Source organism: Coenobita brevimanus, chromosome 15 (genome assembly GCF_032717465.1).
Source record: "Coenobita brevimanus isolate Jiangsu-jjx chromosome 15, ASM3271746v2, whole genome shotgun sequence".
Lineage (NCBI taxonomy): Eukaryota > Metazoa > Arthropoda > Malacostraca > Decapoda > Coenobitidae > Coenobita > Coenobita brevimanus.
Genome location: NC_136968.1, coordinates 31,464,568 through 31,608,746, shown reverse-complemented (window position 1 = coordinate 31,608,746; position 144,179 = coordinate 31,464,568). Strand labels below are relative to the sequence as shown.

General features: G+C 41.3%; 1 protein-coding gene and 1 non-coding gene across 2 annotated transcripts; both read right to left on the bottom strand.

Annotated features, from left to right (window-relative positions):
- Nucleotides 1-23,863: 23,863 nt before the first annotated feature.
- LOC145390727 (uncharacterized) lies at nt 23,864-97,749 on the bottom strand. Its single transcript, XM_080265522.1, has 5 exons — nt 97,589-97,749; nt 74,876-75,033; nt 73,503-74,307; nt 41,640-41,900; nt 23,864-23,978 (listed from the first exon to the last, which is right to left on the bottom strand). The coding sequence occupies exons 1-5, from the start codon at nt 97,747-97,749 to the stop codon at nt 23,918-23,920; spliced, it is 1,446 nt and encodes a 481-aa protein (XP_080121648.1). The 3' UTR covers nt 23,864-23,917.
- Nucleotides 97,750-119,306: 21,557 nt separating this feature from the next.
- Nucleotides 119,307-119,425, bottom strand: LOC145390801 (5S ribosomal RNA). Its single transcript, XR_013895715.1, has one exon. It is a non-coding gene; the product is annotated as a 5S ribosomal RNA (ribosomal RNA).
- Nucleotides 119,426-144,179: the final 24,754 nt, after the last annotated feature.

Below are 144,179 nucleotides of genomic sequence, written 5' to 3'. Positions count from 1 at the left end.
GGGACTTGCCCCCATATTCACGGACATTCCACTCGCTCTGTTTACCCCTCTATTGTCGCCTCCTGGGGGTGTTGTGGTTTTGTTGGGTGTCGTTATTTCACAAAACTCACTAGAATGCCATTGAAACTTTCAGAGGATATGTAGAAATAACTGATTTTTCTTGCCTTAAAATGTAGAATTGTCGCTAATTGGAAGAGAAGATATCTAGACTTAACGAGAGAGAGAGAGAGAGAGAGAGAGAGAGAGAGAGAGAGAGAGAGAGAGAAATAGGGGCAGTTAACTCCCCTCATATGGAAGGCCAAGGAGAATACATAGTCTTCATATGTCTTTTATTCTCAAAAAAAAAAAAAAAAAAAAATCTTGGTTAGCTGCAGGAAATTATTATAGGTATACAGGGTGGTCCGTAAATAGCCCGGAACTAGAGTATCGTCTGTGTTGTGAGGATGGCTCAGTCTGCTTGTATGGGTGAGGGTGGTAATAATAATAATGATAATAATCTATCTGTCTATCTATAGCCCGATGCCCTAATCCCACAAAGGGTGGCCGCAGACAAAACGCCTCCAAGTCGCTCTGTCACCCACCATTTGACTACCCTCCCCCAACTCACCCCCCCTCCCTCATGTACCTCTCAACTCCATCCTCCACCTCATCCTCGGTCTACCCCTCCCTCTCCCTCCCTCCACCTCACCTGCATACACCCTCTTAGTCAGTCTTTCATTCTCCATTCTCTCCACATGTCCAAACCACCTCAGTGTATTTTTCCTATTCTTCTCAACCACATCCACATCCACCCCACAACGTTCCTTCACTTCTTCATTCGTCAACCTGTCCCTCCATGTCACTCCACATGCTCCTCTCAAGTAACTCATTTCCAATGCTCTCACTCTTAACTTGTTCCCCTCTTGCGAGGTCCCACCTCCCTATTTCTCATCACAGCTTTCAGTGAACCAACAACTTTCCTTCCCTGCTGTACCCTTTCACGCACTTCGTCCCCCAAAGTTCCATCCTTACTCATCACACTACCCAAGTACTTGAATGCACTCACATTCACATATCCTCACCATCCAACCTCACTGTACATTCTGTGACTTCATTCCTCTCAAACGCCATAACTTTACTTTTGTTTACATTAACTTTCAGATTCCTCCTCCTACACACTGTCCCATATTCATTCACCAAACCTTGCAACTCCCATTGATCTTCACTCAGCAATACTGTATCATCAGCAAACAGCAACACCGGAATCTTCCAAATCTCACCCTCATTCATTAGAGCCATCCCCACATCCACTGCCCTACCTTGCACCTCGTTTACAATAATAATGATAACTGAAATACCTGCTCGTTGGAGCAAGCCAGACACCACCACCCTAGGAGGAGGGTACAGAGAGGTGACCCCAATCCACAAGATGACGGGGAGTTTTTTTTTTCACCTGCGAGCCTTCCGAGCATAAGCGACACATCTCCCCCGTGACCCAACTCCCCTCATCCTCACAGCCAGACCACCAGGCAATACGCAGTCTGAGTGCACTACACTCCGACGGAGGAAGCACTCGCCAGAATCGGGGTGGGACTTGCAGACGCAAAGTCCCAAGCAAGCTCTCAGATGCCGTATCCACCGGACCGGCCTCCATAAAAGAAGAGGACTCAGGAGGAGCCTCTAGACTTGCTACACCCCAGGGGAGCAGCAGCACAGTAGCACCCACCGAGTCTACTGTGGGTGGAGTGACCACTGGTTCTCCACCCTCTGCCACCCACCTTCAAGAGCCGGCACATCAGCACGTCCTACGGACGACCTTTGCTGGAACTCCCCAGGAGAGAGGTGGGCCCATGGGTAGACTCCACCAGAGATACCACTCGGGACAGGCCACTGGTCGTCCTCCAAGGCTGCCCTAACCACGATGAACGGAGGACAGACTCCACTGGAGCTGTGGCTTTGCCCAGGAGTGCCCACTGGGCCTCCCCCTCCCATCGTCCCCAGGACAGGAACCCCAGTCCCTACGGCAGAAGAGCAGACTCCACCGGAGCTGCGGCTGTTGCCAGGAGTGCCCACTGGGCCTCTTCTTCCCGCCATCACCAGGTTCTGCGGCACCTGGAGGAGTCCCCTCAGACTCCTCCTCCGCCCCTGTCCCGAGTAGGAGCTCTGGCAGTGCCCAACGGGGCTGCCTGGCTGAAGGAGTCCCTCAGGCCTCCCACTCACACCCTAGACTGGAGTTTTGGCAGGGCTTGCCAGGCCCGCCAAGCTGGGGAGCAGGCCTCTGGTCGCTCCCCCTCCGTGAGTCCCAGAGCTCCTACCGAGGGTAGTGCCTCTTGCTCCACCTGCCCCTCCTGTGGCTAAGCGAGGTGTCCCTCTCCCCATCTCTCTTCTCGAGAGGGTGGAATCTGCTCCCCCACAGGTACCCCGCCAGAGACCAGTCAGGGCGAGACGTCCCTGCGGCCTGGTGTCCTGTTGTTGTAGCCCCTCCTTCCCCATCCCGAGGCGCTGCCAGACTCCACTGGAACAAGAGGCCTCAATCCACCCCTAACGGCCTCCTCCCGCAGCCGAGGCTGCAGCCCCTGGAGTCAGCAGGCCACCCCCGACACCTGCTGCAGCCGCCAGACCTCCCCTGGCGCCAGCAGCCACGGTCCTCTCCTGTCGGCAGCCCCTGCCAGATGAGACCGCGGCAGAGGGCGCTGCCCTCTCCACAGCCGACCCTCGGCCCGGGCCTCCCCAGGTCCGCCCCCAGAACCCCAACTACGACTAAGGACCAGTGCCATGCTGCGCGTCTCCTGGCCCTATTCGGCCCTAGCCCAGAGGGCCCTGCCTCTCCCAGGGCCTCTATAGAAAGAGGGCCACCCACCAACTCCTTCGGGACCCGTGGCGACCTCACAAGTGCCCTGCCCCTAGACTACACTCCAGACGGCCCGCCCCCGACGCTCGGACGCCACCTGCGATTCCCGGCGTAAGGGCTTCCTGCCTCCCTTGACCCAAGCGCCCCTCTCCACCTACCCCGTGAGTAAAAGACTCTGAGGTTGTTTGTCCTCTAGTGCCTATAAGACCCGACTCCAGTGCACCAGCCCCCCCCCTCTCTTCCCCAGTGCTCCCAGTGTTCCCCCCTCTGCCCCCCCCCCGTTATTTCCCCCGTGTGAAACACTGAACTCCCCGCAGAGAAACTCACGCGTGAAGTGTGTGGCGCCAGGCCCCCCGGGTTGCCCCAAGTGTGAACTATTCCCCCCCCACTGTTATACACAACAGACAGTGCCAGTGTCGCGCTCTCCCCCTCCCCTGGACCTGTCCATGTCAGTGTAAACCGAAGGGGGCATAGAAGGTATACTCCCAGTAATCAGCCCCGTAAGGAAATCTGTGCCACCATAGTATTCTCCCTCCACCGCCGGCCTCTGTCACGCAAATAGATAGTAAGTGCTATATTCTTCTGTCCTATGTCACGCGCACGTAGCATAAGGGTAGCTAGGGTATCGTCTGTGTCACGCGGATGCATATAACTAGCATGGGAGGCCGTTCATGTTACGCGAGTATACATATAAGGACCTGAGTATATACTGCCGTCTATGTCACGCGTTTGGGTATACTAAGATACATGTGACCGTATTTGCCGTATACCTGAGACAGAGCACACCTGGTGTATTGTGTGGGCCATACGTGTACCAGTGTGTGGGAATTGCCCTATGTGAGAAAAGGCAGAATACTGTGTATTGGTCAAACTCACTGAACTAGGTGGAAATATTTAGTGTAAGAACTAGTCTTCTGAGATTGTCTTGTTATTTTAGGTCACGTAGTTTTGATCACGGATGGTGTGTGTAATTGTTTGTTAAAATATGTGTGTCTTTGACTAGCTGTGTTTGGACTTTCCTTCCTTGCCTGTGACTGACCCGGTCGAGAACAAAGAACCCAAGATCGCACCGTACCTGAGCCCAAGAAGTTAGGACTCAGAATACGCTGCATAACAATAATGATAATAATAATAATAATAATAATAATAATGTTTATTCGGTTTGGCATATACAGAGTAACACATTAAACATTGAACAAGTGTTTATAAGTACCAGCCATGCTTGAAACCAAAGGATAACCCAATAGGACCTCTGCGGCGTATTTACATTGAGGTCCTTCAAGTAGTGGGAATATAAATGAAATCTTGCTGCAGGTTAGACATCGATAACGTACGCTGAATACACCGTCCCAGCAACACTGGAGATATAACTCGGCGTAATGGAAGAGAGGAGTGTTTATAGGAACCACCCCGTATTTAAGCAGGACTGTTTGCTTTCACTAGTCCTGGAAATCTAGGGAGGCTGGAAGACTGACCCCACAAATACCCTAACTTGTAGAAATGGACTATTCTGGAGGACCTACCGTGGATTCTGGAAAGATGTGTTCGCTGTTATTACAAGGGAAAAATTTGCTTAACATATGGTCATAGGAGAAGTGAGTAAAAACGTACTGCAACTTTATTATGTACACTTTGAATATAATTACTTAAAAAACATTACATCTTACTTGTAACCTAATAACGATATTCTTGAGTCGATCGTAAATATGTTACAGAATACCACCTCATTTAGCGGTCGTAAATAAGTTACAGGATACCACCTCATTCATCTCTCGTAAATAAGTTACAGAATACCACCTCAGGAGCCTTATTTATCACGGATCCTAACCGATTTTTACGAATATATACACGAAAAAGGCTCGTAAGTACAATATACGTTTACTTGCGATTAGGATGCTTCAGTCAGTTACCGTAACGAAACTAAATTCATCTGGACCTTGCAGCTGAAGCCTACCAGTTTCTCTCCTTGAAACTGACTGGCTTTTTACTTGCAAATGACCCAAGCTGAATAAAAGAGAAGTATGTGAAAGGTAAATAATAAAATAGCCACATGAAAGAGAATCGCACAAATTTCAAGCCCAATTACACTGCCGGGTCCAACCACTGAGCTCTGTAATATGAAGAGGCTTTCTCATGGTTAACACAGCGTAGCTGATGTAGCCGCCGCCAGGGTGGCGCTGGTGTAGCGGCAGCCATGTTACACCACGCCTGATGCTCACCGTGAACTGTGGTGTTCGTTGGGTTTTTGAAAGCAGCCGATGATTCCGTAATATATAGTGCCATGGTCAGCTGTGCAGCTTCTGGATGCAAAAATGGATACAGGAATTCATCAGAGAGAGATGGCATTACATTTCACAAGTAAGAAATATAGGCCTATCTTGTTGCTAATTCTATAAGATTATTGTCCCTTGGGGTGGGGCGGGAAGATTCTTCCCCGATATCCCTGCATGAATGAGGCCACTATAACGGGCCCATTTATCTCCACTCTTGCCCTCCATGTCCTCCAGTCTTTCCCTCCATGTCCTCTTCTCTTCTGTTCACACTCTCTTGTAGGTATTTCCATGTTTCTTCCGGCCTTTATCAATCTAGACATTCGGTTTCATGACATGGATAGTGCCATAAAGGGTAAGTTCTGCACTGCAGCAACCTAGGGCGTTGTTTTATACTCATTGGCAAAATGTACCCGATATAATTCGTTGAACTAGGCAGAAAAAAAATAATCCATACATGTTTTTGTATTATAAGCAAAAAGTGTCTCTTTATTAATAATCACTGCTTAGTGGAAATGAAGTATTAGAATTGAATTTAAGTGTCGGTGTTTCAATATGGCCGCCAAAATCACACGCCCCCGGCGGAAACAGCCTCTCCATATTATAGAACTCAATGCATCCAACCCATCACAAATTCCCGCGAGAAGTTTGATATTCCCAGGATTAACACTTCATTTTTTTTTTTCAATTTTTTATTATAACCTAACAAACTACAGATTTACCTAACTAACTATCTAAGAAAAGCTGATACTAAGAAACCTAACCTAACCTAGACTCCTGAACAAAAAAGAAACACAAAGAAAATCTGCTCCCGGGTCATGCCAGAGAAAAGATACAAAGAGTTTTTAGGCAATTTGTCAGTCATCACATTTCCCTGGTGAAACTGTGTACCATATATTTTGTGGTAGTGGCAAAAGAAAACAGTCTAATATCCACTTGTCTTAGTCACAATAGTACAGTGTTGTGTAACGCTATAAATGGTTTGGTTTATTTAAATCCTCACGTCGATCATGTCACAGCTCTCCCCTCCATTCTGTCCCTTCTCTACCCCCCTACGTCCCACGTCCCCCATTCCCCACCCGTACCTTCCAACCACCGCTATGACTGGCCTCTGTGGTAGATGTAGACTGGCAGATTAGATTGAATTTGATTTGGTAGATGAGTTATTATTTTTTTCTTTTTAACGTCCGGGCTGGTGTGGTTAGATGAAGTTAGATTAATTTTTTGGAGGGTCTGGGGACGACAGTTTGGATAAATGTGGTTGGGATTAGATAATACTTTTTTTTTTGTGTGTGAAATGTGTTCGATATTTTCCATCATTTAAAGTAGAAATGGTTGTTCCCCCCCCCCCCCGTACTTATCCCACTCAAGCATACACAGTCCTACGGGCCCCCATCGGCTGTCTTGGGAGGGGGGGAGAGGTGGAAAGGGGAAGTAACACAGGGAAACGAGGATTTTTGCAGGGAATGTCAAAACCAAATGAATCACACAAAGAAAAAGAAGAAAAAAAAACGCATGTCCAGCTCACCCCGTTTTTTCTCCGTACAATACCTGCCTAAAGGTAATGCTAAACTCATTTTACTCAAACTTGGCTTAAAACTGCCATCTCTCCATAGTGCAATGCTGAGTCGTAATAATTGCTTAACGCTTGAATAATGATGCTAGTCACGAAGAGGTGTTATGGAAAGGATGGAGAGTTGTAGCATTGTCTTTTTCTGCCACTGAGCTACGTGAAATAAGCTGGAAAAGGAAGAAACTCTGGATCAAGTTAAGATAAACGGAGTATAATTCGTCCATCTTAACTTGGCGGAGATTTCCATAGCTCTTCTTCGTGACTAGCACCTTACACTAGTGTTAATCTCCTGTTGCTGCTCAGGGTCAGAATAAAACGATACTGTGGCTCTACATCGTTTCCACAGCACGTCTTCGTGACTAGCATTTAGTGTTAAAATCTCGAAACTAAGTGGCATAAATAGACAGCACTATGACTTTCCATCCTTCCCATAGCACTTCTTTGTGACTGGCACCATAAATCAGTTAATCATGTTATCGCTCAGCATTCGAGATGGAGAGAGTAATTCAGGCCATGTTAAAGTGAACCAAGTCTTACACCATATGCTTGTGTTAATCTCTTAGTGTAGATCAACATCCAAGGAGAGATGGCAATTTTAGGCTGGGCAGATTATACTTACTGGTAGGTGGCGACCATCATCCACTCACTTGATGTAGTGCCGCCTACTTCTTCTTCAGTGGCTGTTCTAGCTTGTATGGCGCCCTGGACGAACCCCCCTTCAGCGCCTCTCCGCCCCCCCCCCAAAAAAAAAAAAAAAAAAAACATGCTGCACTAACTGTAATTTTTATCAGGACATTTGGAACGACATAAATAAATCATCATAACATTTAAAACCGTAGAAAAGTTCACCGGGTGGCGAATTCACCACTACTACTATATCTCCACCACTACTACTGTATCTCCACCACTACTACTATATCTCCACCACTACTACTGTATCTCCACCACTACTACTATATCTCCACCACTACTACTGTATCTCCACCACTACTACTATATCTCCACCACTACTACTATATCTCCACCACTACTACTATATCTCCACCATTACTACTATATCTCCACCACTACTACTATATCTCCACCACTACTACTATATCTCCACCACTACTACTATATCTCCACCACTACTACTATATCTCCACCACCACTCACCATCACCACCACCACTACTGTATCTCCACCACTACTACTGTATCTCCACCACTACTACTATATCTCCACCACTACTACTATATCTCCACCACTACTACTATATCTCCACCACTACTACTATATCTCCACCACTACTACTATATCTCCACCACTACTACTGTATCTCCACCACCACTCACCATCACCACCACCACTACTGTATCTCCACCACTACTACTGTATCTCCACCACCACTCACCATCACCACCACCACTACTGTATCTCCACCACCACTCTCCTCACCACCACCACTACTGTATCTCCACCACTACTACTGTAACACCACCACTACTACTGTATCTCTAACACCACTCACCATCACCAACACTCCTTCTGTATCTCCACCACAATTACTGTATCTCCACCACTACTACTGTATCTCCACCACCACTCACCATCACCACCACCACTACTGTATCTCCACCACCACTCTCCTCACCACCACCACTACTGTATCTCCACCACTACTACTGTAACACCACCACTACTACTGTATCTCTAACACCACTCACCATCACCAACACTCCTTCTGTATCTCCACCACAATTACTGTATCTCCACCACTACTACTGTATCTCCACCACCACTCACCATCACCACCACTACTACTGTATCTCCACCACTACTACTGTATCTCCACCACAACTACTGTATCTCCACCACTACTACTGTATCTCCACCACTACTACTGTATCTCTACCACTACTACTGTATCTCCACCACTACTACTATATCTCCACCACTACTACTGTATCACCACCACTCATCACCACCACCACTACTACTGTATCTCTAACACCACTCACCATCACCACCACTACTACTGTATCTCCACCACCACTCATCACCACCACCACTACTACTGTATCTCTAACACCACTCACCATCACCAACACTCCTTCTGTATCTCCACCACTACTACTGTATCTCTAACACCACTCACCATCTCCACCACCACTCATCACCACCACCACTACTACTGTATCTCCACCACTACTACTGTATCTCCACCACAACTACTGTATCTCTACCACTACTCATCATCACCACCACTACTACTGTATCTCCACCACAACTACTGTATCTCTACCACTACTCACCATCACCACCACCACTCACCATCACCACCACTACTACTGTATTCCACCACTACTCACCATCACCACCACCACTCACCATCACCACATCACAACTACTATATCTCCACCACCATTCACATCACCATCAGTACTACTGTATCTCCACCACTGTTCACCACCACCACTACTATTGTATCTCCACCACCACACACCATCACCACCACTACTACTATATCTCCACCACTACTCACCATCACCACCACTACTACTGTTTCTCCACCGCTACTCACCATCACCACCACTACTACTGTATTTCCACCACCACTACTATATCTTCACCATTACTCACCATCACCACCACTACTACTGTTTCTTCACCATCACTACTATATCTCCACCACCACTCACCATCACTACCACTACTCAACATCACCACTACTACTGTTTGTCCACCACCACTCACCATCACCACCACTATTGCTCTATCTCCACCACCACCACTACTCAACATCACCAATAGTAACTACAAACAATATGTAACAGTTATGTAACGACAAACGATTGCATTATGTTACACTTGGTACAATTATGTAACTACAAACAAAATGTAACAATTATGTAATGACAAACTATTGCATTATGTTACACTTGCTACAATTATGTAACTACAAACAATGTGTAACAATTATGTAACAGTTGCATTAACAAGATGTAACTTTTATGTAACTTTAACTACAATTATAAGACCAACACAATTATGTAACAGTTGCATTAACAAAATGTAACTACAATTATAAGGCCAACATAATTATGCATTACTCCAGTATTATGTAACAAGTCATACAATGTTACAATTATTACTACAATGTTACTACACTATAATGTAACAAGTCATACAGTTTTACCACAATTCTGTATTACCAGAATCATCATACAAGTTAGGTGAAATATTAGACATTACTAAAGGGACAACTCCATATGTAATGTAATGACCTAGCAGTATTATCATTGCACAATTATATGTGTATGACTGTTATACATACACATCTTACAAAATGTCATACAATAACCAATTTTGTATTTGTTCAATTATGTATACAACTTGTTTAACATATAATATTACTGAACCATTACAATATTAACATGAATATTATATGCATACTATATTATAATCAATATTGTGTACTAATAGATTAACATATGTCAGTGATGATTGCTGTTGGAGGACCTCCAGCAGTGTGACCGAGCTATGTCAGGACTCCATATTATAAATACAGTTCATTATAGAAAACATGATAGATTAGATAGATAGACAGAGCACCAGGCAAGCCTGGGAACGGGACATGAGCTTGCAGCTCTAAGTGAAGGAATGTTGACAATACACCGGAAGCAGCAAGTCAGGGGATGAGATAGGTAGTGTGTCAGCGAGACAGGTACATGAACAACGCATCGTGACCATACACACACATACACACATACTCACACACAGGCTTTTAGAAACTTCACATCAGTTTATTCCACGTGACACAACCCCTGCTAAAATGTGAATGTAGGATTTTCATGCCAGAAGGAGACTGGCCATAGAACCAGCAGGTAGTAGGGAGAAGGAGCCTAGCAACATGGGCGAGAAGGTGAGAGAGAGAGAGAGAGAGAGAGAGAGAGAGAGAGAGAGAGAGAGAGAGAGAGAGAGAGAGAGAGAGAGAGAGAGAGGTTAGCTCGCGGGACTTTACTCTCTATTCTTGTAATAAGTGAGTCTTGAGTTTTTATTGTTATTTTGATAATTGAAGAGCAGGAGGAATTAAAGATGAAATACAGGGAGTTGATCTTGATTTATTATCTTCAGAGAAAGTCTTAAGTTGAGCAGCGTATGTATTATAGAGACTTAATATATTAAGTCTAGTTGGACCCCTCTTCTTGTTCACTCTCTCCACTACCCGTCGGTTCTATAGCTAGCCTCCTTCTGAGCTCTGCTTCCTAAATTCTGGTGTAGCAGGGGCCGTGTCACGTGTGTTACACTGTTGTTGAAATGTTCTAGAAGCCTGAGTGTGAGTGTGTGTGTATGTCTGTGTATGGTCACGATGCGTTGTTCGTGTGCCTATCTCGCTGACACACTACCTATCTCATCCCCTGACTTGCTGCTTCCGGTGTATTGTCAACATTCCTTCACTTAGAGCTGCAAGTTCATATCCCGTTCCCAGGCTTGCCTGGTGCTCTGTCTATCTATCTATTTATCATGTTTTCTATAACGAACCGTATTCATATTATGGAGTCCTGACACTACTACTGTATTTCCACCACCACTACTATATCTTCACCACTACTCAACATCACCACCACTACTACTGTTTCTTCACCACCACTACTATATCTCCACCACCACTCACCATCACCACCACTACTGTTTCTCCACCATTACTACTGTATCTCCACCACTACTACTGTACCTCCACCACTACTACTGTATCTCCATCACTTTGCACTCCTACTTTTTAATAGTCTATATACTTTGGTCATTGACGACATATTGTTGGATATTTCTGCAAGGTACGTTGCCCCCTACTTTAAGACAAATTATTACCGCTTATATTTCATTTTCATATCGATAGGTTTCACACCTTTCCGGCAGGCAGTAACCTGTCTAGCTCACAAACTAGAATTAGGGTGTCCACATCACCTAGACAAGGTTAACTGACGTGACATGCAAATGAGCGATAGTAAACCGATCGCGCAAAGGTCATCATTCCTAATTTTTTGTACGGGTTCCCTTTGCCGCCCTCGGCTGGATGCTGCCCTGGGCGTTGCCCATACCTAAATCTGCCCCTGCCTTTATCACTCTTTTTCTGTCTGCTCTTCTCTCATCCTATTTCTCCCACCTATCCCGTTACTCTTTATTAATCTGCTTTCCTTTTCAGGTGCTTTACATTGAGTGACAGGCCTAATGGTTATGCTGAACGGTAACCAACCAACTCACAGGCGTTCCCTACTTGTCAGCAAGTGGGTTGGGGTAGGGTTAGTGCCCCTCCCCGTAAAGCAACTAACTCAGTGACAAACGGCCACCCCTTAAGGGATTATGGCGTCTGGCCATAGATAAAGATATACATTTTATAGAAAACTGAAGTTTCCCATTCCTTTTTCTGAAACCCATTTTTAAGATCCAAGCCATGGATTCAAACGCACATAAACATATTCAAATCCTTTATTTGTTACACTGATACAAAAAACAGCCCTAGGGTGGAGATCAAGGCGTCTATACACATCCAGGAGTCTTTAGTTGTTTGAAAGCTGACCAGGATGATATTTGGTGGAGTTAAATAGAGTAAAGGTTAAATACACGCATAGAGAAAAGATTCCGAAAGGCATTACAGGCGTTGATATAAAGTAGTTGATATAGAATTTAACCCCTTCAGCTCGATGACGTGTATATATATATAGAGGGGGGGGGGTCCATAGATAACGCACCTCTTCCATTCCGCTGGGTGATTTGATTGTGTTGTGGGGGACCAGTCACCTACGTGTCTACTCCCACGCCCACACCAGCAGACCAAGCCATCCCCACAACACACTCGATATTACCAAAATCATTCTTACTATTTATTTTATTTTTTTGAAGTGCAGCGCTACATACAGACAAGCGACAGATGATTTAATTCTGCTTCAGCGAGACTTCAAAGATGGGGAGGGGTTGATAGTCTCGGTGCCCCCTCCCTGTCAAGCGTCTCTCCTAAGCCGAATAAAATCGTCTGGAGGCAGCAAGAATGATGAGAAATGTGTCATTGGTTTGAAGGGGTTATTTTCAAAGTTGAGTTCATTACAAATGCGTGTTTTTAAGTTCCAAGCACGCAAAGAACTGAATATATTGATAACATGATGATGATGGTAATAATAATAATAATAATAATAATAATAATAATAATAATAACACAAGTATTAGTATTTGTAGTAGTAGTAGTAGTAGTAGTAGTGGTGGTGGTGGTGGTGATAATATAATAATAATAATAATAATAATAATAATATATAATAATAATAATAATAATAATTATAGTAGTTGTAGTAGTAGTAGTAGTAGTTGTAGTAGTAGTAATAGTAGTAGTGGTGATGGTGGTGGTGGTGGTGGTGGCGATAATAATAATAATAATAATAATAATAATAATAATAGCAGTATTAGTAGCAGTAGTAGTAGTAGTAGTAGTAGTATTAGTAGTAGTGGTAATGGTGGTGGTGGTGGTAGTAGTGGTAATAATAATAATAATACCAATAATAATAATAATAATAATAATAATTATAATAATGATAATATAAAATAATAATAATAATAATAATAATAATAGTAATAATAACAATAATAATAACTTAATAATAATAAATAATAATAATAATAATAATAATAATAATCAATGAATAGGCCGCGTTTCTTTGGCATGGGAGACTTCGTAACCCCTGTCCCTTAGCTATTTATTCTGCATTGCTAGACTTAATATTACCTTCCCTCACCACGGCTCGCCATCCTTCTCATAGCACTTCTTCATGACTAGCTTCAGTGTTAATCCCTTGTCACAGATTCAAGATGGAGAGATGGTAATTTCACACCAAAAGTACCTGCATCTTAACTTGGCCCAGATATTCGTCCTTTGGCAGCTTGTTTCACGTAGCTCAGTGGCAGAAAAAGACAGTGCTACGGCTCTACATTCCTTCCCCGGCACTTCTTCGTGACTAGCATCATATTCCAATGTCAGTCTATTGTTACAACTCAGCCTTCAAGACTGACGGGAGAGAGAGAGAGAGAGAGAGAGAGAGAGAGAGAGAGAGAGAGAGAAATAGCTATGGAAATGAATGAGTCTGCATTATAACTATACTCCTTTAACTCTTAACTTGGCCTAAAATTACCATCACTCCATCTTACATGCCGAGTTGTGCTAATTGATTAGAATATGATGCTAGTCACGAATAAGAGCTGCTAAAAAATGTTGAACCGAAGCATTGAACGTCTTGTCCTGCCACTGAGCTACGTGAAATAAGATGAAAAGGGACGAGTTAAGGTAAAAGAAAAAAATATATATAATGTGGTCCAAAATAATTCGCTGATGAAAAGGGGTTACGAAATCTTATTAGCCAACAAGAATACGTGCTTCTATATACATCAAAGACATTATATTTGTTCATTTTAATAATATACAGATTTATTTCCACACGTACACACAGGCAGGCTTTGTTTGGGTGAGGAAATATAAAGAAATTAACAATAAATGAAAACACACACACACTGATACGAATTTTTTACAATAGAGTGTTCAGGTCGAGTTTGTAAGTGGCATTAGAGATTTCGTAGCAACTGTTCTTAAGCGACTTATACTGCACATTTCAATATAATTTTCTATGTTAATAATACAAACTATGTCAGCACCAAAGCGACAGGAATGACATGCTGAAGAGTGAGGTATAATGTGCAAAATAAATCGGTAAGGAAGAGATGCTACGAAACCTCCAAATCCATTTCAAATCCGGCCACAAATTTAAACACAAAATAGCCAAGCCTACTATAAACATTTGCATCATTGAACATTTAGCCTAACATCTATACATATCCCATGTTTGTAGTGGCATGTACCTTACATATATACTCTCCATTTATATAATATACATTCTCCAGTATATCTAAACAGAACCTAACATTGCTAAACTACACTGCCGTTTGTCTAGTGTGATTAAACAGGAAATTCATACAAAACATAGCCTTCTTCAGCCATATATAATGTCTTTTACAATGAGCAATGGTGTTTACATGGTCCAAGCTTCACACAGGTAGCAATAAAGGCTGTCACAGAAAATGTACGCCAACTTTCACGAGCTTATCCTGGCATAAATTTTAACTGAAGGTCGTCTTGTACCACAAACAACGCGTATGTGTGCTACAGAATTAAATATATATCACCTTAACTTGGCCCAGATTTTCGTCCTTTTGCAGCCAATGTTTGTAGCTCCATTTTTACCCATAAGGTATTTGTAGTTCCGTAGCGGTTCAGAATATGACCCTTACAGATACAGCATTTATCAAGCAAAAGTTGGCCAAATATAACCTTCCTGAATTTTGGCACACATTTCCTGGGACACCCTGTATATGTGAGAACCGTAAATATAATACAATGAAGCCTACGATCACCGTCCCATGATGCTATAAAAGAGAATGAGGGATAAGACAGGCTATTATAAAGCAACGTGGCAAACCTTTGTATTCATATTTATTTTGTTTTGCCATGCGTACTCCTTCACTGCGATGACGTATTTTTAAATCTCCAGACGGTTTTATTCTATTTATTTATCTATTTTTTAACTTGAGGCGTTAGATATAGCTTTCATTAACCCCTTCACTACCAGAGGCCAGTCTTAAATAATCTCGTCTGCTGGTGCTATGGGTAAAATTAAAGACATGATACTGTATTATATAACGCAATCCAATTCTGCTGTGTTGCAGGAACGGCTCAGTCAGTGTTGCCAATGTCTACTCTGCATCATCCTGTACTTCAGCATAACCTCTTCATTTATTATCACCATCCACTCCCTCGATGTAGTGCTGCTTTGGGTGTCTGCCCTTTCCTCTCTTCCTTCCTTCCTCTTCTGTCTTTCTATCTTTCATTCTCTCATTCTTCTGCCTACGGGTGACTTTACACTCCCTCTTGTCTTTCTTTCCTTCACTCTTTCCACTTCCTTCTGCCTATGGGTGACTCTACACTGAGTGACAAGCCAAAATGGCTTCCTGTACACAAGAAAATAATTTACTACGCTGGGTGGTAAGCATATAACCAAATTATGGCGCCTGGTGGTTTGGTGGGTAATTACGGCGCTCCAATCGGATTAAGCCTGTGTAGGTTTATTATCCAAGGCGTGGTTGGAGTTTATTGCTCACGCAATGCCACTCAGGGATGAGTGAGGCTGGTCAGGACCAACTTGTCTAGCCCCAGACTTCTACGCTCCTAATGGGGCGGCACAGGATTGGATGATGGATGGATAGATTATTATTATTGTTTGCTTATATACGTCTTCTGATTGCAATGTTCACTATAGTTCTTTTAACTTGGTCCAGCTTTTCGTCCTTTTGTAGCTTCTTTCACGTAACTCAGTGGCAGAATAAGACAAAACTACAACTCCACATTTTCCACAGCACATCTCCGTGACTAGCATCATATTACTCTAGTGTTAGTCGATTTTAACAAGTCAGATTCAAGATGGTGAGATGATAATTTAGAGCAGGTTAGAGAATACAGTCTATTACGGCTATACATCCTTTCCATTGCACTTCTTCGTGACTAGTACCATAATCTAGTGTTAATCTATGTTTCATCAGTCAAGGAAGAGATGGCAATTTTAGATCAGATTAGGAAGCGTGGTTTATTACGGCTCCACATTTTTTCCACAGCACTTCTTCGTGACTATCATAATCTTGTGATAATATACTGACAACTCGACATTCAAAGTGGGAAGAGGGCAGTTTGAGGCCAGGATGGAGTGAAAGGAGTATAGCCACAGATAACACTGGGCCGCCCCCGCAACACAGAAAGAATTACAATGTCCTATGAATGATCCACGAGCCTATGTATGAGCCACGAGCCTATGTATGAGCCATGAGCCGTACCCGCAACACACAAAGAATTACGATGTGCTTTGTATGAGCCACGAGCCGTACCCGCAACACACAAAGAATTACGGTGCCCTACAGATCCACCTCATACACGTCATCGCAGTGAAGCAGTTAACCCTTTCAGCCCGGGGACGTCTTTTATGATTCGTTCCAAACGATTGAATTCAGCCTTAGGTTCCTTCTTTATTTCGGATTTTCGTCCTTTTGCAGCGTCGCCTATTCCCAGCATCTCAGTGACGGAACAGGACATCACTAAGGCTTTACTTCCATTTCATTGCACTTCTTCATTACCAGCACCATATTGAAATGTTAGCTCATCAATTTTAACTCAACATTCAAGACGAAGACGGCAATTTTGTATCTAATGAAAGTGACCAGACTATAGGCCAGGGGTGGGGAACCTTTCTCCTATTAAGGGCCATTAGGATATTTTTAACATTCGCGGGCCATACAAAATTATCAACTTAAAATCAACTGTAGCCAAGTACATATACCGGTGTATATATATATATATATATATATATATATATATATATATATATATATATATATATATTCGTTCATGAGTTTATGAAATTGCATTTATGACTTGCCTCGCGGGCCTGATCAAAAGGTCTTGCGGGCCTTATACGGCCCGGAGGCGGGACGTTCCCCACCCCTGCTACAAGGTCTCGTACTGAAGGGGTTAGTGAAGACTAATCTCTCTCTCTCTGTCAAAATGCAGAGGATGGATACAGTCATCATTAACCCATGAATCACTTTTCAATTCCTTCCAAGTTATAATCGTTTCACGAGACCAAGAATAAACTAGAAAATAAATCACGTAACTGCGGTACAGGAAGATCCGTAACACCTCTTCTTTAGTGATTTTGTTTGCATGTATCTTTAACACTCTTAAATGGAGAGGTATATGAGAGGGGTGTGAGCTGGTAGCAGGGCAGTGAAATGGCAGGGGGCAGGGCGACATGGAGGCGATTTGTTTGTGGCCATCCCTTTCGGGTTTAGGGCGTCTGGCGATAGATAGACAGATAGACTTTTAATATCGACGTAACACCAAAATCACACAAGAGGATACTGAATGTCCAGAATAATTCGGTAAGAAAGAGGTGTTACGAAATTCCAAACCCACTCTGAATACAACCTTTAATAAAATAAATAAATAAATAAAACTTCCTCAGGCTGAATACGAGAAATAATGTCCAGAGTAATTCAGTAAGGAAGAGGTGTTACGAAATTCCAAACCCACTCAGAATACGCCTTAAATAAATAAATAAATAAATAAAACTTCCCCGGGCTAAAGGGGTAAAGCAGCATAATTATAGAGTAAAAAAGTGAATGATATTTGTGCGTTGGATGAATGCAAACTCGTGCAGTGTATAACGCAACACTCTGCATTCGTAATAAAATCATTATTTAAAAAAAAAAAATCATTATAATTTTTCATAACTGATCAATTAGCGAATTAGTTTTTCTTTTTCCTAGTCGCATTAGAATGTAGATCTTGACTATAAGTCAAAAATATGTATAAAAAGATAATGACTGAATTTACATACAAAATTCGAGAACATTCTTCGAGTATTTACAGTATAGCAGAGTATAATATAATAATAATAATAATAATAATAATATTAATAATAGGCTTATATCACATTTGGTTAATGCACTTCAATGCTATTATGCTAAAAAACAAAAGACAATCACTACACCTATATCAAATCTATCTAGGGTCTTCTCACCTTAACTTGGCCATGATTATCGTCCTTTTGCAGATCATTTCATGTCTACAGCACCTCTTCGTGACTAGCGCCATTTTCTAGTGTTCATCTATTGCTACGATTCAGCGGTCATGATGGAGAGAAGGCAATTTTAGGCCAAGTTAAAGTAAAAGGAGTATAAGCGCTACGTGTGCCGGCCATACTGATGAAACATTTCGCGCCACATACATTCTCCCGCTGGCGCAGGAGACTTAGTAGCCCGTTTTCCTTGGCGATTTATTTTGCATATTATACCGTACACCCTCCTGTTTTATATATATATATATATATATATATATATATATATATATATATATATATATATATATATATATATATATATGTGGTTGTGTGTGTGTGTGTGTGTATTATAATATATATATAGATGTGGTTGGGTGTGTGTGTATTATAATATATATATATATATATATATATATATATATATATATATATATATATGTGGTTGTGTGTGTGTGTGTGTGTATTATATTGGCTTTGGATCAGTGGTATACCAGATAATATTAAATGGTAATAGGCAAAATAAATCGCTTAGGTACAGTTGTTATGAAATCGAAGCCACTGATAATAGTCAAACACCGTTAATTAATATTTTCTAAGTTCCTCGGTGAGATCTGATATTCATGACATTCATTTACAGTGAACAGTGAAATGCATATAAGGAGAAAACACTGGAAATCACATTTTTAAAAATGAAGAGGGTAAACCTGATTGATAATGAAGTACGGGAAAAAAATAATACCGGTAATAATAATACTAGTAGTATTAGATGTTAGTAACAGTAGCAGTAATACAAAGAAGCAGAAAAAATATAATTAAATAATAATAATAATAATAATAATAATTATTATTATTATTATCACACCTATTCTTTTAACCTATTTCCTTTACACTGGACAGCACCAAACATTTCAAAGAGGAGGAGGAGCAGGAGGAGGAGGAGGAGAGAGAGAGAGAGAGTAGATGGGAGGAGAGGGTCGTTACTAAGTATGGACACGAACGGCTGCAGGGTCCTTTCTGAAGAGGCCACCCCTCACATGATGCAGCTTCAGGCAAACAGATATACGTAAAGATATGCATGTGATAGACAAATTTAATTGCGATTATATTATGCCGCTTGAGTCCTTTTAAAATATACTGGATTTTTTCAATATAATCATTTGGACAAACTGCCTGAGAGCTCCCACTAACAAAGTAAGAAAATTTTATGATACGGGATAACTTTCGTAATTATCAATTCTTTTACGATACCCAGACTCTGCGGAAAAATCTCTATAGCCAGACGTCGTAATCCCATAAGGAGTGGCCGCTTGACTTTGGGTTGTTTTTCGGGGAGGGACGCTAACCCTCCGCCAAACCACTTGCTGACACGTAGGGAACGGAGTTGGTTATATGGTTACCACCCAGCGTTGTAAACGGTTTCTATTATGTTATTAAAGATTCTATAATTAATTTCTGACTCCCCAATTCAACGAAAACATGTTAAAGAGTCGATTCGGACCGGAACTCATTCGTCCCCAAAGCGTTCAGGTCGGTTAGGCTAGGTTAAATTTTTAGGTTTGGTTGAATTTGGTTAGGTCGTGTTAGGTTAGGTCAGGTTGTGTTAGGTCAGGTTAGTAGGGACGGGCGATTAGCGACGGAGTGGAGCCGAAATCAACCTGCAAGTCCGACGTGGCGAATTTGCATGTAAAACTAGTAGTTAGGGTTATCTTCAAAATTACGCATTTCACAAAACTTTAAAATCAATCACAATGAGAATTACCTTACAGCTGAGAAAAATATACAGTTGAAAATTTAATACATGGGAGCTCTCCTGCAGTTTCACCATTTTTTATTTTCATCAGGAGCGTAGGGGCCCAGGGCTAGGCTACTTAATCCCGAAATTTTTAAGGCAATTGCAGCTACCGAAAAATGAACGTTACCATGACAAAATGAGTACAAAGACTGAAATACTGCTGAGATAAATACTGATAAGACATGACGTTACTAAGTTAAAATTTAATAGCAGTATTTTACGTTACTAAGATAAAAATGAGTATCGTACGATATAATACTAACACATTACTAGAAGATATAACTCAATTAAAATAACAATTAATTCGAAGATATAACGTTACTAAGATAAAACTGGCAGCGATATTTAACGTTACTATGATAAAATCAGTACATTATTTAACGTTACAAAGATGAAAGTAGTACAATATTTAACATTACCAAGTTAAAATTAGTCCAATATTTCACGTTAACTCGAATATTTAGTACAGTATTTAGCGTTACTAGAATTTAGTACATTATTTAACGTTACTAAGATCACATTAGTACAAGGTTCAACGTTACTAATTTCAAATTTGTACTAAAACGTTACTAAGATCAAATTAGTACTAAATTTAACGTTAAGATAAAATCAGTAATAGTTTAACGTTACTTAGATAAAATTAGTACTAAATTTAACGCTAAGACAAAATTAGTACAATATATAGCGTAACTAGGACAAAATTAGTACAGTATCTAGCATTACTAAGACAAAATTAGTACAGTATTTAGCATTACTAAGATTAAAATTAGTGCAAGATTTAATGTTACTAAGATAAAATTAGTATAGTATTTAGCATTACTAAGATTAAAATTAGTGCAAGATTTAATGTTACTAAGATAAAATTAGTATAGTATTTAGCATTACTAAGATTAAAATTAGTGCAAGATTTAATGTTACTAAGATAAAATTAGTATAGTATTTAGCATTACTAAGATTAAAATTAGTGCAAGATTTAATGTTACTAAGATAAAATTAGTATAGTATTTAGCATTACTAAGATTAAAATTAGTGCAAGATTTAATGTAACTAAGATTAAAATTAGTACAATACTTAGCATTACTAAGATTAAAATTTGTGCAATACTTAATGTTACTAAGATGAAATTAGTGCGAGATTTAACGTAACTAAGGTGAAATTAGTACAATATTTAACATTACTAAGATTAAAACCTGTGCAGCATTTATTGTTACTAAGATAAAAATTAGCACATTTAACATTACTAAGATAAAATGAGTAATATTTTAAAGTTACTAAGATCAAATCAGTACTGTATTTAACGTAACTAAAATCAAAGTTAACGATATTTAACGTTACTAAGATAAATTTACCGTCGATTTTACCAAGATCTAAATTAATGTGTACAAAAAAAATCATCACCGCCTTCCTAAGTAATATATTCCTTAAGTATAATTGATAAGTAGACTACAGTTCGTTAATAGCTATAGTTCCCTCAGCTGAACTTGGCCCATATTTTCGTCCTTTGGCAGCTCGGTGGTAGAATGTGACAATGCTGCACCTCTACATCCCTTCCACAGCACTTCTTCGTGACTTGCACCATATTCTAGTGTTACTGTTACGCGGTTCCACATCCCTTCCACAGCGCTTCTTCGTGACTAGCACCATATTCATCTAGAGTTATTGTTACAACCCGGCATTCAAGATGAAAAGAGGGCAAATTTAGGCCAAGTTTAAGTGAAAAGAGTATAGTAAATTAAAGATAATGTAGACTGATAAAATCTCTGTGTCTTCCAAGCGCTTCTGAGAATGGGAGAATGATGGAGAAAAGAGGAAATGGAAGGAAGGAGAGGCGGAGGAAAGGAGAAGAGGGATGGACGGATCGAGAGGAGAGTGCAAAGACCGTTGGGGAGAAGGCAGGAGAGAAAAATGGGAAACAACAGACTAAAGTAGGTGAAAAGGTTAGGAAGAAAAAGGAAAAAAAAACAAAAAAAAAACAAGATCCATAGGAAGGGAATGAGAGAAGAATTAAAGGTGAAAAGGGAAGGCATAAAATAAGGTAAATCAGGAAGCAAACACGAAAGAAAATAAAACTATTCGCGAAGTGTCGGATCAAGTAAGGTACACAAGAAACGAATCCCACATAATAGGATCCCCTGTTGCTCACTCGTCACCTCTGAGTGATCGAACACCCTGACACTTGTATCCTAACTCAAAGCATCTATGCAATTTCTGATATCTATAAATGTAAACAATGACATTTTCCTCTGTATATACCTTGGAAATATATGTAATTCGTTGTTTAACATGTCTTTCAAGGGTAGTTATTATTGTTGTTATTGTGTCTGGTTACTTTTTTTTTTTTTGAGATTTTGTTGTTCCTTCTGTGACCGATTACTTTGTGCTAATTTTTGGCTCCTTTTTCAGCAGTTATTAATTCACACATGATTTTGCGTCATTCTCCATTTTCGTTGCTTCTTTACTTGATAGCCATTTTCCTCCCTTATCACCGACCCAACGACATACATATTTTATCATATTCTCACATTACAAATAATTTTACGCAGCTTGGGAGGGACGTTGCAAATTTGAAGAGTAAGATACAGCCTTGATTTCTCCATCACTGCCACAAGTCTCCCTCGAGCTGTAAAAAAACATATTTTAAAGACAGAAAGAGTTAATGGATTCAAGGGATTGTTACTGCCATGTCTCTTTCTTCTCTTCCTCTTCAGCTTGTTTTTGTTTTTTTGTTTATTTTGTCAATGTCCTTTTTTCACCCACTTCACCTTTTCTTGGCGTCATTCGTTTTTCCTTATCCTTTTCTTGTCTTTTAGTTCCACTGTTTATCAATGAATTTAAACCGTTCTGGATTTAAGAGGCAATTACTATTTTTTTATTTATTTTTTTTTTTTTACGTTCGTCTTCTCGTTTTCTGGTCTTATTATTATTTTTTTACACTGTTCTTCCACTTGCCCCCATTCGTTCTTCTTTCTCCTTCTTCCTGTTCCACGTTTTCGATAATTCATGCTGCTTACCATTGTTTTATTCACTCGTACTTCTTCTCCTACTGTCTTCCTCTCTTCTTTATTTATTTATTCATGTTATTTATTTAACGTCCATCTTCTCCTTCCTCCTTTGGTCTTTTCCTTTCTTCTCCTTCCTCCTTTTGTTTTCCTTTCTTCTCATTCCTCCTTTTGGTGTCTTCCTTTCTTCTCCTTTCCTCCTCTTCTGTTTGTCACTTATCAGATTTAACGCGATGGTTATTGTTTAGTTTCTGTTTATTTATTTATTTATTTATTTCGCGTTCTCCCTCCACCTCCTCCTCTTCTCTCTCACTCTTCTTTCATTCGCATTTACTCTTACATTCTCCCCCTCTTCTTCCTCATCCTCGGGACCAAGAGGAAGTTACTGCCATGTCTCTGTTATTCCTATAGTTAATGTTCTCTCTTTCTTCTTCCGTTCTATTTAGCTCTTCTGTTATTCCGTTCTTCTTCCGGTCGTGTTCTCCCGTTCTCTTGTTATTTCGTTCTTCCATTCTCTTTCGCTCTTCTTCCGTTCCCTTTCATTCTTCAGTTCTTCTTCCTTTCTTCTGTTCTCCTTCGTTCATTTTCTGTTCTCTCAATCTTCCGTTTTCATTCGTTCTTCCTCTGTTCTTCTTTCCTTCTCATGTTCTTCCTCCGTTCTTCCGTTCTCATTCGTTCTTCCTGTTCTCATTCGTTCCTCTCCTTCCCTCTTCCTCCTCTTCTTCCTCCTCCTCCTCTTCTTCCCCTTCCTCCTCCTCCTCCTCTTCCTCTTCTACTGCTTATCAATGAACTCTGCCTCTTGGAAGGACGTCTCCAGGGGTTCACGCTGACTGCTGGAAGAGAGAGAGTGATGAAGGAAAGGAACTGGGAGAAAATACGATAAATGAAGGAACTGGGAGAAAATAATTGGGAGAAAATACGATAAATGAAGGAACTGGGAGAAAATAATTGGGAGAAAATACGATAAATGAAGGAATTGGGAGAAAATACGATAAATAAAGGAATTGGGAGAATGTATAATAAATGAAGGAATTGGGAGAAAATACGATAAGTGAAGGAATTGGGAGAAAATAAGATAAATGAAGGAACTGGAAGAAAATACGTTATATGAGGGAATTGGGAGAATGTATAATAAATGAAGGAATTGGGAGAAAATACGGTAAATGAAGGAATTGGGAGAAAATACGATAAATGAGGGAATTGGGAGAATGTATAATAAATGAAGGAATTGGGATAAAATACAGTAAATCAAAAGACTGTCAGAGATTATGATACTTAAATTAGTTACGTATCCCCTATAATGCATTTTTGTTTTTTTTTAGTTCTTCCAAAAACAATATTATTTTTATTTATTTATTTTTTAAATTTGGATTTTTTTTTTTTTTTTTAAACGAAGAGGTGAGATAAAGCGTTTCTCTGGCCCTTCAGTACTGGGTGGCTTTTGGGTGGCTTTTCGTCAGCTGAATATAATCGTCTGGAGTGGCTTTTTGAACTAGTAGGGTTGGATAAAGCCACTATTAGCCCTTGCAGTACCTGGTGGCTTTCCCTCAGCTGAATAAAATCATGTAATAGCTGCAAAAAGTAGTAATAAATCCCTTAGACCCGATTTATTGATTTACTCTCACCTCAAAACCCGATTTACTAATTAATTCTGACCCCTAACACCCGATTTATTGATTTATTCTCACTAATACACCCGATTTATTGATATATTCTCACCCCTAACACCCGATTTATTGATTTATTCTCCCCTCCAACACACTTATTCTCGTCGGGTAAGGAGTCTCCCGAACACATCTTCCTCAGCGATTTATTTTTTGGATATGGCAGGTTACTATTCGTTTTGTACGTTATTTATGCAGAGTATGGCGATGTTTGAAGGTTTTATGTAACACAATAGGACAGTAAGGTGTAATAAACAAAAATAAATCGCTTGGGAAAAGGTGTCAGGGAGCTATCCTACCTGACAAGAATACCAAGGATCTTATTCTTGTCGGTAGCTTCTTAACACCTTTTCTTAATCGATTTATTTTGTTCATTACACCTTATTATCTCTTTCAGTGCTACATATATCCTTCCATACGGCCATACTCTGCATAAACAACGTACAAACGGATATTAACCAGCCCTACCCAGAAATAAATCGCTAAGGAAGAGGTGTTAGGGAGCTTCCTTACACGATTACACGATGGTACTGGAAGAGGGGCGTTAACCTCTTCATCCCAACAGAGATAGTTTTAGTTTTATTCTTGAACGTGATAATAGAACGTTGCAAATCATCTTCATCACTGCAATGTACTTTATGCAACTTCTGCATTCTAACTCGTAAATATGATCGATTGTAGAAAATGTTGCAAATCATCAATCATTGCATTTTACCATCATGCAACTTATATAATGTAAATATGATCTAGATTTAAACAATGTTGCAAATCGCTTACCACTGCAATTTACTCTCATGCAACTTTGGAAATATCACTCGTAAAAATGACTGATGTAAAAAAACGTTGCAAATCACGTAACTTAGATTTGCAATTTACTGTCATGCAACTTCGGTAATATCACTCGTAAAAATGACTATGTAAAAAAATGTTGCAAATCATCTTTATCCTTGCAATTTACCGCCATGCAACTACTGTATTATAACTTGTGAATATGATCCAATGTAAGAAATGCTGCAAGTCATCTTTAGCCTTGCAATTTACCGTCATGCAACTACTGTAATATAACTTGTAAATAAGACCGATGTAAATGTTGCAAATGCTTTTATCATTGTACTTTACCCTCTCATGCAACTACTGTACTATAACTCGTAAATATGATGATGTACAATGTTGCAAATCACCTAACTCGTTGCAATTTACGCTGTCATGCATCCTTTGTAAACAAGATCAAAATGTAAAATGTTGCAAATCACGTGACTCAGCATTGCAATTTACCGTCATGCAACTATTGTAATATAACTCGTAAATATAATCGATGTAAATGTTGCAAATACTTTATCATTGCAATTAATCCCGTCGCGCAACTATTGTAATATAACTCGTAAATCTGATCGATGTAAAAATGTTGCAAATAACCAGTCATTGCAATTTACTGTCATGCAACTTCTGCAATGTAAATATGATCCAGATGTAAATCGTTGCAAATCAGCCATCATTGCAATTTACCTTCTCATGCAACTTGCCTAGTGTACATATGCTTGATGTAAAGAATGTTGCAAATCAGCCGTGCAACTTCCGTAATATCACTCGCAAAATAATGTAAAATATGTTGCAAATCACCCACCATTGCAACCTGCCTTCAATAATGCCTTTTACTTCGTTCTAACTCCTAAACTGAACGTAATGTAAACAATGTAAAAATGCAAATAACCTAACTCAACATTGCAGTTTACTTTCCATCTTGCATGCTGAATATTCTCGTCTGTTACGGAAGTTCCCTGGCACCTGTTCCTTAGCGATTTATTTTTGGATATGGCTGATTTGTCTATGTACGTTATTTACGCAAACACAGAAGAGGACAATAAGTTTTTTTTTTTTTTTTAATGAAAAGTATGGTAATATTAGAAGAATTTATATAACGCCGAAGAGGACAGTAAGGTGTGATACGGAAAATAAATCGCTTAGGAAAAGGTGTTAGGCAGCTTCCTTAACAGACGAATATACACATCAGAATTACTGTTATTTGAACGTGATGCAAATAAAATAAAGAAATAAAAATAAAAGTTGTGCAGCCTAACATTGCAATTTTCGTTCAGTCTTGCATTTTATATAATCCCTTTGCAATACGAACGGGATATAATGTTGCAAACCGTCTAGCACTGCAAATGAGGTACCAACATGCATCTCTCTGCACTATTCAATTCCAAATGTAATGAGAATGTGGCGAATAAACGTTGCAATGATCCCAACACTGCAATTTGACGGTCCTCCATGCAGTTTATATATCTTGCAACTCGCCCGGAATGTAAGCGTGGTGCAGAGAAAGTTGCAAATACCCTGGCACAGCAATTTACGTTCAATGATGCAACTTGTAAACTGAACGTGGTTGGCTGCAAATAACTCATCATGCATCTTTTACAGTGTTCTAAGTCACGCTGCAGTACTGTATCTCGTCCTTTGAAGACAGCATATATATGTTGCAAATATCCTAGCACTGCAATTTATCTTCCACAATGCAACTTGGAAATTGAACGTGGTTAGTCGCAAATACCCTGTCATGCATTTTTTAGTGTTCTGATTGACCTCTTACTCTGCAATGTTCTATCTCTTTTAAATACACTATGTTGCAAATCTCCTAGCATTGCAAATAATGTTCCCTCATGCACTGCTTTATATTCAAACTCTTTAATGTTGCAAATCTCCTAGCACTGCAAGAAACGTTCCCTCATGCACTGATTTATGTTCAAATTCGTAAATGTTGCAAATCTCCTACCATTGCAAATAAAGCTCCATCATGCCCTATGTTCAAACTCTTCAATGTTGCAAATCTTCTAGCACCGCAATAGACGTTCCATCATGCACTGCTTTTTGTTCAGAATCATTTGCAACTTGACCGTGCAGTGTAAAAAATGTTGAAAATGTTGCAAATACCGTAGCATAGGAATTGGCGTTCAACATGCAACATCATCATCTGTTAATGTTCTACCTCGGTATTTCGAACGTGGAATTATTATTATTATTATTGTTATTTTTTGGCATGCGTGAAAAAATTAAGTGAATCGAGCTTTTCCCGTAAGTCTTAGGCCAAGATTCACAGACTCCCTCTCTCTCTCTCTCTCTCTCTCTCTTTCTCTCCGTAGCTAAGATCTGATTCACCAAAAAAACAAAACAAAAGCAGGGTTCATTTTTCTGTCTGTCTGTCTCTCCACATACACTGACCTGTTCAACCCAAATAACAAGAAAAGTCAGTCTCTCTCTCTCTCTCTCTCTCTCTCTCTCTCCCTCCCTCCACATACACTCTGACCTGATTTATCAAAAGAACAAGAAAAGTCAGTTTCTCTCTCTCTCTCTCTCTCTCTCTCTCTCTCTCTCTCACCTGGCAGAACAATGCCCAGTTACGAGAGAACTGTGAGCGTAAGAGTGTGAATCGAGGCCATGTTGGGTCATTTTAGTCCGCTGTAGGTTAGGTTGGGTCAAACTGTTAGGCTGGGTTAGTATGTCAGGGTGTAAGTTGAAAGTTTGGTTAGGTAAGGGTAGATTAGAGTAGATTGATGGATGGATGGATAGATAGATAGATGGATTAGATATAGATCAGACAGATAGATAGATAGATTAGATATAGGTAAACTGATTAGATATAGATAGATAGATCAGATAGATATAGATTAGGTTAGGCTTGGTTGAATTTGGTTAAGTTGATAAGTCAGTTAGATTGGGTCGTCCATTCAAATCACATCAGGCTAGCTCAGGATTAATTAGATTTGATAAGGGCGAAGCTAGATTAGTTCAGGATGCGATAAGTTAGGATTGTCAAGTTAGACTGGGTTAGGTGTGAGATGGTTAAGCGTTTTGACAAAGTGACTTGGAGGCGTTTTGTCTGCGGCCACCCTTTGCGGGATTAGGGCGTCGGGCTATAGATAGATGGAAAGATAGAGAGATACATAGAAGCTCTTTGTGTTGGTTTGGGTTAGGTTTAAGTGTGATCGGGTTGGTCTATACTCCCTGCCGTGCAAGCTCTCTCTCTAAGCCCCGCCCCCCGCCCCACGCACAGAGAGGGAGAGTCAGGGAGGGGGCGGGGCTTAGAGGACAAGTTGCCTGAAGCCGGGTTTAGTTAGAGCAGGTTAGGGTAAGTTGTTGGGAATTATACTGGGTTAGGTAAGAATATTAGGAATTACACTGGGTTAGGTAAGATGCTGTATTAGAGGCTAGATAGGGCAAGCTTAGAAGTTACATTAGAATAGTTTAGATGTTAGGTGAAGTTAGACACAAAAATAAGTTAGACTGAGACATTTGGTTAGGTTAGGTCACGTTAGAAGTCGTATTAGTTTTGGTTAGAAGTATTATTGGTTTAAGTTAGGCTGGTCAAAGTAGGGAAAATTACGTTAGGTTAAAGTTAGATTAGGCTGGTACGAGGCAGAGTAGGGAAGGTTAGATATTAGGTTAGGGTGAGTTACAAGCCTTGTTAAATTACGTTACATTTGGCTGGGGTTAATTATATTACAGGCAAATTAGGTCGATTCAGAAGGCAATTTAGAGCGAGTTAGAAGTATGAGGTTAGCTTAGAGGTCATACTACGCTGTTAGAGGTAATTATGGAGCAGAAGTAATTAGGTCAGGAGTCATTTCAGAGCAAGTTAGAGGCAAGGTCATTTTAGAGGGTGTCATCAGGGTAAGTTGGTCATATTACAGTAGATTAGAAGTTACAAAGGATAGGTTAGAAGTAGGACAAATTGGAAGCTATTTGGTTAACTTAGAAGCAATGTTAGAGTAGATTAGAAGTCATTAGGCTAGGTACGTAATTAGCCTGGATATAATTAGGTTGTCAGAAGTCATTAGGTTACAAGTTATTAGTCTGCATAATTATGGTAAGTTAGAAGTCATTAGGCGAGGTTAAATGTAATTAGGATGTTAGAACTCATTAGATTTTGTCAGAAGCCATACTGGGTCAAGTTACAAGTCATATTAAGTTAGACTACAAGCTTAAGTCAAACGGTTAGAGGTCATTAGGTCAAGTTAGGTCATTAGGTCAAGTTGTCATTAGGTCAAGTTAGGTATTTAGGTCGTTAGGTAATTAGGTCAAGTTAGGTAATTAGGTCGTTAGGTCATTAGGTCAAGTTGGGTCATGAGCTCGTTAGATTAGGTCAAATTAGGTCATTAGGTTAAGTTGGGTCATTAGGTCGTTAGGTCATTAGGCCAAGTTAGGTCATTAGGTCGTTAGGTCGGTAGGTCATTAGGTCAAGTTTGGTCATTAGGTCGTCAGGTCATTAGGTCAAATTGGGTCATTAGGTCAAGTTGGGTCATTAGGTCATTCGGTCAAGTTAGGTCATTCGGTCAAGTTAGGTCATCAGGTCAAGTTAGGTCATTAGGTCGTTAGAGGTCATTAGGTCAAGTTGTCATTAGGTCAAGTTAGAGGTCATTAGGTCGTTAGGTCATTAGGTCACGTTAGGTCATTAGGTCAAGTTGTCATTAGGTCGTTGGGTCATTAGGTCACGTTAGGTCATTAGGTCGTTAGCTCACTAAGTCAAGTTAGGTCATTAGGTCAAGTTACAAATCATATTAAGTTAGACTACAAGCTGAAGTCAACCGGTTAGAGGTCATTAGGTCAAGTTGGGTCATAAGTTAGGTCATTAGGTCAAGTTAGGTCATTCGGTCGTTAGGTCATTCGGTCAAGTTAGAGGTTATAATGTCGTTAGGTCACTGGGTCGTTAGGTCATTAGGTCATTAGGTCTAGTTAGGTCATTAGGTCGTTAGGTCATTAGGTCAAGTTAGGCCAATTGGTCAAGTTAGGCCATTAGGTCATTAGGTCAAGTTAGAATTAGTGTGATATTAGTGTGATGCAGCATTATATTCCTGCATGATATAAATTCACACTTACTGGATCGCATCATACTTGGCACGCCTACATAGTGTGAGACTGGCTATGGTGTGAGTGCTACGGGCTGCAAGAGAAATACTGCGTTAATACACACACTGGAATATGCTGACTTCACTACACACACACACACACACACACACACTGATTTACTGCCTTCATTTGCACACTTATAACTTCACTACACACACACACACACACACACACACACTCACACTGATTTACTGCCTTCATTTGCACACTTATAACTTCACTACACACACACACACACACACACACACACACACACACGTCTAATATAGTGTCAATAAATGCAGTATATCTTTCGCGTGTAAATCGTGCCTTGGAAACAGATGTGAAGGAAAACATTCAGTAAAGCAAAATTTTGGTGATAAATGGCCTGAATGTATTATAAAAACTTAGTAGACAAAACCGCATTTTAATTAATAGCCTTTTGGAATATACGTAACACCTCTTCCATAGCGATTTATTTTGCTCGTGACGTCTCCGTGCTGTTTGCTACTGATTCAAATTATGTTAAAGTAGTGTAAAAAGCACACAAGAGAATGCTAAGGTGTAACAGGGTGAGTAACGAAGAGGTGTTAAGCATACGGCTGAAATGGTAAACAGTATCTACCACAGCTGTCTTATGGGACGGTGCTAGCAGGGGATACCGTTCACTTTGTTTACAGCTGTGCATCCCTGTCACACACACACACACACACACACACACACACACACACACACACACACACACACCGCCGCCATCTTGTTAGCATAAGAGAGCATCCACACGTGTGCTCAAACAAGTGCCGGCAACATGTAGGCAACACAGTAACGAACACGCTGCAAACATGTTGGGAACAGCAGCGTCCAGATCATGTTGGCAACATCATGATGAAGTCTCAGCTGCCTGGTATGGATACTCATATCCCATCACCTCTGCTGCCAGTGTTCGAAGCTGCACTGAAACATGTTTGCATACATCTGTCCAAATACTGCTGCATACATGTACCCAAACATGTTGCCAACCGTGTTGTCAACATGTGTTCGAGCTCACATGTGGACGCGCACTAAGAGATTTCCTACCACCCCATCCTGACTGCTGTACTATGGTCACCGTATTACACCTAGCTTCCCTACACCCTTTTAACATCGACATGGTTTGTATCAGTAGCAAACAAGAGGATGCTGGAGTGTAATGGAATGAACAAACAGCTGTGTGACAGGTGCTACGGTATCTCCCCTGAAAGTTTGGTTCGTTAGTTATTACGTCCGCCTCTGACAACTTGGACATCGATGGCATAATGGCAGCATGTAAAGTAGGTACGTCTCCGAGCGATATGTGGCGGTGGTAAGCAAACGTGGACGACTGCTGTAGTGAATATTTAAACACAATTACTGGGCTGTTTTAATTCGCCACATCGCTCATCTGCTACGGACGAAGTCTGGTTATCTACCGTTGGGAATGGATACGTTGGAATAAAAAACGCAGAGAAGACTACATGGATTGTGTGCAGTGACATCATGAATGGTTTCATGTCAGAGACGGACCTAAAAACGAACTGTTGTGCACCAGGGTGAAGTCAGCACGAATACGGCTCGTTAATATTGCCATGGTGAACATTGCACGCTGCTTGCATGATGGGTGCTGCTTGCAATATATCACACTCCATCATGCCTTGCCTAAGTTACTTACTCAAGTAATTCAAATTGCGCTGCTAACGTCTGCATACCAGGGGGCCTCAAAAGCTGAATGAAGTACACTGGTTGTAATTAATAAAGTTCACCTTATGATTTTATATATATATATATATATATATATATATATATATATATATATATATATATATATATATATATTTTACATTATACTGAACCACACTAGCACAAAAATATCTCATAAATAATAAATAAAATCGTGCCTGAACAGTCATTTATCGCCGAATTTACCAACAGATAATAAACAAACGCAAGCAGACGACACACTTAGCAAATAAAAATACTATCATTTTTATTATTATTATTATTATTATTTTTTTTAGTATTTACATTCAAATAGTTTACGGTGCGCGATGCTGCGATTGTGACACAACAAATTACAATAACCAGCATTTATCAGCTATGTTTATTTTATTATTATTTTTTTTTGTAGTAAACAAATTCAGCTCTCAATTTGAACTTGTACTTCTTCATTCATTCATGACTCTATTACACAACCATCTACCATAAATTTTACGAAAATTTCTTTATATCCCTACATGGCAACTATACTCTTTTCACCTTAACCTGGCCTGGGTTTTCGTCCATATGCAGCTTATTTCACGTAACTCAGTGGCATAAAGACATTGCTATGGCTCTGCTCCCTTCCCACAGCACTGCTTCGTGACTAGCATCATATTCTATGTTAATCTATTGTAACAACTCGACATTCAAGATGGAGGGACGGCAATTTTAGGCCAAGTTAGAATAAAATCGTAAAATTTTTTAAATGTCTAGAGGGTAATTTAACTATATAAATATCTACAGTGTTCCTTTAGGACAGTGGTTCTTAACTCCTGGGACAGCAAGCCACCTGAATGGTCAACATGGGTGTGTGATAAATATGATGATGATGGTGGTGATGATGATGATGATGATGATGATTATCATTATTTATACACTAAACATGAGTAATACTTGGCTGTCTCATAAAGCCTGAAGTAGAGAACGAGGCTAAAATGTGTCTTGGTGGACAATGAGCATTCGTTGGAGAGAGAGAAAAAAATCTTAAGAGTAAAAGTGGATGATGTAAGTGGTATATCAACATTAATTGCAAGGTTTTGATCTGACGTTGGCTGGGCTGTGGGAAAAATAATAAACAAAAAAGCAAAACTGAAGCTGAAAAGACGGGCATGATTTCCATACCGAAGCATTCACTCATCGATTTTCATGGCATATTGTAAAAAGCATGTTCCCAAAAAAGCATGGCGAGAAGAGTGTGCGTGAGTGAGGTGGAGGCCAAGGATGAGACGGAGGGATGGAGTGGAGAGGTATATGAGACGGAGGGATGGAGTGGAGAGGTATATGAGATGGAGGGATGGAGTGGAGAGGTATATGAGATGGAGGGATGGAGTGGAGAGGTATATGAGATGGAGGGATGGAGTGGAGAGGTATATGAGATAAAGGGATGGAGTGGAGAGGTATATGAGATGGAGGGATGGAGTGGAGAGGTATATGAGATGGAGGGATGGAGTGGAGAGGTATATGAGATAGAGGGATGGAGTGGAGAGGTATATGGGATGGAGGGATGGAGTGGAGAGGTATATGAGATGGAGGGATGGAGTGGAGAGGTATACGAGTGAAGGGGGGTGTGAGCTGGGAGCAGGGCAGTGAAATGGTGGGGGACAGGGCGACATGGAGGCGACTTGTTTGTGGCCACCCCTTACGAGATCAAGGCGCCTGGCAATAGATAGATAGACAGATATTCCCAAGCTTGACCACCATGATTTAAAAAGGCAAAAAGATCAAGTTCAATCTGAATTAAATATTACAAAAAAGCGGATTTATAAAGGCCATATGATTTTTTTCCCTTATCCTACAACACTTCCGAGAGAGAGAGAGAGAGAGAGAGAGAGAGAGAGAGAGAGAGAGAGAGAATTTCGGGATTAATGGCAGAAAAAAACAGCAATAAAACTGTCTGCCCAGAGATGGATTATTGACTCATGGATTTTCTCTCCCTCTCTCTCTCTGGTTAGAAAGTCTCCATTAACCCCTTCACAACCTGATTCTCTCTCTCTCTCCTTCTCTCTCGGTAACACACACACACACACACACACACACACACACACACACACACACACACACACACACACACACGTCACTATATCAAATGATCCTGTAATTCCCCAACATGCTTCAACGACCCTACTGCCACTCAGCTTGGGAGGCTCGTAGCACCTCTTCCTTAGCGATTTATTTGACGATTTATTTAGCGATTTATTACAGCGCATTACGTTCTTTTTTGAAGTTTATATCTTTTTTTTAATATACATTTTCTTCGCATAAATGGCACATAAGTATAAATATTCACGTACCGGATACACAGGCGTAATCTAGGCTGTGTTGTTTGCGTAGTCCCTGATGCTTAGCGATTTAGCCTGCATATTTAGCCTGTATATTTAGCCTGTATATTTAGCCTGTATATTTAGCATGTATATTTAGCCTGCATATTTAGCCTGTATATTTAGCCTGTATATTTAGCCTGCATATTTAGCCTGTATATTTAGCCTGTATATTTAGCCTGTATATTTAGCCTGCATATTTAGCATGTATATTTAGCATGTATATTTAGCCTGTATATATAGCCTGTAAGTTTTACCATTACTATATCGTTTTCGTACCGACATTATTTATATCAATAGCAAATATAAGGATACTGAGGTGTAATGTGCTAAATAAATCGCTATGAAGGAGGTGCTACGATATTCGAAAATCACAGAAATAAACCAGAAATAAACCACAGAAATAAATCGGTAAGGAAGACGTGCTCAGAACCTTACATACCCACCCAAACACAGATCTAAGCTTGTCTTCTCGTTGTATTAATCTTATATACTCTTTTCACTCTAACTTGGCCTAAAACTGCCATCTTGCCACTTCTAATGCTGAGTTGTAACACTGCTTTAACACTAGAATACAATGCTAGTCACGAAGAGGTGCTGTGGAAGAGATGTGTAGCAGTAGTCGTATGTTTTTCCTACCGAACTACATGAATTAAGACGCAAAAGGACGTAAAATTGGCCCAAGTTAGAGTTAAAGGAGTATAGCACATCTCTCGCCACTGTTTGTGATAAGGGCAGGTTACTGTAACAACACTAAATATAATGCTAGTCACGAAGAGGTGCTGTGGAAAGGATGAGTAGCCGTAGTAGCCATGAAATAAGCCACTTCTGGACGAAAATTTTGGGTCATGTTTGTGTATGGAGTGTAACACGCTTTTCTCGCCATCGTATTTGTGTTGATGGTACGTTAATTTCCTGAGTAGGTATGTTAATTTATGAAAAGCCCTCTGCTGCAGCCGCCTCACCCTATTTTTTTTTTTTTTTTTTTTAAGCAGAATTGTCATCTTACGTATATACGCAACCATGAATGCACGCAGTGAGGTGAATTATAAACAGTAAAGCATCATCCACCAACTTCATGCGGTGCTGCCTACTTCTTCACCCATCTTTTATCATTCTCTTACAGTGTCTGCCCTCGGTTCTTCCTATTTCTCCCATCTTTCTTGTCACTATTTATTACTCTTCTTTCCTTTTCAGGTGGCTTTACACTGGGTGACAAGTCTAGTGGTTTCCTGTAAGCCAGGAAACCATTTACAACGATAGGCGTAACTATATAACCAACCCATACAAGCTCCCTACGTGTCAACAAGTGGGTTGGTGGTTGGTTAGTACCCCTCCCCATGAAACAACTAGCTTGCAGAAACGGCTGCCCCTTACAGGATTATGGCGTCTGGCAATAGATAGTTCTGCGGATTTTTGCACTTCAGTTATGTTTTTTACACCTGGCAGTGAGGCTACAGCACATGCGTATAAATGTCAGGTTGGGAGGCTAGCGGTATGGTTTGTTAACGGCCTCTAAATATCGACGCGCATGGCTACAGCATAACATGCACGAGGCTATTGTCGAGTAATGAGAGAGAGAGAGAGAGAGAGAGAGAGAGAGAGAGAGAGAGAGAGAGAGAGAGAGAGAGAGAGAGAGAGAGAGAGAGAGAGAGAGAGAGAGAGCGTCCTAAGCAGAGGGGAATAACGACCTAAATCAGATTATCAAAACTTGTCACATCCCTGTTGGAAGGTTAATTGTTTTTGTCAATAATTATATTATTCTTTCCACTTAAAAAGCAAATAGCCATTACTCGGAGGCTTTTAAGTCAAGTCTTCAAACTTGTCAGGTTAATCGGCCAGCTGGCGGCTTCTGGCCAAATATAACAGCAATCTATCAACCTGATCACAGGACATTATTAGCTATGTAAAAAAACGGTTTCCGAGACGCTGTCTCAGAAACCACTTAAGCAAGCTGAAAGTTTACTGTAATATAGCCTTACGACGGGCGCAGTGCGGAATGCAGTATGGTTCCAATCGGTTGATTATTCCCTGAGATCACCTGGGGTCAAGAATGAGGACTTTTCCAGATATTCCAGATGTCACCTGATCTTCCATGAAGGATTCAAGCTAGTGCCACCAAACTCTGTGGACGTATAGACTGTGATGACCTATGGTGACACGCACAAGATCAGTGACTAAACCTCAAAATCCCTTTATAGCTCGGCTTTTAGTAGGCAATGGCTGTGCGAAGCTTTTCTTTATCAAAACTGTCCTTGGACAATTTTACGTGTTCTAGTTATCATCATCATCATTATTATTACATTTAAAGAGGTGTGGATGTTTATTATTATTATTATTATTATCATCAGAGAGAAGTGTGGATATATTTAATTTCCCTTTGCATACTGAGCGAACATTACTGCAGTGTGATAAAACAACGAGACCTTTGAACTGTGAGAAAGAACACTGATTTAGGAGACACTGAAAGGCAAGAAACATGACGTAGAGAGTAAACATTTGAGCCTGTATTCTCGTCGGTTGAGGAAGCTCCCTAACACCTCTTCCTCAACGATTTATTTTTCGATAAAGCTCCTTAATATCCTTGTCTACGTTACTGATGCAGAGTATGGCGATATTGAAAGGTACTAGAAGGATTTAGGTATGACAGAAGCGTACAGTATAGTGTAATAAGCAGAATAAATCACTCAAGAAAAGATGTTTGGGAGCTTCCTTACCCGACGAGAATACCTGCTTTGGAAACAGACTAAACACATCATGCAGACATGCCAACATTATTATTATTATTATTATTATTATTATTATTATTATTTTTACATAACATAGAAATTAATGTGTAAACCCTTTCAATCCTGTGACTTTTTTTTTAGTTTATATTTACTACTCCAAGACGATTTTATTCAGCTTAGGAAAAAGGCTTCTCATAATGGAGGGGTTTATTTAAGGCCGTATCTAACCCCTCCAGTTTGAGCAAGTCTCCCCTGAGCTGAGGAAAATCGCATGGAGGCTGCAGGAACAGAGAAAAGAGTCATTGGACAGAAAAGGCTAATACTGTAAAAAAAACTGTTTGAAGTCAAGCAGAAAGTAGAAAGTTTAATGGAAAATATTTAAAGTTAAAAAAATACACACGCCATTGGACTGAAACGGCTAATAATTAAAAAAAAAGAAAAAAAAAGATGAGCACGGAGTTTAAAGTCTAATTTAAAAAAAGAAATGCATAAAAAAAACAGAAAATGGTAGACACGTATAAACACTGACCAAATTTACCCCAACTTCACATCAAATTTTTAAAACACTGATTATATATACTGAAGCACTATACAAAAAAAAAAAAAGTGACATTGAAGAAACGAAAAAAAACACACACAATCATCTACATACTACCCTTTATTCAATGCCAAAAAACTCACACATACACCATCAAGCAAAGTATTAGGGACAGCAGAGTATTAGGGACAGCAGAGTATTAGGGAGACAGAGTAATAGGGACAGCAAAGTATTAGGAAGACAAAGTATTAGGGGCAGCAAAGTATTAGGAAGACAAAGTAATAGGGACAGCAAAGTATTAGGGACAGCAAAGTATTAGGGGCAGCAAAGTATTAGGGACAGCAAATTATTAGGGAAGGCAAAGTATTAGGGACAGCAAAGTATTAGGGACAGCAAAGTATTAGGGACAGCAAAGTATTAGGAACAGCAAAGTATTAAGGAGAGCAAAGTATTAGGGACAGCAAAGTATTAGGGACAGCAAAGTATTAGGGACAGCAAAGTATTAGGGACAGCAAAGTATTAAGGAGAGCAAAGTATTGGGGAAAGCAAAGTATTAGGGACAGCAAAGTATTAGGGACAGCAAAGTATTAGGGACAGCAAAGTATTAGGGACAGCAAAGTATTAGGGACAGCAATGCATTAGGGACAGCAAAGTATTAGGGACAGCAAAGTATTAGGGACAGCAAAGTATTAGGGACAGCAAAGTATTAGGGACAGCAAAGTATTAGGGACAGCAAAGTATTAGGGACAGCAAAGTATTAGGGAAAGCAAAGTATTAGGGACAGCAAAGTTTAGGGACAGCAAAGTATTAGGGACAGAAAGTATTAGGGACAGCAAAGTATTAGGGACAGCAAAGTATTAGGGACAGCAAAGTATTAGGGACAGCAAAGTACTGCGGAAAGGAAAGTATTAGGGACAACAAAGTATCAGGGAAAGGAAAGTATTAGGGAGAGCAAAGTATCAGGGAAAGGAAAGTATTAGGGAGAGCAAAGTATCAGGGAAAGGAAAGTATTAGGGAGAGCAAAGTATCAGGGAAAGGAAAGTATTAGGGACAGCAAAGTATCGGGGAAAGGAAAGTATTAGGGACAGCAAAGTATCAGGGAAAGGAAAGTATTAGGGACAGCAAAGTATCAGGGAAAGGAAAGTATTAGGGACAGCAAAGTATCAAGGAAAGGAAAGTATTAGGGACAGCAAAGTATCAGGGAAAGGAAAGTATTAGGGACAGCAAAGTATCGGGGAAAGCAAATACCGAGTTAGGGAAGGGGATAGGAGAGGGCTAGGAAGGGCTGAGGATCTGGGGTTAGAATCTGAGTGATGCAAAATAACCTACATGATCAAAGGGAATAAAATGATACACTCTCTTCACTTTAACTTGGCCCAGATTACCGTCCTCTTGCTTCTTATTTCACGTAGCTCAATGACAGAAAAAGACAATGCTACGGCTCTACATCCTTTCCACAGCGCTCCTTCGTGACTAGCATCATATTTTAGTATTAATTCCTTGTTGCAACTCGGCATTCAAGATGGAGAGACGGCAATTTTAGGCCAATTTAGAGTAAAAGGAGTATAGTAGTGCAGTTACGGTGTTCTGAATAGCCTAATTTCTACTGATCATGATAGCCTAACACACTAAGGCTGAGAGGCTACACTCGATCAGAAAAATGTTAAGTCAAGTGATCAATGGTTTCAAAAGAGCTACTCTCTCTCTCCTAAGGTAAATATTTCTGAATGGTTTAAGCACTTATTACACTATTTAAATGTTTTCTACTTGCTGTACTGATAAAAGACCAAGCATACATACATTCATCTAAATTCACTGGAGACTGTGCAAATGTTCCGTTCACTGGTTCAAAATGTAATGGCGGAAGATTTTCAGGTACTTTCAGATACTTTTTTGAGCATCTGTAGCACTGCCTGGTAAACAAACTGATGTCCAAAGAAGCCTAGTTGTCCTATGAATGTGTTAGTGGTGATACAGGGGACAGTAAAGGTTAGTAGTGAGGCACAAGTAGCATTTCACTGGCACACAACTGATTCAGAACAACCTAATTGATCTGTGTATGTGTTAGGGCAACAAAACTGCATACCTAATAAAGAAAAGGAAAATACAGTAGCAAAAGGCATATGATGTCTTGCTTTTGAATGGAAATAGGGGAAAAAAATGTCAAAACTCCATTTACTCTATAGAAAAGCCTAACTGGTAGAGAGAGGAGAGCAATAACTTGAGTCAGAACCGAAGAAATTAGAAAAAAAAATCACTAAAAACCAAGAGCAAGAAAGAAAATGAAACGTGTAAAATTTGGTCAGAAAAAAGTAATACTTATACTGTAAAGCCAGTGTTAACTAAAAGTGGGGGATGTTCCAAATTATCACATTTTCCATACAACTGGTACTGTACAAACAAGTTTGCAGATTAACTTTACTCGTAGATGTAAACTTAAAAGGCAATTTTTCTGCAACTTATGGTGAACTTGACATAAAAACTTTAAATATAATGATCTAATATATCACCTTCTTCCATATAACTAGTATGGTAAATTGATGGACTCGGGCTAATCAGCTTTATGGGCAGGAGTCGCACTTTAACAGGCAAATGTTTTCAATAAATGTACAAAAACAAAATGGCAATAAAGGAGCCTAATACTTGTAATGTCATCCCGGTGGGCGTGGGAGTAGTAAGGAGCAAGTAAGATAAAATGGTGTAGCTATATTGAAAACCCACAAATCGTAAGCTGCAAAATGTAAAGCACTCAAGTACATACTAAAGCACAAATGAAACTGGCATGACTGGAAAGCCGTGAGATAGGCTGCAAAAAAAAGTAGAGAATATGTTTTAAAAGCTCCCTAAAGTTGAAAAAAAAAGAAAAAAGAAAAAAAGCTGATCTACAAACAAAACAGCACAAAAGGAGAATGAAAATGTCACCTTGATAGTCGTGTGGGAGATAAGGACTAGATAGGCTTATAATATGTAAAAGGAAGATAAGAGCAAAGTCCATAAAACGAAACAAAATAAAGAACATTCAAATTAAAAAAAAAAAAACATTCGTTCCATTAATGTCTGTTGAAAATGAGGAACTGCACGAAATGAAGAGACTAGGTAATATAGGAATCATTAAATCTTTGAAGTTGATGAAATTATCGAGCTTTCAAGTGCAAACAAATTATAGAGCATTCACACACACACACACACACACACACACACACACACACACACACACACACACACAAGGCCTAAGTGCAAAGCCTATACTGTAAGATAAAAATTCAGGCTTAATACAAGGGATAGGTAAAAAGGAAATTCAAAAAAATCATATGTTGCACCATATAGAGCACTCAGGTACAAACAAATATGGGATAAGTGGAAAGCCTGTAATGTAAGAAGTAAATAAGATGAAAATTCACAAATTCATTAAAACTGTATGAGATAAAGTGCATTCAAGTAAACACAACAGCATGAATGGAAAGCCTAGTGTAAGATGAAAATTCCAAGCCTGGGTAAGGAGCAGGTAGGATGAAAAATCACAAATTCCTTAGAGTGGCACAAAATAAAGAGCATTCACGTACAAACAAAATGAGCCTAAAATGATCACCTTGCTGGTCGTGGAAGGGGCGGTGTTCGCTCTAAAGGTGGGAGGGTGGCGCGTCGATTTGAATGCACGTCTGGTAAACTCGCTGGCGCCAAGAGGAGGTCGTTTCCCAGGGGAGAGGAGGGGGAGGTGGGGGTCCTTTTAAAACTGCCCCATACCCCTCCCCCCTCCCTCTCGCTCCCTCTTCCTGTACCACCACCTCCTCCTCCTCCTCCTCCCCTAGACCTTCCTCCGCTGTTGATAGTTCCTCCTCCTCCAGTAGGTCTAAATTTGTTAATTTGACATTACAATTAGGCACTAACCTACCATACCCTAATGTGACATAGCCAAACCTAACGTAACTTACCCTAGCCTAACCTGGTCTAACCTAACATAATCATACCTAACTTAACCTAACCTGACCTACTGAAATCTAACTTAGTACAATCTCACCTACCCTACCCTGTCATAACCAAATCAAACACAAGATAACCAAACCTAATCTATCATTGTGTGTCTTGCTTTTAAAGTGCTATACAATGTTCAGAGAGAAATAACAGTATTGCCAAAATTCTGATTCTGAATTTACTGCAAAGACAACTAACGGATTCTCTTCTCATATCTACAGAGGATCCAAGTGGGGCTGAAACTGTTCAGTGTCAACAGTTGGGTATACTTCTTGCATCTAGCCCAACCAAACTTCCATAAAGGTGTTAAATTCCTTCAGTCTGGTGATGAATATTTACCCTATTCTTGTTACCTGCAGACGATTTTTTCAGCTTAGGAGGGATTTTTCAAACTGGGGGGTTAGATATGGTTTGAAAAAATCCCTTAAATACTAAATATATTTCTTAAGATGAATGAAATCGTCTGGAAGCATTGGCAGAAAGAATTAAAGAAAAAATACGTCATAGGTTTGAAGGAGTTAATCTTTGTATGGACGATGACGTATTATGATTCACTCTTGATCCTGCCACATGATTTTGTGTAACCATAGGGAAGACCCACCACGGTGGAGGGGTTGGGTACAGGCACCATTAACCCCTACAGACGATTATTTGGGGTTATATAATTTATGAACCCCTTTACTGCAAGAAGCCTCACTCAAGACTGAAAAAGAACGTCTGAAGGTAGCAAGAACAAAAAGATAAGCAGACTAATGGTGTTAAATCCCTCCACTACGAAATACCTCCCCTCAAAAATAAAATATATAAATATATAGCCGTCCTCGGTCTGAAGAGTTCCCTCAGTAGTGACGTCATCTTGATTTTATGAAGACTAAATTAAAACTCCATTTAATTACTACACATCTAAATAATTAACCTGCAAAAAATTATGTTTACTTGTAATGTACTAGTTACTTTGCTAGATTAATTAAGACAAACCCTTCTCAAATTTACTAGACGTTCTTACTAAATATTTTTACTGTTTTCATTGATCTTTTACTAAACCTCTTAATTAGACCCCTTTTCCCCCCCTAGATTTCTGACCACTATACTAAATTCAGAAAAAATATCACAAACATTATCACTCGACTATATCTACTATACAGATATGAAAAAACGTTAAATCTAGTGAGCAAATAGCGTTCTGTGGCAGTTTGCTCTGAAGGTCCTGCAGTTCTTTTACTAGGCCAAAGTAAGAAGGTCGAAATTCGGCTCTAAGAAGCATACTGCGCTACGTGGCATTTTGTTTTTGAATGTCTGATATATATTTTTCTACAGTATACTAACACTGCTTTATGATTTTTTCACTAGTAAGCAGACAGCGATACACGGCAACTTGAAAGCCTGATTTTTCTTTTCTACGGCAGACTAAACGATATCTATTAATATTTTTTATAGTAAGCAGTTTTACATGGCAACTGTCTTGAAATTCTGATATTTTTCTATACTACATTAATCTAAGGCTAATGAAATTTTGGATCTGATAAGCAAAGTGCGTTACGTGGCATTTAGTCTGAAAAATCTGGTCGGTAAAAAAAAAAATAACTTGCATTTTCATGGGCTTAGGAGGCTGTCTTGCACTTTTTCGTCAGCTATTTATTCCACATATTAATGAACTGTTCTCTTGTATGTTATTTTACAAGCACTCAAACTTCTCCTTTTTAGTGATTTATTTCGTATACTGGTATTACAATTAACTGTTTTTTTGCATGTTATTTTACAGGCCCTCAAACTCCTCTTTCTTAGCGATTTATTTTGCATATTACAATTAACTTTTCTCTTGTTATTTTACAGGGCCTCAAACTCCACTTTCTTAGCGATTTATTTTGCATATTACAATTAACTTTTCTCTTATATGTTATTTACAGGCCCTCAAACTCCTCTTTCTTAGCGATTTATTTTGCATATTACAACTAACTTTTTTCTTGTGTTATTTTACAGGCGCCCTAACTCATCCCCTTTGGCGATTTATTCTGCATCTTACCAACCTGAGGGACGCTAAAGTACATGTATGTTTGTAAGAAGTTGAGACATAACTTTAAACAGATGTACATAATGCCTATGATTATTCTTGAAAAAAACTGTATAACTGTAGTTGGTTTAGTTTCATCTGAGAGAACTGGACAAGCCATACAACCTGAATACTTGGTCATGTGAAATTTGAGGAGTCTTAGTTATGTGGTAGGAATGAGTCTCCTTGGTTACTAGTCAAATTTATTCTCCAATCTGAAGTTTGCCCATTAACTGAGCTGAAAGAGGTTAGGGATCTTTGTCAGACGAGATTTAAAAGGACTTAAGTGGATCTGTTGGCCTGATGTGCTTAGCGTTCATTTTAGAATCACCTTTTAACTTTGAACACCTCAGATCAAAGCAGTGAACACCAATGAACCCCCAACTCTACTTTGAACGCATTAGATCAGAGCAGTGAACATCAAAGAACGCTCACCTCTACTTTGAACGCTCTGATCAAAGCAATGAACACCAAAGAACCCACAACTCTACTCTGAACACCTCGGATCAAAACAGTGAACACCAAAGAACCCCCAACTCTTCTTTGAACACCTTGGATCAAAGCACTGAACACCAAAGAACCCCCAGCTCTACTTTGAACACCTCTGATCAAAGCAGTGAACACCAAAGAACCCCCAACTCTACTTCGAACACCTCAGTTCGAAGCACTGAACACCAAAACCCCCAAACTCTACTTTAAACGCCTCAGATCGAAGCACTGAACACCAAAGAACCCCCAACTCTACTTTGAACACCTCTGATCAAAGCAATGAACACCAAAGAACCCCCAACTCTACTTTGAACACCTCAGATCAAAACAATGACCATCACGTACTTAAGACAATTGGGAGATTCTTAACCCAGGCGTCCCTCATAGTGTTGCCATTATGTTCTTGTTATTTTATAGGCTGTCTAGCACCTGTACAATAGCGATTAATTTTTATATTATATGGAGCAGGCTTCTTACGTTACCTTATACGTTTTCTAACACCTCTTCTTTAGCAACTAGGAGGAGGCGGTGGCTGAATAGTTAGAGAGGCGGCCGGCACTCCTTGAATCTCGGCTGGGGCAGGGAACAGTTTAAGGGTTGCAATGTAATTAAAAACAGACTTTATGTATCAAAAGACCCGCCATGTGAAAATACCCCCACTAATACCAGTACACCAGTCCAGTATGAGACAGCCCTAGTGTGTATTCAATATAGACGGTGGGTGTCAGCGCTGAAGTGGTGACATGAGGTGTACGGTACATAGGAGGACTACTGGACTTAGGGAACGGGATGTGTAGCCTATGCCCAGAGTAGGACACATTTTTTATCCCCTGCACTACAATCAATTATTATATTCCCTCGTACGTTATTTTACAGGCTTTTAATATCGGTTGGTTAAATTTAGGTGGACTGTACGACCGGATCTTCCCCTTCGTGGGTGAGCGACAGCCAGAATTAACCCTGTCCCATGCTGGCGATGTACTACTGGGGTAAGGATGTCTGTAGGAACTGTAATGCATCTGAGAGGGGAGGTGTCGTACTTTGTGTGTGTGTGTGTGTGTGTGTGTGTGTGTGTGTGTGTGTGTGTGTGAAGAAATGTACTTTGTGTGCATATGCAACGATGTAGTGTGTGTATGTATGTACCTGTGTGTGTGTATGTGTGTGTGTGTGTGTGTGTGTGTGTGTGTGTGAAGAAATGTACTTTTGTGTGCATGTGAAACGATGTACTGAGTGTGTGTGTGTGTGTGTGTGTGTATGTGTGTGTGTGTGTGAAGCAATGTTCTTTTGTGTGCATGTGAAACGATGTACTGAGTGTGTGTGTGTGTGTGTGTGTGTGTGTGTGTGTGAAGCAACATACTTTTGTGTGCATGTGAAACGATGTACTGAGTGTGTGTGTGTGTGTGTGTGTGTGTGTGTGTGTGTGTGTGTGTGTGTGTGTGTGTGAAGCAACATACTTTTGTGTGCATGTGAAACGATGTACTGTGTGTGTGTGTGTGTGTGTGTGTGTGTGTGTGTGTGTGTGTGAAGCAATGTACTTTTGTGTGCATGTGATACGATGTACTGAGTGTGTGTGTGTGTGTGTGTGTGTGTGTGTGTGTGTGTGTGTGTGTGTGTGTGTGTGTCATCCGCGGTGTGGGCTTGAACCCTTGTCCTGGCCTCCCCCACCACAGTAAATACACCACATACAAGAGAACAACCCCCACATGCTGGCCACAACTCTAGCATTTTCCTTTTTTTTTTTTTTCCAGTTAACACCACACCATTTAATTCCACATAAGTCCTTGGGTATTTACCGTGCTAGGGCAATACTAGTCACGAAGAAGTGCTCTGAAGCCGCCTAAGCCCAGGGAAATACAGCTTAACCCTCTGCATCCCGTGACGTATTTTTTCCTGTGATTTAATTCAACCCGGGAAAATAACTTTGAAATACGAAACTGAAATGAAATACAAAATGAAATACAAAATGAAATACAAAATGAAATACGAAATGAAATACAAAATGAAATACAAAATGAAATACAAAATGAAATACAAAATGAAATACGAAATGGAATACGAAATGAAATAAAAAATAAAATACGAAATGAAATAGAAAATGAAATATGAAAATACAAAATGAAATACGAAATGAAATACAAAAGAAAATACGAAAGAAAATACAAAATGAAATACGAAATAAAATACGAAAGAAAATACAAAATGGAATACGAAATAAAATACGAAATAAAATACAAAATACGAAATGAAATACAAAATAAAATACGAAATACAAAATACAAAATAAAATACAAAATAAAATACGAAATAAAATACAACATGGAATACGAAATAAAATACAAAATACGAAATAAAATACAAAATAAAATACGAAATGAAACACGAAATGGCGACACGGCACTATCTTGTTACCTCCAGACGATTCTCTCTCTCTCTCTCTCTCTCCAATGCTTAATAAATCGCCTGGAAAGAGTAATAAAAATGTATGTCGGATTAAAGGGATTTATGTGCAGCCTGGGGGATTTATGTGTACCCTAAGGGATTTATGTGTAGACTGAGGGATTTATGTAGCCTGAGGGATTTGTGTAGCCTGAGGGATTTATGTGTAGCCTGAGGGATTTATGTGTAGCCTGAGGGATTTATGTGTAGCCTGAGGGATTTATGTGTAGCCTGAGGGATTTGTGTAGCCTGATGGATTTATGTGTAGCCTGAAGGATTTATGTAGCCTGAGGGATTTGTGTAGCCTGAGGGATTTGTGTAGCCTGATGGATTTATGTGTAGCCTGAGGGATTTGTGTAGCCTGAGGGATTTGTGTAGCCTGAGGGATTTGTGTAGCCTGAGGGATTTATGTGTAGCCTGAGGGATTTATGTGTAGCCTGAGGGATTTATGTGTAGTCTGAGGGATTTATGTGTAGTCTGAGGGATTTATGTGTAGTCTGAGGGATTTATGTGTAGCCTGAAGGATTTATGTGTAGCCTGAAGGATTTATGTGTAGCCTGAAGGATTTATGTGTAGTCTGAGGGATTTATGTGTGGCCTGAAGGATTTATGTGTAGCCTGAGGGATTTATGTGTAGCCTGAGGGATTTATGTGTAGCCTGAGGGATTTATGTGTAGCCTGAGGGATTTATGTGTAGCCTGAGGGATTTATGTGTAGCCTGAGGGATTTATGTGTAGCCTGAGGGATTTATGTGTAGCCTGACGGATTAGGGATTTATGTGTAGCCTGAGGGATTTATGTGTAGCCTGAGGGATTAGGGATTTGTGTAGCCTGATGGATTTATGTGTAGCCTGAGGGATTAGGGATTTGTGTAGCCTGATGGATTTATGTGTAGCCTGATGGATTTATGTGTAGCCTGATGGATTTATGTGTAGCCTGAGGGATTTATGTGTAGCCTGAGGGATAGCTGTAGCCTTAGGGATTTATGTGTAGCCTGAGGGATTTATGTGTAGCCTGAGGGATTTATGTGTAGCCTGAGGGATTTATGTGTAGCCTTGTATCTTGTCAGCTGAATAAAATCGTCTGGAAATGGCAAGAATACACACAAGAAATAAGTCACTTGATGGAGAGAGTTAAGGAAATGCCCCCCCCCCAAAAAAAAAAAGACAAAAATACAAGACCCACAAATACAGAAATACAAAAGACCTAAAATACAGAAGAGAAAATACCCAAAATACAGACACAAATGACCCCCTAAAATACTGTAATGGAGGCTAATTAACTTAAAAATCTGTAATACTGACTAATTATCTTTAAATCTGTCTACTAAATACCTTGAAATTTTGTAATATCTGCTAATGATCTCAAAATTCTGAAATATAGACAAATGTGATCAAAATACTATAATGTACACTAATTACCTCAAAGTACTTTAGCATGGACAAGTTACCTTAAAGAAAGGTAATGCAAACTACAATAATTACCTCACAATACAGAAATGTGCTCTAATTGCCTCAAAAACAGACATTTACTCTACCTCAAAATACAGAAAATGTACTCTAATTACCTCAAAGTACTCAAACCTGGACAAATTACCTCGAAGTACAGTAATATAGACTACAGTAACTACCTCAAAATACAGTAATGTGCTCTAAATTACCTCAAAATAGAAACGTACTCTGTAATGTACTCTACCTCAAAATACAGTACTGTACTCTAATCACCTCAAAATACGGTACCATACACAACTAGCAATGTATGTACTCAATGCTGGCTACAGTTACATAACCACTAGGCTACGTGAGTCAGCAAGTGCCTACTGAAAAATAATAATAATAATAATAATACATGTGTTTATATTCAACATGATTTAGGCCACATTTGTTTGTCTGTAACTTATCCATTACAGTAGTTTTCATATCTATCTATCTATCTATCCATCTATCTATCTATTAATAACAAACCTGAATTTGAAATGATCTGCACCGGAACAGCAACTGCATGTGATGTTACTATGAATATTGGGTAATTTTTGTTTTTGTACATGCATAAATAATAATAATAATAATAATAATAATAATAATAATTAATAATAATCCAGTGCAGATATTTAAGGCCTGCGAGATATACTTTCCAAAATTCATATTCAAATGCAGTTCAAATTTTGGCCACGAGAGGTCACTGTTTGTTTACATTATCACTTCAGGTGGCTTGGAGATTTCGTAGCATGTGTTCCTGGGCGATTTATCTTGCCAGTGACACCATAGAATCCCCTTAGTGCCTTACTGATACAAATTTACGTCGGTTGAAAAAGATAACACAGAAAAGAATGTCAGGATGTAATATGCAAAATAAATCGCACAGGAACAGGCGCCACGAAGTCTCCCATTTGGATTTTTTTTTTTTTTTTTTTTTACGTCTTCCTTAGCGATTTATTTTTGCACATTACACGCTAGCACCTCTTATTTAGCGATTTATTTTTACACATTAGAACTCTTCCACAGCGATTTATTTTTGCACATTACACACTGGTACCTCTTGTTTAGCGATTTATTTTTGCACATTACACAATAGTACCTCTTCCTTAGCGATTTATATTTGCACACTACACGTTAGCACCTCATCTTCAGCGATTTATTTTTGCACATTACACCCTAGCACCTCCTATGTAGACTTCTTAGCATTTTTTTCTTAGTGATTTATTTTTGCATCCTTAACACTCTTTTGCATGTAATTTATTTCGTTTTAATATCGACAGTTTTTCATCAATAACAAACAAGAAAATACTGAGGTGCACCATGCAGCATAAGTCGCTAGAGAAAATGAGATAGGAAATCAGCAAAGCCACCTCCCAGACGATTTTATTCAGCTCTAGAGGAGCTTTTTGAACACCAAAATGGCTTTGGAGATTCGTAACACCGTTTCCTGAGCGACTTATCCTCGCCATTACACATACCAGCTGAGAGGCCGAAGAAAGCTGGATGTCAAGTCACTTCCTATCTTCAGAAATGAGAGTGACCTCGGGAAACGGTGGCCCGATTGGAAAAGATATTGTTTTATTTTTGAAGCTGAATATTTGAACGGTACCTTGCTCTAACAAACACTTACCCTACATGAGCCGTTTGTGCTGTCACGGTAACAAACAAACAAACCAACAAATAAACAGAAATCAGATCACTGTAATATAAATTCTGTGTTTGCCGGAAATTCAAAATCTGTACCGAAATAATATAAATAACATACGTGAGAAATGGTAGTGTATAATGCAATATAAAGTGTATAAATGGTGCACAGTGTATAATAAAGGACTGGAAAGTTAAAATAGTGTTTAAAAATGAAAAATAGTGTCTGTAAATGGTGTTTAAAAGCGAAACGTAGTGTTAAAAAGTGAAAAATAATGTGTTTCAATGTAGTACCTCTTCCTTAGCGATTTATATTTGCACACTACACGTTAGCACCTCATCTTTAGCGATTTATTTTTGCACATTACACCCTAGTGAAAAATAATGTGTTTCAATGTAGTGTATAAATAAAGCATACAGTGTAAAGTGTATACAAGTGTACAGTGTATAGTATAGTGTATTGTGTATAAACTGTGTAAAATAAAGTGAAAGTCTGGTGTAAAAAGTGTAAAATAAAATTAAGTGTATAAGTGTGGTATAAATTTATGGTAAAAGAGAGTACAAAAGTGTAATGTGTATAACTAGTGTGTAAAGTGTATAATGCAAAATAAATCGCTAAGGGAGAGGTGTTACGACGGTTGAAATACTGCCCCGTCACAATGGTCATAATATAGGGTGGTTCAAAAATAGCACTACACTACACACTCACTGGATCCTACCTTGCATGTTGCGGGAACGGCTCAGTCTGCCGGTGTGGGCGTCGGTAAGGGAAAAAAATGATGGGGGATGGACACCGACAACCCTAAGCCGTCCCCGCAACACGAGAAATCAGCCAGCGGAGTGTAAGAGGAGTAATTAATGTATATGTACGAGTAATTAATGTACATGTAAGAGAAGTAACTGATGTACATGTAAGAGGAGTAACTGATGTACATGTAAGAGTAATTAACGTACACATGAGGGGAGTAATTAATGTACATGTAAGAGTAATTAATGTACATGTAAGAGTAATTAATGTACATATATGAGGAGTAATTAATGTACCATCCTGTTAAATTAGTTTAGTAATAACAAGAATAAAAGGTAAAATAAGTCACCGGATTGAAGGCATTAAGATCCCTAGTGCTGGTGGAATGAGGAGGCTTCGCAACTCCTTTCCCTAAGTGATTTATTCTACATATTAGCCTTAAAATTTTCCTATGTTATTTATATCGTTTTAATATCGAGAATTTACAATAATATATATGAAGACAGGTGTAATATGTAGAATAAATAAGTAAATAAAGAATAAATCGCTTAGGAAAAGGTATTAGGGCATCTCCTAACCCACTTATAATGCGATCCAAATCCCTGTATAGTCAGCAGCTTCGTAGGCTTCCCGGCACCTCTCCCTTATCGATTTCCATTTTGCTACTTATTTTCGGCCAATATTTTCCATACGGGCTCTGTTTTCGGTCTCTCTCTCTCTCTCTCTCTCTCTCTCTCTCTCTCTCTCTCTCTCTCTCATCCATTTTATATATATGTAGTCGGTAGGTGGTTTGTGTGTGTGTGTGTGTGTGTGTGTGTGTGTGTGTGTGTGTGTGTGTACATTTTCGACAACCTATGGCCTCAAATCAACCCATACACGAAAAAAAAATGGAGAGAGAGAGAGAGAGAGAGAGAGAGAGAGAGAGAGAGAGAGCGAAAACGCGGCGTCCGTAAATCGTGACGTCATTCTCTCACATCTTTTTACACCCATAAATATTCCCCTCATAACAAACACTATATTAAATTCCCAGATCAAATATTAACCCTGTAGACTTGCTGGGAGCCTCCTTAGCCCACGAGGACATGGGTCGTGTTAGAAGTGGTTTGAGGAAATACCTAACACCTTCTCCTTAGCGATTTACTTTATTATTACATTTATTTGTTATTACATTATTTATTCGTTACATCTTACATCAATAACATACAACAGGATAGTGAGGTGTAATGCTCTAAATAAATCGCTATGGAGGAGTTATTACGAAATCTTAAAAGGCAGTAATATGACATGGGAACTGACAAATTATTACATTCTGAGTTGTAATATTCTAAGTCGCTAAGGAGGAGTTGTTACGAAATCTCAGGAACTGAAAATGAAACAGCACTGAAACGTTCTCACAGTCTGAGGTGTAATGTTCCAAATAAATCGCTAAGGGAGAGATATTACGAAATTTCTAAAGGCACTAAAATGGCTTGGTACTGAAACATTATTACAGTCTGAGGTGTAATTTTCTGAATAAATCACTAAGCAGGAGTTGTTACGAAATCTTGAAAGGCACTGAAATGACTTGGGAACTGACAAATTATTATGGTCTGAGGTGTAATGTTTAGATGAATCACTAAGGAAGAGTTGTTACGATATCTCAGAGGCATTAAAATGACATGGCACTGAAAGGTTAATACAGTAAGTTACAATAGGATACAGAGGTGTAAAGATCTAGATAAATCGTTAAGCTGGAGTAATTACGAAATTTCAAAAGGCAGCACAATGACATGGTACTGGAAAAGATTACAGCAAGTTACAGTGATCCCTCGTGTAATACAAAAGACTCTATAGTGATCTAAGTAACAGGAAGTCCTCAGTATAAGACCAAAAGATGGAAACATTTCAGAGACAAATGGTCAGCAATTTGGCACAACTGGCATATCAACTCTAGCCAGCAAAAGCGTAAATAAAAAACATATATACACTTTTTAAATAATTACAACTGGTAATGTTTTTAAATAATTACAACTGGTAATGTTATATATATATATATATATATATATATATATATATATATATATATATATATATATATATATATATATATGCTTCCCCAGAGAAAGGGAGGTAGTATATATATATATATATATATATATATATATATATATATATATATATATATATATATATATATAAATGCTGCTTCCCCCAGAGAAAGGGAGGTAGTATATATATATATATATATATATATATATATATATATATATATATATATATATATGCTGCTTCCCCCAGAGAAAGGGAGTTAGCCGAGACAGGACGACACACTCCCAATTTACTCACACACACACACACACACACACACACACACACACACACACACACACACACACACACATTTACTTGCATCTTAGCCCCTAGGGTAGAAGAGACAGTCCTCACCGCACCACACCGTACGAGGGTCAACTGCGCAGCGCAATCAGCGACATCCGCAGCAGGGCCTGACAGCTGAGCTGGTTTACCCCTGCCACATCATAATGGACCCATCCCCATATATATATATATATATATATATATATATATATATATATATATATATATATATATATATATATATTAGAAATTGGCAATTCAACTTTAGCAGCAAAGTTCTAAGTATATATATATATATATATTTTGTTTTACAACAGCTACAACCTGAACTGTTAAAAAAAAAAAAAAAAGAATACAGTGGAGTTAATTCTTTTCAATAACTCAGCCCTGAACTGTAAGAAAAGGAAAAAAAATGGAGTCCTGAATTTTATATCTTTTCCAACAGCTATGACTTGAACAGCTGAATAAATAAACAAATAAATAAGGTGGAGCACAAGCATTATCAGCTCTATAGGTGAGACTTTCAAGTCTTTCTAGTAGCAACAACTGTGTAAATTTCCGAAAGTTATTAGTTATCTTCAAAGGCGGTAAAGTTATAAATCCAAATTATCATAACTCTATCAGCTACAAGTGTTATTCTAAATATATAAAAATAAATAAAATAAAATGAATGAGTGTTTTATAGGCGGGAAAATGGTAGGTCCAAATCATCACAAGTTTGCCACAGAACTCAATGCAATTTTATTTTTATTTGGTCCACTGAAATGAGTGACGTGTTTTTCAGTTTATTCTTGTTACTTTCAGAAGTTTTCACTCAGCTAAGGATAGAATTTTCGAACTGGAGACATGAGAGAGAGAGAGAGAGAGAGAGAGAGAGAGAGAAATTTCCTTAACCCCTTGACTACCAGGGTAAGTCGAATAAAACTGTATGACAAGAATAAAAATACGTCACTGCTAATGCTCTTGGTTAATCGTCATTCTAACACCTTTTACAACAATAAACTTCTTAATCAATCAGTCAAATAATCATTTTGTTCAGAGGTGAGAGACATCTTGGCAGTCAAAAGATTAATCAAGTATCATGATTTTTCTCTGGTACAGGTACAGTCGGGCTCGGAAGTGATGTCACCGCTTTCACAGGATTTTGGTCACGCTATGTTAATGTCTGCCAAACGTATAATCAACCTTCCCTGTGCTAGAAACTGTTGCCATAATGTTTTATAGATTTCGAGAGGGCCATTTTTTTGTATATATCTATTTTTTTTTTTTTGACCGAATGAAAAATGCACAAACTGTAAGAGAAATATTTCATCCAAAACTGTGACAAATTTTCCAAAGCGGCTCCTGGGTGTGGGATGTTCGGCTGCCTCCATGTGTTATTAAATAGTGAACTAATACGTGTATGTCACTCTCCCAGTCTTCTTATCCCTTTTCTTACTTTTTTGTTTTTACTTATTTTTTACTTTTCTTGTCCTTTTCATCATGTAGGGAATCAAGGTGGGGAGCAAAGAAAGAATCCTGATGAAAAAAAAAAAAAGCAAAACCATATTACACTGCCTTCTGATCACATGTTTACTTCGTCTTTTTTTTTCTTTTTGTCTTAATGTTCAACAAGCATGGCATCAAGGTAGGCAGCAAAGAAAGAATCCCGGTGACTGCAACGTGTTGAAAAAGAAAAAACAGAAAAACCACATTACGAGGAAGAATATGGGGCATGATATAGAAAGTTCCTTCCATGTCTTTAACTTTTTTTTTTTTTTTTTTTTTAACAACTAAACCCCATGCAACAAGAATAAACATTAACAATACACAAAAGGACAGTAGGTTATAATTACGTGCTTCCCCCATATGATCTGCAGTAATAATGATGCTTGCCTATGTTACTCTTTCGTTTACTCTTTAGTTTTCCCGCCTTCAGCCTTCATGCATGGAAACGAAAGAAATCGGGAAAAAATACATTATGAATTCAGTAGTGAGATGTCAGATACGCTGCATGATAAGTCTTACCATGTTAAATGCCTCGTGTATGTAATCTTCAAAGCAACAATTTTTATCAGATTTTCAAGGCAAGTTTTATAAAAATTTTCAGAATATGTTTTTATAATTTTCAAAGTAACAGTTTTCACATTACTTTCAAAGCAACAGCTTTCATCTCATTTTCAAGGTAAGTTTTACATAATTTTCAAAGTAATAGTTTTGTATAATTTTCAAAGTAACATTTGTCATGTAGTTTTCAAAGTAATAGATTTTTATAATTTTCAAAATAACGATTTTTATATAATTTTCAAAGTAAGTTTTCATGTAATTTTCAAAGTAGATTTTCATGTAATTTGCAAATTAAGTTTTTATGTAATTTTCATGGTAAGTGTTTATAAAATTTTCAATGTAACAATTTTTATATAATTTTCGAGTAGGCATATAGATAATTTTCAAATAAATTTTTATATAATTTCAAGTAAGCTTTTACATAATTTTCAACGTAGCAATTTTTATATATTTTCAAAGTAACAGTTAACTGGGTTAAATCAATGTTCGATATTTACTGTGGAAATGAAAAATCTTGTAACTATAAATAAATAAAAAACAGGTAATGATAACTATTAAAAAATGATGCATGAAATAGTTTTAGCACTCACTTGTTGCTTCATATTTCAGTTCATGAATAACTACGGAAAATGTTAGCTCTGGGAGTTGCCACACATCAATGAACAACACTCTTTGACACTGTGACATCACTTCCTAAAAAGCCTATTTAAAGTTAACACCTAATTATTTTTATCTGGTCAGGTTGATAAACAATTCTTCAAAGTTAACACCCGGTTTTTTCTAGTCAGGTTAATGAACAATTTTTGAAAGTTAACACCTATTTTTTTATTCTGGTCAGGTTAAACAATTTTTTAAAAGTCAACACCTGATTTTTTTCTAGTCTGGTTAATAAACAATTTTTAAAAGATAACACCCGATTTTTTTCGTTAGGTTAATAAACAATTTTTTCAAAGTTAATGTCTAATTTTTATTTCTAGTGAAGTTAAACAATTTTCTAAAAGGATTTTTTTTTTTTCTAGTCAGCTTAATTTTTTTTTTTAAAGTACTTTTTTTTCTGGTCAGGTTAATAAACAATTTTTTTAAGTTAACACCTGTATTTTTTTTTCTAGTCAGTTCATAATCATTTTTTTTTTTTTTAACATTTGATTTTTTCTAGTCAGCCTAATAAACAATTTTTTAAAGATAACACCTGATTTTTTTTTCTAGTCAGCTTAACAATTTTTTTAATGGATAACACCTGATTATTTTTCCTGTCAGGTTAATAAACAGTTCTTTAGAGTTAACACCTAAATTTTCTTTTTTATTATTATTATTATTATTTTTAATTTGCTGTGCACGGAACCATTTCAATCTAGTAATGTGCTTTTCAAATTTATTCTTTTTCCTCCAAGAGATTTTCTCTAATATACGATCCCTACTTTACTGCATTTCATCCCATCTGACAAGCATCCCTAACCTCCTGCTACTCAGTTAATGACCAAATGTAGTTTAAATGGATGATAATTTTGACTAGACACAAAGGAGACTCATTCCTAACCTCTTTCTGCTCAGTTATGTCCAAATGTAGTCAGAATGGAAGATAATTTTTGACTAGTGACCAAGAAGACTATTTCTACCTCATAACTAAGACTTTATCAACTTTGTAATGGCCAAATATAGTTAGAATGGACCATATTTTTGACCAGTAACCAAGGAGATTCATTCATAACTAAGACTATCAAATGTGTAAAGGCCGTATGTAGTTAGAGTGGACGATAACTTTGACTAGTAACCAAGGAGACTCATTCCTGCCTCATAATGAAATTTCACACAACCATGACTATAATCCAGCTGTATGAATGATCTAGTGATGGAGTTAAAGCTAATTCTCTCTCTCTCTCTCTCTCTCTCTCATCCCTAAGTGATTTAAATCATCAGGAGATATAAAGAATAGACTGAAACATGTCATCGGACTGAAGGGATAAGAACAAAAGCCATTGTTAAAAAAATCAAATACGAATGTTTAAAAATGGCTGCTTATAAAGAGGACTTCCATATACTTTATCACGCTATGGTATTACTTCAAAAACTTCCATTACCCTTCTTACACATCACCAAAATCCTAAACTCTAGTAAATATATATATATATATATATATATATATATATATATATATATATATATATATATATATATATATATAAATTTACCCTATCTACAAATCACCAAAATCCAAATTCTAGTAAAAAACATATATAAAAAGGAATTCCTGGGCTAAAATTGACACACAGACTTAACGATCAATTTAACTGTCGCTGTAGGATTGTTTTCCGGAGGAGGAACAAGAGACAAGGAAGATTTTGTGGTCCTCTGTTGTCCTTCCTCCTCCAAAACAAACTTAACCCTACACAGAATTGATCCTACAGTAAGTCAGTTTGATCAATTCCCTGTCCCTGTAAGGTTGTTTTGATGAAGGGGGAACGAGACAAAGGGAAGATTTTGTGGTCCTCTTTCGTTTTCCTTCCTCCAAAACAAATCTAACAGCTGTAAGATTATTTTTTTGCAAGAGGAACGAGACAAGGGAATATTTTGTGGTCTTCTTTCGTCGTTCTTCCTCCAAGACAAATCTAACAGCTGTAGGAATATTTTTTTTTTTGTAGGAGGAACGAGACAAGGGATGATCTTATGTCCTCGTCGTTCTCCCTCCAAAACAAATCTTACCCTTAAAATTGATCCTAAGTCTGTGGAAGGCATTGGTTTCAAACACTAGGCTAAATAAATTCTCTTAAGCTAGATGTAAAAAAAAATATTCCGTATTCTTGTACACTTAGTAGGGTCCCCCCCTCCCATGCTTCCTTCGAAACCTGTATATGGCATGTTAATATTCTCCCGTATGTTATTTAGGCAATCTGCATTAAATATCAACGAAAGAATATTATGGAGGTGCAATATACAGACTAAATTGCAAAGGAAGAGGTGCTGAGGGAGCCTCCACGCCCAAGGGATCAACGGGTCTAGCGATCGTATGCTTAAAATTTAAATAGGGAAGCGGAAAGGAGCCCCATATTTTTAACGATAATGTCTAAAGCATCCATATATGTCAGATACCTCTATGCCGTCGCTGACTACACGCTGTGGTGTGGGATGCAGGGTAATCAAATCAATCAAATCTATTAAACCAATTGAATTTCGTCAAAAATCAGGGGCTCGCTTTGCACTTCGCGACTAACGTTTCAAGAATACGGTAAAAATTCCATGTTAAATGTTAGGAATGGGTTAGGGTCGTGCTAGGGTAGGGTAGGGAGGAAGGAGGTTAAAAAAGGAGAAAAAGGAAGACAGGCTGGAAGAACAATAATCTGAAGAAGAAAAATTACATTTCTTTTTTTTCCATTATAACACCCGTACTGATTTCGTGGTCACATAATTTTAAAAGAACATCAGTTACAGCCTCAATAACTAGCTTTTTTTAAATATCATTATTATAATCATTATCATTATCATTATTTTACAAACTGGACGTGTATTAATTTAGCAGAGAATGGTTTTAGGTTCGTAAGTCTAGTAAATATTTATGCTATACTGAATTAAAATGCAAATAATTATACGCTATTTCAGTGACTAATTTCCTTTATTATTAACCAGTAAGGGAATTATGACGGTTACTTTTACTCTACATTATTTCTCTACTGAAGGACACAAAAACACTGCATGCTCAACACCAAGGCCAGTATTCTCGTATGGAAAGGGAGCTCATTAACACCTCTTCTTGACCGATTTATTTCTGATTCTGCTCCGTTACCGTACTCTTGTGTTATTAATACAATTTATATCGATACTGAACAGACATAAAAAGCCAACTGGGAGATATTAATGGGCTGTGTCTTTACTGAAAAGACATGAAGCAAACCATGGGATATTAACAGTCTGTGGAATAAATCGTTTAGGAAAAGGTGTTAAGGAGCTTCTTGACCTGACGAGAATATGGATCCGTCAAGAAAATTACACATATAAAAAAAAATGACTTTGATGATTTAGTTTTTGCCTGCGAGAAGCCTAATTTAAATCATGCAAACAAGCAAGCTGTAATTGGTCTTCTGCTTCTATAGGACATAATTGTGTTGTTCCGTGATGTTTTTACTCACTTTGTCCCCATTCTTTCAATAGTTAGAGTCATTGTCATTGTCATAATCATTTTCGTAATTGAGAAGAGAGAGAGACCTGCAATTTGAGAGAAAGGATACAGTATACAAATAGAAAGGTCGAAAAAACAAAAATCATCAAAACACAGCAACAACAACAACAGAAAACAGGTAAAAAAAACAAATAATTAGTGACACTGGATAACACTGATGGGTGATAGTGGTTACTGAATAGAAAAAAAAGAGACAATAACATCTGGCAAAAAATGGTTGGTGCAGAAACAGCATGATGGAAAACGTGAGCAGCAAAATTCACAAACCAACTCATGTAATGGCGTCAAGACAACACACAAAAAATACAAATGTTGAAAAAAAAAAGGACATATGTGTGTGAGGCAGGAAAAAAACACAGCTCTATATTCACGAAAAAACACAGCTCTATAAATGTCCCAGTTTTTTCTATCTCAAATTCTTATAATTCTGTAAAATGCTGAATAAACTTGGCGCTTTTGTAAACAGCCTAATCTGCTACTTGTGAGGAAAGAAAGGCGTCTATAACTGAATAAAAAACTGCTATAATCGTATTTCGCTAAGGTGTTTGGTCTCAGGTAACCCTATAACAACTTCATTTGGTAGGCAGGTATGCTTTGTGTTTATAGTCAACAGTTTTTCACTTAGGCTACGAAGGAGAGGGGGGAAAAAAGAAAAAAAAACAAAAGCAAAACCGGCCAATTGAAACCCAAAGATGAAAAAGGAGGGTAAATAAAGCAGAATAAAGATCTTTGACATGCGCGTTCAGACTGCGTGCCTTTACTAACATATAAATAAAAAAATAAATAAATAAATAAATAAATACGGGTGATTGATGATTGAGGGAAGAGGTTATACAGAAAAGGAAAGACAGACGCCATATTCTCGTCGGCTCGGTTGGCTTCCTATCACCTCTTACTCAGCGATTTATTTCGTATACTACACTTTATCATTCTGTTATGTGTAATTTATGTATTAAGTGGATTAAGTGGACACAGATGGCAAAAACACTTTCTTTTGTGTTATGCATTTTTCAAGTCGACAGAGTGAGGAAAAAATTAAATACATGAATATATCAACCTATCACATTAAAAAAAAAAAAAAAATAGCATTAAGAGGTGCTGGAAAGCCAATTATAACGTGTCTGTTCTAACCTGACGAATTTGGCTAGTAACCAAGGAGATCAACAAATTTCAGTAACCACGATTTTAGTATTTAAGCAGTAGGTGTGGCCCAGATCTGTCAGGTGAGAACAAAGCCAGCGTAGCCTTGGAGCATATGGCCCAGAAACCCACAAAACATACCTGTCTATTATTTGCTGACTTTGTTTTTTTCTCAACGCCCTGTTTATTTTTGGATGTCTTAGTTTCTTCTGCCTTTCTTTCGGTGGTGTAGGCCTAAGCAAGAACCCGTATGCCTAACACTGCAAAAACAACCAGTAAAAGAATTCTCGGTCAAAATTGGTGGCAGGAAATGAGGAAAGAAAATGGAATGGGCGGGAAAAACAAAGAGTGGCTGTCATTTGTTCAGCGGGTTTAAATTTCTGGCTTTGAAATCGATCTACTAGTCTATCTATTTACAGCCAGACGCCATAATCCCGTAAGAGGTGGCCACAAACAAATCGCCTCCATGTCACCCTCTTGAAATTGATGAAGTTAAGAAAAGTGGCAGGATAAAAGTACATTATCTAAAATTCCGGTAACGTTTCCGAATTTGTGGACTATGAAAGATTATTTAGAATTCAATATACCTTTTCATATTGTAGGTTTTGAGTAATGGAATGAAAAATACGGCACCATGAAAAAAAGATTTTCCATAATTCGGTTTATGCTTCCAAATTTCGGGCTTGGAAAGTAATGACGCTAAAAATATGGTGTGAAAAGAATTACAGTATCCAGAATTCATTTCACATCTTCAAATTTTGGGACTGGAAGATAATCAACTTTGAATTTTGGAAAAAAAAAAAAATCTTGGAGTATCCAGAAGTTAGTTTAGTGTACAAATTTTGGGCTTTTGGTTGGGGATTTTTCAAATTCTGTTTTCAAAAATTCTCTCTCACTTTATCGTAAGGAAGTAGAATAATATTAACGCCCGGGACTACAGCGGAACCATAAATCTGACTAACCACCATTTGGCTGGATTTCCGCTCGTGTATTCAAACTTTGGTTACATATGCTTAAACTTAGCGATTTTTTCTAGCATATATATATATATATATATATATATATATATATATATATATATATATATATATATATATATATATTTAACTGATTCGAGGCTATGATGTATTGTATTTATTTATTCCTACTACCTCTGGCGATTTCAAATTTTGCTTACATTAGCCTAAACTTAGCACAATTTTTCAAGCATATTTTGCAACATTTTCTTCCTCCTTCTTTGTTTCTTTATTTTTCAACCATACTTTATAACATTTCTTGCTTTCTTTCTTGTTTATCTTTTAATTATATTTTATTTTTACTTATTTCCTTAAGTACTCCGAGACAACACCATGTATTTTTTTACTCCTCCTCCCTTTCATTTAGCTTTGGGAAGGCCTCTCGTTGCAAAAGGGGTAGTATGCCCTGTTCAAAATCTACCATCTCACTAAGTTTAAATTTGGTGCTAATCACAAACCAGTGCCACGGTTCGTATTCTCGTCAGTTAAGGAAGCTCCCTAATACCCGTTCCTTACCGATTTATATTTGGAAGCTCCCTAACACCGTACCTCTTCCTCACCGATTTATTTTTGGAAGCTCCCTAATACCTCTTCCTCACCCGACTTAATTTTCGGAAGCTCCCTAATACCTCTTCCTCGCCAATTTATTTTCGGAAGCTCCCACGTACCTCTTCTTGACCGATTTATTTTTGGATACGGCTGGTCAATGTCCTTTTGCACGTCATTTATGCAGGGTATAGTGGCGATATTGGAAGGATTTATGTAACTCGGAAGAGGACAGTAAAGTGAATGCGAGACCTGGGGGGGGGGAGGGGCTAGGTTTACAAAGGAAGAGTTGCGAGGAAGGATGGGACTGGAGTGTATTGGTGTCGTGATGAGGAGGGATAGACTGAGATGGTTTGGGCATGTGGAGAGGATGAAGGATGACAACTGTGGAAAGTGAGAAGTGTAAAAGTCGGGGGTAGGGTTGCGAGAAACTGACCGAAAAAGACCTGGGACGAGGTCAAAGAGTGTGACCTCAGGGATAAGGGACTGAACAGGGAGGCTACCAGAGATCAAGCAGCATGGAAAGCCGCCAATAGTGCCTTTAAAAACGATATGACATGATCCAGTCGGAAAAAGTCTCCTCACAACTGACACACGGGAAACAGACTTTGTCCATGATTCTGACCGGTGCCAGAACATTGACTGATTTATTTTATCCATTCCTTTAATTTATTTCACTTATTTTATTCATTTATCTATTTCATTCACTTCATTACTATCTATCTATTGCCAGACGCCTTTATCCCGTAAGAAGTGGCCACAAACAAATTGCCTCCATGTCGCCCTGTCCCTGGCCATTTCACTGCCTTGCTCCCAGCTCACACACCCCTCTCTCATATACCTTTCCACTCCATCCCTCCATCTCATCCTTGGCCTCCCCCTCACCCCCTTCACCTCACTCAAATACACTCTCCTCGTCAGTCTCTCACTCTCCATCCTCTCCACATGGCCAAACCACCTCACTGTGTTTCTCCTAACGCTTCCTATCACATCCACATCCACACCACAACGCTCCTTCACTTCCTCATTTGTCAGTCTGTCTCTCCATGTGACTCCACATGCTCCTCTCAAATAATTCATTTCCACTGCTCTCACTCTTGACTTGTGACCCTCCAACAACGTCCAAGCTTCACTTCCATACGTCAGAGTTGGCATCACAATACTATCATGTATTAACTTTTTCACTTCCATGCTCACTTCCGTTTCTTATCACTGCTTTCAAGGAACCAGCAACCTTTCTTCCTTGTTGTACCCTTTCAAGCACTTCACTCTCCAAACCTCCACTCATGACACTACCCAAGTACTTAAATGCACTCACATTTTCCATTTCCTCATCATCCAACCTCACTGTACATTCACCGACTTCACTACTATCGAAGACCATAACTTTACTCTCCCTACACCCACCTCTACATTTATTTACTTATTTTGTGAATTACACGTGTTTTATTCATTGGTTTATTTTATGTTACTTCATTTATTTATTCTATTTATATGATTCAATTTATTTATCTGGTTATTTCATTTACTTTTTATTTTTTATTCATTTACTTAATTCTTTTTTGTTTTTATTTTTATTTATTTATTTGTTATTCTTTTACTTCTGTTTGCCCTTCTTCATTTTATTTATTCTATTCATTTTATTGATTTATTTTAATGCCCTCTCCGAAATCCGGCAATCCGAAATATTTCTTAATGAGCTGTGTTCTACCTTCTTTTTCCTCCGTGGTACTTGTCTATTAGCGATTTAGTTTGCCTAGAGCACGTGAATACATTCCTCCATGTCACTGATACAAACATGAGGGTTTCAGACATAATTGACTGAAAATGTTAAGGGTAATATGCAAACTAAATCGCTATGGAAAAGACGTCACGACCTCCATACACAACCCAGACCATAGCAATCGGTTACCAACTTGGATATTTCGTTGCAACTCTTCTTTAGTGATTTATTTTGTCCATAACACCGTAATATATTCTTGTACGTGACTGATGCAAACTCTATCGGTATTAAAAGGAAGGACACCTGAATTAAATCGCTAAAGAAAAGATGCCAAGGAATTTCCAAAAGTACTCAGTGGATTTTTAGGTAGTACTGACGACGCCTAACACCTCCTTCTAAGCGAATTATTTTGTACAGTACACCTTCCCTCTCTCTCTTAACCTTTTCCACGATTCAACTTTCTCTCTCTCTCTCTCTCTCTCCCTCTCTCTCTACTTATCTATTTTAACTATTTATCTTTGTTTATTTTTCTATGTTTACCTCTCTCTCTCTCTCTCTCTCTCCTCAAAACGGCAGAAGAAACAGAAAACTACCACAAAATATCCAGAATAAATCACCAGGGAAAAGGTGTTACGTGGCCGCCGTTACGAAGGGTATTTGACTCTACAGTTCGTTCATCTTAACATGGCGTAGAATAACGTCCTTTGCACTTCTTCATGACTAGCACCGTATTTTCCGAAGCTCAGTGGCAGAATACGACAATACTAAGACTACATTCATTCCTTTAGCATTTCTTCGTGACCAGCGCCATATTCTAGTGTACTGTACATACATTACTTTAACTCTGGCAATAAGGTAATACTGTGGTTGTACATCCTCCCCATACCACTTCTTCGTGACTAGCGCCATAATTTACTGTTAATCTCATGTTAAAAGCATTTAGGTTGGCGAAGTGTGAAATTTAGGCCAACTTAAAATTAAAGGAGTGTGGGTATATAGTGTGTTTATTAGTAGTAGCAGAAGTAGTACCGGTATTAGTATTCCTGTTTTATCATTATTATTATTATTATTATTATCATTATTATTATTATTATTATTACCATTATTATTATTATCATTATTATTATTATTATTATTATTATTATTATTATTATTAAGGTCTTCCGCCTCCTTGTTATTCTACTGTTTCTTCTTCTTATTCTTTCCTCCCCTTTTCTTCAACCGTTAACAGCTCAGCCGTTTGATGTTTGATTTCGTTCATCGTCTCAGAAAAGATACAACGCCAGTAGACGCTTCTAAGGCATTTTCAGTTTTCAAAAATTTACTTCCGGTTTCAAGAAAACGTCATTTTTCGAAAAATTTACGTCATATGTGCCCGCAAAAACTCAGAAACGAAAGAGCTATTGCAATGAGATTCAAGATTTTGGTAGTGCAGACATCGTAGCTGATCCGCATATACTGTATTTCAATTGGACCGGAAGTGCTGCACAAAGAACCTCGCCTGGACCTGAAATATCGAGGGGTAAAAACGTTAATTTTGGGGCACTTTTTTTTTTATATATATATATCTTTTAACGGGTTTTTGACATGTTTTTGTTCACATCTTTTAACGTGTAAACATTATAACATATTGGACAAAAGTTGTGTTGTTTTATGAGTTCTTACATTTGATATCAAGAAAAAGGGACAGCTCTGTAAATCTAACTCACATCGCTTCAACTACTTCGTTCTCGACGGAAGACCTACTTTTTGCCCCACCAGCAGGCAAAGCTTCTGTTTACTGTTATTACTGCTGTTGTTGTTTTCTTTTTTTCCTTTTTATTTTTATCAGTATTATTATTACTATTGCTGCTGTAACTTCTTGTTCTTTGTTTCTACTTCTTCTTCTTATACCTCCGAAAACCTATGACGCAGGAGGCATTAGGTGACTGGTCTGTGCATGAGTGCGTGCGTGGGTCTTTAATTCTGACCGCAGTATCTCCTGAACCCAGCGACGGATTTCCACCAATCTTTTGTCAGTGATTTAGAAAAAAAAAAAAATAATAATGTCTGATTAGGTCGGCAAGGTCAAGAGGTCAAAGGTCTAGATCATAAGGGCGAGGGCAATATATCTCCTGAACCACTTGACGGATTTTGACCAAACTTTTGTCAGTGATGCAGTATGAAGGAATGATAAATTGATTGGTTCAGCAAGGTCGAAGGGTCAAAGGTCAAGGTCATCTGCTCGACAGCTCGGGATCCAAGTTCTCGGCGTTTCATGAAACTATTGTTTTCGCTGGTATTATTATTATTCCCGCCTCAGAGTCTGGCAACGATTCCAGAAGAACCGGAGACTGCAAGGAATCTGAAGGGCCCAGGTCATGTGTTCTGACATGGGCCAATGTTGATGGGAAAAAACAATCAAATTTTCCCAATGGGGTCAAGGTCACAGTAGGAAGCAGTAAGAGAATACATGTAACTGTCGGGAGAACAGTACACGAAACTTGGCGGACCGATTCCTAAGAGTTTATTTCTTTTTATTACTAGTCTCCACCTGTCAATTGTTTTCGCAGGTATTGTTAGTCCCAACCAACTACATGGGTGAAGACTATTGTTTTTGTTGGTATCATTATGGTTCCAGGAAAACAGGAGACTGGACAAGGAATCTGAAGGGCCCAGGTTATGTGTCCTGGCATGGACCACTGCTCACAGAAAAAAAGCCAAACCTCCCCAATGGGGTCAAGGTCACTAAGAAACAATAAATGGAGACTAATGACTGTCTGTTGGACAGTTACAGAGTTCTAGTTATTATTATTATTTTTGTACAAATTATTTCTTTCATGTAAGGAGGCAGACAGAATGAAATAAAAAAAGACAACCCAAGGCAATCAAGCCATAATTAACGGAAGAATGATAGCCAGAATCAGCCCTTGCCCATGCTAAGTACGACTGGGGAAGGAGTGTTTATAGGAAGCGTGGGTGAGACTGATGCATGTGAAAGTGTTGTCGCGAATCTCTGTACTCGTCTTCTAAGCAGCAAAGTGCAAGCATATGATAGGCCACACTACCAGCACCCACTTATAAATGTCCATCACAGTTTGGGTATCGGACCCTTGAGGCGGGGGGCACGTGAGCCGCGAGTCAAACACGTTAACACCAAGCCACCGCAGCTCCAGGCTAAAGAGGAAGCAGAATACCGTGAAAATTACTTCTTTACACTGAATGGCCTGGTTTCTCTGGATTCGTATCTATCTATCTCTATCTATCAATCACTTTTTTATTTATCTATTTTATTTATTTACTTGCTTATTTGTTTGTTACTTCTGTAAGGTAGTGATGACGGGGAACAGGAACTGAAAATGAACTTTATATCACTTCTTTTCTTGTCCAAGCTGTGTGTGTGTGTGTGTTCTTACCTAATTGTATCTTTACAGGAATGAGTCAAGCTCGTACTGTCCCGTGTCTTAAACCATATTTATCGTACATATCCTTAAATTTGTGAATTGTTTTGGCACACACTATTTCATTCGGTAGTGCATTCCATTGATCAATTGCTCTGTTTGGGAAACTGAATTTCCTTACGTCTTTATCACCTCTCTTCTTATGCAGTTTTTTTTGCAGTGTCCTCTTGTTGATGCTTCTCCATATGTTAAGTAATCATTTATGTCTATTTTCTCCTTCCCTGATATGCACTTATAGAGCATTATCATGTCACCTCTTTTCCTTCTCTCCTGTAGTGTTGGTAGATTCAGTTTATTTAGTCTTTCTTCGTAGCTTAGGTCCCTTAAGCTTGGTATCCATCTTGTAGCGGCCCTTTGAACTTTTTCAATCTTGTCTATGTGCTTTTTGAGATGAGGACTCCAGACTACTGATGCATATTCCAGGGTTGGTCTAATGAATGATGTTATTATCCTTCTTAGCATGTCTTCATTTATGTATGTGAATGCTATTCTCATATTTGCAAGCAGTGTATACATGTTCCGTACCTTCTCGCTGATGTGGTCAGCCGGAGATAGTCTGTTATTGATAATCACACCTAGGTCTTTCTCTCTTTCTGATGTGTATAGGGTTTTATTTCCTAACTTATAATCCCAATCAGGTCTTTTTCCACTTTTACCAAACTTGATTATATGACACTTGTCCACACTGAATTCCATTTGCCATGTACTACTCCATTCATGAAGTTTATTTAATTCTTCTTGTAGCTCTTTACAAGAGTCTGTGTTAGTAATTCTCCTTTGTATTTTTGCATCATCTGCAAACATATTCAGATAGCTCTCATTTCCAGTGTTTATATCATTTATATACACTAAAAACATGATTGGTGCCAGCACTGAACCCTGTGGTACTCCACTAGTCACTTCTTTCCATGATGAGTAGTTTCCTCTTAGTACTGTTCTCATTTCTCTTTTTATGAGAAAGTCTTGTCTGTCTGTCTCTGCATGTGTGTCTGTCTATTTGTGCATCTATCTATCTATCTATCAATCTATCTGTGTCGATTCATCTGCCTGTCTGTGTCTAACTGAGTGTCTGTCTTCCTGTCTATCTATCTGTGCCTGTCTATCCATCTGTCTATCTGTGTCTGTCTGTTAGCAATATTATGGAGAAACTACAGGACAGCAATGCATTAAATTTGGAATACCGACAGTGACGCATCAGGGAAATAAGTGGTGAGAATTTGAGTGACAAAAATAAAAAGTTAATATCGAATGAGGGGATGGTGTGACCGTGATGGAGGTATGTGCTCTAGGAATTTTGTATGTTACTGAAATATAGTTTGAAATAAATCCCTACAAAGCGATATGCCGACGTAAAACACCCAAAAAGTTGCCGAGGAAAAGGTGTTACAAGCACTTACAAGGGCGATATAGAAACAAACAAAAAAAAGTCACCAAGAAAAAGTTGTCACGAGTATGAAACGCAAAATAAAATAAATAAATCACCAATAAAAAGTTGTTATAAGTACAGTCAATGGCAAAAGTTCACTCGCCTCCCCTGCCGCTATATCATCCCTGAGATTCAGACTCATGAATGCGAAGCAATGGACACAGGTGCTTAGTATCGCAAACAGATGGCGTGGTGGGATGTGGGGTTGGGAGAGAGGTGAAGGAGGATGAAGGGCGGGGGGCCATACGGATTAAAGGTATGCGAACCAAAAGTAGTCAGATAAGACAATGAAACGTAAAAGATGAAAATCATGTGAAGGAGAGAGAGAGAGAGAGAGAGAGAGAGAGAGAGAGAGAGAGAGAGAGAAAATGGAAGTAGAATGAGTATGAAAGTGTGAGAATGCTGGCGATACAGAATGAGGGAGAGTAAGAGAGCTGCTGCACAAGCAAGAAGACAGAAGAAGGACCGATGAGATTCACTATTAACTCGTTCCATGTTAACCAGTAACCCGCCACCATTCCCACAGCAGTGTCGTTTCAGTAAAATATATACTTCATATGATTTTCATCTTTTACATTTCATTGTCTTATCTGACTACTTTTGGTTCGCATACCTTTAATCCGTATGGCCTCCTGCCCTTCATCCTCCTTCACCTCTATCCCAACCCCACATCCCACCACGCCATCTGTTTGCAATACTATGCACCTGTGTCCATTGCTTCGCATTCACGAGTCTGAATCTCAGAAATGATAGAGAGGCAGGGGAGGCGAGCGAACTTTTGTCGTTGACTGTACCTACAAGGGCGACATAGAAGCGAAAAAAAAAAAAAAAAAAAAAAACTAAGTCGCCATGGAAATGGTGTTACGAACACCTACAAAGGCGATGTGAAAACACAAAATACCTAATACAGTGGTTTCCAACCTTTTCTAATTCTCACCCCCCCACCTCACTGAATGACGCGTTCCCTGCACCCCCCTTCCTCAAATACTGCATTTAACTGGCATAGTTAGCACATGTCAATAAATATCATAGATTCTTAATCTTTGAAATTGTTTATATATTCAGATAACTAGATTTCTTATTCATATCTGAAATATTTTATCCATATTTGGAAATTACTAAATTCCACCATAATTCACAATTTTCAAATATAATTACCCTCTTTATCAAGCCTTCGCACTCCCCCAGGCAGCCCTTCGTGCCCCCCTAGGGGGGTGCGCCCTACAGGTTGGAAACCACTGACCTTAATACGTCACCAAGGAAGGGGTGTTACAGGTTATCTTCTTGGTTAAGAAGTGTATGTTACACTTCTTGCTAAGCGACTTAAGTTTCCTTAATAATATCCTCTTGTGTGCTATTTAACACACGGTACATGCCTCTGATATCGAGTGTGAGCATCAGTGATGATGATAATTAATAATAATAATAATAATAATAACAACAATAATAATAATAACATTTTGTAACTTCATACGGTAATAATAATCATAATAATGCAGTAATAATAATAATAATAATAATAAAAATGATAATAATAATACAGTAATAGTAACAATATTCATAATAATAATAATCATAGTAATAATCACAATAACATAGTATTAAAAATAATAATAATAATAATAATAATAATAATTTCCTAAACAAACGAGAATCTATGCTGTATTATATAGGTGGCAAGAGAGGCACGGTGGCACTGGTTGCATAGCGATTTATTATGCTTATTACAAATTATCATTCTCCTGTAATTCCCTCGCATCGCTTCAATGACATCGTTTCTATCAGTAACTTAAAAAAGGATATGGAAATGCGGAATAAATCGCTATGGAATTGGTATTAACCCTTACACACCAGTTAATATCTATAGCCATCACGGTTTTGGGTGTGGTGCAACGCCGGTTGACATGTACAGCCGCAAGTGTCTTCCCGCCACCCTTTGAACTTTAACTTATCCTTACTCATCGACGGGACCACCTGGAAACGTGAGGATACTTTCACTTGAGAGTTGGTGAGTCTTATGTATTTTTAATTTTTTCTCTAGCTGTTATACTTTGGCAGATATCAGGGTTTGAAGTAAGGGTATTTTTTTCTGAAATCACAAAATCCGTCGTAAGGAGCGTGTGACATCGGAAACCCCTCAGCGTGTAGGGGTTACGGATCTCCACAGCCACAACTCTGCCAAACAAATGACAGCTCGTGGGACGGCAGGAAATAATTCGAAAAAATAAATCGGTAAATGAAAGGTGTCACACATTACTTAATCCCTTCACTTCTCTAACTTGGGCTGATGGAGAAGGAGGCCTTCAGGTGGTGGCACTGATATAACCAGGTGGCTCCACTGCCCGGTTATGCACACGTCCCTCAACTCCCTCCCTATCCCCCGAAAAAAAAAGGTGGAGTGAAGAGGGATATCTTTAGCCTGTAGTGGTGGTGGTGGTGGTGGTGGTAGTAGTAGTAGTAATAGTAGTAGCAGAAGTAATAATGATGGTGGTGGTGGTGGTGCTAATAGTTCGAGTAGTAGTAGTAGCAGTAGTGGTGGTGGTGGTAGTAATAGTAGTAGTAATTGTGGTCGTGGTGGTGGTGATGGTAGTAGAAGCAGTAATAGCAGAGTACGAGTAGTTGTAGTAGTAGTGGTGGTGGTGGTAGTAGTAGTAATGGTGGTGACAGTAGTAGTAGTAGTAATAATGTTGGTGACAGTAGTAGCAGTAGTAGTAGTAGTAGTAGTAGTACCACCACCCTTAGGTTCATCTGAAACATGAACCCAGCGGACTGCATGCTAAAACTATCCCTCCTATAGTCCACCATCCTCCTTTAGAGAGACAGGGAGGGAGGCGAGGAACATGTATACCTGTATAACCAGGCAGTGGAGCCGAAGAGTCAGATCAGTGCCACCATGTGAAGGTCCTCCCCAGCCAAAGAAATGTGCCAAAGTAGTGAAGGGAGGACGGAAATAAAGTTTGTATATATCCAGCTGGACATTCTGAACACTGAACACTGAAAGGTGAAGCATAGGGACACATTCCTGGTGGTGTGGGAAGACTCTTAGCACCTTCTCCGTAGCGATTTTGTTTGCATATTACACCTTCAGGGTCTCTTGTATGTAATTTATGCCGTTTTATTATCGACATCAATAACATTCAAGATGATATTGAAGTGTAATAGGCAGGATAAATCGCTATGGAAGCGGTGTTAAGGCATCTCCACAGCCACTGAGAATGGGTCCCAGGGATAAGTGTGACACTGATATATAAAACACATAATAACATTCGACAGACATTAGGGGGTAAAGGGGTGAGAAACTGGTAAAAAAAAAAAAAAAATCAACCCTACTATTAGTATTAACCCTCTCACTGCCAGGACGTACTTTTATTACTATTTATTTATTTATTTCACTGTCAGACGATTGTACAGTCAGCTACAAATGTTCATCCTCCCCTCCTGCTACTTCTTTATGGCTGGATTCACTGACGCTGGAAGGTGACTTAGAGGAATGAGGTGTATCCATCTTCTATTCTCTCCTCATCTTAACTTGGTCCAGATTTTCGTCCTTTTGTATTTCACGCAGCTTCAGTGGCAGAATAAGATAGTACTACGGTCCTGGATCCCCTTTCTTTTACAGCACTTCTTCATGACTAGTGCCATATTCTAGTTAATTAATTGTTACACCTAAATATTAAGATGGACAGATGGCAATTTTGGGTCACAATGAAATTAAAAGGGCATTGGTGTCATTCAAGCATCCATGGCCAGGTTAAAGTGAAAAGAGTATAGGTGTCACTCCAGCAGCTATGACACCAGCAATGAGTATGGCAGGAAGGGTGAATGGACTTTTGCATTCGCCTGTACATTTGGCTAAGAGAAGTACCTTTGGCACTGGAGGGGTTAGACACAGCTTTTATAAACTCCTTCACTACTATAGTCGCGGTGCATGACTCTGAGGCCGTAATTATTGTACCCTGGCAACCTGTCAACAGTGCGTCCGATTTCGTATCATATTATACACGAATCATGATTAAACAGGAATATATTATAAACAAATATTATACAAAAACACATTATACACGAATCACACGTGTTATCATATTATACACGGAACCGGACGCACTGTTGATAGGTGGGTTGCCAGGGCATGATAATGACAGCCTCAGAGTCACACGACGCAACTACAGAGTGCTCTCCCAAGTTCAATATAATCATCTGACAGTAGTGAGATTATAAAAGTGACATCCTCTGGTTGAATGGGTTAAGGCAGGTGGCGATTAACCTTCTGAATCCGGTGACATAGCTTGAGTTAATTCTTGCCACCTCCAGATGATTTTATTCAGCCTGGGAAAGATCTCATACTGAAAGGGCTTAGGCTGTATGTAACCCTTCCAGAGTGACAAGTCTCTCCTTGGTTAAATTGTCTAAAGGTAGCAAGAGCAAGAATGAAAAACACACCAGTGGATTGAGAAGGTTAACAAATATCAATGCCCCAATATTTATTCTCTATTCCTTACATCCTAGCATCATGATACACACACATATACATACATATATGTTTTCTTCCATATTATGTTTATCCATCATTAAAGGAGGGAAGATATGGATACCAGTGATGAAAATCTATAAATACAAAAGGATGAGTGAGGCTGTGACAGTGTAAAAAAAAACGAAAATAGGCAACCAACACTTGGCCTGAAAGATGTAGGGAGGTGCAAAAATTATTCATTTAACAAAGGAAAACTAAAAAATAAAAATAAAAATGGGGACAAAAAAATTCCAAGTTACGTACCCCTTATCATCCGGATCCCCTCTCAGCTTACTCATGCCCTGGTTGATGGTCTTGCCAATGGAGCGCAAGGAGTAGTTGGAAGCCTCTTTGGATGCTTTGGCTGAACTGACTTCTTGCGGCCTGTCATCATCAGAGTCTGGCTTGCTCATACCAGCATAGGTGAACAGGAGGTACAGGATGGAGACCAGGAAGCAGCCCCAGGGAATGACAATTGCATATATCAGGTCTCTCTTAACCTCCTCAAGGTCCAGATCTGTCAGCACCAGTAGTGGCTGCTCCTTGGAGTAGAAGCATTTGTATGCTGCACCCGGCTTGCTGTACTTTTCCTTAAAGACTGTGCAGTTGACCAGAGGAGGGTACCCACACCCTTTGACATTTGGGTAAAGTCGGGCATCAATTTCATCCCACTGCTCTTCATCGATCTGTTCCACACTGGAGAAGTTGTAGTTAGCGAGCTTGCCCTCTGGATCTTTTTTGTAGTTGACATAAATATGCATACACTGAAAGATATCCTTGGTGCAGCCCTCCCGACATGATGACCATGAGCAGTTACTGGCGCCAAAAAGGAACTCTGACTCTCTGGTCACACACACTCTCGGCTCTGGGTCAAAGTCGGCAAAGAGGGTAGAGAAGGCTGGGTCTATGATGAAGGGCACGAGGAAGAGGAAGGCAAAGGAGCTGAAGCAGGCAACAAGGGTGAAGAATGCAGTAAGGTAGAAGCGGAGGCAGTTCTTGCAGCGGTTCTTCTTCTTGGTGGGGGTCTCCAGCCCCACCGTATCGGTCGGGGAATCAATTTTGCCGGTTCAGTTGCCAAATTCAGCAGCAAACTTCGAAGCTCGACTATTATCACTTGGAATGTTTTGCAAATTTACAGTGAGGTTTCAGTAATGATGATTACCACTTGGAATGTTAGCAGCTCTACTGCTAAAGTTACAAGATGGATAAGTATTTACTTGGAATGCTTGCAAATTTAGTGGCAATGACCAAGCTGGAATATCATCACTTGAAATATTTGTAAATTTAATATCAAACTTACAAAATGATTATCACATGTGCCTGGAATGTGATAATGTGGTGGCTTGCAGTTTTATTTATTTAGTCTGGAGTAAGGTATGTGTGCTTTCTTTGTCAGTCACATTTAATCTTATATGCAAGATGATGTAAAGGATGATTATATTACCTTAATAATTAGCTTTGCAAACTTCAAGAGAGACAGGTATTACCTATATTTTGTGCTGGTGGTACTAGATGTGCTAGATACAGTGCGAGTGAAATGTGCGGTAGATTTGGCTGAGATTACTTTTGTTCCAGTATTGTCCGTTTTGAGGGTGTGTTCCAGCAATGTTCCAACTCTGTCACCCATATGCCCCTACCACTCGTATAAGAAGCAATTGCCATGCACTGGTCACGTTTGTCTCTTGCATGACACCGTAAGTCGTCATGGAGTTGCTGTAGACAAGGGAATCCCCCGCGAATTTCAGAGCTGGTGGATTTGTTGACGGGTTTTAGAAGACTCTTGGAGGCTCTGTGGCTGCCAGGGTTTTATCTCCCAAGGTCATCATTGTTCATCTACCAAAGAAAAACGTATAATTAGTACAATATGGGCTATGTGTTGAAATAATGTGCTCATTTTACTTTCACTTGGCCTAAACTGGCATCTCTCTCTCTCTCTCTCTCTCTCTCTCTTTCTCATGCCGAGTTGAAACAATAATAGCGTACAGAATAAATTGCTGTGGAAGAAGTGTTACGAAATCCCTCCAAACCACTTCGAATAACAGCCATAAAAAAAAAGTTACGGGATTGAAGGGGTTGTGTGTGTGTGTGTGTGTGTGTGTGTGTGTGTGTGTGTGTGTGTGTGTGTGTGTGTGTGTGTGTGTGTGTGTGTGTGTGTGTGTATCGGAGTGAAGGGGTACATCTCACTATAGTTCTTTCACCTTAACTTGGTCCAGATTTTCGTCCTTTTGCAGCTTATTTCACACAGCAACCCCTCCGCCACACTTCTTCGTGACTAGGATATTCTTGTGTAAATCTCTTACTCCAGCTCAGAGGACAGAAAATTACTGCAAAACTAAACCCTTTTCCACAGCACTTCTTCGTGACTAGCATCATATTCTAGTACTAATCTACTTTTACAGTTCAATGACAGTACTCCGACTTTAAATCCCTTCCATATCACTTCTTCGTGACTAGCATCGTATTCTAGTGCTACTGTTACAACGCAGCACCAACGGTGATAATTTTATTTAGGCCAGGTGAGTGTGAAAACAGTACACCAGGTGGGTCTCCTACGCTGAATAAAACTTGTGGCAACAAAACAAAAATAAACAATAACAACAAGTAACGCAGGGGCCCGTGGGTAGGTTATTTAAGACATTTAAGGCAAAGGGAGGACCAGTCACCATTCCCTGAGTGGCATTGTCAGCAGTAAACCCCAACCACATGTAAGCTCGTATTCTCGTCGGGTAAGGAAGCTCCCTAACACCTCTTCCTTACCGATTTATTTTTTAAACTACGCACTCATATCTGCTAATTTGCTTTATAAGTCTTTTCAATGTGCCCACGGATTGCATGAATAACACACAAGTATATAGTAACGGAGTAGAATCAGAACTAAATCGGTAAGGAAGAGGTGCTACTACATGTTTCCTAACCACACAAAAACATCCCTTAATTGGCGGGACTTAGTACACTAGACAATCAGGCCTCCATTTCTTGTTATATGGTTACTACCCAACGTAGTAACGGTCTTGAGTTACCGCTTGGCATGTCATTCAGTGCAGAGTCACCGAAAAGTAGCAATCCATCTAGTGAATGGATGGTGGGCAGAGCTAAATGTAACCAACCCACCTCAGTCAAAGCAAATATAGTCAATCTAACCAAGCCTAACCCAATCTAACCAAGCCCAACCCAACCCAATCTAACCAAGCCCAACCCAATCTAACCAAGCCCAACCCAATCTAACCAAGCCTAACCCAATCTAACCAAGCCTAACCCAATCTAACCAAGCCCAACCCAATCTAACCAAGCCTAACCCAATCTAACCAAGCCTAACCCAATCTAACCAAGCCTAACCCAATCTAACCAAGCCTAACCCAATCTAACCAAGCCTAACCCAATCTAACCAAGCCCAACCCAATCTAACCAAGCCCAACCCAATCTAACCATGCCCAACCCAATCTAACCATGCCTAACCCAATCTAACCAAGCCTAACCCAATCTAACCAAGCCCAACCCAATCTAACCATGCCCAACCCAATCTAACCAAGCCCAACCCAATCTAACCATGCCCAACCCAATCTAACCAAGCCCAACCCAATCTAACCATGCCCAACCCAATCTAACCATGCCCAACCCAATCTAACCATGCCCAACCCAATCTAACCATGCCCAACCCAATCTAACCATGCCCAACCCAATCTAACCAAGCCCAACCCAATCTAACCTAACCAAACCTAACCCAATGTACGGTATCCTAACCTAACCCAGTCTAACCCAATCTACAGTAACCCAACCAAGCCCAACCCAATCTAACCTAACCAAGCCTAATGTGACCTAACATAAACTAACATAATAACCCAATCTAACCTAACCTAGCCTAATGCAACCTAACATAAACTAACATATTAACCCCGACCCGATCTAACCTAATCTCGCGTCTATAAGTCTAACCCAGATTAACCTAATCTAACCTAAGGGTAAGGCAAGGCAAGGTAAAGTATGGTAAGGTAAGGTAAGGTGGGGTAGAGTAGGGTAGGGTAGGGTAGGGTAGGGTATGGTAAGGTAAGGTGGGGTGGCGTGGGGTGGGGTAGGGTGGGGTGGGGTAAGGTAAGGTATGGTAAGGTAAGGTAAGGTGGGGTGGGGTGGGGTAGGGTAGGGTAGGGTAGGGTAGGGTAAGGTAAGGTAGGGTAAGGTAGGGTAGGGTAGGGTAGGGTTGAGTAGTGTAGGGTAGGGTAGGGTAGGGTAAGGTAGGGTAGGGTAGGGTAGGGTAGGGTAAGGTAAGGTAAGGTATGGTAAAGTAGGGTAGGAAGAGGTAGGGTAGGGTAGGGTAGGGTAGGGTAGGGCAGGGTAGTGTAAGGCAGGGTAGGGTAGTGTAAGGCAGGGTAGGGTAGGGTTGGGTAGGGTAGGGTAGGGTAGGGTACGGTAGGGTAAGGTAGGGTAGGGTAGGGTAAGGTAGGGTAGGGTAAAGCAGGGTAGGGTAGGGTAAAGTAGGGTAGGGTAGGGTAATGCAGGGTAGGGTAGGGTAAAGTAGGGTAGGGTAGGGCAGGGTAGGGTAGGGTAAGACACGGTAGAGGAAGGTAGGTTAAGGCAGGGTAGCGTAGGGTAGGGTAGGGTAGGGTAAGTAATCATCACGTGCAAGTCCCAACATTGATCTTACTGCAGTCTGACCTTCAATCCTAACACCTGTTCCTTAGCGATTTATTCTGGACATTACATCTCTCTTGTGGCGGTATCCAGTGTGCTCTGGGTGAGGCACAGTCTGCTGGTGTGGGCGTGGGTGTGGTAGCGGGAGTTGGGAGTAATGCATGGATAGACACCGGTAACGCTGAGCCGTGGAGAGAGAGAGAGAGAGAGAGAGAGAGAGAGAGAGAGAGAGAGAGAGAGAGAGAGAGAGAGAGGCTAAACACACCAACGCAAGGCACTAAAACACTCCAATTCTTCCAAGCCACAACCTTCCCCTAGAATACAAGTCGCAACAGTCAAATGTACAATGCAGGTCTCTATATGTGGATGAAGAGGGAACAATATTTACCCAACAGACTGATCGGCACGGGAATGGAACTCGAGTTTTACCAGCTGCGGAATTCAAGCGCTAACCACTACACCACCGACTCCTTCAGATGATTATATTCACCTCTAAAAAATCCCCCCTAACACCTGTTCCTTAGTGATTTATTTTTTGGATATGGCTGGTTAATACCCTTTTGTACGACATTTCATATTGGATGGTTTTATGAAACGGAAAAGGACAGTAAGTTGTAATAAGAAAAATAAATCACTTAGGAAGAGGTGTCAGGGAGCTTCCTTAACCGCGTAGCCTAACCCCTAGTTCAAAGTCCCCCCTAAGCTGAATAAAAGCGCCTGAATAATAATAATAATAATAATAATAATAATAATAATAATAATAATAATAATAATAATAATAATAATGGCAATTAATTATGGTAATGGAGCCTCTGTGGTACAGCGGTAAAGTGTGCGTTTTCGTACACTGAAGAACGAGGGTTCGCGCCCCGCCAGGGTAATAAACTTTGGGAGTGTTCTTCAGGCCACGTACTGCATTGGCGGACACAAGGGTTGCTGTGGTTGAACCAGTGTTGCATGCTGTAAAGTATGCTTGGACCCAGTCGGCTTGCGCGGGCCGATTACACTTGGTTCACAGACTACACACACATCCAAAGCCACTACAACACTACATTTACACTTACAAGCACTTCTCACCCTACATACAATCTCTATCAGACAGCCTAAGCCACTTGGTAGAAATGCATTGGCTGTATCGTCCCCAGTTCGGTCGGGATAGGCCGGTCCTGCAGTGGACACTCAAACGGCTGATGAGATGAGAATAATAATAATAATAATAATAATAATAATAATAATCTATCAATCTATATACCTAGGCTGCTTTCCCCAAGGAAAGGGAGGTAGCCGAGACAGGACGACACACTCCCCATTTACTCATCCATTCAAACACATTCATTCACATCTTAGCCCCAAAGGGGAGAACGGACAGATCTTCACCGCGCCACACCGCACAAGGGTCAACCGCGCAATGCAATCAGTGACATCCGCAGCAGGGCCCGACAGCAGAACTGGTTTACCCCTGTCACATCATAACAGACTCATCCCCTTACCCGCACCTGACCTGACTAGCTGATCAGACCAAATGCGGGAGAATATCCTCTCAGGGCTGCGTCATCACTTATTCATTCATAATTTCTCTCCATTTATTTCTGTCACGCACAGCCACTCTTCCTTGCTCAACAGACATCCCTCTCGCATCCAGCGCTCTCTTCACACTGTCCATCCATCCTATTCGTGGTCTTCCTCTCAGCCTTACATCTCTCACATCAGATCTAGTTATCTTTTTCACCAATCGCTCATTATCCATTCTCTCCATATAATAATAATAATAATAATAATAATACATCCATCATCCAATCCTACGTTGCCCCATGAGGAGCGTAGGAGCCGTGGCTAGGCAAGCTGGTCTTGATATTAAGATGAATGACCAGCCTCACTCATCCCTGAGTGGCATCACGTGAGCAATAAACCCCAACCTTCCCTTGGATATAAACCTACACCGGTTTAATCCGATTGGAGCGCCTTAATTACCCACTAAACCACCAGGCGCCATAATTTGGTGTTATGGTTACCACCCAGCGTAGTAAATATTTTCCTGGTGTAAAGGAAACCATTTGGCTTGTCACTCAGTATAGTCACCCTTAGGCAGTAGGAAGAGAAAAGAATGAAGGAAAGAAAGACAGAAGAGGGAGTGTAAAGTCATAGGCAGAAGGAAGAGGACAGATTGAAGGAAGGAAAGACAGAAGAGGAAGGAAGAGGAAAAGGCAGACAGCCAAAGCAGCACTACATCGACTGAGTGGATGGTGAGCGCACCCACCTACCACATAATAATAATAATAATAATACCGGTAATAATAATAATAATAATAATAATAATAATAATAATAATAATAATACCGGTAATAATAATAATAATCTCTCGCATGGAAGTGTCAAGGAGGGCTATATCTAACTCATCTTATGCTGAATAAAATCGCCTGCCGATGGTTAGAACACAATAATGGAGTATTCTGGTATGAAAGGCTTCGTAGCGCCTCTTCTTTAACGATTTATTTTGCATATTTTCCCACACCATTTCATTGTATGTTATGTGGTTTTATTATCGACATTTTCCAAACCACTTCCTTCTACGTTAAGTGGTTTAATATCGACGTAATCAGCATAAATGACGTACGAGTTGATACCGTGGCTCAATGTGCAATATAAATCGCTGAGAGAGACGTGTTACGAACGATAACTCAGAGGCAATTCAGATGGACTAAACAAATGCCAAAGTTCAGGTTACTTCAAGGTCTAGTTCTCAATCATAACGGCGCTACAGTTACTGATGACCTCTGTGGGTGAAATGTTATGAGGGAGACCACTTTCGGCCATCAGGTAGTCCGTATTCATGTGCTAATTACCTACGGTGATGGGAGGAGGTTATGTGATCATCGGTGTCCGTAAGTCTATAAATTATCTCAGTGGAAAGTTAATTTTACTTTGAGGTGCATCCGGATCTAGATGTGGATACAGGATTTTTCTACTTTGTTAACACTGCGAGACTGGGCAATTCTGCTGATTTTTTTAGTCTATAAATCTAATGGTTACAATGGCGTTGGCGGAGGTATGCGCTCTCTGGGTGCCTTCTGATTCTGAGTAGCTGAAAGATCATACCATCCACTCACACCACCACCACACACCATACCACAAACGTTAAGGAGCTACAATTACTGAGGACATGAGTGAAGTACAATGAGGTTCATTATAGTCATCACTAACTACAGCTCTGCAAAATGAACCACGGACAGTCACTAGTCTCCACCTACTGTTTCTTAGTAACACTGACCTCACTGGAAAGATTTGGATTTTTTTTTTTCTATCTACAATGGCCCATGCCGGGAAACATAACCCTGGCCCTTCAGATTCCCTGCGCAGTCTCCAGTTCTCCTTAAATCGATTTTTGAGGCGAGAATAATAATACCAACGAAAATAAGTCTCCACCTATGTAGCAGATGGTGACGACTTATGATTGAGCAACTGTTGAGACCTGAACCCATGCTGACATAATGACTAACATAACAACACCCACACATTCCTCTAGCCTAGAGAGTGACAAACCGCTGAGTTACCAATGCAGGTACCAATTTTACTTCTATACTCTGTTCATATTAACTGGCGTCAAACTGGCATCCCTCCATCTTGAACGCTGAGCTATAACAAGTGATTAAAACTAGAATACGATGCCATACTCTTGTCACTCAAAACCTGGCCTAAAACTGCCATCCCTCCCTGTTGTATGCTGAGTTGTCGTGATAGATTAACACTAGAATTTCTTGCTAGTCACGAAGAAGTGCTATGAAAAGGATGCAGAGTCGTAGGAATGCCTTTTCATGCCACTGAGCTACGTGAAATAAGCTACAAAAGGACGAAAATCTGGGCCAAAGAATAAACAGACCATGATCACTAAAAAACTAACTACTATAGAAGGGATGTAGATGCTAGTTACGAAGAAGTGCTATGGAAAGAAAGTACAACCGCAGTATTGTCCTGTTCTGCCATCGGAGGTACGAAAAATAAATTGGAAAAGCAAGCAATCTCTTATAAATCAAAACGAACGAACTGGGCATTAAAAAAAAAAAAAAAAATGCGTACTTAAGGAACTTGCCCCAAAAAACACATGACTGGTGAAAATTTTATGAGTCTAATTCTAAGAGGCTTTATGGAATTCGTAGCCTTTTTTTATGAGCGATTTATTTCTTGTACGACACTTGTTTATTTCCATGTACGTCGCCTGGCCCAGATTTTCGTCCTTTCGCAGCTCATTTCACGTAGCTCAGTGGCGGAAAAAGACAATACTACATCCATTCCCACAGCACTTCTTCCTGACTAGCAGCCTATTCTAGTGTTTGTCTTGTTACAGCTCAGCCTTCAAGACACATGGCAATTTTAGGCCAAGTTGAAGTGAACAGGGTATAGTCTCTCTCTCTCTCCCTTTATTTCAAGGGATAGGAAGGTAACTATACACCACACCACTCTCTCTCACCACACACCATACCACACTACACATCATACCACCATCTCACATCACACGACACAGAGTACCACCCTCCCGCGTCACACCACACCATACCACACTACACATCACACCATCCTCCCACACCACACCACCACACATACCACACCACCAGACAACATACTACTCACTCCACAGCACAACATATCTTACCAATCTCACCACACCATACCACAACACACATTATACATACAACTTTCTCACGTCACACCACCACACCCTCTCACACCACACAAAATCACCCTCCGAAACCACACACCATACCACCCTCTCATATCACACAAAATCACCCTCCCACACCACCCTCTCACACGGTCACACCACATAAAATCACCCTCCCACACCACCACGCAACATACCAACCTCTCACACCACACAAAATCACCTTCCCACACAACACCACACACCATACCACCCTCTCACACCACATAAAATCACCCTTCCAAACCACCACACACCATACCACCCTTCACACCACACAAAATCACCCTTCCACACAACCACACACCATACCACCCTCCACACCACACAAAATCACCCTCCCACACCACACAGAATCACCCTCCCACACCACACCACACAAAATTACCCTCCCACACCACACCACACCACACAAAATCACTCTCCCACACCACACAAAATCACCCTCCCACACCACACCACACAAAATCGCCCTCCCACACCACACCACACAAAATCACCCTCCCACACCACACCACACCATACCACACCAATCACCCTCCCACACCACACCACACACCATAGTACCATGCCACCCTCTCACACCACACACCACGTCACACTAAGGGTATTCTGTGAAGGGCAGTGAAGCTCCCGCATCTTATACCAGAACAAGTATGGTGACAAAAAAAAAAAAATCACCAAAGCCTTTCATATGTTCATTTCATTTTGTATTTTTCATTGATTTTAGGCGTTATATAATTTTTTCAGTGATTTTAGGGGGTTATATTTTTAGGGGTTATTTTTTAGGGGTTATTTCTTAGGGGTTACTTTGGGGGGTTATTTTTAGGGGTATTTTTTAGAGGTTAGTTTTGGGGGTTATTTTTAGGGGTAATTTTTAAGGGGTTATTTTTAGTCTTTTGAGGGATTATTTTTTGGAGGTTATTTTTTGGGGGGTAATTTGTAGGATATTTGGGGGGTTACTTTTTAGGGGTTATTTTTGGGGTTATTTTTATGGGGTTATTTTTTATGAGTTCTTTCTTTACTGATTTAAGACATTTAATTTTTCGTAGATTTTTAGGCCATTTTCATTGATTTTAGGTAATTTTTGCCACTGATTTAAAGTTATTTTTCACTGATTTTAGGTTATTTTTGCCACTGATTTAAGGTTATTTTTCACTGATTTTAGGTTATTTTTGCCACTGATTTAAGGTTATTTTTCACTGATTTTAGGTTATTTTTGCCACTGATTTAAGGTTATTTTTCACTGATTTTAGGTATTTTCACTTTTTCACTGATTTTAAGGTGTTTTGGGTAGGCTTGGTGATATGAGCTAGAGTGAGATAACTCGGATCCTTAAACCCTTTCGGCTCAGTTGACGGCCGTGATGTCAGACTGGAGGGAACTAGTAACCAAGGAGACGAGTACATACCTTATTACTAAGGCCTATGGAATCTCAAAGTATTGGCTCAGTTCCGTCCGGTAAATACAAACTGACTATATATTTATCCTTATGATTTGAGGCTATAATTTGACTCTCTCTCTCTCTCTCTCCGAACATACAAACCCCACCCCACCACCACCACCACCACCACATACCGGTACCTACCCCCCCATACCCACATCCACACACAATCACTAACACACCCAAACCTAAAAAACCCAGCATTACACACACACAAACACACACACACAATCTCATAACCCCCCTCCACACACAAACACCACCACCCCCCACACAAAATTCCAACATCACTCTTACAAACACTCCTTCCTCGTACCTGCCCAGCCTAAGTGTTACAGGTATCACTCTCCCCGGAAATAGGCGATGGTGTGGTATATCTGAGAGGGGAACTGCGTATGCCAGCTGGTGTAAAGTGGCCTGAATATTCTTTAACCTCAATACCACATGCATACCATTACTACACACGCACGCACACACGCATAGCTTTGTCCACGCATATACACCTCTTTGTTCACACACACACACACACACAAACACACACACACACACGTCCTTGTTCAAATAAACGCGCACATACACTCGTAGATCTTTCTTAAAACACGTAGATACATCACGCACACATGTAAATCTTTGTTCACACACATGTACATCTTTGCACACACACACACACACACACCTGCTTTCCTAACTTAATCCCTTCAGTGCGGTGACGTGTTTCCTTATGCTCTTGCTTAACGATATATATATATATATATATATATATATATATATATATATATATATATATATATATATATGTTAGGCGACTGTGTGGCCTGTGTGTGCTGGGTTTACAGTATTGTTTGATACAAGGTGACTGAACGCATCAGGGAGAGCATACCTCCTGCGTCAACGCTAGTAAAAGTTGATTCATTCCTACATACGAAAGTGAAGCCAAATCAAACTCTATTAACTCTTTCATTACCTGCCGCCCACCTATCCACCAGATTTAAATAAGATCGAACTGCTACTTTTTGAGATCTCTCGTGCATACACAAGAGTATTGAATAAACAGCCTCCTTCCAACTTCCCTAGCGGAGAGTTAGTTGTTTCATCCATCCAAGCATCATCCAATCCTATGCTGCTCCGTGAGGAGAGCAGGAGCCCGGGGCAAGGCAAGTTGGTCCTGACACTTATGATAAAGTGTCAAATATCACAAATCTGCCTACACTTCGGCACATCCAATTTTAACAACACGTACCAGCCATATCTTTGCAGGCCGCACTATGTAATGTGGGATGCAGGCTAGTCACATCTAACAATTAAAGTAGCTGTTGCATAAATAAGGTGACCAGTTTTATTAGAGCTAAAAGCAGGACACTCGCGTGTATATACAGTATATATATATATATATATATATATATATATATATATATATATATATATATGTGTGTGTGTGTGTGTGTGTGTGTGTACACAGCGCTGCACCTCACCCTGAGGCTGCTAATCAAACACTGTCTCAATGAATTCCGAACATGTCGTACGGTGCAGTGAATGGGTCGACCAAAGTTACCAGTTAGTATTACTGATTTTATATAAACCATTAGGTATTCATTTGATTTGGATTATGCATAATTTTACTAATTCACCATAATTCCATAAACGGTCATACCTAATGTGGTGACAATTTTCTAAAAGCGGGACATAGAAGATAATTTGCTCAAAAGGCGGTACATTTTAAATTCTAAAAAGCGGGACAGACATAAATGGAGGACCTGTCCCGCCTAAAAGCAGGACTCTGTTCACCTTATACATAAATGACGGTCACAAATTATGACCTCAGTCCACCGCTTCCCACATTGTCTTAGTAATACGGCCAGAGAGTCTGCAATACTGGTCATATTTGCTTTGTTCTAATTCCTTAGCCCTTTCATGATCATGCCTACTTTAGTGCTTTATTTCAACTACCAACAATCATTTTAATCACTTGGTTATAGGAGACAAAGAAAGTTTAGGCTGTCACAAGTAACTTTTTTATTGCCGGGTCATCTTTAGTGCCGCTATTCTGTTGAAGCCAACCCCAAATTATTTGATCTGGCTAAGTGGGTCACAGCAGCCACAACGTCAACACCCAAACAGGAAGGAAACACAGTAACTCAGCCCTAAAGGAATATTATACTGTATATATATATACATATATATATATATATATATATATATATATATATATATATATATATATATATATATATATATATATATATATATATATATATATATCCACCATCCAATCTTATGTTGCCCCATGAGGAGCGTAGGAGTCCGGTGCTAGGCAAGTTGGTCCTGACATTTAAGATGAGAGTGACCTCCCTCACTCATCCCTGAATGGCAGTACGCGAGCAATAAACCCCAACCACCCCTTTGATATAAGCTGCACAGGCTCAATCTGATTGGAGCGCCTTAATTACCCACTACAGAAGGAAGAGGAAGGAATGGAGACAGAAAAGGAAGGAAAGGAGGAGGAAAGGAAACGACAGGTATATGAGAGCAGCACTACATCGAGTGATTGGATGGTGAGCGCCACCACAATATACATATTTAATGTGACCGTTTCTGCGCAAAGACTTCAGGGCCTATCCGAAGGCCCAGTAGTCCAACACACCTCCACATGTCACCACTTTTGCGCTAACACCCACCGTCCATATTGAATACATGCTAGGGCTGTCTCATACAAGACTGGTGTACTGGTATTAGCGGGGGTAATTTTACATGTTGGAGGGTCTTCTTGCAGAGTGGTAAAGTCTGCTTTTATGAAACTGAAATCCTTAAAATGTTCCCTGCCCCTGCCGGGATTCGAACCTAGGTCCATTAGAACTATTGGCCACCTCTCTACCGGTTCAGCCACAGCCACCAACTCCCCCATAAATATACAGAAAACAGCTCAACAGGAAAATAACAGCTAAACTGGGAGGAAAATAAATAGCAGAGCATAAACAGAAAGGACACTCGATAGTAGCAGTGAACCCGATGGCCTGCAGGCTGAAGCTAACCCTCTCCTGCAGTCCACCATCTTCATTTCAGGGGACAGAGAGAGAGAGAGAGAGAGAGAGAGAGAGAGAGAGAGAGAGAGAGAGAGAGAGACAGAGAGAGAGAGAGAGAGAGCTACCATATATCGGTGCCACCACATGAGGGCGTCCCACTCAATCGCCCAGGAAAATAAACGTAAAACAGAAATCAGTTAAACACACGGCTGAAAAAAATAACAGAAAGGTAGCGGAGAGAAAAGAAAGCTTAATTGACAGCTAAACCGTAAGACAAATAAAAAGACACATCCACAGTAAGGAAAAACACATCACACAAACAGGAAGCTATACCAACATTCCGTTAAACGAAGAAACATGAAGGAAAAACAACACAGCTAAACAGAATAATAATACCAGCTAAACAGAAATAACAGATAAAAAAACAGCCAACCAGAATTAATAAACAGAAAAATAACGGCTAAACAGAAAAATAACAGAACAAAAATAACACCTAAACAAAAATAACGGCTAAATAAGAATAATAACAGCTACACAAAAAAATATCAGACAAACAGAAAACAGCTGAACAGAAAAATAACAGCTAAACAGAAAAATAACAGCTGAACAGAAAAATAACAGCTATACAGAATAATAACAGCTGAACAGAAAAATACCAGCTAAACAGAAAAAATAATACCAGCTAAACAGAAAAATAACGGCTAAACAGAAAAATATCAGCTAAACAGAAAAATATCAGCTAAACAGAAAAATAACACCTACACAGAAATAACAGCTAAACAGAATAATAACAGCTAAACAGGAAAATAACAGCTAAACAGAAAAAATAACAAACAAGTGACAAACAAAACTAACAGCTACACAGAAAAATAATGACAGCTAAACAAAAATAACAGCTAAACAGAATAACAGCTTAACAGAAAAACAGCTAAACAAAAATAACAGCTAAACAGTAATAACAGCTAACAGAAAAACAGCTAAACAAAAATAACACCTAAACAGTAATAAGCGCTAACAGAAAAAAACAGCTAAACAGAAATAAAACACCTAAACTGAAAAAATAAAAATAACAGCTAAACAAAATTAATAACAGCTAAAAAAAAATAACAACAGCTAAACAGAATAACAGCTAAACAGAAATAACAGCTAAACAGAAATAACAGTTAAACAAAAATAACAGAAAAACAAGAATGGTAAAAAAACACAGCTGAACAAGAAAAAAAGGCAATACTCAGCTAAGGAAAACACTTAAAACAGATGTGCAAGGAAAACAAACACAGCTAAACAGGAAAAACAGAAGTGAAGCAGGTAAAAACATAGCTATCCTCTGTTCACAGTAACTAGGCGAAAAACTGGCATCTCTCCATCTAGAACACCGAGCAATAACAAGAACACTAGAACGTGGTGCTAGTCACGAAGATGTGCTATATAGAGAGGATGTAGAGCCGTAGTATCGTCTTATTCGGCCACTGAGCAACAGGGAAGAAACTACACAAGGACGAAAATCTCAGCAAAGTGACGATGACTGTACTACAGACACGTAAAGGCAAAACACGGAGGAAATGTAAACATATAACACTGCAACCAAAAATATACAATTCAAGTCTTCGTTGTCTTTTAATAATAATAATAAATATAGTAAACAATAATAATAATAATAATAATAATAAACAAAATTTCAGCCAAAAATATACAATTCGTCTTTGTTACCTCTAATAATAACAATAATAATAATATCAAATAATAATAATAATAATAATAATAATAATAATAATAATGCTTTCTTTGCAATATCCGATTAAGCCCTTTTAATCCGGGTGGAGTCAAAGGCTTTTCGGTCAAACTTTCCCACACGGGCGAGGTAATTTCACCTGTCTTCTTACATAAACACGTTCTTAAGGAAAGTAATTTTAGTATAATATGCAGCACAGATAACTGCTTTTTGATTCTTGACTACAAATCATATACAGAACAAACCAACTGTACATATTTCAAGGTATTTAAGGAAACTGCTTGGACATACGCAGCAACCTTTTTATGACAATCTCGCCAACCTAACTTAACCTAACTCTGGACCCCCCTTTGAATTAAACTACCTAGGACTGCCACTAAACTCAACATTTTTCAAGCCCCCAATGCTTATCAGACCAATATTTCTAACCTAACCTATGCTAATTAATCTGTGAAAGAAATCTGGAAGGCCTGCGCCCGTGTGGTACGATATTGTCTTTTCATCCATTCCCTCCCCCTCCTCTTACTGACTCCAATCTCTCTCTTCGCCGCAGTGTTGCATCTCTCTATCCTTAACCTTAGTCGCAGTTTCTGTAATGACCGCTGCTCTAAAACGTCTGCTTGCATTCCTCCCCCGTTAGAGCTGATGCGCAGTTCCCGTCTTATAACGCACTTTCATCCATTTCCTCTTCTCTAATGCAAAAGTAACAGATATTCTCAGCACTTCATACATACAACAGGTCAGCTGTGTTACTTTCTTCCTCTGTATTTCTCACTGACTCCATCTTTTAAATCGGTCATCCAGGCATCTCGATATAACAAATCTTGAATTCCATTTTGTTTACTTTCCTCCCACCCCCCGAAAAAAAGGGGCAATTACTTAGCCTGTGGTGTTACTAGTTTAATTAGGAAAGCTAAACAAGGAAAAACATGAAAACAGCTTTGCAGGAAAAAGGCTACATAACAGCAGCAGCCAAACAGGAGGAAAAACTCGTGAGGCTACTGACAGAAATGACGTTGAGACTCCTGCACGGAAGAAATAATAGCAGCTAAATAGGGGTAAAAATATAAAATCAGTTTCATACGGAGTTATAATAATAATAAAAAAAAAAACATACAACTAAAAAAAGCGAAAGGGAACATTGCCCAAACGCAGCTAAACAAGTACGAAAAAAATAAGCTAAACAAGAAACACAGAAACAGCTCAACATAAGAAAAATTGGAGAAACAATTCGAAGCAAACTCTTCCTGCAAACATAATCAGAAATACCAAACATTCATCACATTAACAATTCAACAGTATGGCGATTTTCAGCAATTTCCATCCACTTCTGCGTTGAACAATTGGTTATGGAAGCGTGGCTGTTGTTCTTGTGGTCTTCTTGGATGTGTGAACACGGAAAATAACTGGAAAAACTCACCAAAACGAAGAGAAGAGCGAAGGTGTGTCACTATGCTTGGGAAATGGCGGTCTACTGCGCAGGTCCCAGTGCGCACACATTCTTCCCCAAATTTCACCCCTTTTCGTCATTTTGGTTAATATACGGCTACCTCAGTGTAGGATAGTACGAGAAATATAATTGCAATACCCCGCTATGAATTCGACGTTATAAATCCCATATTTAGTTGCTATGAGTCATCCACTAGCCTGGCCGAAGCATGCAATTTAGTGAGTACGGTACATATGAATAACCATCCGTATTTCCTATTCAATACATTTTTATCAGCTTGTATACCCAGTACAATATAATCCTCTGGCAAAATGACAATTTTTACGTCGCTACGGTAGTCAATCAATACATTGTTTCTGGAAAGTTCGTCCGGTTGCAAAAGCTATCGGTCATATTGATTTTGTGACGCTGTAGGAGAGCCCGGCGCGCGCACTCTTTTACGGCTCGGAGGTATATTTGGTTTGCAGGAAAGAGGAGGAAATGAGTTCACAATTTTCCCTAGTCTGTAACCTTTCCTGCAAAAATTAATCATAAGGCGTTTTTTGTAGCACCGCGGAAAGTCAAAGGGGTTTGAGATTCCGCTGTTGGAAAGTCAAACTCCTCACCGAGGAGTTTGCCTCTGCAGTAGTGCATACCCAAACTACCAATCAGCGTGTTGTGTAGCGGAGTGTAGCCAGTTAGGGAGTTTAGCATGGTCTTTAATTCGCAATATCAGAAGATAACTATTCATTTTTTATATTATAATGCATAACAAATAATCATATTAATGACTATATGACAATAAAGAATCCTAACAATGTACTTTATTACGAAAATCAATCAATTTAAATGTTCCGTCTCGCACCAGCTCGCACCTCCAGCCCCAAAATGGCCGATGCGTCCAATGAATTGACTGTGGTTTTGGCTTCGTTCCAACGAAAGTACAAAATTACAAAATTCTTACGTAACATCTCAGTCAGTCATAAGTATTTTCATGTTATGTGTTTTTTGAGGGATATAGATGCATTTCCAAAACGTGAAATGTGCTTGGATCCCAAAATTTTCCAGTTTATCATACGTCTTACCGCAGGAACTGCAGCCATTGAAACAAGTTTACAAATCCACCGCGAGGTTGGGCTTACTTGAAAAAGAGTAAGAGTGTAAATGGTTTCTACTGGCCTCAATTTCTGCTTCGGAATGGAACGAAAATTGTAAGAAATGCTCCTACGTTTATCTTAGGAGCATAAAATGTCATTATGAAAAAGGTGTCATCTCATTTCCTTGGAGACTGGCTATGTACGACAGTTCTTCCAGGGCTCACAGTGCTCGTTCGTCGGGCTGTGCTATTGCTTAGCGTTTTGTAAACTCCAACAGCGGAAACCCAAACCCTTTTGACTTTCCGAGGTGCTACAAAAAACGCCTATACTTAAGTTTATCCTGAAAATGATCCCAAACCCCTTTCAGGCAGGTTGGAGGTGCGATTTGAGTACAGTTCATTCACTTTGACGTGGCAGAGATTTTCGTCCTTTCTCAACTTATTCGCTGTAATTCTGCCGCTTAGTATCCTTTCCATAGGACTTCTTCGTGACTAGCACCATATTCTACTGATAATCTCTTGTTTTAGCATTCAAGATAGAGACGCAACCCGACTATAACTGCAGCAGGAAATTTATCATAAGTTTAAGGTAATGGTGGATGGTTCTTTGAGTGATCCATTTGAAGTTAGGTCAGGAGTGATTCAAGTTCTTTCGCCTTTGCTGTTTGTTTTGGTTATGGATTATGTTATGAGAAAGGTTGTAAGGAGAACAGGTGCAGGAATTAACTGGAATGAAAATAAGAGGCTGGTGGATTTGAACTATGCTGATGATATTGTACTATTTGCGTAAGTATTTACGAGATGCAGAGGGTGCTTGATTGTCCGGTGCAGGAAGAAAAAGTGGGACTGATAATAAATTGTGGAAAGACTGAAATTAATATGAATGTGGAGTACCAAATCGATTGTGTAATTGGAAATAATGTGACGAAATGTAGAAAAGTTTAAACATCTGGGAACGATTGTATCATCTTATGGATCATTAAACAATGAAATTGTGATGATTAGACAGGCTTGGAGAGCTGTTGGAATGTTGAAATCTGTTTGGAATAATAATATGCTTTCGGTGCATACTAAAGTAAAAATTTACAAGTCCATGGTTAGACCAATTTTAATTTATGGGCACGAGTCATGGTACAGTACAGTTGCAACAGATCAGAGAGTATTAGGATTTGAGAATAAAATACTGAGATTCTTTGGGTAAAGTGGCAAGACAGAGTTACAAATGAAAGAGTAAGGGATATTACGAGAGTGAAACCAGTTGATGAATATGCGAGACTGTCTCGCTGGAAATGGCTGGGGCACATACATAGAAAAGAAGGCAGTTTGATACAGGATATGCCAGAGTGGACTGCTAGAGGAAGAAGAGGTAGAGGTAGGCCGAGGGAAACCTGGTTGAGGACAATGAAAAGAGAAGAGGGAGAGGAGTGTTGGGGGACCTGAAGGAGATGGCAAGAGACAAATATTGGTGGAGAGAATTCATCGAGGCCCTGTGCATCCCGTGGGGTGCCACAGGAAATGATTGAAGATTAATTGTGAATCCAGAAAGACCCGGAGTAGCGAGCTACCGCTCTCCCCTGAGCTCAGTCACCTCAGTGCAGTGTTGCCAGGTGCTGGCCCTAAAATATCTGTAGAATCATCCATAAAATTTCTTGAGATTTGAAAAAAATTCTGTAGATCACAATTTCACGCATATATTGACAAAAGGTATGCAAATATGTCTTAGAAGTTATCTGTGCCTTTATATAAAAGAAAAAAAAATGATTAATTCCATACGAATAATCTAAGATAAATAGTTTTATTAAATTAAGAATATGGTATGAATTTTCATATTTCAAATTCATAAAATGCGGGTTAACACAGTTACTATGGGTCAAGTTAGACACGAACCTAACTGAAAACTTATACTGAAAACAAGAGCTAAAAGAGCGAGCCCCTTTTTCACTTTTCGTTTTGCTCATAACTTTCTAGGCCAAATAACTATAACCTTGTTATATTAGATAACCGTAGGAACAGTCGCTAACACCACTAATATATTCCAAAGATGTCCAAACTTCCGAAACTAACTCTAACATACTTGCTTCTGACTCCCTCAGAATGTAAACAAAAATGGCAGTACACCGGCGCATTCGATAGTAGAAAAATGTATATATTTAATATTGAAATTTTCGTATTAGTTCACAGATTAAGCAGTTTATAAGTATATTAATTGTTATACTGCAAGTACTAGTCTAATATAGCTTAAGCGACATAATTTGAAATTAAAGAAAATACATTATTTCATAAAAAACTTTACGTTTCAAGGGTTAACTACTGTATACAATACGCTTTCTCTCAGGACTGTCCTCTTGCCCACTGCTAAATTTCTCTATGGTATTTGTAAATTGAATTCCTTTCCATATTGCTTGTAAAATTTCTTGAGAATTTCTGTAATATATCAAAATATCTGTAGATTAAGGACAAAATTCTGTATTTCTGTAGATCCTTCCAAAAATCTGTAGAAATACAGAAATTTCTGTAGACCTGGCAACCCTGCCTCAGTGTCCCCCCTGGGCCCCCAGCTATCTTGCGCCATTGGTTTGCGCATGCGTCGTCGGCCGCCAGATATATGCCAGACGTACGAATCATTCACTCTCAGACTCTGAGGAGAGAACAACTCGTAGTCATAGCTGGTTATTTCGTCTCTGGGTGAAATCAGAATAGGGAATTTCACCCACGATAATCGTGAGTGCTATATAATGGTATGCCCAATAATTATTATAATTTTAGAATCTTGATCTTATCTGTAGCTTCTTTCTTATCTCTGTCGTAATATATGATGGGCCCGTTGAGCCAAATTAAACGATGGACGAATCCACTAAAAAAAAAAAAATGTCAACACTGGCGGCAGGTGGTACTGCACGAGGTGGTCTGAGCTCCTAAACTTTCCTAAGTAAATTGATAATTAAGGAGTCTGAGCATGGCGGAACGAAACGAAGAAAGCAATAAAGAGAAGGAGGTCTGCAGGAGATGCAATATTAAAGTGAAGAAAAACGACAGAGGGCTGCAATGCGATATGTGTGAGTTTTGGTACCGGATGCACTAACGCAGTTGCGGTCCCGTAACTCGCTACCGGCGGGGTAAAAGGGAGCGGCGTCGGATGTTGGCATGCACTAAACACTTTCGGAGACCTCAGACCTTACGGGAGCCGGAGTTACGATCGCCGCTAAGGTTGGGCCCGACCACCCTTAACGTCTCGTATCTTTCAGCCACCCGAAAATAAATTGAATTAAGCATTCTCTCGTGTAAACGAATTATTTAACTAAACTGGGTAGTTAATAGAGGTGCTGTACAACAATATACAGTGCGTTGAATTGTACATCAGTGGTTTCAGTATTGGTGTTCATTAGTGTTTTACTGTATTATATGCTCATCAGTGTTGTGTGGTACTATAAATTAGTGTTTTACGGTAGTAACGTATGCTTTAGGTTGGTAGAAAATTATAGTGCGCTTTAATGTAGTCAATAGTGGTGTACACCAATGTTAGTGTGAAATAGTGCAAGGTGTAGTGCTGTAGAGCAGTATAATATGTGCTGTTGTGCAGTAGTAAAAGATCCTCTAGGAGAATAGCATAATAGGTCAATCCCCTACAAAATCCCCTTTCTAATATAGTTTCAAGATAGGTTAGGTTAATTTAAAATCAAGGTTAGGTTATTTTTGATTAGGTTAATGTTTGTTAGGTTAGGTTTGTTTATTTGTGGCTTGGATTATTGTAAGGTTAGCTTAGTTTAATTTGGGCTCATGTAAGGTTAGGTTAGTACTGGGTTAGGCTAGGTTAGTTTAAGAATTAGGTTAGGTTAGGTTTGGTTAAATGTTGGTTAGATTAGGTTTATTTTAGGTAAGAATTGTTTATTTTTGGATTAAGTAATGATAAGGTTAGCTATGTTAAACTTAGGTTAGGCTAATTTAAGGTTAGGTGAGATTAAGTTAGTTTAAGAATTGCGTTAAGCCTTGGTTACTTTTAGCTTAAACATGATTATTTTAAATTTAGGTTATTTAAGTTTGGGTAGTTTATTATTGGAATGGGTTGGGTTAAAATTAGCTTACTTTATTAGGCTAGGCTAATTTAAGGTTAGGGTTATTTTGAGTTAGCATATGATAGTTGGATGAAGAGGGCAAGGGGAATTTTGACATTTCAAGGGGGGCAATTAAAAAAAAAAAAAAAAAAAACGGTCGCAAAAGCCTGTTATGTTGGTTAGATTTGATGGTTTTTGGCTTTTGATTTGTGCTCTCTAAGAGTAAGGACAAAATTTGGATCCTCAGGTAATTGTTATGACCACATAAAAGTACAAAATCTTAATATAAACAGAATATACCAAAAATATCCCAAAAACCACTAAATTCCATGCCATAAATGTTTAAGGTTAATTTGAGTATATATTTATTCAAAACTTCCAAGGAGGGATGGAATCCCCTTTTGGGAGTTAGAAAGGAATTATTCAGTATATTCTGGCAAAAGTGAGGAATGACTGAGAACAGTATATATGTGAATCTCAGACCAAGGTTAAGGTTAAATATATTTAGCTTGTTAGGTCAGGTTAAGATTATTATTTATTTATTTTTTTGCTGGCTTAGGTTAGCTTGTTCTATGTGGCTCTTATGTTTGTTCAGCTAAGTTCTGTTAGGTTAGGTTATTTAGTTAGGTATGGTTAGGTTGTTAGTTAAGGTTAGGTTGTTAAGTAAGGTCAAGTTGTTTGGTTAAGGTTTGGTTAGGTTAGGCTGGTTGGCTTAGCTTAGGCTGTTCAGTTACTTAGGCCGGGTTGCTTTAGGTTGTTAGGTCAGGATAGGTTACTGTTAAGCAAAAAAATAAAATAAAATAAAAAACTACACAAATGTATTTTCTTTGCTGGAGCTTTTATCCCATGGTGCTTTTTCTAGGGTGCTTTTGTTCGACAGTGTCAGGTGCTGGTTGTTTTTCTCTTTCTTTCCTGTATGCCTGGCAATCTAATATGAAGTGTTCTAAATCCTCATTCTCGTTGCCACACATTATGCACTTTGTTTCTTCTTGTGAGTGCCTTTTTCTGTCATTTAATTTCAATGTATTGGTGTGGCACTTGAAGAAAATGATAGAGACTGGTGTGTTGTCATATTTCATAATCTTCCCCACCCATTTCTGTCTTCCATTTTCTGTATATTCTTAGTGTACTTTTTGTTCCCATTTCTGTTTTCCACACTTTTGTGTCCCATTCATGTAGTCTTGTTGTTATTTCATCTTTGCTGATGTTTTTAGCTTGTCAACATTTATGTTCAGTTCTTTTAGGTCTTTCTTACATTCCTTCATCCACCTGTTCTCCTTACCTCCTTTTATTATTTCTGTTATTTCGTAAACCAGACTGTTTTCTCTTTTCATGATACTTTGCATGTAATTTAGTTTCAGTTTGTAATATGACGCTGCCTCATGATTTAGTGGATTCGTCACTTCATGAATTTGGCCCAACGAGCAACGATTTCGACTCATCGTATATTATGGCAGGGAAGAAAAAGAACCTACATATGGCACCAGGGCTATAAGAGACTTAACACTGCATATCAGTCGAGATTATCGTGGGTGAAATTCTCTATTCCGATTTCACCGAGAGACGAAATAACCACCTACGAGTTGTTCTCAGAGTCTGAGAGTGAGTGATTCGTAGTTCGTACGTCCTCTGGCATACAGTATATCTAGCGGTCGACGGCCCATGCGCAAGCCAATGGCGCATGCGCATAGCAGGGGGGACACTGAGCTTAGGGGAGACAATGTAGCTCGCCACCATTGCAGGAAAAAGAGACTACCTTCCGGGCAAGCTGACCACCGACAGGATCGGGGTGGAGCTATTACTTTATCTCCAGTCAGCACCCCTGAGATGGCCGGTAGCCGCTCAATCCTCCTACAGGAGATGGCCTGCAGCCACTCTGGAGGTAATCAGAAGACGGCTGGTAGCCGCTCCAGCCTTCATCAGGAGATGGCCGGTAGCCACTCCAAAGGTGCCCTAACAGAGACAGCCTGTAGCCACTCGACCCTCCTACAGGAGACGGCCTGTAGCCACTCTGGAGGTAATCAGGAGACGGCCAGTAGCCGCTCTGCCTTCATCAGGAGACGACTGGTAGCCACTCCTCTCCACAGGCCATGGCCAGTAGCCGGGCCTTTGCAATGGCCAGTAGACGCATCCCTAGGCCATGACCAGTAGGCAGGCCCTACTAGAGGAAACGGCCAGTAGCCGCTCCTCCGTCAGGTGCTGACTCCCCTCCATGAGACTACGACTCGGAGGGAGACCCCGGCCTGGAGGACTACCAGAGAGGCCCCATGACCACCACCGGGCTCTTCTCACTACGGCCGGTCCCTGAGAGGCCTCGCATGACGGACCCTGATGGAGGCTGATGCCTCGGCCGACTCCTGACAGCATCCCCAGGGCTCACCTGGCAGAATTTCTTGAAGCTCGTGATCCAGGCCATCACCCCATCACTAGGTAAAGTGGTGGCACTATCCCAATTGGATAGCCTAACTTTTGATGGCAATTTAGATGACACTTTAATCCAGGCTAGATGCCTGGTCACCTCTGCCTACCTGGAGGCAGATGATGAAACCCGGGAGCAGCACACTTTCAATACTCTCCTCAGAGTTCTCCCCAGCATGGTCAAGGAGCATTTTACAATCCATGTCCCTACAGGAGACATGGATAAGGATATCCAACTCATATGCTGCCTCCTGACCTCCCGCCCCACACTTCAGCAAATCAATGTGGTGAAAAAGTTCCCCATGAACATCCCGGCTCCTCCAGTCAAGCCACATCTGCCTATGCCCCACACCAGGGGGGCGCGGTAGCACAGTGGTAGCGCGCCGGACTCGTAATCGGGGAATTGCGAGTTCGAGCCTCGCCCGGGCTGCCGTGCCGGGAGTGGTAGCTCGCTCCTGTAACCCTAGCGGGGCTATATAGTCCAATACAGGGCTTAGCTCGGGGGAACTCCATTTCTCCCATTTTTTATGCCCCACACCAGTCCCACCCCAGCACCCAGCCTGCCCAGGGCGCTCCCCCCACACCGGCACCTCAGTCACAAGGAGAACCCCAACCTCATTCTGGTGAATCCCTGGGAGTTCTCCACTTGCAGCTCCAGGTGCACACTGCATGACATCAAGGACCAATTGAAAGCTACCAGGTGCAAGACCACCATACCAGGCCAACGTAAAGTCTCCTCCTTAGAGAATGAGGAGCCGGAGGATGAACCCACACCCGTGGAAGATACTGAACCCAGGGAACAGGAGCCGGAGGAAGAAGAGGGCCCGCCAGTTTACCACAAGATGAAGCTGAACGGGGCTAAAGCCAGGCTTCTGGTTGACATGGGAGAGGCCAGATCCTGCCTATATAGTCACTACTTCTCCCGTTATAAGTAGACTTTTGGCCTGCTATTCGCGACGGCTACTCATTTTGTGGATGCAGGGGATGGGCCCCTGCCAATCCATGGGGAAACACAGGCGCTGCGTGTCGACACCCACCAACCGACATCGACACACCATAAGTTCATTGTATTTGACTCTTCCTGCTGCAACTGTGATGGATATCTGGGACTGGACCTGCTACAGAGTCTAGGAGCCACCATTGATTTCCACAATAGACAGCTCCAGTTCCAGAAATCCCCCTCCCCCCCTCCCTTGGGCCGTTTGCACCTGCATGCCCCAGCCCCGGTTGCAAGAATCCATGTTCTTCTCCCCTCCCCCTGATCCCCCCTCCTCCTCCCTCCCCTCCCCCCCTCCATAGTAACCCGCCGCCACCTCCTCCGCAGTAACCATTCCCCCCCACCACGAAGCCTGGGTGCCCCTCAACCGGCCCTCGGGTACATCCGTCCTGTTCTCCCCAAACCTGCCACCTGGAACCCTCTCAGCCTGCCTCCTGCCCCCAGCCTTCTTTCCCCCTCATTACACTATCTATCTATCTATCTATCTATATACCTAGGCTGCTTCCCCCAAGGAAAGGGAGGTAGCCGAGACAGGACGACTCACTCTCCATTTACTCATCCATTCAAACACATTACACGGCAGTCCAAATTGCCAAACTCGCCCCTTCACCCCTCACCCTCCCTAAAGGGCTCGTAATTGGAGAGATGGGGGAAGCTGAGCCCTGCACCCCATTCCCCTCCAGCTTCCCCACCCCCTGCCTCCCATTCCCAACCATCTCTCCACCCACCAATCAGACACCCTCTGCTGCCTCCTCCTGGATTTCCAGGACCTTTTCGCAGTGGAACCCGCCGATATTGGACATACTACCTACCTGGCTCATGAGATCCACACGACAGGTCCACCGATCCGACAGCCATCCCGGCAGAAAAATCCCGAGCAGCGGTAAGATGAAGACTGCCAGGTTCAAGAGATGATTGAGGCCAGTGTCATCTCCCCTCTACCAGCCCCTGGTCCTCCCCTGTCATTCTCGTGAAAAAGAAGGATGGCACAATGCGGTTCTGCGTAGATTACCACCGGCTCACTGACGTAACCACCAAAGACGCTACTCCACTTCCGTGGATAGATGACTCCCTAGATTCCCCGTATGGTGCCTCCTGGTTCTCCACCCTCGACCTCCAGTCGAGGTATTGGAAGGCCCCAGTGCAACCAGAAGACAGAGGCAAGACTGCTTTCTCGACCAGCAATGGGTATTATGAATTTAATGTCCTACCCTTTGGCCTCTGTAACGCCCCCGCCACCTTCTCAAGACTAATGGAATCTGTCCTTAGCGGCCTCACTTGGGAGATCTGTTTAGCCTACTTAGATGATGTCATTGTATTTAGCAAGACCTGGGCTGACCACCTTCAATGCCTTTGCAAGGTCTTCACACGGATACGACAAGCAGACCTCAAACTCCGGCCCTCCAAGTGCTTCCTGGCCACCAGAACCGTCTCATTCCTGGGACATGTCAACTCCCAGGCTGGCATATCTCCTGACCCAGACAAGCTCTGCGCCATCGCGGACATCCCTCCGCCACAAGACATCCATGGGATTCGAGCCTTCCTTGGCCTTACGTCCTATTACCGACGTTTCGTGATGGGGTTCATTCACATTGGCAAACCACTTCACGACCTGACCCGGAAGGGAGAACCGTTCATCTGAACGGACGAGAGATGAGCCGCCTTCCAACAACTTAAGGACAAACTTGTTTCTACCCCAGTTGTGGCCTTCCCCGACTATGCCCTCCCATTCTGACTCCACACTGACTTCTCCTTGATTGCAATCAGAGCTGTGCTAGCCCTAGTTGAAGAGGGCCACGAGCACATCATCGCCTGTGTCAGCTGCACCCTCATCTAGGCGGAAAAAAATTATGCCGCCACAAAGAGGGAGTGCCTAGGCATCATCTGGACACTACAGCATTTCTGGGCATACCTGTCAGGGACCCAAGTCACCATCATTACCGATCATCAGTCCCTCCAATGGCTGCGGCAGTCTGACACCCACAACGCCTAGCTCATCAGATGGCGTGAGACACCGGAGGAGTTTAACCATGAAATTTCATACCTCCCCGGCAAACTCCATACCAGCGCAGATGCTCTCTCCTGGCTCCCCATTAATGCTGTACAACCGGAGCCAGATCTCCTCCAACAGTGGCATTGTAAGGAATGACCCTCCTGGATTCCCCAACACTTCTTCAAAAAGCTATATCGCTAGGGCAACCACCTGCTCACTCCATCTGGGCATATCATCCTAGCCCCCAACGCCGCCCTTGACACTCTCCAGTACTTGCATACCCACAACGGAATCCACCTGGGCACGGAAAACTTCTGCAGGTCTTTAACGACACCTACTGGGCGCCCAATCCCTCCACCCTGGCCAAGGAGATTATCCAATCCTGCCAAGTGTGTGCCTTGGGTAAAGACATTACCCGCACCGCCGGTCCATCAGGGCACATTACCACCCACAAACCTTGGCAGTTGCTGGCGACCGACGTAGTGGGACCTCTACCCCTGAAATCGGGCTATCAGTACGTTATCACGTTCATTGATACATATTCAAAACTCGTCATAGCCTGTCTGGCAAAAGAAAACCATGCTGTCGCAGTTGCTGACGCCCTGATTCGGCACGTTTTTCCATACTTTGGCATCCCACAGGCAGTCCACTCAGATTTAATGCACCAGAGTTCACCAGCAAAATCTGGGAGGAGCTAGCCCAGATCATCGGATACCACATATCTCACTCGTCCCTTTACTGGCCCCAAGGAAATGCTATCTGTGAACGAAACCATCGTACACTAATGAACCAACTCCACACCCGGATAAAAGCCGCCAAAGACGATGACTGGCCCTCCCATGTCAAAATTGTACACTGGAGCATAAAATTCTGCCCGCGAGAGGACGGCATTTCACCTTACAAACAAGTGTTTGGGGAATCACTTGTCCTCCTACCCCTGTGACAACACTTACAGCCCTTCACCTCTTCTCCCACGTCTGACCCCCTTCACCACCTCTAGCAGCGACTATTCCACCTTCAGAACAACCTGGACCTTTGGCCCAACACTGCCTCCACCCCTACAAGCCGGGCGACACTGTAATGATAGCGCAGCTCCCCACTCCCCACAAGCTCGCGCCACGGTTCACAGGACCCCACACCATCATCCGCATCCCTAACCGCTACCAAGTGATGGTTGAATATCACGGCACCCCTTGCACTCTCAGAAACCTTCATGTACACCCATTTCATGCCCCCACGTCCCCCGCCCCTGCCCTGTGCCCCGCCCCACCTATTGCCCCTGCTCCGCTTCCCTCTACCTCCTATGACTGCTACATCTCCCCCTTACCATCTCTCTCCCTCTCCCCCTCCCTCGCCACCTCCACCTCACCCCCCCCACCACGCCGCCTCACACCTCACCTGAAGGTTCACCAACGCCACCAAGTCCGGATCTCTCCCCCACCTCCTCGCCACCAGCCACCCCATCTCCCACATCCAGCACCATGTGTCCTGCCCACTCGCCCGCACCTCCTACAACTGCCACACCCTCGCCTCAACCATCACCCACCACCGGCCCCACCCCACCCCACCTATCTCCCTCTGCCACCCCCTCTGCCCCGTCTCCCACACTCGGTCCCACCTGAGCTGCCCACGCACCCATGACATCACCACCCACCAGGCCTACACCCCGCCCGGCATCCCGTGCCGCCCCCAACCCTAACGTCTCACATCCGCCCCCGCATACCCCACCCGCTTCCCACACGCGCCAACACCGCACACCCACATCACCTCCCACACCCATCCTTAAAACAACCATCACAAGCTCCAGCTGCTTTTCACGCCCACCCTCCTCATACACCAACACTCCCACACCACCCACCTTGCTGCAGAATCACACTCCACCTCCTACCCTAAATCATTTCACACTCATGCTACACCAGGCCCAAATCCCAGCCACCTACACTCCCCAGGGACCTTGCGCCGCATCACTTCTGCATAAAATCCCACACTCGTCATCCATCTCCAGCATTCAGCACAGCTTTCTACAGGAGACACCTACCACCATGAGGATTCGGTGAGCCATATGGGCGCCGCCCTTTGGACGTAAACACCTAGTCTGTGGACCCCTCCACCTCTTACGACTCCTCTGCTCCTCCACCAACCGATCCACCCTCTTCGTCATCTGCGATGCTCAGCTAGATGAAAATCCCACCACCACAGCCTGGCACGCCCCCCCTCCAACTCTTGCAACCAGCCTACCACACATACGACACTAAAGTTTACAACCTCCAGTTACAGGGATGTAACTTTTTCCCTGAAGACGATGGTAAAATGCTGTATAGTCTAACAGAGGACAGCCCAACACCCCCAGAAGGAGCCTATGAAGGGGTGAATAGAGTGCGACTTGACTCCGGGCGACAGGGACATTAGTCCGCCTGGGCCGCACGCCCCTATGACCCGGAACTCGCCCGCCGCCACCATAGCAGGAAAAAGAGACTACCTTCCAGACGAGCTGACCACCGACAGGATCGGGGTGGAGCTATTACTCTAGCTCCAGTCAGCACCCCTGAGATGCCTGGTAGCCACTCAACCCTCCTACAGGAGACGGCCTGCAGCCACTCTGGAGGTAATCAGGAGACAGCCGGTAGCCACTCCTGCCTTTGTCAGGAGATGGCTAGAAGCCGCTCTGAAGGTGCCCTAAAAGAGACGGCCGGTAGCTGCTCGACCTACCTATTGGAGACAGCCGGTAGCCTCTCTGGAGGTAATCAGGAGACAGCTGGTAGCCACTCTGGAGGTAATCAGGAGACGGCTGGTAGCCACTCCTGCCTTTGTCAGGAGACGGCAGGTAGCCACTCCGAACGTGCCCTCAAGTCGGCCTGAAGCTGCTTCCCTACACAGGCCATGGCCAGTAGCCAGGCCTTTGTGATGGCCGGTAGCTGCATCCCTAGAAGGCCATGGACAGTAGCCTGGCCCTACAAGGGGAGACGGCCGGTAGCCGCTCCTGTGTCAGGTGCTGTCTCCCCTCCATGAGACTACTACCTGGAAGGAGGCTTCAGCCTGGAGTACTACTGGAGAGGCCCCATGACCACCACTGGGCTCTTCTGACTACAGTTGGTTCCTGAGAGGCCTCGTCTGACGGACCCTGACGGAGGCCAACGCTGCAGCCCACTCCTGACAGCATCCCCACCCACCGGAGACAGCAGCCCACAGGACCTCCAGACTGCCCCCAGGACCCCTGGGCGGGACATCCCTACACCCCGATGCTGGAGACCATTGTTCTCCGTCAGGCGCCTGAGTGAACAATTCAGGCAGCTGCTCGGCCCCAGCCCAGAGGGCCAGACTCCAGCCCTGAGCCCTGAGAGCGTGGGGCCCTTTGCCACCCACAGCCCCTGACGAGAGAGGACGCCCCTACGCGTGATCCCGAGGCTCCTGAATACGGAGGCCCCCGGTGGAGCTCAGCCCCGTCGGTAGTCAGGCTGAGTTGTTCCCGCCGCCCTTGTACCTGACCGCCACCACACCCAGTCCCGGTAGTGAGTGACAGTGAAAGCACAGTGAAAGTGATACAGTGAAGCAAGGGCAGAACAGTGAATTATTAGAATACGGGAAGTCAGAAAATAAAAGCTGTCAGTGTTAGTGTAAACGAAAGGTGGAATAGATAAAGTAACAGTGAGACAGTGAACACGTCCAGGCAGTGAGTAAAGTGTCTGTCCAAGTGAACGTAATCCAGCATAGTGACATAGCCTCACGCTGAGAGCAATCAGAGGCTCCCAGCGCCATAGTGATAATTAATAACGTGACAGACAAACGCGTTAGACTGCCAACAGTGATAACAGTGCCGCGGCCCCAGTGAACGGAACTCCACCTGATAGATAAAGCCTGGACTTCCCCCGAGTATTTGGTTTCACTGCCCTGATCGCAGTGCTATTCACTCTGCCTGATCTTGTCTCACATAGGTATCCTGCGTGATACTAATACCCACAATCTAGGCCTAAGGTTTATAATTGCTCAGAATAATTACTTTTTTGACATCTACCCGTTCCACTTGTAGAATTTAGCAATACATGTGTAAGGTTGTTGCCTTGAGTTTTTGTGTCCAGCCTCTCTCTTATATGTTTAAGCTCCGGTCTAGAAAGAGAACCCAGCTACACATTAGGCGTCAGAGGGACGGGAAGCCGACCCTAAAACACCTAGCATTACACAAGACCCGGATTCACAAAAACAGAACAAAACAATATTATTACCAATTCTTTGTCGTAAATCTATACTCTCTTCCACTCAAACTTGGCCCTAAACTTATCGTCCCTTCTTTGGAATGCCGAGTCTTAAAATAGCTTAAAACTAGAACATGAAGCAAGTCACGAAAGAGTGCTGTGGAAAGGTTTTAGAGCTGTAGCATTTCATCTTTTTTTTTTCTTTTTTTTTCCTGCCACTGAGCTATGTGATATGAGCTGAAAAAGGACGGAAACCTGCGCCAGGTTGCGGTGAAAGTACCGCAGAATTTTTGACAGGAAGGCGAGGAAAAGTGCAGAATACTCTTGCTCTAAAAGAAATGTTAGTTACTAGGAAAATTGTTATTGCTGTGGTGGTGGTGTATTTTATTATTATTATTATTGGTGGTGGTGGTGGTATTGTTCTGTTATAGAGTAGTGGTCCTCAACATGGGGGGCGCTCTCCCCCTAGGGAGGTATGAACAATTTCTAAGGGAAGGGGCATGAAGACTCAGTGAAAAAAACAGTGAGTGGCTTGAACAAGTGTGTGTGTGTGTGTGTGTCACAATGAACTACTGATTTATAGACTCAGTACTCATATTATCTGCTTCAACCTTCTAAGCAAATCTTTCTTTTTACTCGTGTAATAAGTTGATATCTTTCCTTCATGTCTGTGACCTGATCGCCTTCTTATTGTTTCCCCTCTAATATGGTCGTTTTGAGAGAAAATTAAAGCTACATCAGTAAGTCTTATATTGCAAGACACACCACACCCTAGGTACGAGTGACGGCGAAGCCCTCGCGAGCCTCTCGTCAAGTAGGCTAGTTGCACTTTCTCACATATGAGCCGCCCAACCCGGCCCGACCTGGCCCGACCGTAACGCTTTTGAGAAGCTTATATCTCAGCAACCACAGGGCCGATCAAAGCGTGGTTTGTACCGTATGATAGTCCAATTCTTTAAGAGATAGCCATCAGTATACTCTAGGCATCCTCGGAGTGTAAGGCCACATTCCAATGCTTTCGGATTTAAATGGCCTCACTCGGACCTTGGCGACAAAGGCGTTTTACTGGTTAAAATACACACATCCCTCAACTCAACCCTACTCCCCCGAAAAAGGTGATAATGCACTACATGAGAAGAGCCAATGCAGTCTGTATGTGACTGGGTTAACGTCCACTCAAACCTGCGGCAAAAATAATAATTCTGGAATAAGTTTTGAGGTAGGAAGTGTGTGTGTGTGGGGGGGGGGGATATTTTGACCAAGGCTAGGGAAGGGGGGGGGGATATTTTGACCAAGGCTAGGGAAGGGAGGGGGGGATGAATATACGAACCAAAGTTAATGGGGACGCGACCCGAAAAAGGCTGAGAACCACTGTTATTGAGGGTTTGAGCCATGTTGAGAAGAATTTAAACATTGAAAGCACGATTTTTTTATCATAACAAATTACCAAGACACGTAAGAATTAATGCGGTCCAGAGTTCCTGATACGAAAGAGAATGAATTTAACAAGAGAAGGAGCTTTTTGCAGGGAAATTTAAAATAACTGGTAAAGAAGTGGCCTGTATTTGCATCCTCGGATATATTACCCAGACATCATTGTTTGATATTCTCAGCAAGTCCTTTAATATCCGAGGATCTCAGAGTTGTAGTCGTCTGGTTGCTGACAGTCACATGTTTTCTGGGTGTGTTAGAGATGTGCAGTCAACCAGTTACTGGGAATTGTGTAGTGAAACTGTGAAAGCAATGGTAAGTTACCCTTCAGTGCTGCAGTCATTAATCGAACGGCCGTAGCTTCAACGACAGTGTATATTATCAGGCAGATTGTGATATCGGTAATTTCGGGAAATGCCTACCCAAATCGTGAAATGAGTGTAAATTGGGATAGGTTAATTTACTTTACGTTAACTTAGGCAGCGGTTAAGTTAGGCTGGGATAACCTAGGTTAAGTTTAGGTTAGGTTAGGTTAGGTTAAGCGAGGTTACATTAGGTTAGGTTAGGCTAGGTTAATTTAGATGAATGCTAAGTTATGTTAAACGTTCATCTAAATTAATCTAACCTAATCTAACCTAACTAACCTAACCTAACCTAACCAAAACTTTACCCAGATTATCTCAGCTTAACAAAACCGCAGCGTATATTAACCCAATTTACATGCATTTCACGAATTGACTAGGCATTTCACAAATGACTGATTTCACAGTCTGCCTGTAACATAATTATGTACTTCATAAATATTGGACACGATTTATGACGAAAGTATTTGTAACTCGATAAATATGCTCATTTACGTGTTACTTTCATTTTGGTTCAGAGCAGCAAGCCATACCGGTAAGCGTTTTCCTTGCTCACTCAATTTTAGTGTTCTCTCCCTTATTTCCAACATCTTCGGCAACCTATTCTACTCTTAACTGTTTCTCTCAGTCATGCCTGTCATAACAGCCATGGACATTGCTAGAACTTTATAGTCTGGTAGATTCGGACACTTGATAATATCCGCCATGATGGAAGAGTTCCTATTTCATGACGCCACATGTTGATAACCCTTTATTATTATTCTGATCACCACTCAGTGGTGGCGAAAGCCAATTATCAGCAGTGGAGGAATAGAAGGAGGGAAGGACAGGAAGAAGTAGTCCATACAAGGAGGATAGAAAGGTTGCAAGAGGATGGAAAAAAGACAGAATATAAGAAAGAAATGGAGGAGAGATTGGATAAATATGATTTGGTGCAGATGGGGGACGTGGAAGGTGTGTGCAAGAGTTTCATAGAAATCTGTGCAGCATGTGAGGTGGTGTGTGTGATGAAGAGAAGACGAAAGGGTGTGCATGGAACTGAATAGTGGGATGAAGAGGTGAGGCAAGCTGTGGTGCAAATGAAGAAAGCATATAGTGGGGGGATGGGAAGCAGAGGCATGGATGAAGCTGGGAGACAGAGGAGAGAGTTATAATGTAGAGAGGAAGAGGGAGGTGAAAAGATTAATAAGAAAGAGTAAGAAAAGGGTGGATGAGGAATTTGGGAGGAATTTGAGTGCAGAGTGGAAGGAATGTAAGAAAATGTTCTGGAGGGAGGTAAAGAGAGTTAGACAGGGTGATAAAAAAGTTAGTAGAGGAGTGAAAGATAAAAATGGTAGATTGCCTGTGGAGAAGGGAGAAAAAGTGAGCAGATGGAGAGAACACTTTAAGGAACTGTTCAACATCGAGAATGAATGTGATGTTAGTGTAAGTGGCAAGGGAATGGCTGGGACAAGGAGGGAGGTGAGAAGGGAGGAAGAGATCAGTAGCATGGAAGTAGTGGAAGCAATGAAGAAAGTCACAATGCGGAAAGCCCCAAGAATTAATGGAGTGTGTGGGGAAGTGATGAAGCATGGGGGAGAGATAGTAGTTGAATGGATACGTAAGGTGTGCAAATTGGCCTGGGAGGAAGGTAGAGTCCTGGAGGATTGGAAGTCATGTATAATTATTCACTTGTACAAAGGAAAAAGGGAAAAAGAAGTGTGTGGTTGTCATAGGGGCATTTGTCTTCTTAGTGTAGTAGGAAAAGTATATGGTAGGATACTTATTGACAGAGTTAGGGAAATAACAGAGGAGTTAGTTGGAGAACAGAGAGGTTTTTAGGAAGGAAAGAGGTTGTGTACAGTAGATCAGATATTCATTCTTATATCTTTAGTGGAAAAGTTTCTAGAGATGGAAAATTTGTATGCAGCCTTCATGGGTTTGGAGAAAGCACATGACAGTCTAGACAGACAAGGAATGTGGAAAATATTAAAAATATATGGGGTAAATGGGAAGTTGTTGAATACCATGAAGAGTATGTATGAGGGTGCTAAGGCTGCAGTGCGTGTGGATAATTAACTGAATGAATTTGTCTATTTGAATGTTGGATTAAAACAGGGACGTGTCATGTCTCCATGACCATTCAATCTGTATATGGATGAGGTTATAGAAGAGATACAAGATAGGGCAGTGGATGTTGGAGCGGCCCTAATGAGAGTGGGCAGCATTTGGAAACTTCCTGTATTGTTATTTGCAGATGATACTGTATTGTTAAGCGAAGACGAAGGGGAACTGCAAGGCTTGATGAATGAGTATGAATGGCTTTGCAAGAAACGGAATCTAAAGGTGAAAGTAGGGAAGAGTAAAGTTATGGTCTTCTAGAGAAAAAATGTACAGTGAGGTTGGGTAATGAGGAAATGGAAAATGTGAGTGCATTTAAGTACTTGGGTAGTATGATGAGTAAGGATGGGAGTTGGTAGGACGAAGTGCTTGAAAGGGTAAAACAAGGAAGAAAGGTTGCTGGTTCTTTGAAAGCGGTGATAAAGAACAGGGAAGTGAGCCTGGAAGTAAAAAAGTCACTGCATGATAGTACTGTGATAAACAACTCTAACGTGTGGAAGTGAAGTTTGGACTTTGTTGGAAGGACACAAGTCAAGAGTGAGAGCAGTGGAGGTGAGTTACCCGATAGGAGCATGTGGAGTTACATGAAGAGACAGACTGACAAATGAGGAAGTGAAGGGAAATTGTGGTGTGGATGTGGATGTGATAGCGTTAGGAGAAACACACTGAGGTGGTTTGGCCATGTGGAGAGGATGGAGAGCGAGAGACTAACCAGAAGAGTGTATATGAGTGAGGTGGAGGTGGGGGGATAGGGACGGGGAGGCCGAGGATGAGATGGAGGAATGGAGTGGAGAGGTACGAGTATGTGACAGACGGGGGTATGAGCCCGAGGGGGTAGTGAAATATCGGGGGACAAGGCGACGTGGAGGCAATTTGTTTGTGGCCACCCCTTACGGGAGTAAGGCGACTGGCAGTATAAATATTTTATTATTATTGTTATTGTTATTATTATTATTATTATTTGGTGGTAAGTGGGGGCGCTCACCACGCTCACCATCCACTCATTCGATGTAGTGTTGCTCTTAAGTGACTGCCCTTTCCTCTGTTCCTTCCTTTCTTCTTTCCTTCCTTCCTCTTCTGTCTTTCCTTCATTCTTTCCTCTTCCTTCTGTCTACGGGTGACTCTACACTGAGTGACAAGTCAAATGGTTTCCTGTACACCAGGAAACCATTTACTACGCTGGGTGGTTACCATATAACCAAATTATGGCGCCTGGTGGTTTAGTGGGTAATTAAGGCGCTCCAATCGGATTTAGCCGGTGCGGGTTTATATTCCAAGGGATGGTTGAGATTTATTTCTCATGTAATGCCACTCAGGGATGAGTGAGGCTGGTCACTCATCTTAAATGTCAGGACCAACTTGCCTCGCCCCGGGCTCCTACGCTTCTCATGGGGAAAAACAGGATTAGATGATGTATATATGAATGTGTGTATGTATGTATATTTGTATTATTATTATTATTATTATTATTATTATTATTATTATTATAAATTCATTCATTTTATCAGTCTTACGAAGTAGGGTGGTTTTATTTTCCGCAATTCGCCCTATACCGTTGCGTGAAATTCAGCATGTGTGTGTAATTCACCGGGTCGGTCAGGATCACTTGATGGTCGTGATGATCAGCTTTTACCTTCCCGGAAGGGAGCTGAGAGCTCATATAGTCCGATCTAAGGGCAAGGCTGTGACCTTCACACACGCACACACCCGTCCCCTTGCTCAAGGGGGACAGTAACCACCCACTTCGTCAGTGAAACTTTTCGCAGCCTGAGCGAGGCGCGAACTCCCGTCCACCAGTTGGCAAGCGAGAACGTTACCACTGCACCAGCGAGCGGAGTGTGTGTGTGTGTGTGTGTGTGTGTGTGTGTGTGTGTGTCCTTATCTTTGGCGTACTAAGATAACACAGGTTTCAGGATCTCTCACAGTTAAGCAAGTACAAATGTCAGTCTGCACTTGACTCGTGAACTGAACATTGTTTCACAGGTCAAGGTAAGGTATTTTTAAGTCTCTCTCTCTCTCTCTCTCTCTCTCACACACACACACACACACACACACACACACACACACACACACACACACACACACACACACACACACGAGTATTTTAAGTGTTTTCCTCAGATTAAACAGCCGATGACCAAAAAAAATAAAACACCATGAACAGGACTGAATAGTGAGTCTGACATCTGGGCCAACTAACTGATCTAACAATCTAACTAATCTAACTAACTACCTAAGCTAAGTAATCTAACAAACTAATCTAACTGATCTAACTAATCTAACAAATAACAAACTAATCTAACTACCTAATCTAACTAACCTAACAAACAAACAAACTAATCTAACAAACAAACTAATCTAACAAACTAATTTAACAAACAAACTAATTTAACAAACTAATCTGATAAACAAACTAATCTAACAAACAAACTAATCTAACAAACTAACCTAACAAACTAATTAATCTAACAAACAAACGAATCTAACTAACAAACGAATAACAAACTAATCTAACAAGCAAACTAATCTAACAAACTAATCTAACACTCTAATCTAACATACTAATCTAACACTCTAATCTAACAAACTAATCTAACAAATTAATCTAACAAACTAATCTAACAAACAAACTATTCTAACAAACTAATCTAACAAACTACTCTAACAAACAAATTAATCTAACAAACTAATCTAACAGCCGTATAATCAAATTTGCTCCGTCGAGAGAGAGAGAGAGAGAGAGAGAGAGGGGGTGGGGGCTTGAGTGATATGATCTGTTTTATTACCTGCGGCGAGGCGAACAGGTCTATACACCTGAGGAATCCTTTTGTCTTTCTCCTTCAAGGAAAGTTCTAATATTTGCTACTGGTGGGCTGTGAGCGATTGTCTTATGAAACACAAATTTGCTCAGCTTGAAATTTTGAGTTGATTTGACATACCAGCTGTTGCATCGGCTGATTATTTAGCTATTTTAAATTTTAGCCATGAAGCACTTTAATAAAACAATTTCACATATTCCATGAGTTTCAAATAGAGAAACTTTAAAAAACTGACTGTAATAGTTTCTCCGCAGCTCTATCATGATATGAGCCAGTCTGTTCTTTTCATATTCCCCATACTGATCCTGTGAGTCAGAAGCTTGACACCTCCAGTGGCACATACTCGTAACAGGTCCAATGCCTGACCCTCAAGATGTTGTGATTAGCCTGTCACACTAGATGATCTATTTCTCATATAAAGTTAGTTATCAACATAAAGATTATTTATTTGTCACTACTGTCCTATTTGTGTGCATAATACAATTATGTAGTATATATGGTACATATAAATAAGACAGCAGCAACCGTATATACTGTAGACAGCAGCATATAGTGTGCAGACAAATAAGATACTAGTAACATTTATGGAATCAAGGATTCTGTGAACCCACTGTGGGACACTCATTTACTTACGGTAAACAGACACAACTGCCAGCTTAGAATATGGAATGTTTCGGAAAGAAAGGTAATTGTTTACATGTGTTTACAAAATCTCTTGGATTCTCAGAGTCCAGTGTGTGATAGCACTTCACTTACAGTACGCAAAATGTGGATATCCAGACAGAATCTCCCCCAAGAACATCACCATGTATAAAGCATTAACAAATAGCTACAGTTTCGTAACAGAGGGATTCATACATTTCTTTATCTGCTCATACATATCTAATGCCACAGTGTGTGTGTGTGTGTGTGTGTGTGTGTGTGTGTGTGTGTGTGTGTGTGTGTGTGTGTGTGAAAGGTTTCTCTACATAGTAACATTTGCAGTCTACAATAACGCGATCTGTTTCTTGCCAAAGATTCTTACGTCCAAATCCAAACATTGCTGTGGTAACATCAAAAAGGCTGCTGACTCTGCTAAATGATACATAAATAAGGGGCTCCTCTTGCATCACAGTGATCATAAACGAATTGAATCTTGTCCAGTTCACTGTTTTGTCTTTCTGAGAAGGTCAACTGTTGCTCCCTTCTAAAAACCCTCTTTAAATTGCTGACTGACATACCGGAATTATAGTCAACTGTCTCCCTCTGGATTGCAGCTTTTGCCGGCTAATCTGCTAAATCATGCATGCGTTGGCCAACATGAGATGGGATTCATACAAGGTGCTCACTGATACCCTCATTATGGATTCAGTTGCGCCTACACCTGGCTTCAGACACAAGTATATTGCAGTTGTGATGTAAGGAGTTATAGGTAGACAATAATGACAAAGAGTTCGTTACAATAAGTGTGTTAGTTCTGGTCATAAGTACTTGCTTCAGTGCAAAGAAGTACACCACACAACTTAGTTTACAGGTTGGAGGCCCAGTTTTTAATGCAGGCCACCTCTTATACCAGTGACCATCACCCTGAGAGACAATTATAGCACTCCCTGCTGTTCCAGTGGACTGAGTGACAAAACCAGCTGTATACAGTAGATTATTTGAGCCAATGCAGGATTGGTTGTAAAGTTATATGTTTGGTGTATGGCTTCAGATTTTTGCCTCGTGACAGAGTTCAGGACTAGTGTGTATTAGCCTTTACAATGAAAAGTGGGCACAGTGACAATGAATGGAGATATTTGCCATGGGACAGGGAAGTGCTGCTGTTGTTGCTCTTCCAGCAGATCGTGAATATAGTGCAACAGGAGTTCAATTGCAGTTTTAACAATCCATTGTGACAGATGACTGCCTCTCAGTACGAAGGCCTGGAAGGCCTCAGTGCAGGGGTTCGTACAGTTTTGTCTGAGCATCTTAATATTGCACCAGTGATGGCATTACCTTCAATGACACGGTCAGTTATACTAGGAATGTTGAGTTCCTGTTGCGAGTTCGGAATTTTTGAGAGGACAACCTAATATGATTCTCATACAGTAGCTTCATTCTGCACTTTTTCCAGTCCTGCAAGCATTCCATTTAATACTAGAGCGAGAAGGGGCGCGGCATAATCAGTTAGAGACCTGATGTAAGCTAAAAACATCATTTTCGCAATTTTGATAATTGCACCATACCTCGGGTGAAAGTCTGTCTCTGAACCTTTCATTGCACTGACGTTTCAGTTCGGTAACCGCAAGTCCATTGACAGGGACCACTACTCCAAAATACCTACACTGTTGGACATACTCAAGTACTTAAGGTGACATCCGTTACTGAGCTGTGTCTTCCGGACCACACCCCCTTGCCTGGGTGGCCACCTGTTCACTATCTTAGTTTTATCAGCTGAGATTATCAGATTTAAGTTTTTACATGCATCTGATATAGGATTCATAAGCCTGTGTACTGTTAAACCCAGATGTATGAATAAATATATCGTAATCATAACTGATATGATAACAGAGTTCTGCTGGCATTAAGTTTAATTGTGCATTGATTTAAACATTTACTAGAGCACTGCTGAAAACACCTCCTTGTGTAGTGCCTAGTTTAGTCTGCTCTCACTACTGAACATAACACTGAAACAAAACAGATGCTCTTTATCCACCCTAGAAGCCAACATTCATTCTGGCTAAGCGATGGAGGATAACATGACGACTGGCTATATCAAAGGCTGACTTAAGGCCATAAAAAGTGGTGTATGTATGACTGGTGTGGAGCGTATGCAATGCTGTAATACAATGCTGGACACTTTTGTTGGGCACGAAGCCATGGAAGTGAGGAGGTAGATCAGTATTCCTGTAAGTGACTCGGTTTAGGAGCATCCTTTCAAAAATTTAAATAAGTAACTAGTGAAGGAAATTGGCAAGGATGCAATGAGTGATTAGGCTTGGGATTGGGAGTGATAAGGCTGTTTTGTCGAGTTGCATAGAAGCTCCCAGATTACGTAACTCAGGTTGTACAAATCAAGACGGGGATTACCAGGTATCATGACGCAGTATTCCAGGTATATCATATGTAATACCACCCTCCCTGGGGACAGTACCTCTACCCTTGATCTGAGCAGAGTCTAGTTCAAATTCAAAAAGAACAAGTTGAAGCATAAAGTTAATCAGGTTTTCCCTTCTGTGATGACTTATTTACCTTGCATGGATGGTGGGAGATTACCGATGTACCGAAGCAAGATGTAGTGTCCCAGGCTTCAACAAACTCATTAGCTCTGTGCTGGGGATCAGGTTGCATTGCTTTACCTGTTCTCTGTCCTGTATTTTTCTTAATCTCCCTCCATGCGCGTGTGAGCGGTGTGGGAGTGTTGACTGAAAGGTTCTGCTTGTCCGACAGTTCGAGTTCTTTCATGCGTAACAGAGAGAGAGAGAGAGAGAGAGAGAGAGAGAGAGAGAGAGAGAGAGAGAGAGACGTCGAGTAAAACGTAACACTTCTCTTGCTTAGCGAGCGCAAGAGTGAAAAGCGGATTCGTCGACCGTGTGAGCTGCGTCATGAAATAAAACAGGTGGGCAACACGATCGTAGTGAGCAAAGGAGTGGGAGGGATGGACTGATGTCTGGTGGGCGATGGGGTTAGGCCAGAAAAGTGTACTGTACCCTGTGAAAGTGGATGTTGTGGGATCTGTGGTTTGAGTGCAGTGATATATATATATATATATATATATATATATATATATATGAGAGGATACGTTCAGTACAAGTGTGTAACGGAAAGAGAGGATATTAACGAGAAGAGAAAATACCAGCAGGCAGAAGGCAAATAGGACGCAACCATAAACTGTTCCACCGCTTCAGTCCGATGACGTGGTGTTGACGACAAGCCTACACCTGGTGGTGCTGTATACCTTTGGTGGGGCAGCTGCGGCGTCCACTCGGGAGCCAGACCTTCTGTTTCCCAGCACCTCACCGTGGGAAGGACTCTGGTGATGCAATGCCTAACACACGGGGGCAACATATCCCTACATAGTGTATATACTATACTGTCCCTGTAGGACGGCCTCACAGCAGCTGCTTACCTGTGGTCAACGGGTTTGCTTGGCCAGACATATCACCTAATGTCAATCGGACGACTACCGCTGTCAAATGTATAATTATGTCCTTTTACCGTATGGCGTGTTATGGTGGGAGGGTGGGATGCAAGCGTCGGTTTTGGCTGGTGGTGGCCCAGGGGGGTTAATATTCACATTAATAAACCCAACTCTACTTCATTTATAAACCCCAAATACTTACAGAGTCATATGCCCCTGCGGAGTCCGGTATGGGAGGACAGGAGGGCGAGACCAAAATGCAGGCGTCTGTGTTGGTGGTGATGGCGATGGTGGTGCTCATGGCAAGAGTCATCCCGCAGGTTCGTATTCTGATCGGCTTGGCGGGCTTCCTAACACCTTTCTCTTTGCTATTTAGTTTGAACGTACGGCACAGTATTATTTTTATTCTATTCACATCTTTGAAATAGACAGAGACTGGATAAGTAATATACAGTACAGGATAATATTAACTACACCCCTTTTATGCTAACCTGACCCAAAATTGTCATCTTTCTGTCTTGAATGCCGAGCTGCAACAAAATTAACACCAGAATACGATGCTAGTCACGAAGCAGTGTCATGGAATTGAAGGAGGACCGTTGCATCGTCTCTCTCTGCCACAGAACTACGTGAATTAAGTTACAAGGGACAAAAATCTGGGCCAAATTTAGGTGAAAGAAGTGCTGCATAACCTAACACTTTCTATAATTCGTTCACTTTAACTTGGCCCAGATTTTCGTCATGTTGCAGCCCATTTCACGTAGCTCAGTGGCAATAAAAAAAAAAAAAAAAAAGAACAATGCTACGGTTCTATAATCTTTTCCATAGCACTTCTTCATGACTGGCATCATAATCTGGTGTTAATCTATTGTCACACCTCAGCACTGAAGATGGATAGATGGCATTTTAGGCCAAGTTAGAGTAAAAAGAGTGTAGCAATTCTCATTTAACGATTTATCCAGAATATGACATTTCGGTATTCTCATATTCCTTTGTTTACTTGCTTTCCATCTCGAATACCGATCAGGAAAAATATATTAACGCTAAATTAGGGTCCTAGCCACAAAGAATTCATGTGGGAAAGATGTAGAGCCGTAGCACTGACGTATTCTGCCACTGATCTACGGGAAATAAGCTACAAAGGGACTAAAATGTCCGCCTAATTAGAGGATATGAACTATGCAGGGTGTTGCGGGTCGAGTGTCCTACTACCACACAGGACAATAATTATCAAACTTTCTGTTGTAAGGTCTACACTGTTTATTACTGAAGCGGTAAAACATACTGTATGTTACATGGGTATGTTGTGGGAGAGACGAGTACCACAGTGACTGAGAATGCAGTCAGCTGCTGTAGTGATGACGGCTGCAGGTGGTGCAGGTGAGATATTGCTGGAGAAGCTGGAGCTGGTGCTGGTAAGAAGGCTGGAGCTGGTGCTGGTAAGAAGGCTGGAGCTGGTGCTTAGGAGATGGCTGGAGCTGATGCTGGAGAGATGATGTTGGTGCTCACCCTGGTCTGGCTTCCCCGGTTCAACTGCGTGTCACCCCCTCTGCTCCTGAAGGGAAAAAGGGCACATTGAGACGTAGTCCTCTGTGCCGTTGTTGACCGGAGTGCACGTATGTTGTCTCTGAGCCCGCCAAGGGAAGTGGTTGCAGGAGAGGCTGTTGTAGTGTACGCTGGTGGTGGTCACTACAGGGGTGACCCGTGACTAACGTTCCACAAGAAACTCGCATGACAGTATTTCATGTGTTGCGGACAGGGCTCAGTCGGTTAGTATGGGCGTGGTTGTGGCAGTGTGAGTAGGCAAAGGATACTGATAACACCGACACGGCCGTCCCCGCAACACATGAGATATCGTTGGGTGGAGTGGAAGAGGAACTTTATCTTTTTATCACGGACACAGATTACATAAATAATACCAAGACAATATTAATATGTCATATGGAGAAACAAACTGGTAATGAAGAGGCATCAGAAAGCACTACCCTTTTGATTCTAATCTGGCCTAAAATCGACATCCCTCCATCTCGAATGCTCAGTTGCAACAAGAGAATAACACTGGAGTACGATGCAAGTCATGAAAAAGGTCTGTGGAAAAAATGTAGGGCTATAGTCTTATAACAGTCTGTCACTGAGGTACGTGAAATAAACTGCATAAACTGCAACAGGGCAATGTATATACCGGTATATGGTTTGTTGATACATCAGAAAGGACGCGTAGACAAGCCAGAAATGTTAATCAAAGGCCGCTCAACACTTTGGCTTCTATCCACAGCTGAGATACACTTTCAAAACTACTGGTTTCTCTCTTTTATGCTGCCGCCTTCCTCACTCACTGCTACTCACTCACTGTTCGTTTACTGTCTGACTCTCCCTCTCTGACTGACTGCCTCTCGCTCACTAATTAGTCTGTCTATCGCTCCTTTCTGACTGGCTGCCTCTCACTAACCCTCTCTGTCACTCCGTCCGCCACTGACTACCTGACTTAGACTAACTTAGAGACAGGAAGGCCCCAATAAATACCCTCCCCCCCGACCCCACCTCCAGAGCAGCACAGAATATTCTAGAGCCTAGGAGAGAATTCACATTTGCCAACTCAATAATGCACTTAAGTATTATACAATAACAAGAACTAATTTCTAAGGAAAGAAAGAATATAAAACAGACATATGCACATCTCCAGATATAAGCCACTAACCTAATCCTACGGCACAACACTTAATTTCTAAAATGTTCCTCACACCTCCAGATATACACCACTAACCTAGTCCTACCGGTATAACAGTTGTATATATGACCCACAGAATCATTTTGCGAGGGTGGCCGGTGCCGTGGCTGTGTTGTTGACTGGCCTCGTCTTCACGGGACCCCAAATCGTCTTCACCATCATCCTACTCTGGGTTGCCTTAGAGCCTGTCCTGGTGCACAAAACTGAGAGCAATGAGAGAGTTATCGCGCTGCTTGTGGTGTTTTCGTTACATGTCTACGAAGGGTATGTGATGGGAGGTCGGGAGGGCGCCAAAGTTCTCGCCCTTATATCCCTCATGCTGACGGCAGGAGGGGCCATGGTGGGCACTTTTGCAGGCCTGTTCGTGGGTGTCATGTTAGAAGTCCTTGTGATGTTTTTCAAAATCCTCTTACTGCAGAGACAGAAGCTGGACATGACAAATACTTACAAAACGCTCGTGCAGCTAGGCGTCAGGGTTGGCGCCGAACACGGAGCCCATAACTTCAACATAATGGCGGGTGCTGTAGGAGGCCTGGTACTTCTTGTTTTGTTCAACTTAGGTTACGTGAGTCTAAACCTTGAGAACTGTGTTTACATAATCCTGATGTATGTGATGCTTGGCTTAAAACGTTTGACAACCTAATGCTGGAAATTGCAAACTGTCATTGTCATATGCAAGAGAAAACTGTTGTCAAAATAGTAGTAGTTTTCACTCATTCATTGCCAGACGCCATGTATCCCAAACCGGGTGGCCAAGGGCTTAGAGTTAATTGTTTTACAGGGAGGGGCACTAATCCTCCACCAACCCCACTTGACATGTAAGGAGAACGTTATGCCAACAGCATCTGGTGTTCCCAGGCGGTCACCCATCCAAGTACTAACCAGACCCAACGTTGCTTAACTTCGCTGATCGAACGGGAAGCGGTGTACTTAACGTGGTATGGCCGTTGGCGATGATAGCACAGTTTTAATTCCCTAGTTCTCTATATTATTTGAACATTCCTGTATTACATGTGGAAAAATACGTATAATAAAGTATCAAAAGTTGTACAAGTGTTCAGTGTTTTACTTCACGATAGACATTTATTGCATCATTAACGGCAGCAGTGGATATTCTTTTCCCAGGATGAACCACCATGGCGTGTGTTCTCGTTGTCCGAGGAAGCTGTCTAACACCTTTTCAGAAGCTATTTGTTTACCTTACTCTTCTGTGTTACATAAATCCTTCCCATATCACCATCTCTGCATAAACAACGTACCGGTACAAAAGGACATATCCAGCCATACCCCAAAATAAATCGCTAAGAACGAGGTGTTAGGGAACGCTCTGGCCGTACTGTAGGTCGCACTGGAGGCTTCGCACTACTTCATCCATAGCAGATTATCTTGTATATTAATCTTATCACTTGAATATCGATATAGTTCACTAACATACGGAAGGATATCGAGGAGTAACTTACAGAATAAATCACTAAGGAAGACGTGTTACGAAATATCCGAGATCACCTATAAACGGCCCTCAAGTCACATACTAATCGTGTCTGAAATTTGGAGGGATGTTTTTATTCTCGACCCTGTGTTTTGTCCACGCCTGAAGGTATGTTGCTGACCCTTCAACTGCTGACTACTGGCGACATTGTATAGGTGGGGCGCCCTTCCTCCATACCCGATATATGCTGCCCTCAGGAGACTACACTGAGTGACAAGCCTAATGTTTTATTGTAACCCATTTACATCGCTGAGTGGGAACCATACAACCAAATAACGGGATGATGTGGAGCCTATACCAAGATGTCCTTGTTAACTGTGTGGGGAGACACCAAACATATACACTCTTCCCCCCGCCTCATTGGAGTGATGCGCTGTCTACAGTACTGCAACGGATCATCGGTTCACTGCACAGGGCCGCCATGTAGAAGCGGTTGCTTGCTTGCGGTTGATGGGTCTGCTTGGCCAGACAGACTGAAGTTACTCTGCCACTATTACTTCAGGCCACATGAGATTTCCCTGAAATAAATTCCGTGTTACATCGGCCAAAATTGATGTCTATGTGAGTAAACTACACGGTTTATGGGTTATAAACCATTTTCCACCCTTCACTACTTGGTTTTCCCGTAAGTGCTTTAGGAAACTGTGGTCCAAAATCATTAATTGGTGCCAGGGTACACGACTACCCAGCAGGCGAATTTGTTGTGCCTAGTCAAGGGCCAGTAGACAGCGTGACCAGAACAGTATCTGTACTAGGACTCATTGCAGTGTTTGCTTTGAAGAAGTTTATTCACAGACTTCAGCTATATTTTACCAGGAAGTTTTGTGTTTTCTTTTAATCCTTATGTTTCGTGGATGGGTACAGAGAGCGGGGTGGCTGTCCATATCCTTATTTCATAACCCTCAACACACAGGCCACGTCACCCCCATATTATATCCTTCAGCTGTGTGCCGTGTCATTGGTGCAGATCTTTCATGACAACACTGCCATTATCTAGGGTGTCACCTCTATCGTCGCTTTTTATGCCCCAGAATATTCCATACTCAGCCCAAAACACACACACAAACACACACACACACACACACACACACACACGCTTCACACCATCTCCAACTCTGAGAATCTTGATGTTGTGGGTGGCACAGGGCAGGTGATAAGGCAGTGGCAAGGCAGGGTATAAGGCAGTGGCAAGGCAGGTGATAAGGCAGTGGCAAGGCAGGTTTAAGGCACTGGCAAGGCAGGTGAAGCAGGTTGATGAGGTTATATTGTGCTAGATGAGGAGAAAAAAAAAATCGTCTACAATAAGTGGTGTGAACCCTGGAGCTCTCTCCCTGGTTGTGAGAGATTCCTTGTACAGTATTTGATTTCGTGTCCACCACCTGTGCTACTTGGCGGCAGCTGCGGGACGTGTCACCACCAAAGTCTTTTCTGACTGGCCTGTGATGAAGGTGTGTCCTGTTCTTTGATATGGCAGGGTTTGATTGAATATTGAAGAAAGTCTGCTCTTGTGTGTCGCTAAAAGATTCTTCTTCGCAACCCATCATGACCCACATAAGGGAAATTATCTCTGGCAACATTAACAACATTGCGAAGTGGTACAACATGGAGGCCAAGTTTGGCTTATTATCCGGAAAAAAAAAAAAAAAAAAAAAAAAACATTGAAAGAGTGTGTTCTATCATCACGAAGGAAGACCCACTGAAGCTTTGGCCATCTGTTGGTATTGGAGACAGTTGAGTTGAATGTGGTGAGAGGTATGAGATGTCCCGAAGCTGCTGTGCTTAAATACAAGAACTGCATCCCATCATTCAGCTGTGAGACTGGTAAGTGCAATGAACGTGTGTTGTCATCGTGGGCGTGCCTCGACACCTGATTTGGCAGGGCTGAAGTTGGGGCTCGAATATTCTAGAAGGATAACTGCTCCAAGGCTCTACAGTTTTCACCATTTCCATTACCTTCAATCTTCCATGTGGAGGGCTGCCTTGTTTAATCAAACTACAAAGGCTTATTCTAAGTGCCTCATTTTGCTAACACATCTCCCTTGGCAATTTATTCTGCACATTACATATCAGTTTCCGCTTACATGTTATTGATGGTGCTAGTGAGGGATACATTCATATGCAGACATTAATATAACAGATCTGTGGAGCTGCCCAGTTACACAAATGTCCTTCAGTTTCTACCCTATCCCCAAAAGAGGCGACCAGGGTCACATAAAGTTAAGCCTGGAGCAAAAACAATACTACTGATGCTAACTACTGCTTGTTGATACTGAAATGACATAAATAACATACTAGATAATTTTAGGGTGTAGTATGCAATATCTTGTACAGCACTAAGAAAAAGGTGCTACGATGCCTCCCATGCCCTATAGAATCCGCAAAATGTGGCTTGATTGTGTTTGGTACAGCTGCCTACCAATGACATGTGTACGAGTTGGCTGACAGTACATACTTACACCCCTAAAAGTAATTCAGTCACACACGCACTTGCCCACTCAATCGGCACCACACCGCTCACAAAACACACATTCAGCAATCTTACTAATCACTCAACAATAATCGCTCCACCACCTTTCAGGCATTCCACAGCACAACCATCCGTATTCCCTGCTTTCCTCTCTTTTAGTGCCTCCTGCACTTCCTCCATCGTGATCAAAGAATCATTAAGGTACAGTACATCACATTAATAAATTTATCACAGAGGAAGCTACTGGTACTAAAGTAAGAAAGCAGCTGGCTAGGTAGTAAGAAATAATTATGGACGCGTGTTTACGTACATGAAGATGTGTAAGCAATACTGTACTAATAATAGCTAATAGATAATGATTTTTTTTTTTACCATATATAATGTGGCGAAATATAAATAATTTTCATATATTTGCCCTTTCCACAGACTTAAATTTTATCTTACCACCATAATTAGACATTAGGTTAAGGTGGTCATAAAGAGAAACGAAAAAAAGCTATGTTCTGCACTACAGCAACCAATGACGTGCTTTATTCATACAACTGGCTAAATGTATCATATAATTCGTAGAGCTAGGCAGAAAAAAAAAAATCTCTCTTCCCCCCACCCTCTCTCTCTCTCTCATCATCATCATCATTCGATGCTACATCGCCCCATGAGAAGCGTAGGAGCCCGGGGCTAGGCAAGTTGGTCCTGACATTTAAGATGAGAGTGACCAGCCTCACTCATCCCTGACTGGCATTACATGTGCAATATACCCCACCTCCTGCATATAAACCTTCACCGGCTCAATCCGATTGGACCGCCGTAATTACTCACTAAATCACCAGGCGCCAAAATTTGGTTATATGGTTACCACCCAGCGTAGTAAATGGTTTCCTGGTGTACAGGAAGCCATTTGGCTTGTCACTTAGTGTAGAGTCACCCACAGGCAGAAGGAAAAGGAAAGAATGAAGGAAAGACAGACAGAAGAGGGAGTGTAAAGTCACCCGTAGGCAGAAGCATGAGGAAAGAATGAAGGAAAGACAGAAGAGGATGGAAGGAAAGAAGGATGGAGGAGAGGAAAGGGCAGACACCCGAGAGCAGCAATACATCGAGTGAGTGGATGGTGAGCGCCCCCACCCACAAATATATATATATATATATATATATATATATATATATATATATATATATATATATATATATATATATATATATATTATGTAAGGAAGAAGGAACCAAAGGCCAAAAGCCTGCAAACCGTTCCTTCCAAGAAAAAAAAAAAAGAACAATGTAAAAGAGAGCGAAATTCAAGATCCATTCATTTTGAGATGCTTGGACACACTGTGTTTGAAAGACTGGAGATCATAGGAAGTAGGAAATACAGACAGAGGGAGACAGTTCCAGAGTTGACCTGTTGCATAAATGAAAAACTGGGAGTAACGGTTAACTCTTGCATTAGTGAGTTGGACAGAAAAGGGATGAGAGTTTTTGCTAGACGGGTGCTATGCGCCCGTCGTAGAGGTGGAGGAATGCATGCAGACAGTTCAGAGGAGCAGTGACCATGGAAGTAGCGATAGAAAAGAGATAAAGAGGCAACAGTGTGGCAAAGGGACAGAGGTTGAATGGAGCCAGTATTAGGAGAGTTAATGAGACGAAAAGCCTTCGATTCCACCCAATTGAGAAAAGCTGTATGTGGGGAGCCTTCCCACACAAGAGAGTTGTACTCTACACAGGGGCAAATAAAGCCCGTGTATAAGGTCAACAACTGTGCAGAGGTAAAGAAGGTGCGGAGTCGGCTTAGCACACCTAATCTTTTGGAAGTAGAATTTACAAGAGATGTAATATGGTCTTTCCAAGATAAGTCCCGATTGAATGAAACCCCAGGCATGTTCAAAGACGATGATTCAGCTGGATATTATTAAACATCAGTGGGTATACCTGTGGAAGATTTTGTTGGGTTGATAGGTGTAAGAACTGAGTCTTTGATGCATTAAAAACAACAAGATTATTTTTACCCCAGTCAGACATTAGGTGTGCCATAGTCTCATCCCTTGTTTGTTGAAATAACTGCTGATATGGACGCTGCGGGAACCGAATGGAAAGGTGAAGAGTGGAATCATCAGCATACGAGTGGACAGGGTTAGATGTACAACTTAGAAGGCCATTGATGAATAATAGGATGAGAGTTGGTGATAGGACAGAGCCCTGAGGAACACCACTGTTGATAGATCTAGGAGAAGAACGATGGCCGTCTACAACAGCGGCTATAGAACGACTAGAAAGGAAGCTAGAGATGAAGGCACAGAAAGAGGTATAGAAGCCTTAAAAGGGCAGTTTGGAAATTAAAGATTTATGCCAGATTCGATCGGAAGCCTTTAAGTATATATGTTTGTATTATGATACGTATGTATACAAAGAAACAGCAGGGAAACAGACAGCAAGCGAAAACAGCGGAGGCGACGAATGTGGGTGTTTCAATATGGCTGCCGTAAGTCCCACGCTCACGTCACAGATAGCCCCTCCATCTATATTATAGAGCTCAGTGGTTACGTCACACTTAGGCAGGCAGTCACGCCTCCTGAACATTGAATCTGAAATCAGTTCAAAACTGGCTAGTGGATATGGTGGCAGTTCTTACAATTTCTGGGTATTTGTGAAGTAATGTTTCCAAGATGATGATGCAGCTATTAACCTAAGAGATCACAGTGTTGCCAAGAGTGGTGGATTGCCCTAACTGTAAACTACCGTGTAATTACAGAAGAGACACATTGATAGTACTATGGACGCTGCACAACCATTAAGAAGGTACGATTTCAGCATTTTGAAGGTTTGAACGAGGTGGGGTGGGTACTGTCGAAGGGGGGAGGGTGGTAATGCATCCCTCAGTTTGGATTTTTTTTCCGGTGTTTATTGTGATTTTCTCTACTTCTTCATTATTATCGCAATACCACCACTGAGATACAATTTCTGCGTTTGGAAGGTTAGGACTCAATGCGATGAAATGGTTAATATTGTTGAGGGGTCTTGGGACGGAAACTCCCGATTAGGATAACTTTCATTTTCTTTATTCAATCTATTTCTGGCATCATTTCTTTCGGATATTAACCCTTTATTCCGTTCTCCTCCACACAAAACCCTCAGTTCCCAGCCAGTCCCCGCTGCCGTCAGAAAAGAGGATGGAGGGATATAACTTGGGGCTGTTGATGTGCGATAGGTGTGACGGTTAAATTCAACTGATTCACATAAAAAGAACACACCGGAAAAACATACTCATAATTAAAATCCAGAGTTGTCTGAAACGGTAAACTGACCATTCTTTTACCTTAACCTGGGCCATATTTTCGAAATTTTGCAGCGCATTTCATATAGCTGAAAAGAATATAAAGGGGAAAAAAAAAGAAAAAGACATGTTAGGCTCTACATTCGTCGCGCGGCACTGCACAATGAGCCGCATCAAATTCAAATGTTCATCTCCTGCTATAATTTAAAATACAAGATGGAGAGACGCTAATATTTCGGTTCCTTTACAATAAATGGATTAGATATGAAGAAATAGTAAGGAAGTGGTGCATGGGGGTTTGGAGGGAGGTAGGCAGATGGGAGGTAGGCAGGTACGTATTGGGAGAGGCGGGAGGGAGATAGGTAGGCAAGAGGTTAGGTAGGGAGGCAGGCAGACAGGGAGGAAGACAGGTAGATAGGGAGGGAAGTAGTTTGAGATGCAACCAGACAGGAAGGCAGGTAGGGAGCAGGAAGGGTAGATAAGCAGGTAGGTAGGCAGGAGAATAGGTAGGGAGGTAAGTAGGCAGGGGGATAGGTAGGGAGGTATGTAGGCAGGGGATAGGTAGGGATTTAGGTAGGCAGGGGGATAGGTAAGGATAGGTAGGCAGGGGGATAGGTAAGGAGGTAGGTAGGCAGGGGGATAGGTATGGATTTAGGTAGGCAGGAGGATAAGTAGGAAGATAGGTAGGCAGGGGGATAGGTAAGGAGGTAGGTAGGCAGGGGGATAGGTATGGAGGTAGACAGGCAGGGGAATAGGTAGGGAGGCAGACAGGAAGCAGGGTGGATAGATACGTAGTTAGGTAAGCAGAGGGATAGGTAGGGAGGTAGGTAGGCGGGGGGTAAGTAGGGAGGTAGTAGGCGGGGGATAGGTAGGGAGATAGGTAGGCAGGGGGATAGGTAGGGAGATAGGTAAGCAGTCAACCACAAAATTACAAAAACAAAATTACTACTCAAATTGTTTAAGACGGTTGGTGGTACGTGAGTTTGTAACAGAGGAAAAAATCGCCGAAGAAAATCAGTTACGAACGAATTGCCAACGGAAAAACGACTCCAAGGATTCAAAACGCCGGTGCTTACGATGCAAAGCTGACGGGATAAATAAATCACTTAAGAAAATGAGTCGCAAACGAGAAAATGATTCAAAGGTTTCAAGACGAGTGTTGTTGCTTATGTTGTTAATGGAAAAATAAATCGCTTAAGGAAATGAGTTACGGAGGAGTCGCCAACGAGAAAACTACTCAAAGGATTCAAAGCGGATGTTGGAACGTGTGTTGTGAAGGGGTAACGGAAAAAATAAGCCACCAAATAAAGTTACTGAGTCCGCCTAATGAAAATACGACCCAAAGGATTCAAACGGGTGTTCATGAGTGTTGTTATGGTGTGAGGTTAAGCAAATCGCATAAGAAACTGAGATACGAAACGAGGATACGACTCAGGATTCAAAACGATTCTTGGTGCGTTTGTTTACCATGAATGCGCGAGCCTCCGTCCTCTTGGTCCAACGTCAGTCTCCTCCGGGTCGGCAGAGGTGAGATAGATTTTTGTAATTCTTGAGTGCATGCCCTCCAGTTTCGCTTCTGATATGTGTGTGTGTATGTATGTGTGTGTGTCGGGACAGCGTAAGTACAGTACACATGACAGTATTTACGCTTGCACAAAGGCTGGTGCATTTTGGTTGACGTGGCAACATTGCATTTCTTTACACTGATTTCAGGGTATAAATAAACTGTCAAAATCCAGCTATAATGATCAAATCGCGGTGTAACAGATTCCCCATAAATATAATATGATTCGGTAACAATTACAGCAACAATGGTTGTAATATATTTTAACTGGATACTCTGTCAAGGCCTGTCAATTGCCAGACGCCTGACTCTCGTAAAGGGGTGGCCAGAGACAAATCGCCTCCACGTCTCCCTGTCGTCTGCTTTTTGTCTGCCGTCCCTCCAACTCACACCTTGTCTTCACATCTCTCTTCATGTATTAATGTGGGTAATTGTGTCGAAACTCACCCAGATACATAATATTATTCACAAGATAATCCATTCTTTAGAATTTCAACTAAATCTCGTGAATATCAACACAGGCGGAGTTCCCAGGGTTCGGTTAATCCCTCTTTCCTTGTGACAGTCAATTAACTGTTAACTGTCGAAAACCGTATTCTTATGATTAAATTCGATAACTGTTCCGGCATTATTGTTATGAATTACATGACTGGGAGATTGCTGATCAGTGTAAAGAATCACTATTTCACGTTATCTCACTGGGGACATTATTATTCTTCCCATCTCACGGCTTTATCATGTCTTAATAATTTTTGAGAGGAATGAGGTGGACCAAGAGAGAGAGGAGCTGTCAGGGAGAGACTGAAAATCGAGAAGCTGAGGATCAAAGAAATGGCAGATGAATACAGGGCCAAAGTAGAGGAGGAGTTGGAATCAGTGAATTGAAATGTAATGGATCTGGACAGCCTGTGAAATGCATATAGGGATTGCTTGGTTAGGGATGCTAAAGCGGTGTGTGGTGTGGCAAGAGTAACAACAAAGAAGAAAGGTACGACATAGTGGGATGAGGTTAAGAGAACAGTGCAGGAAAAGAGGAAAAAGTGGCTAGAGTAGTTACAGAACAGGGACTCGGCTGAAATACGGAATGAGTATGCTGTACTGAGAGGAACAAGCACGTAAGGAGATTAAAGAAGAGGAAAAAGGAGCAAATGATGATCTGGGAAGAAAAACGAATGTAAATTACTCTGAAAATAGGAAGTTATTTTGGAAAGTGGTGCGGAAATGTAGAAGTGACAGCGGCAAGAAATGCGAAAGTGTGAAGGTTGTATGTGGCAGATTATTAACTCATGGGGATGAAGTAAGGAACAAATGGAAAGAATATTTTGAAAGCCTGATGAATGGGAATATAGAGAGCAGAGCGGCTGTAAACATGACTGGTTGGGGGGGGGGGTGCAGAGAAGGAATGCAGAGCCAGGACACGTGATACTCGCTCAGGTGAACAGTGCTGTGAAGCAGCTGAAAAATGGTGAAGCAGCTGGAGTTGGTGAGGTGTATGCAGAGATGATTAAGTGTAGTGGACAGAGAGGAATGAAGTGCTTGTTGGAGATGTGTAAGAAGGCATGGATGAATGAAACTGTGCCAGCAGAGTGGAAAAAGACACTGATCGTACCCTTATACAAAAATTAAGATGAAAGAATTGAGTGCAAGAATTATGGCATACGTTTATTGAGTGTGGTAGGGAAGGTATATGGAAAAATTATTAAAGAGATAGTAAGAGAGCTATCAGACGTCCTAGTGAGTGATGAACAGGGTGGTTTTAGGAGTGGCAAAGGATGTGTGGATCAAATATTTGCAGTGAGACAGATAGCAGAGAAGGTTTGTGAGAAGGACCATAAGGTGTTTATGGCATTCATGGATCTGGAAAAAGTATACGACAATGTGGTCAGAGAGGATTGTGGAAAGTTTTGCGCATGTACGGTGTAGATGGTAAGCTGCTAGGTGCCGTCAAGAGTTTTTATGATGGTAGTGAAGCATGTGTCAGGGTTAATGGGCATCTAAGTGAATGGTTCACGATCAGTGTGGGCGTGTGACAAGGTTGTGTGATGTCCCCATGGTTGTTCAATATATATATGGATGGGGTGATGAAAGACGTAAAAACATGATTAATGGAGAGAGGGATGGCATTGGTAATGAATGGTGATGGATGAATATCTCAAAATTGTCTTATGCTGATGATGCAGTACTGCTTGTAAATACCGAACAAGAACATGGTAGATAAGTGCAGAGTTTTGTGGATGTCTGTGAGCGTCGTGCCTTGAGAGTAAATGTAGAAAAGAGAAAAGTGATTGTTGAGAGAAAGTGACTCCCAATGTGATGTTACACTGAATGGAGAGAGACTGGAATTGGTGAGAGAGTTCAAATGCCTGGGTACAGTGGCAGAAAAGAGAGGAAAATGTGCAAAAGAAATGGAAAGTAGAGTGACACAAGGAAGGAAAGTAGCTGGTGCTATGAAGACCTTGATATAAAACAGACGCTTGAGTGTTGCAGCTGCACGAGGCTTACATGAAGGAGTGTTAGTGCGAGCTTTAACATATAGATGTAAGACTAAGGTGTGGCATGAAAAAGAAAAGTCAAGAGTGAAAGCAAAGGAAATGGGACTGCTGAGGAATGAATGTGGAGTACAGAGGGTGGATAGGATACGAAAATAATGTGATTCGTGAAAGATGTGGAGTGAGGAAGTCTGTGGACACAGAATCAAAGAGTGTACTGAGATGGTATGGTCATGTGGAGAGAATGGACGACAACAGAGTGATTAAAAAGGTATATCTGAGCGAACTTGAAGAAGGGAGGAGGCAAGGTAGGCTAAGAAAGTGGAGGAATATGGTGGATGAGTGTGTGACGAAGAGAGGTATGGAAGTTGGTGAGGCTAAGGAATTGACAAGAGACCGAGCTGGCTGGATTAATTTTGTGTGGAGAAGCGCTTAACCAGGGATTTGGCACCCTTTTTAATGTGACAGCGTTCGGATTGACGCAATCAAATAGGTGTATGTGATGCTACAGAACGTTTTTTTTTTTTTTTTTTTTTTTTTTTGGGGGGGGGGGGCATATCTGATGGAGCCAGGATTCCGTGGGCTTGAGTGACGAGTGGATGGAAGCGTTACCCATCGAACTGGGGAAACTTAGGCTGTCTGGACATTGCTGCTCCCCACTGTGCCCTAGGGTGAAAAAGGAGGTCCGGATGATGATGATGATGGATATTCTTTGCACAGACGGGTTACATACAGCCTTAATTACCCCTGCGTTACGTGACACCTTTCCTATACCGAATGTAATAATCCCATGGCAGCAGCAGGAGTACCTAAAACGAACCATACTCGAAGTTATATATTTTTTTTTTAAGTTGCTTCCCCAGATTTACACACACACACACACGACCACGCCTAAACACATGTATGTATTGCCGAGATTGTACTGGCACAAATCCCGTTCTTGATTATGTGATTTTTTTTTTCATTAGTTTTTTTTGTTTGTTTCTTTGTGTGTGTTTAGCTGCTAATTAGTTGTATGTGTGTGTGTTTAATTCTACTGTACATCAGTGTTTTTGTTATTTGGTTGTGTGTGTGTGTGTGTGTGTGTGTGTGTGTGTGTGTGTGTGTGTGTGTGTGTGTGTGTGTGTGTGTGTGTGTGTGTGTGTGTGTGTGTGTGTGTGTGTGTGTGTTCTTACCCAATTGTATGTTTACAGGAGTGAGTCAAGCTCGTACTGTCCCGTGTATTAAACCATTTTTATCATACATATCCTTGAATTTATGAATAGTTTTGGCACACACTACTTCATTCGGTAGTGCATTCCACTGATCAGTTGCCCTATTTGGGAAACTGAATTTCCTTACATCTTTATCACATCTCTTTCTATGCAGTTTTTTGCAATGTCCTCTTACTGATGCTTCACCATATGATATATATTCAATTATGTCTACTTTCTCTTTCCCTGAGATGCATTTATATAGCATAATCATGTCTCCCCTTCTTCTCTCCTGCAGCGTTGGTAGATTCAACCTTTCCTGTCTTTCTCCATAGCTTAGATCCCTTAAGCTTGGTACCCATCTTGTAGTGGCCCTTTGTACTTTTTCAGTCATATCTGTGTTTTTTTTAGATGAGGATTCTAGACTACTGATGCATACGCCAGGGTTGGTCCGATGAATGATGTTATTATTTTCCTCAGCATATCTTCATTCATATATGTAAATGCTATCCTCATATTTGCAAGCAGTGTATACATGTTTCGTACCTTCTCACTGATGTGATCATCTGGAGATAGTTTGTTATTGATAATTACTCCTAGGTCCTCTTCCTTTTCTGATATGTGTAGGATTGATCTTACCTAACTTATAATCCCAATTTGGTCTTTTCTCACTTTTACCAAATTTAATTACATGAACTTATCCACATTAAACTCCATTTGCCATTTATTGCTCCTTTCATGAAGCTTGTTAAATTCCTATTGCAGCTCTTTGCAAGAATCTATGTTAGTAACTTTCCTTTGAATTTTGGCATCATCCGCAAACATATTTAGATAGCTTCCAACATTAGTGTTACTGTCTTTGTCATTTATATATACTAGAAACATAATTGGTGCCAGCACTGAGCCCTGTGGCACTCTGCTGGTCACTTCCCTCCGTGATGAGTAATTTCCCCTTAATATTGTTCTCATCTCCGGTTTTTTTTTTTTTTTTTTTTTTTTTTTTGAGAAAATCCTGCGTCCAACAGTGGAGATTGCCTTGGATACCTCCTTGATGGTACAGTTTCCATTAAAGTCTTTGGTGCGGTACTCTGTCAAATACTCTCTTAAAATCTAAATCGATACTGTCCACCCATCCTACTCTTTTCAGTAATGTTTCTGTCACTCTATCGTAATAACTTAAAAGATTAGTAACACATGATTTTCCCTTGCTAAACCCGAACTCCCTCTCTGTTATCATACCGTGTTCTTCTAGATGTTTTACCCAAACTTCCCTTATCAACTTTTCTAGTATCTTACTTACAACACTGGTCAGTGATACTGGTCGGTAGTTGAGTGGATCCTGTCTATTCCCTTTCTTGAACAGGGGAACAAAGTTTGCTTTCTTCCAAATGTCAGGTAGTTTACCCTGACCTAAGGATTCCTTAAATAATAAATACAATGGTCCGCTTAGCTCTTCTGCACATTCATGCAACACCCAACCTGAAATTCCGTCAGGACCATTTGCTTTTCCTTTGTCCAATTTATGTAACTCCTTGTGTACATCTTTTTTTTGATATTTGCATATCTGGTAATACATGTGGGCATGCATATTCCATATCATCTCTCAAAATTTCTTTCTCTTGTAAAAACTGATTGAAGTTAATACTTCACAAATATCTTTTTCTTGTGTATAGATGATCCCCTCATCCGTAATGGACTGTATTTTATCTTTAACTTTGGTTTTACTTCGGATGTAGCTGTAAAAAAGCTTAGGTTGATCACTACTTCAATTTACAATGTCCTCCTCGAATTGTCTCTGAGCCTCCCTCCTTATCTTTGTATAATCATTTCTTGCCTGTTTATAGTTGTTATACGGTATGCCCTTCTCACTATTGTGCCTTCTGTATCTGTTTCACAGCAAGTCTCTTTTTTTTCTTTTGCTTTTTTACACTGTATTAAACCATTTCTTTACTTTCATTTCTGTTACTTTGTGCTGTGGGATGTAATTTTGGACTCCTGTTTCATATAGATCACAGAATTTTCTATACATAATATTTAAATCTTGTCCTCTAAATTCTTTTTCTCAATGTATTTCTAAGAAATATTTCTTCAGGTCATGATAATTGCCCTTTTTGTAATTTAGACTCTTTTTATAATTCTCATTGCCGGTAACGTCATATGCAATCCAGAAAGCACAATATAATACTACATGGTCGCTTTTGCCGAATGGGGGGTGATATATTGTCAATTTCATTTTCCTGCCTGGTAAATATCAGATCTAGTACAGATGGATCATCAAGTCCTCTTTTTCTGGCGTTTTCCTTTACATGCTGTGTTAGGAAGAACTCCTGCACAAGATCTAAGAGCTTTTGATCTCAACTGCTTTCATGGCTTTTTACATCTAGAGTGTTCCAATTTATATTTGAACTGAAGTCTCCAGTTAGTACAATTCTTTCAGATTTCTCTTCCATTCTGTGTAATAATGTTCTTAAACTCTGACGTGTACTTTCTGGCAGGATTTCATATTCGCCTCTTTCCCAGGTGTTTGTTAAGGTGGCATGTATTAATTTGCCACAATTAAGTTCCCTTCATATGTATTAATTTGCAATGCAATCAGTTGTAATTCACCGGGTCGGTCAGGATCACTTGATGGTCGTGATCGTCAGCTTTTACCCTCCCGGAAGGGAGCTGAGAGCTCATATAGTCCGATCTAAGGGCAAGGCTGTGACCTTCACACACGTACACACCCGTCCCCTTGCTCCAGGGGGACAGTAACCACCCACTTCGTCAGTGAAACTTTTCGCAACCTGAGCGAGGCGCGAACTCCCGTCCACCAGTTGGCAAGCGAGAACGTTACCACTGCGCCAGCGAGCGGTTTGTGTGTGTGTGTGTGTGTGTGTGTGTGTGTGTGTGTGTGTAATTCTACGTCAGTGTTTTTGTTATTTGGTGTGTGTGTGTGTGTGTGTGTGTGTGTGTGTGTGTGTGTAATTCTACGTCAGTGTTTTTGTTATTTGGTGTGTGTGTGTGTGTGTGTGTGTGTGTGTGTGTGTGTGTGTGTGTGTAATTCACCGGGTCGGTCAGGATCACTTGATTGTCGTGATCGTCAGCTTTTACCCTCCCGGAAGGGAGCTGAGAGCTCATATAGTCCGATCTAAGGGCAAGGCTGTGACCTTCACACACGCACACACCCGTCCCCTTGCTCAAGGGGGACAGTAACCACCCACTTCGTCAGTGAAACTTTTTGCAACCTGAGCGTCAGTGCTTTTGTTATTTGCTGTGTGTGTGTGTGTGTGTGTGTGTGTGTGTGTGTGTGTGTGTGTGTGTGTGTGTGTGTGTGTGTGTAATTCTACATCAGTGTTTTTGTTATTTGGAGTGTGTGTGTGTGTGTGTGTGTGTGTGTGTGTGTGTGTGCTTATCTTTGCCGCACACTGATAACGCACTAGTGTTCGGAATTCATACTGATAAGGCATTAAAACTCACAGTATGTACTCAACTCTTAAGCTGAGTTTTCTTTCAAAGGTCAAGGTAAGATATTTGTACGTGTACAGTACCTAACAAACACAACAACAATAACTAATACTATACTACTACTACTACTACTGCTACTATGAAAGGCAGAGCATTTCACTTTCATCCTATTAACGATGTTCATCGCATTGTAAAGAAGACTCAAGTTGCATGTAATCATATTGTAATATTTTCCCCAAACTTATCACATGGTGGTTTTTAATCACGTTGGCTTGATTCTTTGGTATGGTTTTACGTTAGGAAAACACCAGAATTATGGCGACTTATTAACAGATTTGTTCATCTCAGTTGCAAGAAAATATAAACATGCCTCTTCGAACTTCATGATTCAAGGGTTATTTTGAAGATAACACACCTTACAAAACTATCTAGTTCTTTTAAATATAAATGATGACGAGAACACTGTATCGTGAGCTTTTGAACTGTATTCAGGTATCAGCTATCCACTGCATGTGGCCACATATTGGCTTGATTAAAATAATATTTACTGGCTCAGGTTGTCAGCATCCCTCTGTAAAAGAATTGCTCTGCTCGCCAGCCACACTCACTTTACGCCGCTACTGTCGAATGTGGTCATCATGATCCTCCCAAATACACTGAACTATTTTCCAACACTACTACTACTACTACTACTACTACTACTACTGGTGCTACTACTACTACAACTAGTATTGCTGCTGCTGCTGTTGCTGCTAATACTACGATAAATAGAACATACAACAACAGGAATTCAGGAACTGATCATGTCCAGTCCACTTTTTAAGCCTCAGAATATTTGCAGCGTATCATTTTCACTTGCAGAATCCGATATGATGAGAGGGCAGCCGAGTGACGGGGAGATGCTGATGTCGGTGGTGGCTGTGATGGCGATGGTGGTGGCGACAGCGGCGGCGATTAAGAATCATGCCGTGAAGGTCTCTGTTGCCGTGGCTGTGTTGTTGACTGGCCTCGTCTTCACAGGACAGCAAATCGTCTTCACCATCATCCTACTCTGGATTGCCTTAGAGCCTGTCCTGGTGCACAAAACTGAGTGCAATGAAAGAGTTATCGCCCTGCTTGTGGTGTTTTCGTTACATGTCTACGAAGGGTACGTGATGGGCGGTCGGGAGGGCGCCAATGTTCTCGCCCTTATATCCATCATGTTGACAGCTGGAGGGGCCATGGTGGGAGCGCTTACTGGCCTGTTGGTTGGCATCGTTTTGGGTATCCCTGAGAAGTTGGTTAAAAGTATCGCACCGAAGAACCAGGAGCAGAACAACACAGATATCCCCGAGACGCCCGTGCTAGGAGTCATGGTCGGAGCCAAACAGGGAGCGCTTACTGGCAACATACTGGCGGGTGTTGTGGGAGGTTTGGTGCTGCTGGCATTGTTCAACCTCGGCTACATGACTCTGAACCTTGAGAACTATTTTTACATAATCCTGATGTATTTGATGCTTGGTTTAAAACGATTGACAACGCTCATATAATGCTATAATCTGCAAAAGGCAAAAGCTGTATACAAGAAAAAAAAAAAAAATCCACTTCCTTTTCTGTTGAGTTTAGCGGAAGGACAGGGTAACTTCCCTATATTGTTTATTTGTTAAAATGTCAAAAACACGGAAAATAAAGGAGGCTACTGATATGTCCTTTATTGTCGTCTGTTTCTTTATCCATGAAGCGCTCTATCCTTTCCTGTGATAGTGGCAGATCCAGCACTATACTCATTTCACCTTAACATGGCCCACATTTTCCTGATAGAGCTTGTTTTATATACCTAGCTCAGTAGCTGAATAAAACAATGCTACGGTTCTACACACTTTCTCCAGCACTTCTTCGTGACTAGCATCATATTCCAGTATGTCTATCCTCACAATATTTGACTCGGAAAGTTGAGAATTTTAGGCCAGGTTAAAATAAAAACTAAAAGGGAGGGGCCATTTTTATTATTATTACTATTATTGTTGTTATTTTTAGTCATTATTATTTTTATTATTAATGAAATACCAGCGCGGCGGGATGAGCCCAACACCACAACCCCAGGAGGAGAGAGTGAGGGGGTGACACCCACCCCACAAGGAGACAACGGAGGGGCTGATTTACCTGTGCCAACGTCCAGGCAACAATGGCGCATCTCCCTCGCGACCCGGCGCCCCTATTCCGCGCAGCCAGACCACCCGGCAGTGTACAGAAAAAGTACACTACTCTCCAGCAGAGGGGATGCTCGCCAGAATCGGGGTGGGACATGCAGTGGCAAGCTCCAAAGTACACCCTCGGACCCCGAATCCTCTGGATCTGCTCCACATTTGACTGAGGATTCAGGAGGAGCCTCTAGGGTTGCTATTCCCCTGCCGAGACTGAAGGAGGGCAAGCTCCATTGGAGCTGTGGCGAAAGCCGAGAAAGTACATCCGACCTCTTCCTCCCGACGTTACAGGCACAAGACCTTCCCATGTGGAAGAAGGGCACGCTCCGTCGGAGCTGTGGCGTAAGCCACGAGAGTTCGTCCGACCTCATCCTCCTGACAGCCCTGGGACAGGTAACTCCAACCCGACGACGGGAGGGCACACTCCGTCAGAGCTGTGGTGAAAGCTGAGAGAGTATGTCCGACCTCTTCCTCCCAGCGACTCAAGGGCAGGAGGCCCTAGCCCTATGACAGGAGGGTCCCCGTGCCCCCGATCCATGTAGGAGCACAGGTAGTGCCCGACGGGGCTGCCTGATGACAGGAGTCACCTCTGCCTCGACCCACCGCCCTGGTGTTAGAGCAAGGTGCCACTCTTTCCAGCTCTTTCCTTGGAAGGCTGGAGTCTCTCCCCCTACAGGTTCCCCACCTGAGTCCAGACCAGACGAGACGCTCCCAAGGTCCGGGATCCAGTCCCTCCAGTCTAGGTCACCCCAGGCACTGATGGGCTCCGCCAAGACCTGAGGCCACAGGCTTACCTTGTCGGCCTCCCCCTGCAGCAGGGGCCACAGCCCCCAGAGCCAGCAGGCCTCCCCAGGTGCTCACCATGGCCGAAGGGCCTCCCCCAATGCGAGTGGCCACAGTTCCTCCCTGACAGCCACCCCGGACTCGGGTACTGGCTGCCCCACCCCAGTGGCACCCTCCTCCTGGCCGACCCTCGGCCCTGGCCTCCATCGGGCCCTCCCTCAGACCCCAAAGATGACCAAGGGCCAACGGCATATAGCCCGACTCCTGGCCCTCTTTGGTTCCAGTCCCGAGAGCCCTGCCTTCTGCAGGGCCGACACGGGGAGAAAGCCTCCCCAGATGCCACCTCATTCCTCCCGGACTAGTGGCAACTCCCTGGGCCCCACCGTCCTGTAAGCTCCCCAGATGGCCTGCCTCCCACGCCGGGCCGCCAGCTGGAGCTCCCTGCATAGGTCCCCTTCCCTGAGGGCCGTGGTCCTCCCCTCTCCGTCAGAACTGTGAGTAACAGGTTTCAGGATCGCATACTTCCCCAGTGTTGTGGCCCCCCCCCCCTCAGTGAACTACCAGTGCACCGTTCCCCTGTGTTCCTCCCCCCTATCCCCGTATGCGGCACACACTTCCCCCCCCCCCACTCACGGTGTCCCCCCCTTGCCGATGAATCGAGCCCCTGTGAATCACGTGCAGAGTACATAACCCCAGCCCCGGGTTGAGACCCCCCCCCCCCGCGGACAGTGACAGTCGAGCCTGTGTCACTCACGTAACACAGCAATATCTCAGTGTAACTCAGTGTTATACCCTCCCCCCCTCTCCTCCCTGTCCCCGGCCCAGCCACACAGAGTGAACCCCTCCCTATCCTCATTATGCCCTTCTCCCCCCCCACATCCCCCAGTGTGACCTACGGTATATTCTCGGCCTGTGTGACGCGTGTATAGAGGCTAAGTTAGCTAGGGACTTTCTGTACATGTCACGCGGAGATGATGTATTAGCTAGGACCCATCTATGTCACGCGAACACCTAGGCTTAAGAACTGTCCCTGTGAGTATACTGGGTTGTGTTGACTGCAAATCTCTCTGTGTTGATGTACTAGCTATATTGGTGAAACATTGCCTGTGATACTGTGAGGAAATAACCCAGATGTGAGACAAAGAAGCTGAACTAGGTGGACATTGATTGAGATCAATATCAGTGTAAGGCATTGTCTAATTTCAACTCTGGTCATAGAATGCTGTGTGTGTACTTGTTCTTCATTAATATATTAGTGTATTTGTTTACTCATGGTGTTTGTGTTTCGCTTCCTTGCTAGTGCTGACCCGGTCAGGAATTAAGGACCCAGAGTTGCACTGTGACTGGACCCAAGAAGTCGGGACACAGAACACGCTGCATAACAATTATTATTGAGTGTGTGGTGTGGCAAGAGTAACAACAAAGAAGAAAGGTATGGCATGGTGAAATGAGGAGGTAAAGAGAGCGGTGGAGGAAAAGAGGAAGAAGTGGCTAAAGTGGTTACAGGATAGGGGTTCAGTTGAAATAACTGAGTATGTTGAGAGCAAGAAGCATGTGAAGAGACTAGTGAAGACGAAAAAGGAGGAGGTAAATGAGGATCTAGGAAGAAAAATGAATGCGAACTGCTCTGAAAATAGGAAGTTATTCTGGAAAGAGGTGCGGAAATGTAGAAGTGAAAGCAGAAAGAAATGGGATGGTGTGAAGGATGCAGGTGGTAGATTATTAACCCATGGAGATGAAGTAAGGACCAGATGAAAAGAATATTTTGAAAGCCTGATGAATGGAGATAGAGGGAGCAGAGCAGCTGTAAACATGATTGGTTTTGGGGGTGTGCAGAGAAGGAATGCAGTGCCAGGAGACGTGACATTCGCACAGGTGAAGAGTGCTGTGAAGCGGCTGAAAAATGGGAAAGCAGCTGGGGGTTGATGAGGTGTATGCAGAGATACTTAAATGTAGTGGATAGAATGGAATGAAGTGCTTGTTGGAGATATGTAAGAAGGCATGGATGAGTGAAACTGTGCCTGCAGAGTGGAAAAAGGCTGTGATTGTACCAGTGTACAAAAATAAAGGTGAACGAAGTGAGTGCAAGAATTATCGTGGCATAAGCTTACTGAGTGTTGTAGGGAAGGTATATGGAAGAATTATTATAAAGTAAGAGAGAGATCAGAAGTCCTAGTGAGTGATGAACAGGGTGGTTTTAGGAGTGGCAGAGGATGTGTGGACCAAATATTTGCAGTGAGACAGATAGTAGAGAAGGCTTGTGAGAAGGACCATAAGGTGTATATGGCATTCATGGATCTGGAAAAAGCATATGACAAAGTGGACAGAGAAGGATTGTGGAATGTTTTGCGCATGTACGGTGTAGAAGGTAAGCTGCTAGGTGCCGTCAATAGTTTTTATGATGGTAGTGAAGCATGTGTCAGGGTTAATGGGCATCTAAGTGAATGGTTCACGATCAGTGTGGGCGTGTGACAAGGTTGTGTGATGTCCCCATGGTTGTTCAACGTATATATGGATGGGGTGATGAGAGAAGTTAAAACACGAGTAATGGAGAGAGGGATGGCATTGGTGATGAATGGTGGTGGTAGAATATCTCAAATTTGTTGTATGCTGATGATGCAGTACTGCTTGCAAGTACCGAACAAGAACTTGGTAGGCTAGTGCATGAGTTTTGCTGATGTCTGTAAGCGTCGTTCCTTGAGAGTAACTGTAGAAAGAGTAAAGTGATGGTTATTGAGAGAGCAGGTGACTCCCAGTGCAATGTAACAGTGAATGGAGAGAGAATGGAATTGGTGAGAGAGTTCAAATACCTGGGTACAGTGATAGAAAAGAGAGGAAAATGTGCAAAAGAAGTTGAAAGTAGAGTGACACTATGAAGAAAAGTAGCTGGTGCAATGAAGGCCTTGATAAGAAACAGAGGTTTGACTGTTGCAGCTGCACGAGGCTTACATGAAGGAGTGTTAGTGCCAACTTTAACATATGGATGTGAGACTATGGAGTGGCATGAAAATGAAATGTCAAGAGTAAGAGCAGTGGAGATGGGACTGCTGAGGAATGCATGTGGAGTACAGAGGGTGGATAGGATACGAAATAATGTGATTCGGGAAAGATGCGGAGTGAGGAAGTCGGTGGACACCAGAAATGAAGAGAGTGTACTGAGATGGTATGGTCATGTGGAGAGAATGGATAACAATAGAGTGCTGAAGAAGGTATATCTGAGCGAATTCGAAGGAGGGAGGAGGCGAGGTAGGCCAAGGAGAAGGCTAAGAGATATGATGGATGAATGTATGAGGAAGAGAGGTTTGGAAGTCGGTGAGGCTAGGGAACTGACAGGAGATCGAGCTGGCTGGATGAATTTTGTGAGAAGTGCATCATCAGGATTTTTGGCACCTCTTTTTAACGTGGTTGCGTCTGGATTGACTCTGTCGGATACGATTATGTGAAGCTACAGAACGTGGTGAATGTTTTTGGCGTGTCTGATAGAACCAGGATTCCTGGGGCTTGAATGATGAGCGAATGGAAGCGTGGCCCATTGGACTGGGCAATTTTGGGGCTGTCTGGATATTACTACTCCTCACCCTGCCCTTGGGTAGGAAAGGAGGTTTGGATGATGATGATGATGATGATTATTATAATTTGAACCCATTTTGACTTGAAGGGACGATGCAGTCAGCGTTCCGAATATCCATCCTGCATCATCTATTCATATTTCCTACTGCCACACCTAGGGCCACACCAGCAGATTGAGCCGTCCCCACAACACAAGATGCCGCTGGACTGAGTTTCTATAGTACAGTATTAACCTCCTCACTTCCAATGGTTTTGGTCTATGCAACAGGCTCAGACCAAAGTTACCATCGACTGACACGACGTTACCAACACTAAATTGTGATGCTGGTAACGAAGAACTAATTTATGATGCTGGTAACGGAGTGCTGTAGATAGGATATAGAGCCGTAGTATAGTCCATTTTTTTGTTCTCGACTACATAATTTTGTGAAATCAGCTGCAAAAGGACGAAGATCGGTGCCAGTTTAGAGTGAAAGGAGTATACAAAAAATTTCACGATCCAGCATTGTTTATTCATTTCCTACTCCCACTACCACAACCACGCCCACACCAGCCGACTGAGCCACACATAAAACAGTGCCACGTCAGTTTCCATTGTTTATTCTCCATCGTGGCTCAAATTATCGTCCTCATATTTTCCGTAGCTCAGTGGCTGCGGAAAAAGACAATATTAAAGCTCAACAGCCTTTACATAACACATCTTCGTGACTGGCACCATATTTCAGTGTTAATATCTTGTTACAGCTCAGCATTTAAGGAAAGAGATCAATTTTAGGCCAAGTTAAGGTGAACAGAATATAGATGGGTGATATTTTACTTTTTTTGCGCTTTTTTTTTTTAAATATAGGAAAATGTAGGTTAGTTTACGTTGATTCTCTTAGACCCGTATTCTAGTCGGTTAAGGAAGCTCCCTAACACCCCTTCCCAAGCGACTTATTTGGCTTATTACATCTTACTGTCCTCTCCTGTGTTGTTTAAATCACTATAATATCACCATACTCTTTATAAGTAACGTTCAGAATTATCTTAACGGTCATATCCAAAAATAAATCACTAAGGAAGAGGTGTCAGGTTAGGTTAGGAGAGAGAGAGAGAGAGAGAGAGAGAGAGAAATGGAAGGGTGATCATCCTGAGAAATTCAAACTTTCCCGCGTAGTTCAAAAACAGTGTACATAATCCAGACATGTACACTCGCCTCCACTTCTAAGTATTACAGGGGATAGTTTGTTGGGGTCATACGTGGCATCAGTGTATTTGCTATTTACTCACGTGTTATAGCTACTGTGGTGTTATGATGTCGGTGGGTTTACTTATGTGTTATTTCTACTGTGGTGTTATTTCTACTATGGTGTTATTTCTAATGCGGCGGTGTTATCATATGTGGTATTAGTGTATTTACTTGTTATATCTATTGTGGTGTTATATCTACTTTGGTGTTATTTCTACTGTGGTGCTAGTATCATTATGTGGTATCAGTGTATATCCTTAAGTGTTATATCTACTGTAGTGTAATTACTGTAACGGACTTGTTCCAATACAGTAAACGTGAGACGTAAACAAATGCACTACACTTCTTTTACCCCAACATGGCCTAAAATTACCATCCCTCCACCTTGAATACAGTGTGCAGCGGTGGCTGAGTGGTTAGCATCGCTGACTGCGAAGCTGTCACCCCGGTAGCTCCAGGTTTTGAATCTTGGTGCGGGTAGCTGGGGTCACTCGACTCAGGTGTCCAGCCACTCTTTTTGGTTCCATCACTCTTCCGCCGTCGTGCTCTATCCTTTCATGCTAAGTTGCACTGTTTTCCTCATACTCCTTCTCTACTTCCTCCCAGTCCTGACTTAGACATGTTTTCCACTTGTTGGACCAAGCCACTTTTTGCAGTTCGAGCTCGTACTCTCCTCTCGCACTCCTACGTTACTGTTAATGTTTTCTTTTTTCGCACATGTCTTTTTCCTCCGTGGCTACTTCCGCGACCCCACGTTTGTCCTTCCATTTTCCCTTATTCCAGGTCCAATTCTCCTTCTTTCGTTCTCCGGTCCCAGTTTTCTGACCATCTCTCCCACCATTCCTCTGCAGTCCCTATATACACGGATGGTTCAAAAACCTCTGCAGGTGTTGGATTTGCAATTATCTCTCCTAACACATTTTATCATTTTAGCCTTCCTACTTATGCAAGTGTTCTAACAGCAGAGTTATATGCCCTCTTGTTTGCGTTGCTGTAATTTTGTCGTACCATCTCTTCCTCATTTGTGTTATTCTCTGAGTCATATAGTGCTCTGTCCCTTCTACAATCACCGTCTACTTCTCACCCTTTAGTCCTTCGTATCTTGGAATGGTTGTTCCGTATCTCCTCTCGTCGTAAAACAGTCCAGTTCTGTTGGGTCCCAGGACATGTGGGCATCACAGCCAATGAACGTGCTGATCAGCTGGCTCGCACGGCTGTTACCAGAGATGCCTCTCCTTCCTTCCTCATTCCAGTCTCTGACCTTCTTCCTGCTCTGTCTTCCTTCCTTCAACACCGGTGGCAGTCTTGTTGGGACTCTACCACTAATAATAAACTACGTGTTGTTAAACCGTTTATTTCTCCTTGGTTGACCCCTTGCCACCGTAACAGGAGGTGGGAGACTGCTTTAGCTCGTCTTAGAATCGGTCATACTAGACTTACCCACTCTCATTTGACGTCTGGCGGTTACCCTTCCCTTTGTACTCGTTGCAATACCATTCTTTCCGTACGGCATATTCTCCTTGATTGTTCTCTTTACACTGTGCAGCGACGTGTTGCATTTCCTTTTTGTCTCGCCCCCAACGTCCCCCCCTTCTTGCTGACTTTCTCCGAGAATGACCGTATTTTTCACTCCATAACATCATGTCCTTCTTTACCTCTATTGGTCTTCTTTCCGATATCTAATTCCGTTCCGTACTTCAGTAGTCTCATCTATGGTATGATATACTTCTTCCATTGACCCACTTCTTTCACGACGCCGTATCTGTGCTCCCGGCCCACCCAGCGTACACAACTTGTAGCCGATGATCCGGCTTTGTGCTGGAATTTGGCACTAGGTTCCTATTGTTCTTCTTCCAATCTTTTTGGGTTGGTAGGTAATATAAGTACCTAAGGTAACACCTAGGGGAGGTATCTGTGGTGAACTGGGTGATGCTGTGGCCTAGTATACCAGGATATTGAGTGAATAACCCACCACAGGCACAAAGGCCTAAATTACAAACATGAGCACCGCGGTTAAGCGCCTCATGG

Excerpts from the sequence above, each read along its gene's own strand:
- LOC145390727 (XM_080265522.1), bottom strand. The coding sequence starts at position 97,749 with ATGGCCTGGATCACGAGCTTCAAGAAATTCTGCCAGGTGAGCCCTGGG. Across the intron at positions 75,034-97,588 it reads GTGGTCATGGGGCCTCTCTG|CCACAGAGCCTCCAAGAGTC; the intron begins GTAGTCCTCCAG and ends AAACCCTGGCAG. Across the intron at positions 74,308-74,875 it reads AATTGCTTCTTATACGAGTG|GAACCGGCAAAATTGATTCC; the intron begins GTAGGGGCATAT and ends AATTTGGCAACT.